The sequence below is a fragment of the Camelus dromedarius genome, chromosome 13 (genome assembly GCF_036321535.1).
Source record: "Camelus dromedarius isolate mCamDro1 chromosome 13, mCamDro1.pat, whole genome shotgun sequence".
NCBI lineage: Eukaryota > Metazoa > Chordata > Mammalia > Artiodactyla > Camelidae > Camelus > Camelus dromedarius.
In genome coordinates this window covers 12,891,972-13,013,867 of record NC_087448.1, presented here as the reverse complement: position 1 = coordinate 13,013,867, position 121,896 = coordinate 12,891,972, and the positions used below count along the sequence as shown (strand labels likewise).

The following is a 121,896-nucleotide window of genomic DNA, read 5'->3' as shown; positions in this document are numbered from 1 at the left end:
AAAAACATAAATGTGTTCATTGCCATATTGCTTATGATAATGAAAAACTGGATACAATCTATATGTCTGCTAGTGTTGTCTCACTTTTTTAATACACCGGGCTGATATATAGCCTTTAAAAAGAAATGTACCAACATGGAATGAGGACCAAAATATATTGCAGTGGCTACTTACAGTTTTGTATGAACAGACTTCCCTACCCTTTATGATCTCCCCAAGTTGATCCACCCAGATTGACCACAGGATGTGCATCTGACTCACCATAGGCCAAATGAATCCTCTTCCTGAGTTTTGGAATTGGACTAAGGTTTCAACGCAGTCTAGTTGCTCTTCTTGAACTCTGAGGACCTACCAATTGGGGACTTGTTGGTAGCCATCTCATTCAAATGAAGTGAGGAATCAAAAAGTTTGTTTTTAGTGAGAGAGAAAAAACAATGTTGATTGTGAAAAGAAGAAAGAAAAGAAGCCTCAGTATTTAAGGCTCAAGTTCTGATCTTTTTTCGGGACCAATTATATTCCTGTCTTTGGTTTGCAAACACCACATACATGTAAGTGCATATCTTAAAGGATCCACCATAGACTATTAACAAGGAGTTTCTTTTGGTATCAGTATGAGCAGGGGAAGGAGGAAACAAGAACTTCCATTCTTGCTTCATACACTTTTGACTGATTTTTTTTTTTTTTGTCTAGGTTGCATGAACTACTTTTATAATTTAAAATTATGCAGTTTAAAAAATCTCATAATATTAATACCTCCAGTTTATTCCTTGTCAACCAGAGATATAGAAAATGTTGGGAATATGATTGGAAGTGTTCCCTCAGGTTTCTTTTTCTAAATGGTGAGGTCTGTTGTGAGAACCCACTTACATGTAATAGAAGCTTTTTGTCCACTGAAAATAATTTATATATATTTATTCATGAAATGATTTTGAGATTCTACTCTCATCAAAACAGACATAGAGTCTGACCAGCTGGAATTCACAACATAGTAAGGGATTCAGATAGAGACATTTACAATACACTGCAGTAAGTGCCTTGGTAGGGCAGTAAGGGATTCTGGCTCCAGGGGTACCTAACACAGATTTGAGGGTTTGAGAAAGGCTTCTTAACGTGCTCTTTGGAAAGAAAAATAGGAAAAGGAGATGATATGGGGGTTGAATGGTACAATATATGAAGCATTCCAGCCAGAGGGATCTGCAAGTGCTATTGACCCAGACGGGAGAACTGGAAGTGTGTTTAGCGAACTTACAGTGGCTCGGTAAGCATGCACATTAAACGTTGAGAGGTGGAAATTTGAGAGACTTGAAAGTCATGTTCTAAAGGCAACTGAGAGCCTCTGAAGGAAAGTGATGCAGTCATACTGCGTTTCCCAAAGCTTTCTGTGTCTCTAGGGTAGAGATGGACTGTGTATAGCCACTTGGAGAAAACTGACTGTTGTCGGGTAATTTGCCCTAGGCCAACAACATGGTGATAAGATGGTGGCCTGGATAGGATCGTAGATGCTATTCCCTAACCTAACCATCCAGAAAAGGCGCTAATAAACTTCTGTTTCATTGAATTGATTGCATGTAGGGATATAAGGGGTGGGGTTGGGGAGGGGGGTCGCTATAATTCTCAGCTGTCTGGCCTGCTGGTTGATGGCATAACTCAAGAAGATGGGAGACCTAGGAGGGAAGAATTGGTTGCAGATGCCAAGAGAGATTTAACATGCGTTAAACTGTGGACATGTACAGCTACGCGTCTTTGAGTTATTAAATTAGGAACGTCCAGTAGGTTACATAGGCATGTAGGACTTTGCTGAAGTTCTCCTCTCTTCACCAGAAATGTTGCTGCTGTGTCTGTCTTAGTTCTTTCGGAATCCCACACATCTCTGGAACACTCTCCGGGTTGGTGACGACGAGTCCGCGCATGCGCAGTGGCACCACGCGCAGGGGCGGAGAGGAGGGCAATAATTTTTCCTAACCTGAAGCAACATCCTCCTGATTCTCCATAAAAAAGGCGGGAACTAGCCAACAGGCAGGGGAGTGACGGGAGGCGCGTATCTGCACGTCCCGCCCATTTCAGCCTCTGATTGGTGGATGTCCTTGGCTCGTGGCGGAGGGGCCCGTCTCATTGGCTGTCAATCTCTCGAAGGCGGGCCTGCAACGCCGGGCCGGCTCCCCTCACCCCCCGCAGCTGTCGACGTGGGGCAGCGGCCGCAGGCGGTTAGGTGCCGGGGTGTGGGTGCCCAGCGGGAGGCGGGGATGGGGGGGCTGCGGCTGCTGGCCGTGGCCCTCACCTGCTGCTGGTGGCCGCCGGGCAGCCAGGGTAAGACGCTGCGGGGCAGCTTCAGCAGTGCCGCGGCCCGGGACTCTCAGGGCCAGAGCATCGGCCACTTCGAGTTCCACGGTAGGTGCCGGGGCGGGGAGAGGGATGAAGGCGCGTGGGCCCCTCCCCGCCTCTCGTGGGGAACCTGGAGCCCGCTGCGGCGAGGCTGGGGGCTTCACCCCGCTTACCTGCGCCTCTAGCGTCGCCGGTAGCCTTCCCCATCGCAGCTTCCCGGAACCTCGGGATGCTTTTATTGCCAGCCCCACTGTTGCTGCTCCCCAGACCCTCGTCAGCGCCCTCCCCGGATTGGTGGTTGTATCCTGCACCTAAAAGACCGTTTCCGCAGTCCTCTCCGCACCAACGAAAGTGCAAATGACTCCCCTGTTGCATGTTTTCAGAGCCTTCGCTCAAAGCAGCCCTCTCCTGTCTCAGCCTCATTGTGCACACTAAGGCACCGAAATTACACATGAATGTAAGTTCTGGAACTTAGATTTCCAGCGTTTTGTTCTTTTTGTTTTAAGGCCAATTTGCTAAAACCTGCTTACAGCTGAAAGATTTTACAAACCAAATAAAACACCTAATAATCTAGTTGTCCCATTGCTAGAACAGTTTGGTTACTTCCCTACTAAAGGAATACCTTTACTATAGACCACGAGGCCTAGAAGTAACTTGACAGAAATGCTGCACATGTGTCCTGGAAGCTTCATAACTTGTATTCTCTGGTCCTTCTGAAATCAGATTGCATTTGATTCTTCCCTCCGGGTCTCCCTTAAAAATCCATAATTCTTCAATGAATGAATCTGTATTCATTCTAATTTTTGCTTTACTTACTTGCACCCTCAAAATTTAAGTGGTACATACCCTTGCTAGTCTTAATTTGACTACTACTATATTTCAAATAATTATTCGCCTTGACAAGATTAAGATCCTTGATTCATAGAGACTTTAGCATTAAAAGATGCAAGTTCAGAATATGGTGCTAGAGAATATTCTTAGGAGAAGATAATAAAAACAAGAAGCTAATTGGGAAAGAAATTTAAAGTATTGAATTACAGAATTGTTGGTGTGAAAGGAGGGGAAACTTAATTTATTGTTTTTAATCTGAAGTTTTAAAAATAGCTGAGAAAAGGAGATGCAACCTATTTTCCAAAATCTAATGTGGAATCGACCTTGGGTAAATGAAGAAAAAAATGCTAGAAACAGTTTTATTATTAGTTTTTTTAGGTAGCATTTTCAGTTTCTTAATCAACTGGCTGTAACTATACTTTGAGTATTGACAGTAATAGTAATGTCACTACAACAAATGGCACGATCTGGACAGTGCTAGAAAATCTGGGATGTATGGAAGCTGTGGCATGACATGTGACTCATGACTCGCCTACAGGCTTAAGCAACCCCGATATTTCATGGTGATTACCTGATAAACATAGAGGAGGAACATGTAGTAAATCCATATTTCTTAGGAAAAATTGGGGAATAGATGTTCCAAGTATATTAACATAAACATTTTCTATGTGTGTACATATATTTTATTATTACCAATTTTCAGTGAATTTGAAGGTAGTAAAATAAGAACGCTAAGACTGTAGTACTGAAATAATGAACGCTAATTCAGAAAGTGATTTAAGATGTTCAGAGGGCCTTAGAGTCACTTTTAAGGCTTTGATAATATGTAATGTATAATATAATCAGCGTATGTAGGAGACTTAGATAATTTTTCATACATACTGTGCACTTAAATTTATTTAAAATGTTTGATCAAAGTGATAATAGTAAAAACAACAATAGGAGAATAAAAAGATCTTAAGATGAAGAGACAGTTTGCTTTTTCACTTCTCACCCAAAATCGCTTTCCCTAGAGGCATCTACTTTTTGCCATTTCTGTTCTAGGCCAAAAATGCAGTTACTGTGTGCAACTAGGCTCATTCTGTAGTTGTCTTACAACACATATTGTTCTGAAAATTCTTTTGTAAAAGTCACAGATGTCAAATTTTGTATCAGGTATAAAAGGTCTACCCCAAAACTCATTTATTTAAACTTTCTTGATGCTAGATATGTTTATTTTGTATATTAAAAGTATAGTTGAGTATTAACAGCCATCCTATATTAAAAAACAAGAAACTTTGGCAGGAAACTTCTATAGATAGGTTATAAACAAATGTTAAAATGTGGGGTGTTGAAAATGAGGCAAAATTCTGTCACAGTGAATGTCTACATATGGTAGATGTTGCTGTTTATTCAGTGAAATGCCATCAGTTATCAGCTGAAGCATAAGGAAACACTACACATTGTTTTGGATAATTTATGTGAATAATCTCTTGACTTGCATGTGAATGGGATGTTCATTCTAATGTGATCTGTGAGACTTGAGAAAAATTTTGCTCTTTTAATTCCTAGTTTGATAAATAGACGTATTGAATTGTCCTACCATCTCCATTCCATGGAAGCCCAAACTAGTTGATACATTTTTTTTTCATTGTCCAGGTGACCATGCTCTTCTGTGTGTCCGAATCAACAACATAGCAGTAGCTGTTGGAAAGGAAGCTAAACTCTACCTGTTCCAAGCCCAGGAATGGCTAAAGCTACAGGAAAGTGGTCATGGTTATAGTTGTAGTGAAAAATTATCCAAAGCTCAGTTGACAAGTGAGTATATCCTATTTTTTTTTATCATTAGGTACTTATTTTCCCTTCTTAATGTTGGAGTATAGTATTTACATATCAAGATGTTTCATGGCACACCACACATCACACTGATGACATTTTGCCTAGTACATTTTAAGCTGAAGTTCAAGGAAACTAATCTTTCCATTGAGCAAAAGATGGAATGCCTTTTCCCCCTCTTGTCTTTCAAATTATTTGAAAAAATATCCAGATAATTTGTAAAGGTGTACTTACAGGTCACATAATTCATACCAATATGGCAGATATATTTTGATCAAGCGGCAGCATAGAGTGAATGATGACATTTGAATTGAATGCTTATTATCTGGTAGCACTGAGCTAGGCAATAAGCATGTATTATCTCAGTTAATTGTATAATTTAGCCCAAGTGATACTGTTTTGCAACATGTTATTAGAACACAGGACCTAGTCATATAGTGACACAGTATGTCATTTTGGGAGGTACCAGCACCGCATCATCTGTAAACCTCTAGGTTTGCCTCTCGAGAGACTCTACTTTCATTATTCTAGTTGCCTGAGTTCTCTGTAATGTAGAAATGAAGAGCACATGCATGCTACCCATTTTACCCCTTGGAAGTTAATTGGTTGTTAATTAGGAATGTGAAACATCCGTGAGAAAAGATCCAGAATTACCCTTCTCCCCTTTTCCCTGCCGTAGTTACCCTATCATGTTCTGCACATCAATGAGTCTCTGAATCTTTTAGTCTAGTCAGTAAAACAGTGCCGTTTCTAAACATCCATTCTTCCTAGTTTTAGCAGCTGTCTGGTTCCCTCGTAGCCTGAATAGGGATAAGAGTAGAAGTCCCCAGTCCTTGCCACTCATTGTGGGAATCTTTTAGTCTAGGTTTGTGAGGTGGCATTGACAGATTGCTGAAGAAGTCTCAGTGACTGGATTCAGATATCAGAGAGACAGTTATTCATATAATAAGTTATTTACCTCAATCCTGAATTTCAGAACTTATCTGGGAAACTTGTGCAAATGCTCATTATCAATTATCTTTTCCTTTCTATACCAGTCTGCTCATCTAAGTGTTATATGTGAGAAGTTCTAGGCTTCTGTTCCCAATTCTCATAATGTCCAGAACTGAGCTCATCACCTTGCCTGGCCAAATCTGGTCCTTTTCCAGTGTTGCCTGTTTCAGGAACTGGCACCACCACACCATCCATCTAGTGAACCGTCAGAAACCAGGGAGTCTTCCAACACTCCCCTCTTTGACTTCTCTTTCCCCTTCCAAACTAGTAAGTTACCTCTAAATAGCTCTTGAATTACCTACTTTTCATCACCTCTAGCCCCACCATAGTATTCCAGGCTGCAGTAATCTCGTGCCCGTACTCTTGCCGCAGCTCCTGTCTGGCCCCTGCAGCTGTGTGCTCCCGCTCTGTGACCAGAGTGATCTTTCTGAACAGCAGGTTGGATCATGTCACATTCACTTCCCCACCGCACCCTTATCTACTTCAGTGGATTCCTACTGCTCTTCGGACAAAGACGGCCCTCCCTCACCTGATCAGAAGGCCATCCGAGTCTAGCCATTGCTTACCCGCCAGCCTCACCTCACAGTGCTGCCCCCTTCGGCCTCATTTTGTTTGTAGCACTGGTTTTGTTTCAGTGCTGCCCTGGGCCTTTGCACAGGCTCTTCCTCTGCTTGTTCTTCCTTCCCCTCTTTGGCTCCTCCCTCCACTCAGTTAATACTTGAGTTTTTATAGCCAGATGTTTTCCTCCACAGCACTTATAATAGTTACCAATTTACATTTTATTTATTTGTTATAAAATCAGTCAGAGAGCAGCAGGGCTCTTTTGATCTGTTCGTTCATTCATTCATTCATTCATTCACAGAGCTCTTCCAGTACTATGCTAGGCCCTAGCAATAAATCAAGGGACCAAAATACTGCCACTCTCTCAGCCCCTAAGGCTGCTGAGGGTATGAATCAGATCACTGTGAATAAATGTGAGATTGCAGTTATGATAAGGACTATGAATGTTAGTTACATGGTACTATGTGTGAGAATTTATGATACCCTAGTGCTCAGTTGGGCATTGACTTAAGTATTTGTAGAATGAATTGTTATGGAGCTTAGTGCTTGAGGGGCTTGAGCTTTTGGTTGAGAGGTCATTTGCTTTATATTTGGCATCTCAAAGCCTTTTTCTTTCTCTATTAAAAATTTATCAGGCAATTTAAAGCTTCGATTTGTTTTCTTACATCATGCGGTCAACAGTATACCATGTAGTATATATACGTGCAAAAAGATAATGTTTGTATCAGTCAAATCAGTCACAGAACTTATGTATATAGGATGCACTTGGTGCATTGGAAAGAAAGCTAAACTGAGAATCACTGCTAGTAACTTGTAGCAATGTCTTGTTATCTTTGAGCTGCACCTTACCTCTCCACACAACAGGGAAGTTGGACTAGTTTTCTCCAAGGTTCCTGAAAGTCCTAAAATGCTGTGATTCTAACTATAACTCTCTAGGTGGAGCTGCATATATAGAGAGCTATAATTTATAAAACCTCTTGCTGGTTTTTTTTTTCTATTTCCTTTTCCTCTTCCCTACTCTGTTAAGTGCAAGAGTATTTTTTGGAATAATCGAAATGGAAATCTCAAGAAACAGAAATTTTTGAGGAATGAAGATTGGTCTGTTAAATTTGGAGCCTGAAATAAAGTACTGGTGACATATAGATCACTTTCTACATATTTAATCAATTCTTTTTCCAGTAACAAAAGCCGTGTATTAACAAAATCTGTATTCTCCAACTTTTATGTATCATTTGTCATATTTAGAGTATGTTACTATTTAGAAGTTTTGATGCATTGAAACAAAAAGCATGTCCTTAAATTGGTGACAGTGTAGTAGTATCACATATTTGAAAATAATTCCTTCTAGAAATAATTCTCATTTCCTGACCGTTAATGAAACTTCTGAGAATTAGTAGCCTTTCACCTACTTGGTAGTGAGCTCATTAGCTATTCCTAACCCTATGTAAAACCTTCTTGCTGCCATGAACTGAGATTAGTAGACCTGAACAATCTCATAGTGTTAATGTTGCTTGTGATTATATGTTCTCCCAAATTAATGTTTGAGAAATTACTCTCCTGTCTTCCTTTGTTCTCTTTTAGTAATATCATAAAACATCAGATTTTTTAATGATAAAAAGTATTTTGTAGATTTTTAAAGGAAACAAACAAGATATTTAAATGCACTGAAAATGAAGTTTCTATGCAAAACAAAAAATGTGCTATCAGATTACAAGAACTAAATGTAATTTTGTATATAAAACATTTTCAGTATTTTTGCATCATATGCATATATTTCCTTTTGTACATTTGATGTATTTTATAAACTGCTTAAAGATGTTAGTATTTTATTATTCTGGGTATTTTTGTCAACAGTATTCATTTCCTTTTATAATATGATTGGGCAATTAGCTGTTCAACACTGTTCTCCACAGTTTGAGTTTTGTTAATATTTGAGGTACTAATTACATCAGCATAGAATAAGTATGCTATGCTCTAGTGTTTTGTTTCAAAAACAATGAACACACAGTTTTGTCAAGAGGCTTGTTTCCCAGGCTTACTGAAAAGACAGCCAGACAAAAACTAAAGGCCAATATTACTTAATGAAGCACCCTTTTGTTTTGATTTGATGTAAATCCACATCATTTAAAATTATGAAACATCAAAAAGTACTGATGAAAATATAATGGTTAATTTTTATATTGTTTTATCTAAGAGAATAAGTCAAATGATAAAACTTCAACACAGCAGACCCTTTTATATAATGAAGTCCAGATTATATAATGGCCAGCAGCGCATTTCAGAACCCTTATGTCCGAGCTGCTTATTGATCATATACTGAATTCTTACTAAAGTTCTTCAAATATTTAACAGAAACTAGAGTCTTTGCTACATTTTTCCAAAAGCTGTGCAGTAAGAAAAACAGTATAAATGTCAGCTAAATTAGGATATTACTACCAAAACAATGCTGTGACATTGTTAACAAAATCATCTTATCCATTTTAATTACTATTAATGAATTTTCCAAGTCCTTAAAAATTGAATCCTGACATTTATAAAGACAATCTATAAATAATATTTTCCCAACTTTCTATTAGGACATTTTTCAGTTACACAGAAAAGTTGAAAGTGTAGTACAGCCAACATCTGTATATCTTTGGCATAGATTTAATAATTTTAATATTTTGTTACCTTTGCTTTATGTTTGTATATATGTAATTTTTGTTTTTAATCAAAATGAGAACAAGCTGTGGGTGTCTTGAGCAGTTCACCATATTTCAGCATACATCTCATGAAAGTAAGGACGTTCTCCATAATCATCATCATTACCATAACGATACCATTATGCACCTAAGAAAAGGAATAATTTCATAACGGCCTCTAAAACCTCTTCCATGTACACATTTCCACAATTACCTCACGAAATGTCTTTTATTTATTAAGTTTTTTTTTTTCAATTGAGAAAAACATCAAGACTAACTGGCAAGCAGTGGGGGCAGTCTAGACTTGGAAATTGGGCCCATCATAATTCTATATTTTAAGAATACTTTGTATAGAATCAGACTGTTCATGTAGGATTTTCATATACTGTCTCATTTGCTCCTCACAAGAACTCTGAGCCAGATAGGGCAAGTGTCTTAAATTTACTACTAAAGAAACAAATTTAGAGACGTTAAGTGATGTATATGATGAGTCAGAAGGTTAGTAAGTAGTTGGGCCAAGACTTGCTCCTCTAACTCTTCTCTCTCTATTATCTATGGTGTTTGAGACCCTGTTCTCCTACAACACTGTGATGCTGGCAGTGAGTCTCTCTTAGGTCAGAATCATAGTTTTAGATTGAGAAGGGATCTTAGACATCATTTAGTGTTTCTCAAAGGGGGTGCTATTGGCACTTTCGGGTGGAACAGGTCTTTACTGTGTGAGACTTTACATCGGATTACATGAGGTTTAGCACAGCTCTGCTTCAGCTGTCTTCGCAACTGCTGTGACAATGAAACTGTCTCTACACGTTCTCAGATGCACTGCAGTGGAAAAGAATTACTCTAGTCTGAAAGCCACTTACTAGTATTGTTTTAAAGAAAGGAAAAGGACAATTAACCTTTATTCAGCAACTACTATATGATGGATACCATGCTAAGTAACTGAGTCCTTGCATCAGCTCTTTGCTCTAAGTATTATCTTCATTTTACAGATGAAGAAAGTGAGTGTCATTGCTTATGTTAACTTGCCCAAAGTCATGTAGGAGGTAAGTATTGGAGCCAGGATTCAAGCACAGGTCAGTGTGAGGCCAACATTCATGAGCCCCTGTACCTCCCCACCCCCATGGCCATTATATAGATCTGACCCAGTGTAACAACGCTTATATTCCTGTGATTTCTGTTTTTCTACTTTTAGAACCTTTTTAAAGAATAACCAATCAGAAAATTTTGGAAAATCTTTTGAAGATGTTTGTCAGTTATAGTTTTTAGATATAATAATTCCCAAAGTTGAATGCTCTGTTTTAAATTGAACTCAGATAAGTAATTTTCAGAAGTGTCCCTGTGATGGTTACACAGCATTGTGAATGTAATTAATATAGAACTGTACACTTAAAAATTGTTAAAATGGTAACTTTTGTGTTGTACATATTTTACCCCATCAGAAAAGAATTTTTAATGTTGCTAACTCACATGAAAACTTTGAAAATATTTAAAATTGAAATTCAAAGTTTCAGTGAAATCATTCTATTCACTTGTAGTATTTCGTAGAACTTTTGTAGTGATTCCTTTGGTTGGTTAAAATACATTATTTTCAAATGCTTTATGATTTACGGACCTTGTTCCAATACTACATCAGGGCTTGGACTACTGAGGCAATGACAACTAAACAAAAGAATTCTAATTTCAAATTGATTATATGACTTAAAGAATTAATATATTTGAGAGTTTTACTTTGAAAGTGCTATTTTTTTCTCTTTTAAGTGACCGTGAATCAGACTGAACATAATCTGACAGTGTCCCAGATTCCATATCCACAAACGTGGCACGTGTTTTATGCAGACAAGTATACATGCAAAGAGGACAGTGAGAATTCTCAGGTGGAAGATATCCCTTTTGAAATGATGTTACTAAACCCGGATGCTGAAGGGAATCCATATGACCACTTTAGTGCTGGAGAATCTGGTAAGAATATATATTTAAATGTATATCCTAAATATAAAAAAAAAAGATTTATACACAAGTATCTTCATGTTGTGTTTTTAGAATATTGAAAATTAAAAACAACTTAAGTGTTTTAAGTTTTAAGCAGTAGAGAAATGGTTAAATAAATCTTACAGTATTGTAACAGCTATATTATTAGGTTAAAAAAGCAGAACTCAAAACTTTATATTGTATAATTTCAAGTACTTTAAAAAATGCAGTGAATAATCAGAAAGAAGTACAGAAATATTTACATCTTATTTCCATATTTTGGGTGGTAGAGTTATGGATAGGTTTTAGTTTTTCTCCACACTTTGAATCTTTTTGTTGTTTTTATAAGCTAGCTTTATTTTCAGAAACAGAAAAATGTTAGTAAACTGAGCAATCTAAATTAGAAACCCACTGATTAAGTGAGATAGAAACTGCACTCCTTTGTATGGCTTCTCTCCACCTGCTGTCCTCTGACTGTCAGCTTTGTGAACTCCCTCATATTCAAAGTTGACTGCAGCATTTCTGGGCCTTACATTTAGATAATGGCAAAATTCACTGTCTCTTTTTTAAGAGCAAGGAAACTTCTCCCAGAAGCTTTCTCATCGCATTTCATTGTCCAGAACTGGAACACGTGACAACATCATAAGAGAAATGTAAGTGAAGATGTCAGAAAGGAGAAAAGGGCAAACCAATATGTCAAAGTAAAGGCTTAGGTTTCCCTCTTTTGGCAAGGGGAATATTTGAATTTCTCTAATTGGTTTAGACTAATCAGGATATATCTTAAGACACTTGAGGGATAGACATTGGGGTTCTGAGACAGCAAGACCATGGGTAGGCGAGAGTGTTCCAGGTAGGTGGCCCATGACCCATTGAATCTCCCCTTTTCTTACTCTCTTGTCACCTGCATCCCATCATTTAACTGGAGCTGAATTGTTCTGAAGCTGTCCTGGAAGCTTTCTTTCTATTGAATTTTGCCAGTGCTTCTTCCCATTAAGTTTGCCTTAAAATCTGCACATTTCCTGACAACATAAGTGTTTGTCACCTGTTCGTGCTCATTTAAGAGTGTTCTTCTTTTTTGCATATAGGGAGGATTTAATACCTAGTATCTACCTGTTTTAAAATTACAGATTTTAATTTCATGGTGAACATAGATTGCTTTCTTGTGAAGGATGGTGGCAGAACAAAAGTTAAAGCTGATCGCTGAAGAGAAAAAACAAAAACAGACTTTTTTCCCTAAAGGTCATTTATTTAAAAGAACACTGAGTGCAGAACCAGAGTTTTATCTTTAAAGTATCAGGGTCCAGTTAAGAATAAGTTATGCAAAATGCAATGAACAGAGTGTAGGACAAATGTTCTAGCTCAAGTTATTTTAATATATTAATGATCTCAAGGAAACAATGTGTTGGTTATAATGTTAGCTTTTTCTAGAAGATACATTTGATCTTGAATAATTCTAAGACATTTTTTGCTAGGGACATATGTCTTATTTTCAAGGCCCTTCCTCATGTATTATTCTGGTTACTCAATAAATAGTCTGAGGATTTTCTTTTCATGGTGGATTTCTAACCTAATGGAGTCTGAAACTTTATCTTGTAATGCATATTCTGTAAAGTGTTATAAATAAATAAAACCTTAAAATGCTATGTTTGATTCTTTATACGAAAAAGGAAAGATAAAAACTAAGATTCAGAACACAGGATAGTGTAAAGGCTTTATAACTGTGAAGACTCACACTTTTAATATGTTTAGCTTATTTTCTGCCTTGTCTCATTAATATAACAATCCCAGGCTTAGTGTCCCATTATTTAAAGCTGGAATACTTCTCTGTGTCAGGAACTTTAAAAAAAAAATGCCCATTCTGTTATTTGACGTTATCTTCCTGAAGTTTAAATAAGGTTTCTCACCTGGACTAGAGACATGTGCTGTCGGCATTTACATACGTAGAGCAGGAGAGACACCCAGTGGTTGAAGTACTTCTCTCTCTCTTTTTTTCTAACCATACCAAAAACACAGTTGAAGTTGAACTGTTTATTGAGTATTTTTCCTAGTATTTATATCTCCTGGATTACTTTTCCAAAATTATATGCCTTACAATGGAAATATTCTGTTCTCTGCCTGTGGTTTGGAGTTTCTCCCAAATGGGAAACCAGAGCAGATCCAGGGTCCCAGCTAGAGTGGAAGTGACTGCAATGCAGAGGGTTCACCCACAGAGTCAACGGAGATGGCTCTCTTCATAGTCACTGTCACTACATCTGGTGTTATTTAGATAGAATATAAAAACCCTCATACTAGGGACTAGCTTTAGAGGTAACCAAGTAAACGTAAGCTGTTAAACTCAAAGCTTGCCCTCTGGTTTATCATAAAAATTTTCTGAAATTTCCAAAAAATGAAGACATAGCCAAAGATTCTAGGTAATGTAGAAAATGGGGTGTTTATCTTGAGGTATGCAGACTGCACTAAAAAAGCTGCTAATAGGAGCTAGAGGCTGCGTGATGACTGGCACCATTTTTAATATAAAATCTGCACATTTACTTTGTTCTTGTCTTTACCAACCAGCTCCCCTTGCTCATTCAAAATTTCTGCTTACTCAAAATTTTAATTCCATCTTGGCCTGGTTTGACTCCTTCAGCCTGTCCCAACATCAGCTCCTCTCAACTTCAGTTTCTATTGCAAAATCCTTTCTATGTTTTGTGGTTTGACTTCCCAAGAGAATACGATTAGTTGCTTATCTTTGAGAACCAGGTGATTCTGCTGTCCAGTGACTAGTCTTTGGATTGGCAGGCATTTTTTGGGTTTTTAGTTTCAGTCACCTGTGGAGTAGGGTCACATGGACTCCAGAGGTTTTCCTCTTTGACAAGAGCAGAAGGCCATTTACTTCAGAAGGAGGCTCTGGTCATGACAGGTACTTTGATGCTTTGTCCAAATGGAAATTTGAGGTTATGATACACTCCAGAGCTGTCGTTCTCACTCTTTAGCTGCATCAGAATCACTGAAGGGCTGATTAAAATCTAAATGCTGAGCCCCACTCCCAGAATCTCTGATTTAGTAGATATGGGATGGGGCCCGAGAATCTGCATTTCTAACTAGTTCCCTAGTAATGGTTCTGCTGCTGGCCCAGGGCTCACATATTGAGAATCCTTGTCAGGGTGTACTAAACTACTGTTGACTGACTAAAATCTGTTTCTAAACGTCTTGTAAAAGAAATCCACTTTGGAGATAAAAAGCATATCCAACTGAATGCTAAAGTCATTGTTTTAAGTTACTATTTCAAACAAAACTATGATCTTGTGGTTAGTTTTGGGGTTTATTCCCTGACCACTATGCTTTTTTATAGATTAAATTTAGTTTAATCTGTCTTCTTATTGTTAAAACTTTATCCCAAAGTAGAAAATTATTTAAGTTTCAACAATTTCCCTTTTTTTCTCTTAACAAAACTGAATGCTATGACTCCAGTTAAAAAACAAGTTCTGGAAATATATTGATGGGAAGATTTGAAAGCAATCCATAACTGTAACAGCTTGTTCCTTTCTTCTCTTCACAGGGTTACATGAGTTCTTTTTCCTTCTAGTCCTAGTGTACTTTGTGATTGCTTGCATTTATGCTCAGTCATTGTGGCAGGCTATTAAGAAAGGAGGACCCATGCACATGGTTTTAAAGGTTCTGACAACTGCATTGCTGTTACAAGCTGGTTCAGCTTTCACTAATTACATTCATTTCTCCAGGTAACTCAAAGCCATTAAAACTGTGTTCATCATTACATCTAATTAATCCTAATTAGTCCACCAAAATTATACTTGTTTTGATTATTTTTTTTCACATTTGTAATTTATACTAATACTCTCCTCTTCAATTCCTCAGTTACTCCAAAGACGGAATAGGGGTACCTTTTATGGGAAGTTTGGCCGAATGTGAGTATCTCACCGAGCATTTTTTTAAAGCATAAACTTGCTAGATATGTTCTTCATGTATGCTTTCTTCTTTTGTAAATTATTTTTTGGCATAATATAATTTTTTTACCCAAAGTTGTTAGATTCAGCTCAGCTGGAAACAAGTTTACAGGTTTAGTTTCCACATATCCTGTTCAGTTTCTTCTTAGTAATAGGTAGTGTGTGTAGCTCTTCCTCGTCTTTAGAGCTTATTTATATACATTCTCTCACTTTATCCTCAATAAAAGCTCAGTGAAGCAGGTATGCTCATCCCTCTTTTGCAGATAAAGAACCTGGGCTCAGTGACAGGAAGCACATTTCCAAGTGTCAGTCAGCTAGCACGTGGTAGAGCCAAGACTCAGACCCAAGTTTTCTGACTGCAAAGCAGAAGTTTTTCCCTGTTCTTCATCCCTTTTCTGACCCTTTGTTTCTGTTTCTGACTCACGGCCATAGAGTACACCTGTTATTAAGCTGACCTCTCAGCTTTGTTCTTTGATTTATAAGAGGAATTTTTATGAGGTAATTTTTCAATTAAGCATGATGGTAAAAAAAATAATAGTTCCTGTAATCATGACTTTATTTTTTTATTTAAAAATTTTTTTAAACTGCCTTTTAAAAAATTATTTATTTTATTTTGTAGGGGAGGTGATTAGGTTTATTTATTTATTTTTAGAGGAGGTACTGGGGATTGAACCCAGGACTTCCTGCGTACTAAGCATGAACTCTACCACTTGAGCTATACCCTTGCCCCTCATGCCTTAAATTTTAAAGAGAATTTCAGGGGGATGGTTATATGCCTTTCTCAATCCTGGAAAAGCAAATTCTGAATACCATTCTAGGATTTGCTTTCCTCATGTTTCCATGTTTCTCTCCCAGTCCTCTCACTTTCTAATAGGACATCTTATGGTAACCTCTGTAATCATCTCAGGACCTGCTTGTCCTGATCTTGCTGCCTATTTTAAGATTCTAAAACTTCTAGAACCTTTTATTTTCCTTGTGAAGAGCATGTACCCTGTTTGCTTCCTGGGCGTGAACACACGTTACTTCTCCTTTTTTGACACTATCTAGAGCCCTGGTTTCTCCTGCTCAGGATGTTTAATAGAATCTTAGAGTTTTAAAGCTGGACAGAAGGTAGAAATAATTTAGCTTACGCATTTTAAGTGAGAAAATTGAGGTCCAAAGAGGCAAAGCACGGAGAAGCCCATCAGTAGCAAAGCTATTACTAAAATCAAGGATTTTTGAAGTTTTGAGTGTCTTCTGTATACAAAACAGTAATTTAAGCTGTCTGGCATTTTCATAGTAGGTTAAAAGCAAAATCTTTTTTGAAAAACTACAATAAATCTATGTTGATCATTTTTGGTAGTTCTGACAACAGGTTTGGTTAATTCAGTGATTAAAATTTTAAGATTAAAAAAATATTTTAATACCTTTATTGTGGTATGGTTCCTGTACAGTAAACTACACATATTTCAGTTGTATTTCATATAAACTACACATAAAAACTTTAAGATTTTTAATCAGATTCCACAGAGTGAGGTTTTTGTGTGATCTGTGTATTTGATCTACAGTTAGTTACTTTTCAGGAATAAATAAGCTATGTTCTGCCTGTCCTCACAGTTACGGTGTTGTATCATCAGTATGTGCATTGCTTAGTATATAAAGAAATGAGCCAGGATATCAGGGCTCCCATCACCCCGGTATTTATGTAGGAATTTTCCTTTGGCTAACTTCTTTAAGTAACTAAGTACGTATTTGTGAAATGTTTAATAAAAGTAATTGGCATCACAGTCATTTAACATCAAAGGTGAAAGAAAATTGTGCTTGATCTGAAAGGCCCCGACATTTTATATCATTGAAATGTAGTGACAGTTCATTAGTAGAATTCACTGTTACAAATATGTAAGCATAAATATAGAGTATCTGGTTTTAATTTGGGTGACAGAGCTGGAGAAAAATATGTCAAAATAAATCTGAATAGTCCTATTATTAATGGGTTTTCGCTTATAACTTTTAATATAACTGTTATACTACAGCTTATGTTATCTTTTTCTCCAAGAACATCTTTATATTAAAAAAGTAGAAGTCGTAGACATCAAAGTTAGAAATAACAGTTTGAAGAAAGTTTTATTTTGTTAAATTGTAGTTACACATTTATTCCAGAAACCATATCAAGATTCACTGTAATGAAAAAGTTATAATTTAAAAAAAATCAATAAATACAACTTCTAAAATAAATACACATGGAAGTTGAAGTATTATTGATGTTGTTTTCTTGTAGCACTAAACAGGATGCAGGCTGTTTTGTTGCACCCTCTTTAAGGAGCAGGCTTCCCCTGCAGTGTAAGTGATGGCCACCTGGTGGCACATCACACTAATGCATGGAGGATTTCATTTGTCTTCGGCGCTCTGACAGTAAAGCCAGCATGATTGGATGTTACAGCAGCTGTGTGTTTTACTGTCATGCTATTTGTTATTAACAGTTTTAGAAAGTAGTCTTCACATTATAGTTCAGCTATCAAACAAATTAGCAACCTAGAAATGTTGGCACTAGTATACTCTACATTGCAGGAGTTACATTTAACATTTGTTTGTTTTAATAAGCAATGAATTATAGATTGTAGTTAGAAATACTAAGAAAAGTAAGAAACACAAAGAGATTTAAAGTTGGCCTTGATAAAGATATGATATGGGCATATATATATTTAAAACAGTAGTTGCCATTGTTTTAACTGTTTTCACAGATGTTTACAAACTTAATGGCAAAATTTTAATTCTTTAGAATTATTATATAAGAATATTTCTTAATGAATTTCATCAGCTTCTTTTTGAAAATATGTGTTTTTGTGGTTAATAAAATGATTATATTTTCAATGCAAAAAGGATCAAATTTTTTGTGAATTGTGAATCAGTTGACTTTGGTTTTCATTTCCCATTAGTTTTTGATATCGCTTCTCAAATTCAAATGTTATACCTACTTCTGAGTCTGTGCATGGGTTGGACAATGGTCAGGATGAAGAAGTCTCAAAGCAGGCCTCTGCAGTGGGATTCCACTCCTGCATCCACTGGCATTGCTGTATTCATTGTCATAACACAGGTGAGTATTGATACTCAGTGTTTCTGCTTTGCAGCATTCAGAAATGCAACCTTGAGCATATCTTACTTCAAAATTGAAACCTGAGACCCATGAGGAATTTGTGTCACTCCACAGGTCACGCATTAGCATATGTATGTGAAAATAGAGAGTTCTAATATGTAAAAATTTGCGTCATGGGAAATAGTTGTTTATTTTTTCCTGCTTTATTGGCTTGTAATTGACAAACAGAAATTGTGTGTATTTAAGGTAGGCAGCTTGATGTTTTGATAATATATACATTGTGAAATGACCAGCACGGTCTAGCCAATTCGCATATCCATCACCTCACACGGATTGCAGGAAATGGTAGTTCTACGATAGCATGTCTTTATAAAAGTTAAGTTTAGAAATGCAGGCTAAGGAGTCAGACTGGTGTGCTTTGGTAGAGCAGAGGAACAGCACTTTCAGTAACAAAGAGCAGATATTTGGGTCAAGAAAGAAATTCATGTGTGCAAGATGACAAAGGAGTTGACCTGTCAAGAATGGTAACAGGAGTAAAATTATGGTGGAGATTTGAGAATGAGAAGAGGGAGGGGTTGTTGGTAAACCCATAAAGCCTAAGAATTGGATTTTTTTTTTAAAGAATTGGACTTAATAATGAGGTTTTGATCTAAACTCTTTAGAAGTCACTGAAGAGTCAATTCTGAGGGCTGAGTTGGCAGATGAAGGGAGCACAGAGGGCTACTGACGTGTGATGGTAAAAATGATAGTATTATAATCATTGAAGTGATTGATGTTTCATAAAGTTGGAGGGAATGTGGGCCCTGATTTCTGCCGAATAGCAGTAAACGGAACAGCTTCACGAGGAGCTTGCTGAGCTTTCAGTGGTAGAGTGCTAGTGTGGGAGAAAAGGCGAACAAACAAATAAGGATAAACTGTGCCCTGGATGCTACGGTGAATATTAACAGTCTGCTCTACCCATGGGGGTTATCATGGAAAAGGAGTGACAGTCTGACTTGTTAATTCCTGGATTACAAAAGATGCTGAGATATATGAAAGTTTATCTGGAGATAGTGGGCTTTAATGCAGAACACTCTGATTCCTAATAAGGTATTGAAGTAAGAAGTAGATGGATTTAGAAAAAAGTGTACATTTATTCTCTTCATCTTTTCAACTTACTCTCAACCTTAGAGATAGTCTTACTTGAATCATGGTAGCAGTCGTAGCATTTTTTATCTTTTGTGTGTGGTCTCATTTGGTAACAATTCCTTTTCTCAGCCAAGGGTGTCAGTGAGGGAAAACCTGCTTGTGCTATATTATTTGATGCTTTTATAGTCTGATAAATCTTAGAACCTCTTAGGAATGTTTATATACTATTTAAGGGTATAATTAAAAGAGTTGAAAAGGTACTTTATTATAAGTCGGTGTGACTTTTTTTCTCTAAGTGTAACATTGTTTTTTGCAGAGCATTTTGCTACTTTGGGAACAGTTTGAAGATACCAGTCCTCACAGCCACCATTCACACCACAACTTGGCAGGGATCCTTCTAATTGTTTTAAGGATTTGCCTAGCATTGTCCTTAGGCTGTGGACTCTACCAGATCATCACAGTGGAGAGAAGTACACTCAAAAGGGAGTTCTACATCACATTTGCCAAAGTATGGGTTTGGTTAGAAAATGGCTTCTTCGGAGTATCAACTTCATTCTGCTTCACTTGGGAAGTTAATAAGCAACCATATGCTAATTTTAGTAAACTTGTTTATGTGTCAGACACTACTGTAAGCCTTTTATGTGCTCCAGCTCATTTAGTCTTCACAGCCTATGAGATGTAGATGATATTATCCCCATTTTATAGACAGAACCTGTGAAATGGCAGTTTCCGTGTAATCTTTGACAGGTCAGTTTTACCTGGATTATAATTTCTTTATCAGTTGGGATTTTCCTCCTTTTTCTGGTCTCAGAATTTTTTTAATTAAAAAAGAATACAGTTTTCACATCTCAAAAGAACAATTATTAATTGACTATGAACTGTCACTCCCAGAATTATGCAGTGTTTTATAACAAACCATGAAGAGCCATCCTTCAGCTTAAACAGAGGGAGCCAAGAAGCCGAGCACATGTTACATTTCACGGCATCCTGTTTACTTCATTCCCTCTTTCCTTGTCCTTATGCTATTGAGATCTAAGAGTCCATGAATTTTTTTCTATACCTATTTGATAATGGAAAAAATTGGGAGGGAGGTTGGGCAGTACCATTACAGAAGCCCCCTTCCCTAGAATACTGTATTTTTTGTCAGACTGAGAGAATCCATAACCTATCCTCTTGACAACTCAAAACAGCATTCTGATAAGCTGTTTGGTCAGCCCATCCTAGTCCACAGAGTCCCTGAGCTGTTGGAGGCAGCTGTGGGAGGAGGGCCAGATTCCTTCTTTATTCCCAGTGTGGAGGGAGCACTTTCAAGCTGCTACTGCAGCCTTTGGACCCCTCTTGAGGGATTTGAGTGCCAAACAGCCAAGAGTATTCCATTGCACCGTGGAATTCTTCAGACAGTGCTGCTTATTGTTTGAAAAGTTAGTATGTACTTCAGGTGTTTAAAACTAAATTTTCTCTTTTGTTCTATGTTTGAAACAGTACCAAAATTCTTTCTTGAACTGAAATTTTTATTTTTACGTGTTTTAATTTAACTACTTGAATAGTTTCAAACATCCAGATGTACATAAGGAGTAGCAACCATGCTTCTTAACCTCTCTCCCATCTACTCAGTTATCGCCTCCTCGTATCACCACAGCTGTTCATTTCTAATTTATTTTTCAGAGAATTTAAAATATATATTACTTTATATTTCCCTTCACTTATGCAAATAGTAGCACACTAAACACATTTTTCTACATTTTGGTTTTTCTCCGGTATCCTCAATGTACTAGGCATCTCAACAGCTACTAGAACTAACTTATTGTTTTATTTCAAATTTAATTTTGGAAAAGAGGCTATGTTGCTGTGTTCTAGGAAAAATAGAAAAGATATATTTGAGAAGTATAGTGTTAAAAAGTTTCTCATCCCTATTTGCCTATTTCCAGTGCCTTCTGTACTAACTCTTAAACAGGTAACCACTGTTAACAGTTTTTTGTATGTTCTTACTAAATAGCTCTGTGAATCTACATGCAAATATGAATGTACATTCTTATTCATTTTTTACAGAAATATTACACATTTGTACCTTGCTTTTCTCAATTTTTTGTTACTTACATTACCATATTTGTAGTACATCAAAATGTATGTTTGTAAAAATGTTACGATTTTAAATATTCCAAAAAAACACCCATTTGATTAGAAACAAAATATTGTTGTCACAACAATAGCAAATTTATTTCTACATTTTATTGCAAGTTCTACTCTAAAGGCCAATTGAGATCAATCAGGGCCTCCTAAATATTCTAGTAATGTTTTTTTGTCTGGTAAATTGTGAAAACAAAGGTGTAGCTACACTTATTCGCCTTATTTTTCATTTGTTTCAGGGCTGTATCTTGTGGTTTTTATGCCATCCAGGTCTTGCATGCATTTCTATCATTTTTAATGACTACCAAAGAGATAAGGTAAATAATATATATGATCAAAGTAGTTTTTTTGTAGTCTTTATTGAGAAATTATTGAAGTAGGAAAGGCCTGTTTATCCATTCAGAGGTTTCTTGTGTTCTTTAAAGTAAAACTTTGAAGCAAAATATTGAACCAGTGAGTATTTAAATTTACTTTATAAGCAAAATGATGGAAAATAGCTTTTGTTATTATTTTAGCCTATTTCATAATACTGTTTTATAAATTAAATTACAGAATTCATAATATATCTTCATTAAGAAAAAATGATTAAAATTTTTGCTACATAATGTTAGAAATCCAAATAGCGTTCTAAAAGTCAGTCTGGGTTCTTTAATGGCCTGTAGACTGGCGCGCCGCGCTCAAGCATGCCGTGGTTTGGTTGTGTTGATACCTACCTTCTTAGGTGAATGACCACATCATTTCAGAGTAGAGCTCTGCCAGGAGCCCTTTACAAGCAATGCAGTATGTGCTTGAACGCACACATATTTCTTGAACCCGAGGCATCTACAAAGGGTAAAGAGACACGAAGGTAGTCCACACAAATAGAGAAGTGACTGAAAGGGCTTTTAGAGTAATCTTCAAGATTCAGGTCAGGACATGCTTTATTCCTGTTACTAGATTAGCCAGAACCTGATTTTTCTTACTGCTTTCCTTTAGTTCATGCACACTGAGGAGAGAATGGTTTAGCGCATTATTCTTTTCTGTCTTATTTTGACATGTATAAACTCACTGTTAAAGGAATTTTACTTTTGAACAATTACAGTTCTGAACATTAGTTGTATTTCCCTATTGAAAATTTCTTTGTTAAAATGTACCCATGGTAAAGATGGGGGGATACAGTTTTTTATTTATTTATATTTATATAAAGTATGTATAAATTTCTATGTATATAAAATATATATAAGTTCATAATAAGTTGAGTGTAACGTCTCTGTTTGGCACGCGGTAAAAGCATTCCCTTTCTTTTCTTTTCAGGTCATTACAGTAGGTGTTATCCTTTGCCAGGCTGTTTCCATGGTCATTCTCTACAGGCTCTTTCTGTCCCACAGTCTGTACTGGGAAGTTTCTTCACTTTCCTCAGTAACACTACCATTGACCATATCATCTGGACACAAAAGTCGGCCTCACTTCTGATACTTGATTTTCTTAAGAGGAAAAGTGAATTGATTTACCAGAGTGCAATAAGGATCCAAATACAGTGACTTTGTTTTTCGTACCTTTGGTGTGAAAAATTGAACAGAGAAAGCAGAGCATGTTATTTATACAGCTGCATTTAAGCAGTACCAAAACAGAAAAAAGGTAATAAATGTTTTGAAATATGCTTAATAAACTTTCAGGAAAGAGTGTTGTTATGAGATGATTTATGCAATTTCCTTACGGAAATAAATATGGAAAGAATTATATGATATTTTGGTAAGAGATTCACCAGTTATAATGCCTCATCCTGTATCACTAGTTAACTCAGGTTTGATTGTCTTATAAAAAGTAGTCAGTTAAATGATTACTTATACATATCTAAACTAAGTCCAGTTATGAAATCAGTGTAATACATTGGTTAAAAACTGCTTCTTTTTATGCTTTAAGGAAAACGCATTTCATATTGGAGTTTAAAGGAATTGAAAATTAACTTCAGAAAAATTAATATAAAATATACACATAGTTAAATGAATAAGCTTTTGTTTATTTGTGGGTGGGCTTATTCTCCGTCTTCTATTACTTTTGGCTCTGGTTTGGTTTTAGCTTGATTAGCAAAGGGTTTTTGACAGATAGTTTAAGAAAAATAAAACTTAGATGCATTATATTGGTTGTGCAAAGGGTTTTAAAATCTGAGCACTTAGGTGAAGGCACAAGCAGATTTACATGTTTAAAAAGAAAGAAGGAAAAAGTACTATGCGATATGGTCCTAAAATTTTAATCCTGATATAATTCATTTCTCTTGCATTGACTCTCCAATCATAATTAAGCCATATACACAGATTAAATTAACAGAAGCATTTCACATAAATGCTGGTTTCAGTCATCAACTACCCATGAATTCCTGCCCAAGGATACTTAATCAGGATTAAATTTTCTATGAATAATTGAAAAACAAAATACTCACTGGATTTGTTATAATCCATGCTGGCACTGGATTCTAAGTAGTTGCCATCTTGAATCCTTTGTAATAAAGCCATATTTCTTGTGTATGATGCCCAATATTGAGTATGCTAGCTGAAAAATACTCTATTTTTTTAACAGGTGCCTGTTTAAAGAATCACTAAATGGTTGTTGGTACCTGCTGTAAAAAATGACTATTCCCATTAATAGTCACTGATCAGAAATTATTGTTCCGTTTTCCAAGTCATTCAGGCCTTTTCATTTTTACCTCTGGCTTATTTTTTAAAATATTTTTCATTTACTTTCAGAGGTATTATGTTTTTAAACAAAAAATGGTGTGCTGATCTGGTAATTAAACTTTTAAATTAAGTAGTTGAAATAACTTAGTGCAACTTAACAACATCTGTGGTTTTGCCTTTGTCACTTACACCTAGTCTTATTGGAAATGAATAGTATTCTGCCTCATTTTAAAGGCAAGATATATCTTTGTGACTAACACAATGGCACGGTGACAGAGTGCAGCCTGCTCATTAAATCATCTAACGGTTCTTTGTAAATTATTTAATAAATGAGAGCTACAGGTTGAGACTAGAAAGTCTGAGGTATGTTTTAGGTTTCCGTGGTCTGCTGGGTGGTCATGACCTTTTTCACCACATCTCACCGGTAGCCCCAGTTATTGTCTGTTGTATTCCACTGAGGTGTAGTTAATTGAGCTGAAAAAAACTGAAGCCTTTTCATACATTTTGTGAACTTGCAACAATGGGAAGAGGAGAATCTTTGTGTTACTTACACAAAGAACATGGAAACTGTAATCAGCTTATAAGAAATATGTTACTGTGCTTGGGTTTATGAGACTTGAACAGGTTTTGTTTTACTTTATTTTTTAATTTATGGTTATCACTGATAATTTATTTTGTTACTCAAGAGCCATTGTTAAATGAAGGAAAACAGTTGTTAATAAACATTTAAAACAGTTGTGAATAAAGTTTAGTAATCAGAGCTCAAAATATATAGTTCATAAGTCGTGACACAGTATCCCCTCCTTTTCACTTTGAGTGTTTCCAGTGGAGATTTGTCACCATAGATTACAGAAAGCTAAGTGTATGCTGCAAACTCTAATGAAAGATCAAAACTTTTCTACTTTTCTTTCTCTGTCAGATAACGCTTTCTTAAAAATCTGCTTTTACGTTTTTTTCTTAAAGAAGATGAATGGTCTGTCCAGAGCTCACCGTCCCCCACTGCCTCCCTGCCAGAGGCACTTTGTTTCTTCCCTTAGGAAGGTGTATGAAGATGTTTATTTTATTGACACGTGAAATAACAGTAGCCCCTGATTAGCTGAATGCCTCCTGTGCGTCAGGCCATTCACACTCATCACTGAGCCCGAGTGCAGTAACCAAGCTCCCCTTTAACTGAGTGTAAGGGAGAGTGAGTGATTCCCCATAGTCACCTAACTTCATTTTTCTACTTTACCCTCATGGTTTAATGAGCACTTATTAGATATTGTGTTACATTTTAGTGAGAACGAATGGCTATCCATAGTTAATTTTAGCTGTTGATTTTCACATTAAAACTAGAATTGTGCTGAAAGTCAGAAATGAGCTTGAATATTTCCGTGTGCACCTCAGCTCACTTCAGTATTTGAACCTTGGCTTTCAGCCAGACTGTGTTGCTAGCAGGGAGACATAATCCGGGCAGAAGAGCTTGCTTTAGGAAAAATGTTCATGATCTCAAGTAAAGTAAGCCATGTCTGATGAAAATGGAAGGTACACATCTAAGGCCAGTGCTGACATAAAGGAGACTAGAACTCATACAGCAACATACACATTGGCCCCTTCAGCATGTTTCACTTAGGAGGCTGTGCATATGCTCTGGAAATTCTCTGGAAATCTGGAATTATTTGTGAAACATTCACTTTAAAATAGCTTCAGTGGTGTCAGACCTTTGAGGTTTTTTGTTTTTGAGAAATGTTATGATGGCTAATCAACTTGAGACCAGATCTGAAGAGATAATACCAATGTTTGTTCCAGCATGTATTTGTGAATTGAGACTAAAATAATGAGATTGGTTTTCCTACGAGATCTGAAAACGAGCGTATGCTAGCTTGAACTCGTGCCGTAGCTCTCTAGTACTGCTGCTTCCACACTGGGGTGCCTTCTCTGCACAACTCCAGGGCCTCGTGCACACTGTGCTCTAGGAGTGACAGTTACGTAGAGTACCAGGAGGCCTGGAGTTGTGGAAGGAGTGGTCCTGCCCACTACAGCCCAGTCTCCCTAGAGCAAAGGGAGATCAGCTGATTGATGGAGTTCTTTGTGCTAACCTTACCACCTTTTTTCTTAGGTTTAAAATCAATTTAAAATAGAGTTTAAAAATGTAAATCAGATCGGATATTATTTAAAATTCTCCATTTGCTTCCCAGTGCACTTAGAAAAAAGTGATCCATGCTTATTACTCTGTTCTACAAGGCCCCACGTGGTCTGGTCCCTTCCTCTATCTCTGAGCTCATTTCATATCACTCTCCCTCCCACCATATCTCAGCCTCATCATCCAAAAATACCTCATTTATATCACTGCCTCAGAGCCTTTGCACTAGCTGTTTCTTCTGTCTGGAATGTTCTCTTCCAAATCTTAGCATGTTGCATGGTTGAATCCTCTTCCTTCAGGTTCTCAGCTCAAGTATCTTTCAGAGACCTCTGACCATCTGTGGTGGATTTGTATGGTAGCTAAACTGGAAATGTGCTCCTCAGAATCATCCCTGCATAATTCCAGAATAGCATGGATCACAAGAGACGTTTGATGTGAGATTTAGTGGACCAAAGTGAAGTAGCCAGATCCAGATACTTGTTATGATTGAAAGGTCCAAGGAAGGCACACACTGTTGCTGCTCACCCACATTATTGCTTGCCTACTAGCTCATCTTGGTCTGTGGGCCAACAGCCAGGCCCAGGAACACCAGCTCCCGCTGGGTCACCTCCTTCAGCTTCTCAGACTCCTGGGCCAGATGTGTATGTTACTCTGTGACAAAGGGTGCCAGGTTCTGCAGGACATCCCCGCCATGAAGGTTGGAGGCTTGAAGGCATGAGAGACTGACCTGGGTTCCAGTCCATCCTCATGAGTTCCACCCAGTTCCCATGGATTCTGCTTCCCATGGATGGGATCCTGGCAGGTCCCAGAGTGTCCGTGCTTTCCCCACTTCACATCCATTTTCTCTTCTCACTTGCCAGACACAAAAGAAATAGCCTCCTATAATCCTTATAATAAATTACTTATTTTATATATTAAAGATGGAGAGTGTGTGTGTGTGTGTGAGTGTGTGTGTGTTATGTCCCAGTGATTCTCCCTTTCTGATCAGACCCTACAGACACACCATCCTGTCTAATTCTGCTCCCCATCCTGATCACTATTACACTGACTGCTTTTCTCTTTGTGGTACTTACTGCTTTATCTTTGCCTGTTGCCTCTCTCCCCAGTTAGACTGTAAATTCTGGGGGAGTTTGGCTATTGTCTGTATTGTTCATTGCTGCATCCCTAGCTCTTAGAACATTGTCTGGTGCATACTAGATGCTCAAAAATACTTTTAAATGAATGGATGAAAGCAATTCTAAAATTAAATACTTAAACTTCCTATATAGTGACTTCAATAATGCCTATTAAATCATGTGGAACTGTGAATGTGTAAAAATCTTGAGTAGTCAAGAAGATGTTAATAAAGTCTAATCTCTAAAACTCATTAATTATAAGAGGATTCCTCAAGTTGCCAAAGAGGCAGCTTTATTTTATATAGACTGTAGTAGGACTATGTGACTGCCACCTTGCCCTTCACAACTAAAAGCACCAATTTTAAAGACACTTGCGTCAGCTAGAAGAAGGAATGTTGACAGTAGTCAGAAGCAGCCAGGAGAATACAGAAAAACTAAGAGTGACACTAACACTCAAATCACAGCAACCTGGGGTCATTGGTGCATCAATAGACACTTAGAGCTTTATTGTTCAATATATTGTTCAATATGACAGTAGCCCTCATAATCAAAAATTAAATTATAAATTATGTTCAGTATGCTCAGAGAAATGTTCAAATACATTGTTACTGTTTTATTTTTGTTAGATTGGTAATGTATGTCCATTGTACAAAAATTAGAAGGTTGAAAAGGGTAAAAAAGTCAGTCCTCCCAGCCACACATTTCTCTTCCAAGGATTCAACCTTTGTTACCGGCTTCTTGTTTATTTTTCTAGAGATGGCCTCATGTAAAAAATAAACATATGTGAAACACAGATTAGAGCATACCATACAGGTTGTTTTGTGCATTCAGCAGTTTATTCTGTATTCCTACCTACTGAGTTGCCCCATTTTTTCATCAGTTGCTTAGAACTCCATTATATGAATGTATCTTAATTTTTTAAAGTAGTCCTCTGTTACCGGACATTGTTCGTTTTCAGCCTTCGCTATTGTAGGTAGCCACTAAACACTTGGAATAAAAACTTTGCTGACCCTCTTCCCCTCTCCCAGCCCCTTCCTGTCTCCTCATTGCACTTTCCAGTTTCTAAATCATTAAAATTTCCAGAGTGATAGAGTTGTCTTTTTTATTCATGGTGGAACCTGATAGTTTATGCTAATGAGATGACTCAGGATGAGGGCTGACCACACCAGAAAGACCAAATATTTGATTAGAGGTTTGGGGCTTTGAGTCACAGTGGTGACTCAGCCTGACCTCTGGGGAGGGAAAAGGGGATGGGGATTAAAGTCAACCTTGTGGTCAATGCACCAAATCCATCATGCCATTGTAATGAAACCCCAACAAAAACTCTGCACACTGAAGCTCCTGTGAGCTTATAGATTCTTTTAAAATACAGGTTGAATTATAAGTATTTTTTTAATGGCCACTGTGTTCCACCTCACAGGAAGAAAAGCCTTTCTCTTGGAAATTGTTTAAATCCTCCATATTTTCTTCCAGCAGCCTTGTGTTTTTTGTTGTTGTTGTTGTTGTTGTTTTTTATGTTTAAAGTTTTGATCCACCTGGAATTTATTTTGCTGTTAAGTATGAACTAGAGATACAACTTAATTTTTTTTCAGATGGTTGTCCACTTATTGCAACATCATATATTGTATAATCCACCTATTCTTTATTGATTTGTTGCTAATCTATTTTGGGGCTTTTAAGCCTTTTCTATAAACTGTTGATTCATGATCTAGTACCATACTGTTTTAATTATTGTAGCTTTAAAATAACTGATAGGAATAGTTTCCTGTTAGTACTCTCCTTCATAATTTTTATATCATTCTTGCCAATTTTTTCATTTGAGCTTTAGAATCAGTTTTTTTTCCTGATTTTTCAAAAGGAAAACAAATCCTGTTTACTGTTTTTAGTGGGATGAATTAAATTTCCATATCAACTTAGGGAGATTTGACTTCCTTAACATGTTGGATGTTAATTTCACAGATGGTAGCTCGTCCTTTTGGCTCCTTAGCCAAGCATGTCATCAACTGTCTGAACTGTGGTTGCTTCCATAGTGATCCAAGAAACTGGTATGAAATACCTTTCTATTTCTTTAATATGAGCTTGTGTTTGTCAATCACTTTTTAAAGATTTCTTTATTTAGAACTTGCACATTTCTTGATACCTCTGGATATTTTTATTGTTTTCTTTCATTATATCCTGCACATGGCTGTTGTTTTACATATGAAGACTGTTGGTTTCTGTATTTTAATTTGCTCTCACTGACTAACTGAAATCTCCTAACAGTTGTAATAACTTTCTAGTTGATTCTCTTGTACTTTGTAGATAAACAATCATGTCATCTGCATATAATGGTCATTTTAATTCTCTTCTTTCCCTTTCTTACCTCTCATTTTTATTCCTTATTGCTAGTATCTCTGAAACAATGTTAGTTTTTGTAACGTGGTGGTAAGAGTTCTACATTCCACATGAAGTGGTTCCAAGTAGACTTTGAAAAATTAAATAGATTTACTGCAATCCCTAGAGGAAAAACTAAGAAAAAAAAAACAACTATACAAACATTTTGTCAAAAATACAATAGGAAAATTAAAATAAAATAATAAAAAAAAATTCAAATAACCCAACAAAAGAGAAGGCAGGGGAATTAAAAACAGAGAAAAACAGAAAACAAGCAAAAAACAAAATGATGACCCAAATCCAAACACATCAATAATCATGTTAAATGTAAGTGTTCTGCATACATCAGCGAATAGACAAGAGATTGTCAGAATAGATTTTTTAATGTTGCAGTTATATGCTGTCTGTAAGAAACTCACTTCAAATATAATGATATAGGTAGCTTAAAGTAAAATCATGGGTAAGATATACACATGCAAATAGCAATCAACTGAAAGCTGGAATGACTGTATTAATATCAAAGTAGACTTTAGAGTAATGAAAACTACCAGAGATAAAGAAAAGATGAAAAGATAAAAGGGTCAATTCACTAAGACAACATTGCAATCCTAAATGTTTACATCAAACAATAGATCTTCAAAATACATACATCAAAATATGGCAGGACTGAAAGGAGAAATAGGCAAACTCATAATTATAGTTGGAGACTTCAACACTCTTCTCTCAGTGAAGATCAGGAGAACTAGTGAAAAATCAGCTAGGATATAGAACTGAACACCACCACCTATTAAACCATATCCAGTTGACATTTATAGATCACTCAAACCAACAGCAGAAGAATATACATTCTTTTCAGGTGCATATGGAGCATTCATTAAGATAGACCATACCTTGTGTCATAAGCCATAAATCTGAAAGAACTGAGATTATATAAAATACGCTCTCTGATCATAATCAAGAACAGAAAGATAACTGGAAAATCTACAAACCCTTGAAAACTAAACACTTTTTAAATGAACCATGGCTTTGCAAATATATTTTGATTTAATGGAAAATGAAAATATAGCATATGAAAATTTGTGGGAGGAAGCAAAAATATTTCTTAGAAGGAAATTTATAGCATCAAATGCTTGTATAGACAAGAAGAAAAGTTCCAAGTCAGTAATCTCAGCTTCCAACTGAAGAAAATAAAAAAGAAGTGAAAAATAACCTCAAAGTTATCAGAAGGAAGGAAATAAGATAACAACAGATATCAATGAACTTGATCACAGAAAAACCATGGAGAAAATCAATAAAACCAAATTGGTTCTTTGAAACAAATCAATAAAATTGATAAAGCCTCTAACAAAATTGACAAAGAAAACAAAGATAAGGCACAAATTACTGTTACCAGGAATAAAAGAGGAGATAACAGACTCTGACAGGATAACAAGGAAATGCTGCAAAACCAAGCCAAAAACAAAACCTCTACTAACATAAATATGACAATTTAGATTAAATAATCATTTCCTGAAAACTGAATATAAAGAATTATGAAGAGTCTGAGATTTTACCCTACTTACTCACTAACTAGTTAAACTTTTACTGCTTCATTGAGGCTGCAGGACACATGAGACTCATGGGTCAGAGAAAAAGGACTTTATTACAGCAAGCATAGCACAGCAAGCATCATGAGATTCAGGTTGTTTTGCATTGGTTACACATACCTCCTAAGCCCATGGGGGCAATGCTAGGGGGACTAGATGTTACACATATAATGGATTTGTGTAACCCCTAAGGAACTCTGAACTTAGGGATTTCCCCCTTTTATATCTGGCTCTGTGTTGAGAGGGAGAAGTTAGCTCATTTTGCTCACTGCAAACACAATCCTGAGAAAGGGCCCCAGTAAGGAGTAGTTGGAGCCTTGCATTCTTCACATACCAGCAAAGGCACGCAGGGGTTCACAGGGCCCAGGATGGATTACCTCTTCCAATACCACAAACCACCAAAGCCCAGTCAAGGTGAATTAAATATACAAAATAGTCCTATAATGACTAAGGAGTTCTTGTTTAAAAGCCTTCTGAAATAGTAATCTCAAGGTCCAGATAGTTTTACTGGTGAATTCTACCATGCATTTTTTAAAACATTTTTTCATTGAGTTATAGTCATTTTTCTACCATACATTTAAAGATGAAATAGTGCCAATTCTACACAGTCTCTTCCAGAGAAATGTAAGTGGAAGAGAGAGAAAGGTGCAAAGGCATTTCAGTTGAGAAATGAATGTTTTTCCAACAAGCAATGTTAGAACTATCAGACATCCATGTGCAAAATAAATGAACCTCAACATAAACCTCATGCCTTATACAAAAGTCAATGCAAAATGAATCATTGACTTAGATGTAAAACATAAAACTACAAAACTTTTAGAATACATAGGATGAAATCTCTGTGACTCAAGGTTAGACAAAGAGTTCTTACACACCAGAAGCACAATCTACAGAAGAAAATTTTGATAAATTTGCCTTCATTAGAATTTAAAACTTTTGCTCTGCAAAAAAAGACTTTTTAAAAAGATCTGTTTATTCTTCTTTTTTTTTTTTTATCTTTTTTTGAGGAGAGTGGTAGTTAGATTTATTTATTTATTTTTAATGGAGATACTGGGGATTGAACCCAGGGTCTCGTGCATGCTAGGCACACACTCTACCACTGAGTTATATCCTTTCCCCCTGCAAAAGAGAATCTTAAGAGAATGAATAGATAAGCTACAGTCTGGGAGAAAATATTTGTAAGTCGCATATCCAATTAAGGGCTCTAATTTTTTTTAAAAAAAAAAGTGAAAAGAGCTCTTAAAACCCGACAGTGAGAAGACACAGCAATTAAAAAATGGACCAAAGTCTTGAACAGGCACTTCACCAAACAGAATATACAGACGACAAATTAGCACATGAGGAGATGTTCAACATAATTAGCTATTAGGGAAATGTAAATTAAAATCATGGTGAGATACCATTACATACCTATTAGAATGCTAAAAAAAAATACTGAAAATCCTAAGTCCTACCAGGGATGTGGAGCACCTGGAACTCCCTTCTATTGCTGGTAAGAATGTAAAATGGCACAGCTGTTCTGGAAAAGCAGTTTCACAGTTGCTTATAATGTTAAATAAGTCACCGTATGACACAGCAATCCCACCTCTGGGTATTAACCCGAGAGAAGTGAAAACTTGTGTTCACACAAAAATCTACACAAATGTTTATAGAAGCTCTATTCACAACCATATAAAAAAAAAATAAGAAACAGCCCACATGTCCTAGATTAATGAAGTGTGACATATCCATGCAAAGGAATACTGTCAGAAATAAAAAGAAGCAAACCGTTGATTCATACAACTTAGGTGAGTCTCAAAGTCATTATGCTGAATTGAAAAAGCCATTCTTGAAAAGTTATATACTGTATAAGTCCAGCTCGATGACATTCTCAAGTAAACAAAAACTACAGTGATGGAGGAAGGACCAGTGGTTGCCAGGAGTTACAGATGGGAGAAGGACATGACTATGAAGCTATAACACCAAGCAGTTTGGGGAGGGTAATGAAGCTTTTCTGTATCCTGATTGTGGTTGTTGTGACATCAATCTATACATGTGTCAAAATTCCAAGAGCTGTACACTGAAAAAGTCAATTCTACTGTGTCATAATTTAAAGAATAAAATAATTTTTAAATGAATATTGGATGTTTTCTAGTGCCTTTCAGCATCCAAGAATATGATGATAATGATTTTTCTCTTTTGTTCTAAGAAATAGTGAGGAGTAGTAACAGATTTCTTGATGTAGAACCACCGTTCAATACATTTTTGGAAGTTTTACCATCCCAAACTGATGAGGTTTTTAAAAAACTGGGATAGTCAATAAGGTGTGAACTTTCGTGGTTTGAAGAGTGAAAATATTCAGATTCTCTCATTCCTCGAGGATGTCTTTGAAAGATGAGTCATATGTGTTTTTTCTAAAAAGTGCATTTAAAATCAGTTGTATTATTTTGAATTTTTGCTTTATGCGTCACTTACTATTTCAGGTTTTTTTGCCTTTAGATGCTTTAGTACATAGCATGTTAGGTGTAAAACATGCCCAAATCGTTCATATTTAGGAGGTTTTATTATATATTGGAAAGAGCAGGGACTTTTTGGCGAGACAGACTGATTTCAAGCCCTGGCTCTGCCATTTCTCAGTGATTTTCTCTTGTGTCATTTGGTTTTGGAGCAAACAGTGATTGCTTTAACGTGGAGCAGAGGTCTTACAGTAGAATGAGCAGCATCCAGATGTGAGAGATGGCTTCTAATATTACTAGCGCATGGGATTGGTGTAAAGATTATGTATGGTATGGTATGCCTACTCAGTGCAATGTTCTTTATGGACCTGAAGGTTGTGTGCAAAACTTTCAGTGAACCTGAGGTTCTTCCCAATGTATTCATTCATAGAGATAATATTTAAATGTCCATGAGATGAAAGGTGTTTGTTTTAAATAATCGTACATATGTGGTTAGAGCAGAAAGTAGGTGTAATTGGAGTATATTCAAGATTCTGTCTAATCCACACATGACTACATTCCAACATACACCCACACAAAACAAACTGTTACATCTCTTGCCTAGCCTGTGAGCCTTATAGATCTTTCAGAAGATTAGTTTTGACTTACCCAGAAGTTAGAGTGTTGGTAAAAGGTGGGTTTTTTCTTTAAGGGTGGAGGATTGTCAAAGTGGAAAGTGGCTTCTTCTCAGATACCCCAATTTCTATGACCCAAGTTCCTCATCAGATTAGCAAACTACAATGTTCCTTTTGTAAAGACATCAGGTTCTATAGAAATAAATGACATTAGATGGTTGTTAAGGTTTAATATTTCCAAACTAACAATCCTTTTAAGCCCCTGTAAATTGTATCTTTCATTGTTCCTCAAAGCACATGGAGAGGTTCATAAGCTTAACTTGAGAATTCACAATGGAAAGCATTCCAGATGTAGTAAAGTCAGGTTTTAAGCACAAGAGCAAAAAGCACTATCTAGATTTCAAGGTCATGGATCTCTCACCTTTTTACATATAAATTCCTTTACAGAGAGCACCCTTCCCCTGCCTGCTCTCCAGCTTCCAGGAACCCATCTCTCTCACCTGGCCACCCTCACTCTCGCCAGTGGGACCCCTCCACTGGGCTGAAGGAATCCCTGTTTTCTCTGAACCAGATGTTTTCCCCCAGGGCTCTGCTTTAAGTCGGTAAGGCAATATTTCCTGCCTTTTGTCTTCTTATTTTTCATACTTCTACTCTTCATCATAATGTTGTTTTGGTGTTTCTGGTTCTTCATGGTACACCACTGTCAGCTCAAGCTCACGCTATGAGTTTCAACAGCTGTGACATGTCTAAACTGCATTATCTTGAAAGTGTTGGCACTAGCGAAAAATAGAAAAGGAGCCAAATGAATAAAACAAAACATTTCAAAGGGTTCCTATGGCTACACCCTGAAACAGGGAAGTACACGTGGGGTTGCGTTGACTCATTCCGCCCGTAATCGCCTCTCCTGTCCCTGCTGCATCACTTGTGTACACACTGTGTCGTACGTGCTCGAGGAGAGTTGGAACATCTGATGATTGCGATCACATCGCCAAAGGTGTGCCTTTTTGCCTATAAAACCCATTCTTAAATGGGTTATTGTGTTGGAAGTATTTATTACAATCTTTAGACATAAAATATGAATACTGTACAAGGGGTGTAGAAACCAAGGTACAAAATGGTATGTTTTATGTAAAGGAGTAATCAGAAAATAATGAGTATGCATTCTAATAAGGGTAAAGTCACTGCAGCAGATTGAAAAGACTTCCTTTTATTGCGGGTTGAACCTGTGCAGAGCTGGACTCGGGCAGTCATAAAGCGGCGTTACGTTCCTTTGCATCTGATTTTATGAGATCTTTATGTGTCAGTGTGACTCTCCTCTTTATGTTTTCGTATTTTAGTTTTAATCCATTTGCTTAGATTTTGATTTTTTTTAATGAGGTAAAGCTTCAGGGTATAAATGTAAACGCTACTGTATTGCCAGCCCCTGAGTTATGAATGGCGGGGGAGGAGTCAGTAATGGAGGAATATATTCTGAAGTGAAGATCAGCTTATTTTTCATTTAAAAAGGAAATGCTTTTTTATCTCCATATATGTAGTGGCATTTTTTTCTGGGTGATTTACCTATACCTGACCTTTTTTATTTAGTTCTTCATCTTTTCCTTTATAATTTCAAAGGGCTTTGCTTATAATGCATGTTGGAAATATTTTTCCTAGTTTGTGATTTGCTTTTCCATTCTGTTTGTGATTCTTTTGACTCTCAGATATTTAAAGTTTTCATGTAGTTAAATATATGAATGTTTTCCTATGGTGTTTCTGCTCTTAGTGTTCTCTAGTATCCTAAAATTATGTGTACAGTTATATTTTTGTTCACTAATTCCATGGTTTCTTTTTTTTTTTTTTTACAAGCAAATTTTAATCTATTTGGAATTTATCTGGATGTAAAACAATAGTTCTCCTCCAGAACCATGCATGAAAATTACATGAGAAAAAAAAAATCTGTGTGTATAAATGCCATCGCAGACTAATTCATTTAGAACCTCTGAGGGTGGGGTCTGGCCATATTTATTTTTCTTAGAATTTCTGCAAGTGATTTGTGATGTGCAACCAAAGTCAAGAACCATTGTTTAAAGAGTTGAGTATGGATCTAATATTTTGTTTTTCCGAATTGTTCCAATCTATCTCACAAAGATGTTTTTGAAGAATATTTGCTGATATGAAAATGGTCATGATACAATAAGCATAAGTGAAAAAAATTGCCATAAACTTTATGTGTGTGTGTATATACCAGTACTCTCTGACTCCAACTTTACACTGATGTACGTAGCACTATACAAAAGACTGAAAGATACATTCAGATCTTAAGGGTGACTATCTCAGGGTGGTGGGATTTAAATTTTCTCATTTATCCTTTTTTGTATTTTCCAAATTCTCTACAAGGGACACATACTACTCTTTATAATAAGAAAAATTAGTTACAGAATAACTTTAATTTTGAAAAAGATTAATTTCTAGTCATTATTTTCTAAACAGTATGTAGAAGAGTACGGGAAGTGTTTCAGTTGTGCTAATTTTGTTAGATTAAGTCTGTGGCTTGGGAAGGTGGCTTATCAGATGAGGACGTTCCACTTAAATCCATAAGTTTTACAGTCTACTGCTTATATTTTTATAAACAAATACATGTTTATTTTATAGACATATATTAACTTAAGTTATAACTGATTTTAAATTTATTAAATGTTTGCTTTTTAATATTAATTTATCTCTGAGAATAAAATACAGTTTGGGGAAGACCAATAAAAAGACTCTACGTAGTTCAGCATTTGATTTCTTGGGCCAATGAGGAAATCATTGTGGCCAGTATGGTTTTATCCTAGCTTGTTTTATAACATTTCTTCATTTTGCAGAAGGAAATCAATTTAATAAGAAGATCTTGAATTCGTGTAGGACTTCTGTAGACATTAGAAACTAAGAACTTTAGACAACATTTAGTCCATTCTCCCACTGACACTTGAGAAGACTTTGAAGACCATTTATTTCATCAGAGCCTTATGAAAGTTCCTGTATTTGGTTGGCAAGATTTTACTGTATTTAACTGAATCTAAGATTCCATCGCTTTTAAGACTTACCATTAATTTGATTAAGTAAACAAAATGTTGCTAATCAAATCATGACACAGTGCTTTCCAAACACATCGACTATTAGACGCATCCAATTTCAAGATCTTAGAGTTTGAAACATGCATTTTAGAATCAAAAAAGACATTCTTCTCTTCAAATGAGAATACAGAAAATGAGGAGGCTTTCTTTTCCAATACATCCAGGATTTAAGCTTTAATATTCAAATGGTTCTACACCAATTAAGTTGTAGACGTTATAACTGAGATTAGTGAAGAAAGGTTTCATACGATAATTTGTTAGGAGACATGTTTAGTCCAAGTGAAATGCATTATTGTGAGAGATCAACCCAAGAAGGATCAGAGGCCATGTCTTCCTACCAATCCAGGTGACACTCCAGTTACCTGTTTGGAGACATTTGTTTCTGCCATATTAAGTGTAAAGTCTATTGCAAGTAAGAGTTCTTCCGCAGAAAGCTTTCTGATTAGTTAAATGACTCAGGCACCCACTTTGCCATAGCTTTGGCATCTTCTATGTGCTAGAGGGGAGCCTGAAGTGGGAGGGGAATAATTTGCTCAAGATCACATGGTCACATAGAAGCAGAGCCAAGATTACTACTTCATAATGGCCAAAACCTGGGAGCAACTCAAATATTTGTACATAGGGGAATGAATTAACAAAATAGTGCTATATTCAGATAATGAAATATTACTCAGCAATAAAAAGGAACAAACTGATATATGCTACGTGAATGAATCACAAAAACATCGTTAAGCAAAAGAAGCCACATGCATGAAGGAGTATGGTCACATTCGTTTGAAGTTTCAGAGCAGGCAACAGAAACATGAACATTCATTAGAAGGAGACAAAAGGATCTTTATGAGGTACTAGAAATATTCTTATCTTGATTGAATGTTTGTTACATGGATGTACACATTTATGGAAACTCACCAAATTGTACACTTAAGATCCATGCATTCTACGCTCTGTAAATTTTACCTAAAAAATATTTTTAAAAGATGCTATTATAGTCATAGCTATAAAGATAGCTAAGAAAGTTGTTTCACATAAAATGGTACTATAACTAAGTAGACACAAGGTATAGATGCAAAATTCATATCAGACTGCTGTTGAGTATATTTTACTCTATAAGAGCTGGATATACTAAATAGAAACATTACATGGAAGAGTTGGAAATGCATTATTTTGTTACTGAAACGGGTCTGATTGGATTTTAGTATTTTGAGTGGACTGTGGATATACTGAAGAGGGTAGAAGACAGTCAAAACAATGGGAAAGAGTTCCTATAAGAAAAGATAGGAGTGACAGTTATAGGATTCAAGAGAGGGTATCTTAAAAAACAAACAAACAATGTGAATAATAGAGTGTATGAAAGAAATAGCTCTTATATATTTCACAGATGACAGTGATATGCAATAATTCAAAACTATAGTAAGAGCAATTTAGTTTAGAATTTTAGAAAGAATTTAGGATTAAACATGCTCGCATCTGCCAAAGGTCAGACACTGGAACCTTTAGAGTTCGGTGTTGGTGGTGCTGCCTGCAAGCACAGGAAGAACTACCAGCCATTTGACCTTGAACTGGTGAACCCGTCTGGGATGAGTTAAAGGAAACCATTAAGTTGGTACACATCCTCATTCATCTTGGTTCTCATGCACTATGGAAGGAAGGAATGTGTTTGTTAATTTTTTTTTATTAATAAGAATCCCCTGATTTTTGATCTTCGGGGCTCAGCTTAAGCGTTACCTCCTCTGAGAAGCCTCTCTGGCTTACCCTTCTTCCAGGCTATGTTAGATGTCCCCTCTTTATGCTCCTGCTTACAGGCTCTTGCCTTAGTGTGCTGCATCAAATTTTCCAATTTCCTTTCTCCTCTCTACGTTGCGAACTTCTTGAGGGCAGGAATTGTATTTTATCATCAATATATTCTCAGAATTTAGCAGTACGCCTAACATATCATAGGTACTCAACAAATATTTGTCAAATGATGACCACTTATCTAAATAAGTTTGTTGACAGGAACAATGATCTCCTATTGGCCACATGCAGCTATGGAGAAAAGCATTCATGTTGTTTTTCTAATTAGAAATTCTTCTTTTCGTATACACCATTGCAAAGCTAAATGCATAGGAAAATTAGAGGAATTTAATGGAAAAGAATTTTAAAATATAATGAAGGAAAAATATTACAAACAAAAAACAAACAAAGGAAAACTCTATGCCTACTAGCCAGACACCACTTTTGATAAATTTGTGTGTATTTTTACAGACTTCCCCCCTAGAGTTAAATATAATATAAATATTACACATGCATTAAATAGTATACTGCTCTAATATTATTCCATCACCTTTAAGATACATTAATTTTTAGCATCAGTTAAAATACTTTGATAGTATTCCATTGGGTGAACATACCACAACTTACTTAAGTAATTCCTAAACGTTTGGTTAGACATTTTGATTTTCTCCAACTTTTCATCGTTATAAATAATATTTAATTTTTCCTTAAAAACTTGGAAAAGCAAGCAGCCTTTTTCATCAAAAGAGAAGGTAGAATAATGGAAATGCATCTTCACTAAAAGTTCCATAGATTGGATCAGGCCTGTTTTATTGGCACTCTGTCTGGCACACGGTAGGCACTCAGTGAGTTCTGCACGACAGCAAAGAAGAGAGGAAGGGCAGGTTTCCACACAGTGGTTTTTTTCCCTATCTTTGGTGAACCTCTCCATTTCCACATGTCATCCCCAAATTAATCTTCCCAGTGCACTTGTTTATTCACAGCACAGATTTAATAATATTCCTGTTTTTTGTCTTTAGTTTGTTTAGCTTCCATCCTACTTGTAGTGTTTCTGTGATTTGTCTTATGTCAATGATAATAGTTTATGATCTTAACTCCTTGTGGCTTTTAAACTTTCCCCGGCGTGCTGTACAATGCCGAGCTTAGGTGGAGTTTTCATACATGACATCGGATTATGTTAGTGAGTTCTACTGTGTCTTCTTTCAGCCGTAACATTTCACCCACTACCTGCTATGTGCCAAGCAGTGTGTTAGAGGTGGAAACATGAAGGGTTGAGAAAGGAAACTGAGGCTCCATCCTCAAGAAGCTTTTACAGGTAAATGACAGGCATGGAATCAAATGATGGCATTATGTCGAGGTGAGCGTTGAAGGAGTCCTGCCCAAAGTTTGATGGAAAGACTGTGGGAAAAAGCAAATACAGGTTTAGGGATGGCTGGCAGGGAGGGCTTCACTGGGGAAGTTGAGAGTGAGGTGAAGGTATCAGAATCATGAAGAATGAATGAGGTAATTTGCCAGGTGGTCCAAGAAAGAAAGGGCATTTCAAGCAAAGTGAATGGTCTATGCGAAATCACAGAGGTTTGAATGAGCCTGTGTGCAGAAATACAAGTCACTTTGTAAGGCTAGAGAGCAGGGTATGAGTTGGAGATGCTCTGAAGATGATGCTAGCAAGGCAGCTAACAGCCAGGCCAGAAACATTTTGAATATCAGACTAAGGGTTACAAGTTTTATCCTGGTGTATCTTAGGAGGAGGGGAACTCAATCAATTTTGTGGTAAGAGAATTCTGGCCTCAGATTCAAATATTGGTTGTCGAAGTTTGACTCTACAGTCAGAAAACCTACCACAGCCAATCCAGGTGAGATATAGCGCAGACATGACAGAACACAATGGGGAAACGAATTAAAAAATGTATTTTGGAAGTAAGATTGATTGTGAATAGTCATGGTCCAAGAAAGCATAAGGATAACTCCCAAGATTTCTGCATTGCCTTGGGAAACTACGAAGATGATATATTAGTTTCTGTCGCTTTTTGACAAATTATCACAAGCTTAATGGTCTGAAACAACGTACACTTTTTTGTGCCAGTTACCATGGATTGGAAGATCAAGCACAGCTTGGCTGGTCCTCTGCGCAGTCTTTTAAAGCTACAGTTACGGTGTCATCTGGGCCGTGTTCCTTTCTGGGGCCCAGGGTTTTCTTCCAAGCTCATGTGGTTGCTGGAAGAATTCAGTGCCTTGCATTTATAAGACTGAGGTCCCCATTCTCTTGCTGGCTGTCAGCCAGGGATCTCTCTAAGCTCCTAAAGGCCGTTCATATGTGGTCCTCTCACAGGTCCTCTCCCAACATAGTAGCTTACTTCTTCAGTGCCAGCAGAAGACTCTCTCTGACTTCTCTTTCCTCTTTCAAAGGCTCGCCCGATTAAATCAGGCCTAGGCAAGTTCGCTTCCCTCTTGATTAACTCAAAGTCGATCAGTTAGAGGCTTTAATTACATCTGCACAATCCCTTTGCCTTTTGCCACACGGTGTGACATAATCCTGGGAGTGCTATCCCACCATTTTCACAGGTCCTTCACAGGTCCCCACAGAGTGTGGGTCACTGGGGATCCTCTTAGAATTCTGCCTACCGCAGATAACGTGTCGTGAATTGAAATAGAAAATACATGAAGAGGGGCAGTCTTATTGGGGTTAAATACTGAGTTTAATTTTTGAGGTACTGAGTTTGAAATGCCCATGTGTCACCTGGGTGTAGAATCCTGGCTTGGTGAATTTCTGCACAGCACCTGTGGACTTTGGCACACATCCCACTTCAACACAAATACTGCAAAATCATCTCCTGAATAACTATTCCTGTCCAACTGGACAGATGTGGTAATTGCATAAAGGATAAGAGCATCTTAGAATTTCTTTGTATCATTACAACTTGTTGTAAAATTTCAATTTTATGCACTTTAACTCTACTTAGAGTTTTGTGCATATGTGTGTATACACACACATACACATATCTTGAAATAATCTGAAGTTCTTTCCCATGATATATTTGCTTCTAAGTAACGTGAGACATTCTTATGAAAGATGGACGTACAAACCACTTGTTTAATGTATTTCCTCAACAGTGTACATTTATTTCCCAATATCTTCTGGGTTCTCTGTCTTCAGGACAGAAACCGAAGCACATTCTTTCTTATGCTTTGAATTCTAAGAGGAAGCATTCTTACAGTATGTTATTAGGTCCTTCTACATAGTGTGATCTCATTCAGTAAAGTGTAGTTTATGTGATACTTGATATTATATAGTTGATGTCCTTGAATATTGTTGGATCTTACATTTGCAGCATGTGGGTTGACATTTTATGGGATGAGTCTGTGTCCCAGCTACACAGTTGCCCCACAAAGGTTAAAACAGTTGCCAACTGAGAGTAGGCACTGCCTGAAGCCTTTCCAAGCTCCCTTTAACCACAAGAACAACATCAAACAAGATGGCGGATGGCTTCATTAGCAGCCTAGTTGAATAGCATTTTTTCCCTTTGAGATAAAATGTTCTGACGAGTTTGTTTAGGTCTGCTAATGAACATTGCGTCCCCAACAGAGGGAACCCACAGGGGAATGCCGCACAAACATCCCTTCCGTGAACTCACCCACCATTTGTGTTCAAGTGGTGTGTGTATCTGGAGAGGACGGGGCTGCACATTTGAGAACACTGACTCTTTTCAAATGTGGTTTTCTTGTTGTCGTTTGGTTTGCCATGTGAAGCAACTGAATTCTCACTTGCAGTCTAAGAGTGTGGTACATCTGTGAGAAATTAAATTAGACCAGTATTTATTTAGTAAACATCTAATTTCAGGGTTTTAAAAACTCTCCCTTCTAAAGACTTTTTATTAGGCTGAAACTTCACATGGAATAGAGAATTAAAATGTTTACAAATAAGTATGTTTTGCTGAGTCGCATGATGAGCTTAATTTTTGAGTTAAAAAAAAAAATCTTTGAAGTGTATCAGCCCTTACATGTTCACAAGATCTGGAGGATCAGACCCTTCATTTGCATTTTTGTATTTTCTTTAGCTCAAAATAGATTTGATTAAAAAACAAAATTTGGCACAAGATTAATCCATAATAGGATTTTATTGCTTCTGTTATTAAAAAAAAAACAAACAATGTTATGCTTTGAGGTGTGATTAGTGCATAAGTACAGCAGCTACTTTTCAGATATGTCTCGTTTCATTTTGTATTCACTCACTGAATTCCACATTTGTGGCATGATGTGTTGGAAGTATGCAGTTCAGTTCATTCTCCCTACATCCACCAAGAGACACAAGGTTTAGTACCATTTGCATTTGCCAGATTGCAACAAATGAGTATCCATATTTACTAGGTGTGGAGTCTAATTTATTACAAAAACTAATAGATTTGCCTAAAAGTACATCCAGTAGATTTTTGAGTTGTAAGAAAATTAAAGTTATGGTTGAAATGCTAAAAATTAAGTCGCCCTAGCCTGCCTCAGGGGCCAAATTTTGCTCTGCTAGACATCTAAGTATAAGTAAGGATTTCAGAAATCAGTACACTTCCTGTAGTGTGTAATCTACTTGAAACATTGTTCTTTTTTCTTACAGTCTATCTTGGCTAGAAAAGTTAAGGTCACAATGACTGTTGCTTAGTTTTCCATAAATGACTAGTTTAATTTTTCCTTGATATGACCTTTGATTTTGAATTGTTCGCTTTGTTTCCTATAACAATATGGTCACAATTTAATATTTCTTGAGCACAAGCTGAGAATTCAAAAAGGTTCAAGACTGGAAGATAAACCTGGTCCTTGGATTTGTGATCTAAATTAGGCATGTACTTCAAAGACAAGCTGTTAAAACATGTAGTTGATATATAAAACTCATTACCTGAAGAGGCTGTGTCAGCCAGATATGTGTATTGGGTATATCTGTGAATTATATAAATGCCCAGCTCTCTACATGCTCATCTTTCATCTTTTTTATATATGAATATATGTGCATCTCTATGAGTTTATGCCCATACACACATGTGTCTATATGTGAATACAGACACACATACATACAAATAAGATAAAGGGTGAGTATGTGTAAAGCTAGGCATGTGGATCGTTCACATATTATAAAATCACAATAGTTTATCTTAGTGGAAAGACCATGCGTGGACATTGACATCTTACAGTTCAAGGATCACCTCAGCCCTATAACAATAATGTGACTTTGGACACGTTATTTAACTTCCTACACTTTTCTGAAGGGAGAAGGGCCTGCTTGGTAGGGCCCCCACCCTTCAGGCATTTAATCCTAGACTGGCGTGGAATCCTACCTCCCCACTAACCTGCTAGTTAAGGGTAATAAAATCTTTATAGTATTGATGAGGAACTGAAATTTCGGGCCTATCTTTTTATCTGTTGATGCCATCATAAGCCATCACTAGACTCTCTCATAATACATCCTTTAATACAAAACCAAATGATCATTGCTCTGTTTAGTATCATATGCTTTACATGGAAAGACATGTGGAAAGTGTGAACAGAGCACTTATCTGACTAAATCTGGCTAAGAGTCAAGAGTCATGTTCAAACCCCAAGCAGGAAAATAAGAACATTGCCAACATTACACATCACCAACATTACTAAAAGAGAAATGAGATAGCCCACGAATGTTTCGAGCTAGTTAAATGTAAAATATTGCCATTTAAATGTTTTTTTAGGAAAATAACGATGTCTGTAAGATAACTTTCTTTCAGTGGACTTAATTAGAACTGTAAGAACACTATTGCCAATTAAATTGTCCAATTAGTAAAAATGATCAACTACTAAAAGCAAGTTTTTTAATCAAATATTAAGTGCTTTGAGAACCAGCATCCTAAATGTGGGAGAAGACAGAGCTAAAACTCTACAGCCCTGAATTTAAATTAGAAATATCACTATGAACTCTTGATACAGTTTTTCTTCAGTATGCATACATGCCTAGTGCTGTCCACTGGGAAAACCCAGAAACTGTGGTGAGCCCAAAAGCAATGAGCACCTCCAGTATCAGGTGTCATTTCTCATCAGACGACTAGGGCTCCTTGGAGAAACTGCTGCCCCAGGTTTGGGGCAGGGGATGTCTAAGATGATGTCAGAGCATCTTGTTAAAGCAGAAAGAAAGGAAAATATCAAGCATTACTAGGGTCTTGTCTAATGGACTTAGGAGCCAGCTTGAGGTGCCCCCCCAAATTGGTCACCATTGAAAGAAACTAAATCTTGATTTTTAAAAATGATAAAGGGGAAAAAAATTAAATGCTTACCTTATCTCACTGACATAAACTATACTAGTAGATGAGGGATGTTTCTCTTTAGACAAGTATTCTGGCTCATAAAGAAGAAGGGTTGGGTTGATGGACGATCGCCATTTTGCAGCTCCAGATAACGAAGGGATAACCTGAGCGATGCTGCCTTGGACACTCCTGTGCATGTGTGGAAGCAGTTCTCTGGGACACACTTGAGGAGCGGGACTGCAGGGTCCCAGACAACACACATGTTTGACTTCAGCAGACCACCTCAAACTGTCTTTTCCAGTGGTTCTTCCAACTTATACTGCAACCAGCAGTTTATGAAGATTTCCGTCACTTTGTAATAATTCTTCACATTTTTCTATGAAGAAATGAAAGTGGCCTCCTCAATTTTCTTTTAGGAAACCGTGTCTAACTGTTTTCTCAATCACCTGGTTTCAGTGGGGTTGGCTCCCTTCCCAACCCCAGACACACATGCGGCCCAGCCCCAGCCCATTCCCCAGGCACCACTCAGGAGGGACAGGCGACTCAGTTTGTGCCTCCAGCTGGCCCAGTGAGGCTTGACTTCACAAGTTTTGTTGGGAATTTTAGGGGGAAAGGAGTTTTGTTGTTGTTTTTGTTTGTTTGTTTTTACTCTGGGGCTTCTGATCTAGTAGGATGCATACTTAGAGGTGCTGTAGGTCATGCTAGCGTGTGGGTTAGACCTGCCTGAGCGGGAATCCAACACAGAGACAGTGCAACCAATGGAGGAAGAGGTGGATGTCGAGATCCAGCCCATGCCAGAAGCCAGTTAAATCCCCCTGGCTTCCTCAGTGATGGAAGCCAACAACAATCTCCACCCTCCACCCCTAGTCCCGACTGACGTATGAATTACTCAAGTAGTCATTACCCACCCACGCTAGGTTTAAAGATGCAGCAGTGCACATGCTCCGTGAATGTTTGCTTATTTTGATTTTCATCTGAATGCCCTTGGGATTGGCAAGTTACAGTTTAAGCCTCTAATGGTCTCTAATAATCTTTAATGTAGATACCTATAAATAAATAATTTCTAACTTCCTCAGAAACAGTTGGTCAAATATTTTGTTCAGGATGTTAAAAATATGCCAACACTGATACTCCAGTACTGAATGCAAAGAAGAGGTCAACCCCACTGTGGCTTGTGCATTAGATCATCTTACGGAAAAGATAACGTAATCGCAGTGGAAAGCCCTCAAGGTCCTGAAATTCACAATATACACAAGCAAGATGTGTAGTTCACAGACAGGATGACCTGACGTGTGTGGACGCTGAGAAGGTTGTGGACTGAGTGAATGTCCACATCCAGGTGCAACAATAAGGGGATGGGGCAGGTCTGATTTTGTGGAGCCTAAAGTTTATGCAGTTTGGGGGGGAGGGGTCCTCTTTAAGAAAATGAAGGGAAGGGCCTTAGAAGTGACCTGTGCAATAGGCCCTGAGACCTAAACTTCATTAGCTTGATGGTGAATTTGTCTCCTTAGGAGGGGCGTGTGCACATGTGAAAACAAAGTTGTTCAAGGAAGAGCAAACAGGTTTAACTATGGTCTAGTGTGTAGAGGAAGGTGACAGGTGTGTTACTAAATTGTTGATTGAAAAGGCCACAGTCCTTTTAGGGGGCCTCAAAGCTAAGGAGATTAAGTTTCCTGAGGATGTGTTTGGGAACTAGAGCACTGAGAAGGAAAGCTGTGTGGTCAGCTAGATCTTTCCTGCCACTGGACTTAAGATGAAATCAGTCAGTAAGTAAAAGGAGGCCCTGTGGCTCCCAGAGATATTTCTAATAAGAAATGATGATTTTTGTGGACCAGGATTGAGACTGCAGAAACTGAAAGGAAGGAAAGGAAGCCAAGTCCAAGTGTTAGCAAAAAAAAATCATTGCAGATATTTGGGAGAAAACCGGACTTAAAGTCTGCAAGCTTTCAAGGCTGAAGTACAAGAAGGTTGGCAATGGATTCATTTTTCATTGTTACTTTTTTCTAATGTCATAAGCTTCTTGTGGGTCAGCGCTTAGGGTTTTAGGATTGTTTTGTACTGTTTTTTGGAGATGCGTATTTAGTAAAAATCTAATATTATTCTTCTCCCATGTTCCATTGCTATGCTCTGAATGTTTGTGTCCCCCCTCACCCCTCCCAGATTCATATGTTGAAATGCTAACCCCCAATGTGATGGTATTAGGAGGTGGGACCTTTGCGGGGTGGTTGGGTCATGAGGGCAGAGCTCATGAGAGAAACTCCAGAGAGGCCCCTCACAGCTTCCACCGTGGGAGGGCACAGCGAGATGTCAGCAGTCTGAGAGGGCCTTCACCAGAACCCAACCGTGCTGGTACCCAAATCTTGGACATTGAGCTTCCAGAGCTGTGAGCAATGATTTCTGGTGTTTATAAGACACCCAGTCTGTGGTGTTTTGTTGTAGCAGCCTGAACAGACTAAGGTATCCAGTAATATAAGAAATCTTGACACTCTTCCCGTCTGAGCTGTCCAGAGGCTGTACTGTGTAGCCTCTTCCATGATCAGTGGATGTGCTAGCTTCCCCTTTTATCCAGTCTGAAAAAGGAGCATGACTGAGCACACGGCCAAGGGAAAGGAAGCCGGCATTCGGGTGAGTAGCGTATCTTCCTTGTCTCAACGTTCAAAGCTTGAAATACTTGGGTGGCCACAGCCCAGTTAGAGTCAGCCTGGCGTGTAGGCAGGGGCCTAGAAAGAAGCAGCAGAGGGTGTCAGGCAGTTCATCTCACCTGGAGACACTGAACGAAGCAGGATTTCCTACCTTCGTGTGCAGAGGACAGAAAAGGACCACACACTGGATGGCAGTAATGACTGGGCATTTTCTTAGAGGTTACACTTGAAAGACAGAGTTCTTTAACCATGTAAAGGTAATTCTATCCTAAAGGACTGAAATAATCCAGTTTGGGCCAAACCTTCCTGAAAGAAATGCACAGACCATTTCTATGATTTATTCCTTTTCCCTTCAGAAACCCAGACCCACCATTTTGAGTGCATCATGCCCGTCTGTTCCCTGATTTCAGTGCTGAGTGTGTGAACATGAGAACTCTGAGGTTACTCATCAGTTTTGAGAAAACTGTCTAGATAGCAAGCTGGCTTCGTGGTAGGATTTAGTCCAATCACTGTATGGAAAATTAGGCTCTGTCTGGGCATAGGAAAGGAGGAACTCAGTGAAAGCTCATCTCAACTCAAACTAATCTGAGCTTCTTTTTTCCAGTTTCTTTGCTATGAACCTATAAACAAACCAAGTGGGTAGTTTTGGAAAGGAGAGTGTTCATAATTCACAGTAAAGGGAAACAGACCACTAGGGGGGATTGTTAAGCCATTTTGTGCAAAAAAAGAGTGACTCTTAACTTTTGAAAATGACTGCAGTTTCATTCTTTTAAATTGTCATTAGTCAACTTTAAGCAGGCGCAGCACACCAGAACTGGAATTCAATCTTTGTAAGCAAACTGGTATCTCCCTCACCGAAAGCGATCAAATGCCTGTAAACATCCCTTTCTTGTTTAATTGCGGAGGGATTAATGCAGGCTTTGAAGAAATAGCTGTTGCCAGTACCTGCTTCCAGAAGCAGCTGTTCCCACAGCATCTCGGCAGGTGCAGCCCAGAAGCTGGCCCTGCCCTTATCATGTGGCGGGAGGTATATTTGCAGAGACCAATGTGTGTTCAGCTCTGAATTAGTCAACTTTGTTATCTAAATTCTCCTAAACCCAAAGCCTAACAAGAAAATAGCAAAGAGTAATTCCCCCACAATGAACACAGAGGGACAGGGATCAGAGCAGTATGCAAGAGGCCGAACTAAATGAAGCATTTTTCAGACAAAGAGGCAAAACTCTAGATGAGAGAGAGAGAGAGGGAGGGGGAGAGAAGGCTAAAACACATGGGGGGATTGTTTAGAGGAAACACTAGTATTTTTAGAATTACTTTTCCATCAGCTAAGATATCCCCCTTGCAGTGTGTTAATAATCATTTTCAAATCGGTAACTGGAAGTTGCTCCCTGCAGGTCCAGGGCTTGGTGTTAGCGAGGAGTCTCTTGGAGGATGTGTCGGAAAGGAGTGTGTTTGGAAAGGCTAGAGAGGAGGCTGGCGGGGTATGGCGGAGGGGACGCATCCAAAAGGCTCACGATTGTTTCAGTCATTAAACACCGATATTTAATTTGGGCTTAGTAATCCAAGGCACTATTATTTGGGCCCAAGCAAAACAGGGGGGGGAAAAAGAAAATTAAATAAGTATAATAAAAGAGCGAGGAGGGGCCAACCTGCTTTGGGCCAAGAAGGGCAATAAAGGAGTCTTTATGACTGCTGGATGGTGGAATACGCTTTTCTTCCCCCTCGCCAAGCAGAATGTCAAATTCTGTCCCCCTTTTTTTCCCTCTTAAAGCATGCTAAAAGGGAAATTCTTCATAGAATCTTAAAGAACTTTTTTGACACAACAGCTGCAAAATCTATTTTCTAAACAAAGATTTATACATATTTATATGAGCTTAATCCAGATTTTTTTTAATAAATCATCCTCAGAACTGCAGAGGTAAACTATATGTAAATACCTCAAGTAATAGGCTTGTAGTGCAAATCACATCATTTTATCTTCAATTTTGCATTCGTTTTTCTGGCTTAAAGGTGCATCAGAGATATGCATTTTAGCATATTCAGAACACGGGGCGTGAAATTAAATGTTTGACAGAGTGAGAAAAATATACAGACTTTGGAGATGCCTTAAAAATAGTAATTTATGCAGATCTAGAGGAGTGAAATCATTTGCAATGGAGTGACCCTCTCTCCAGGAATTTTGTGCTCAGTGTTCTTCCCTAATCTCCCGCTGTATCTTCATTTTTCATTGAACTAGCCGGTTTTCTGCGGAGCCGTCTTGTAGATAAGGGGAGTGCTAAAGAAGAAGAAAGAGGACGCTCGGTGGGTCCGTTTCCATTGCACTTTTACCCAAGGCAATGGGCAGAATTTAACGGATTCCTTCCAACATATGTTTTTGCCAGATAAGTAAACAGTGTGTGTCGGAAATGAAAAAGCATTTGCAATTTAATGACATTACAGCTCTCAGCTTAGGCTGGCGTGCTGCGAGGCGAAAAGCAGAAAAAGAGAGGAGAGTAGAAAGAGAAAAAGAACAAAGTTCATCTTCCCTTTTGTGCATTTTTATCAAGGAAAATATTACTTCTTTTCCCTTCTTGTTCTCTTTTTCTTTTTCGTCTTTTGGCTTTTTTGTCTCACTCATTTACATTTTTTTTCTTTTCTGCCTTTCTGTCCTCTGTTCACTTTTGCCTTTTTCTCGTATTGCCACTGACTCATTTCCTTTTTTCTCTCCATTGTGCATCCTTATTCATCTATTTTGGCCATTCAGTTTTACCTTATAAGAAGCTGTTTATCCCACAATGTATCTTTTTTCCCGTGTTGTACTCCTAGTGCTACAGCTCATCGTCTACAGGATTGTTGGAGGGATTAGAACATTTCATTTCAAAGCACTACAAATCTGCTCTCTTGCCTTCCATCCCTACCCCTGTTTCCTGTGATACTTGTCATTTTATTTCATATTCATTTTGGTCTTTAGTTTCACCCCCAGACATCACAGCACCCCGATGTCTAACCACTGATACTTACTGTCTGTGCACTGCATGTCAGCCCTGCAAGGTCTAGAAACTTCCCCTTGGGATGGCAGAGCCGTGCTCTCACACCCTTGGGCAGGCTCGGAGGGGTGTGGACAATAAACGGTGTGGTCAGCACTTGTCCTTCCGGTGCCTGACGGCCAGGGCAGGGTGTCCTGGAGCTGATGCTTAAAATGAGAGGTCTTCCAATAAAAAAAGAGCCCCACATCCTGCAGCTGCATTTACTGCTACTTTTCCTTTGTGTGAGGGCAATTACTAAAATATGTGTATATCTGAGTTCTATGATCGTGTAGTTGAGACTGCGTATAGGTGTTTGTTTGTGCATCTGAACCAGATTATGTGATAAGTGTGTACAGACTGTGTTTAAAGCAGTGAATGTTACAAGTCTCTGAATACAGGCATGTAGAAAGATATAACTTATCTTTCAGATTTGATTCTACCTTTAATTCCAGTAGTAAAAGTTGAAAACCAGTATTTTCTCCCCACTCAAGTCCATAGCATTTTTATTTCTAGCGTTATTTGACTGCCCCTTTTACGAGGAGGAATAAGATTTTTGCATCTGGTCTCTTTTTTTGCAACAGACTACTTGGACGACCACGCCACCCTACTTAGCAGAAAGGAATGTTTCTGAGTCATTTTTGCTGCCTTGGGTTGTCAGTCTGTCAATCTAAGCAGTTCCTGAAGAAACGACTTCTAACATGAAGATTAGTATTCACGGGTGCTTTATATTTTTGCAAAACAAGTTCACATTATTTTAGATATTGTTATCATGAACGTTTGAATATTAGTCCTCCAGATGTTTAACATAAATTCCATTCCAAGAATACACTTGGAAGTTACTGGCTAACCTGCAGGTTGAGCATAATTGAAAGGACCCATAATCAAATTGCAAGCCCTATCACAGAAATACTCCACACACTTTAAAAAGATGCTTAAATAAAATGCTCTTGTCTAAAGACATGTGCATGTTTTTACCATAAAATTACATCTTCCACATCTTCCAGATCCAGCACTTGGTAAGTAAAAAGAAAATCTATTTGGACATAAGGATGTAAAGTAGCTGGAGGTGGTAATTTAATCAACCAAGGATATATTTCAATGTTTTTCTGGTCTTCTAGGCATTAGCACTTTAAATTCATTATGTCGGTTTGACAGATATATGCAGCCTTAAGGATCTAAAAATGAAATCCTAGAAGTATAGCCTGCTAGAGGATATATATTGAACTTAAGAGATTAAAATGGTATAACCACTGCAACAGAATGGAACATATCGCGTTTCTCATTTTTTCCCCACTAAGCATGAGTATTTTGCAGATGTAAAATACAGTCTTGTCTAATTATAAAACCTCGCTCAAGAGCTGCAGCTTTCTAACTTTTATACAGATGAAGTGGATATTAGAAGGAAAATGCTGGCTTCACATACAGTCTGAAGATGAAGAAGTCTTCCGTTTGGGATTTTCTATATCAATAATTTATTAAGGAAAATTACACAAGTAGTTACATGCAGCCTACTGTTAAGAGGCTTGCATGCTTTTCCTATTTAAGGCAAATAACAAAAGAGCCAAATTATAAAGCAGGTCTTAACATAACTGGGATGTTAAATCTACTATATCATTATGCCAATTTAGTAACATTAATGATCTGTAATATTAATTCATCATCCTGGAAAATGGGGAAGGGTTGCCGTAATTAACTATATTAAGCCACAATTTAAAAGTCATCCAAGCTGCTGTAAAGATTTGAGGGGTGATAAGGGTGTTCATTATATTGCAAACCTTTCTGACCACGGAGATTTTGTATATGACTTTGTGACAAACAGCCCCTCACTCCGAATTCAGATATGTCAGAAGAGCAGCCACCCACGGAGGCGGTGGCACCGACTAGACGCCTTATCAGCCGTTTCCATCGCCTACTGCGGCTTAACACTTTCTTACAGGGAGAATCAGTTTTGAAAGAGGTACAACCTTTTAGCATATCTACTTTAATTCCTCACAGGGAAGCAAAAACAGGCTGGCTAGAGAAATTCACATGGGTCGGACAGACTATCTACTCCCCTGCGATTAGGGTCATCTTTGAAAGTCACATTTCAGGCTGCACAAAATGAACATTTTGATGTTTAAAAATGGATCCTATAACGTCTTAGCCTGAATCTGAATTGCCTATCACCAGATGTCCATAAGCTCCTAATTCTCCTCCCTACCTATTTGAAGTCTCTATTGTGGATGGAAGTCTTTGAGTCACAGACAATATCAGGTGAAAGATAAATGGGACCAGGAAAGGGGTGAGCTGCAGCCGAGATGACAACTGCTTTAACTGCCGAGCCCAAAGGATCCCCTTATCTCGGACAGGGGAGATCAGCTGGTGATAAAGGACTATTTCCTCTCTCACCCCAACTTTTCTTTATACCGACTGTTAATGATCATGAGTTCTTCCTCCCTAATGTGACATTTAGTATGCGCTGTCTCTATGTACAAAACACCCCTAAGTTGCCTTTATAATCAGGGACTGTCACCACCGCAGTAAGCTGAGTGAGTGAGGAAGTAGAGGTGGTAACTTGCACACACGTGCAACTGAAAGTCCTTTTTGGCAACTGAAAGAGAAAGCACATCGCCAGCTTGGTCTGAACAAAGGACTAGTGATTTGTATCTGCAGAGATTTATAAAGGACCCTTGTGCATGTTGGCGCAGCTGATTTTTGCCTATTAAACCTAAAGCGCCACTGCAAATCCAAAAGCACACCTGAGACAGGATTGCTCAGCATCTGATCAGGATTTTCAATGAGAAGAAATGCACTGAGTCCCCTCAGCAGATTTTTTTCCCCACACCGTGTGCCTTTCTATCAACACTATGCTATGTGTTGCTATGTGCCTTTGTTAAAATACACATATGCTCACCGCTCTGATTTCTGCCCTGTGCCATATGCCAGAAGAGTCTTGACAGCAGCATCAATGTGCTATCTTTGTGGCAGGGGACAGGTCACTTGATGATCCCAGCCCTACCAATTTGAGGAGTGGCATTCCATTCCAATGTTCTCACTCACCAAGAACCAAAGGCTTGTACTGAGGAAAGCCTCTGCTCCGTCCTCATAACCAAGTAGCCAGTCTAGACATCCAGCCAAAGAAGACTCATTTCCCTTCACGGAATGGTGGAAGCTTTATAACTATTGGCTAAAAAGAAGCCACTTCAAACATGATCCTGGATAGGAAAACAGCAGTTACTGCTTCCAGTATACGTGACGGCTCCAAAGAGCCTTTCTTCCAAAAGACATTGCCAGAAGGAAAGCAGGGCTCTGGACATTCAGAGAAATGTACCAAACCAAACCTCAGTCATCAAGAAACCCCATTCGCCCTTCTTCAGAAAATGATGTGCAGGGATATAAAAGTGAAGACACACAGTTTTCCAGACAGTTATCCAGAAATCCTAGTACTAGCCTGGCCAAAATGTTGGAATGGAGAGGGTCTTGCCGAGGCTTCATCTGTAGATGCACATGGGTCCGGTTCTGTTCTGTGTATTTTGAGGAGGCATTCACGGATTCAGATGAAAGCCAGATTTGGGGTACTTTTCTGAGGCTTTCAAAACACTTTCCAGTCTATGTGAATTGGAATCTTTGTGAGAACCTGTTAAGGCAGTAATTCAGCTAATGACTGCCATCAGTCATTTTTTTTTTCACCGTCACACACACACACACACACACACACACACACACACAAATATGCATGTGTTACCAACTACTCTGTAGGATCCTTGTTCTGCAAAGAAAAAAGTCAGTCTCTCAACCTCGCCATTAGGCATTTCTGAATCATCCTGGTGAAGGTGGCCAGTGTCCCCGGACCTGACCACTCTCTGGAATGGCTCCTCCTCTGTACTTACACGGCTACTTCTCAGGGTGTTCAGAATCCTTTTAGTTCACAGATGCCTTTGTTGAACCTTCCACATAGGCCAACCAACCCATCAAAGGCAAAGGCCTCAGCTCCCATTCCCCTTGTAGGACAGTTCACAGAGTGACTCCCCAGTGTTGGTGAGTGAGTGGAGAGGAAGTTATTAAGAGACAAGAGGGGCACCTGGATGTGCTGCCTCTTAAGAGTTGCTCTGAGTTTTTCATCTCATGTGATGAGGGCCTTGATATTTCCACAACCCCATCCTCCCACTGTGTGTGGGAGCGAAAGTAACATTTATTGGCAGGTCGCAGTGAAATCAATGGAGCACACACTGTGCAGACAGCACAGATTAGGGCCTGAGGATATTTCTCCAGCGCGTTAGAAAGAGCTACTTCTTCCCCTGTCTCAGGAATGCATGAGGTCACTTAGAGAGTCACCAGGTCTCTAAGTGTGCAGTGGTGATGGATACGTAGGTTGGGGAAGAAATTTAGGGATCACTTGTCCAACCCCCATATGAAGATGCTAAGACTCACAAAAGCTACAGTCATCCCTTTGTGGATACCAAAATCTGTGGATGCTCAAGTCCCTTATAAAAAATGATACAGTAATAGCCAAGACATGGAAGCAACCCAAGTGCCCATCAACAGATGACTGAATTAAGAAAATGTGCTGTATTTAGATATATACACAATGGAATATTACTCAGTCATAGAAAAGAATGAAATAATGCCATTTGCAGCAATGTGGATGAACCTAGAGAATACTATGCATGGCAAAATAAGTCAGACCAAGAAAGGCTTTATATCACTTATATGTGGAATCTAAAAAATAATACAAATGAATGTATATGCAAAACAGAAACAGACTCACAGACATAGAAAACAAACTTGTGGTTGCCAAAGGGGAAAGGGAAGGGGAGAGGGACAAATTAGAGACATGGGATTAACAGATACAAACTACTGTATATAAAATATACAAGCCACAAGGATATACTGTAGAGCACAGGGAACTATACCTGTTATCTTGTAGTAACCTATGATGGAGTATAATCTGCAAAAATACTGAATCACTATGCTGTACACTGGAAACTAACATAATATTTTAAATCAACTATACCTCATTTTTTAAAATGAAGTAGTATTTGCATATAACATACACACATCCTCTTGTATATTTTAAATAATCTCTAGATTACTTATAATACATAATACAATGTAAATACTATATAAATAGTTACTGGCAAGCAGCAAATTCATGTTTTTCTTTTTTGGAAATTTCTGCAATTTTTCCCCCCAAATAGTTTCTATTCATGGTTGGTTGAATCCAAGGATGTGGAACCCACAGATACAGAAGGCCACCAAATCATCTGCCCGTCTACCAGCTATCTGGGAAACTTTGACTGGAAGGCAGAACCCTGCCCTCACGTGGTCTTCAGTTGCCTTTCACTGTGTAACTATGCGATCCATCTTGTCAAAGTCAGACCTTACTGGTAGCTTTTAAAATCAATCTTTTTGAAGCTTTTGATAATTTATTTGTGGTCAGTGGGTCAGGAAAATGGGTTGTAATCAGCTCCCTGCGGCTGTCTGCTCTAGGAGCATCTTGTGTTGTGTCTCATAGTGTGACACTCGCCTTTTTGTGACTATCTAGATCAAGATGCTCTTGGACTCAAACATTAACTCTTCAGGATTCAAAATTGAGGTTGAGAAAATCATATCAACTTAGCATGGTTTCCTTTTTTTTTTTTTTTAAACCCAGAGGTATTTAGATTTTGTCTAATCCTCCCTCTTCTAGGTAAATCGTGTTCCCCCAAAGAGGCTGAAGTCCTAATCCCCATATCTGTGAATATGACCTTATGTGGAAATAGGTTCTTTGCAGATGATCAAGTTATAAGGTCGTTGGGGTGGACCTTATTCCACTGTGACGGTGTCCACATAGAAGGGGGAAATCTGGACACAGACACACTCAGAGAGAGGATGTGAGGACACAGGAAGGATGCCACGGTAGGACAGAGGATTGGAGTGATGCTTCCACAAGCCAAGGAAAGCCAATGATTGCCAGGAAAACACCAGAAGCCAGAGGAGAGGCCTGGAATAGCTTCTCCCTCAAAGCCTTGGAAGGAACCAAACCTGCTGACACCTTAACCTCAGACTTCCAGCCTCCAGGGCTGTGAGACAATGTATTTCTGTTATTTAAGCCACCCAGTTTGTGTTCCTCTGTCACAGCAGCCTTAGGAAGCTAATATATCGCCCAAGACGAATGTGAAATTCAAATCTCCTTTTGTGGGTTACTTTATGTGTGTTTGCTGAAGGCAGTTTTGAGGTCATAGACCTTGATTGTATTTGGAGAACGGCACTCTTGGTGATCTTAAAAGGAAATAAGATTTGTAACCCTTAGTTTTTAATTATTTTGACTCTATTCTTCAGGGATTCTTTGATTTAATAAGTGCCCTTAAAATCTGTCACTGTGCTTGGTTTTTAACTTGCTAGACCCTCAATGCATGAGTTATTTAGTAAATTTAATAAGGCTCTCTTTGACCTTCTGTTTGAAATTGCTAGAAGATGCTTTGCTCAGCACATGGTAGGGCCTTTATCTGTATTGAGTGAATGAATTACAGAAGAGGCACACATGATGGGCCAGGAGACTTTGTAGCAGCTAGAGTTAATTTCGTTGTATTTTGGTTCTTTGCAGGGTAGAGATAGTTTAGTTCTTTGCAGAGTTTTCTATTATTTCCTAGAATATTTTGGGGTTGGGGCAAAAGACTTTGTGACATTATTTCATTGTGTAGTAACAAAAGTCTACCAGCTAAATGTTAATGAATTTGGAACATACGGTAAACAAACATTTTGACACTTGTACACACTTTTTTTTAGGGGTTGGGGAGAAGACGGCGGGGGAGATTGTATAATGATATTTCTAACACCAAGGAGAAAGTTATAAAACAGAAACTAGTATGTTTGCTTGACTCAAAGATCTGAACAGGCTAAATTACACATGCAACCCAGAGAGGTTTATATGAGGCTACCTAAGGACCGAAATGGGCAGCACTTAATAGACAAGAGTTGAATCATGCAGGACACCTCAGCCCACAGTATAGCAGGTTTCCCCAGACAACATCTTTCAGGACCCCCGCTCGTACCATGAGACTCGGCCCATTCAGAACGAAATAGCCAAGTGGAAAGCAGAGGGTGAACATATACGTGCTTTATCCACTAAAGCCTTACTTACGCTTGTCTTTCCAGAAAATAAGCAAGTCTCTCTGGGGTTTACAGCTCATATACTTGCTGAGAATGTTTTTCAGGTTTTTAGATTCATTGAAAAGTTATATTAAACTGAAATTAGCCTCCGGTTAATGTGCTGCAAAACTTTGCTTTAGGCAAAATCAAAGGCAGAAAGACTGAGGCCTACAGCTCATACAGAGAGCTCGGGCTCCCGGCTCCACAGCGTCAGCTCAGCCACTGCCGCTTCCATCAGCTCACGGCAGCCTCCTCACCTCCTCCCACGTGGTGGGAGCCGGGCCCACCTCAGGGCCTCCCGGCTTGCTCCAGGCTCGGGTGCCTGCCTGGGATTCCCAGGTGAGATACGGGGCGCCCAGTTAAATTCAAACTTCAGAGCAACAGCAGATACTTCCTCAGCTGAAGCACTTCCCAAATATTGCAAAATTACACTAAAAAATTATTTGTTGTTTGTTGAAAGCCTGTCCCATCTCACTCACCTGGCTGCTTCAGATTCATCCTTCGGGTGATTTCAGTGTCACTCACTGCCTCAGAGGTGCCCCCTGGAGACCCCCTGTAAAGTAGGTTATTCTGTTACTCTCCCCAGACCACCCCATTCTCAGTCACCTTGTTCACATCGCTTTCTAACTACATGTTTATTTCTGTGTTTATTTGATTTAAGTCTGTCCACCCCATGAAGGTAGGGGTTACGCCGACAGTTGTAACAGACAGTGCCTGGCACTTATTAGATAATAAATACTGATTCAGTGAACGGACGAATGAATAAATGAATGGGGAAGGGAAAGTCTTACTGGAAAATGTCCTTGTCTTGCTTTATTTCGAGTTAATTTATGTGACAGAATAGCTAATAATTTAAACAGGTGTACAGGGAAAAATGAGATTCTTCAGGAAATTAATGGAAGTTTTACAAAATATGTTGGGAGTAGTGTTAAGGTACCTCAAATCATGTAGTATGTAACGATGTGTTATAAAGTAGACGTTCGAAGAATTATCTATGACCCATAGCTTTATTTGATTCAGATAATTTTGCTAATAGAGCTGCTGTTTGTTCTAAGATAGAATTCTGAATAGAAAGACTATTAGCACCAATTCAGTTGTTAAAATGGTCAGATTGAAACAGTCAGAATTCCTGTCCCATTAATTAGAGAGTGAGCTGCAAATAGTTTGTTCAGTTGGACATGGAGACCTATCTGGTAAATGGGAAAAATACGCCTTATACAGTAATTTTTTTAAAAGAAGACAGTTGTAATATTTCATGGAGAGTGTTAGATTCTCCTCAGTGTTAAGAACTAAATAACCAAACTGGCTTACACTTTTAGAGAAAATAATAACTTCAAAATCACATGTATACAAAAATAGCAAAGATCTTCTCGTACTGCTGATAGCTCTAGCAAGGTGAGTATTTTCTAATCGAGAATCCAAGATCAATTTCTGACTGACTCGTGGGGGTTTTTTTCCTACCTAATGATCCATTACTAAATGTTGGATTGCGGTTGTTACTCTAAGAATGATTTCCGAACGGACAGGTTGGGTTGGATCAACTCAGATGGAACGAAGAGAATGGCTGGGCCAACAGTTTTGATGGGATATTGGTATAAGTCTAATTTATTGGAGGATGGTTCAGTTTCACTTCTTCTGAGCTTTGTAGCCATGTGACTAGGGCTGTAAATTAGATATCATTCAACAGTTACAGTTGTACATATGTCCCCTCCTTCTTTTAATAATGCCAAAACCAACTGTCAGTTAAAAGAAAAATCTCTCATCTTAGTCTGTTTTTACAGGATAATGGCCTCATTACTGATTCTGCCTGTTTTATAGGTCTTTGCACAAATCACAAGCTTATACAGTAAAAGATAGAAATGCAGGTATCTAAAATCTCCAAACACCCTCACTTCAACATTTTTTTCGCTATCAGCCTTTATTCAGTGTAATACTTGAAGGGAATATAAGTAAGAAAAAACTGTGAACATATGTCATACCAATTACTGAATTAATTAATTAATATATATTGATATATATAAAGATAGTAGTTATACTTGGCATTAGGTATACCAACAAACAATATTAAGATCAGATTATGTTTAGACCAGAATCTGTGGTCCTATAGCTAAAATATGCAAAAATCCCCAACCTATATTTTTATTTTCTATTGTGCTTTAAATAGGACAGAAATGCATTTTACCCAAATATTCATCCAAAATGCAAAACATAGTAAAATATGGTAGTGCTGTGGTTTTTATTCACTGAAGATTTGGTTCAAAATTCCAAAATGGACTTAAGAAATTGCACCCACTTGCTTAGCAGAAGCTATCGAGTTTGCTTGTATATTGCTTTGTTTTAATTTTGTGGAAACAATTGTCGCTTCTCCAGGGTCTTTTACCTAATCACAAAGTGGTCTATAGACAGAAAAAATTTAATCACAAATAGAGGGGAAAAAAATCTCCAGGACTACGTGATATTTTTCACATTTTTAAGACTCAGACAGTTTGGCTTTTTATAAAATAACCTCAAGGCCAATCAGCATCCATTTGGAGGTGTGATGGAAGGCTACAGTGGTCTGCCACCCCTGAACACAGTGACGGGTGGCCTGTATCACAGGAACGTTGACAAGGCCAGCCTGACGTTTCTGGGTCCGCATCTTTGTCGTGACTATAAGCTGCATTTGGCTTAGGGTTCCCTGCGTCTTTTCTCTCCAAGTTGAGGAAGATAAATGCTAGTCTTCTTTCAGCCATTGTGGCAACCTGAAGGACATGTCCTTTGAGCTTTGCTTTGTAACTCTGAACATCCATTTACTTTTTTAGTTAGTATGTCCAAGGATCAAATTAGGTAAAGTACTTGGTACAGCTTGTTCAAGGAAGTTGAGTACCACTGACATAAGTGTTTTTTAAAAAATCAATAGCTGAGCTATCTGCCCACATAAGATATAAGAAACTCAGAGAAGAGGTGTGTGTGTGTGTGTGTGTGTGTGTGTGTGTGTGTGTGTGTGTGATTGAAATGAAGTTTCTATGTGTACCGCCTACATTTAGCAGACAAGTATTTTTACATGGAGAAAATTCTTTAACCTCATGAGGAGACATTATTTTTCTTTGCAAATTAAATAAATTTAATGTGACCAAGTGATACTGTTTTTGCTGAAACTACACAGCTGCTTGCAACATGAATATATGCTGACTGTTCTTTTTTAATCTAGTTTATTGATCAGCAATACATTCATGGGATTTGAAAACACAACATAGTATTTGGTGAAAATCCTCATTTTTGTCCCCCTGCAACCTATTCCCACCTACTCATCCATGTCTCTTTTGTTTTCTTCCAGAGTTTTGAAAATGTTCTTTGTATTTGAAAAATAACATGTCGGCACTTTTGAAAATATACATGGGTGAAAAGAAATCTTAAATTGTGATACAAAGTGTTGGTTGCATTTTTAAATTTCCTGACTCTCAGTTTGACTATCTCACCTTTTGACTCCTAAATTAGGATTCTCTGTTAAAATATTTAAAATTATATATGCGTCTGTGTGAATCTAAAGTAACCATTTTCCAAGGGGAAGTGAAACGAATAAAGTTGGGGTCGCTTTGTTTGGAAAGTTTTGAAGTGAAATTCCCTCACTAGGTGGCGCTGGTGTGCCTGGAGGTCAGGGAGCAGTGGCCCCTCATCCGCAGATGCGCTGTTTCTCAATTAGCACAGAGTTACTATGGAGACGTCCAAGGTCACACAGAGGGAAAGGCCTCCATATTTTCTCCCATCTAAAGATTGATTGTTCTACTCATATTTCTGCTCTGCGCGCTGTGTATGACCTTCCAAGTGGAGTGAAATTGTTGTGGTTCCTTCTTTAGCCTGGGACGCTATGTTATGTAAAGTTTGTACCCAGACAAGAAAGGTCAGACAGCTGTTACTTTGACCTGAGGAAAAAACCGTGAGTAAGTTGAATTTTTTTTATAAAGAAGTTTCCTATGGAACATAAATGATCTGGAAGATGTCCGGAGGGTCTCCGAGGACTTTGTTGTCCATCTAGTAACAAAAAAACTTCTAAACCTGCTTTAGTGGTATTATTATCTTTCTTGGGCATTGGCGTAGCCTCTCTACCATATAGGGATGAAGTGCATTGTGCATTCTGATTTCACACCCGCCATGAGGCCAGAAGGACATTACAGATGTGGGTATAATAATAATTTGGGCATTTCCATTTGCCACTCAACCTTGTCACAAAGTCAGAAAGTTCAGCAGCAGGCACTAGGAGAAGGGAAAAAATACTTATACCAAGGGAGAAGAAAGTTAGAAATACACTAGTTACCGTTTTATAAGGTATATTTGATCCTGCAACAATTAATTTTTCATGCATTAATTTACCGGACATTTATTGCCCATTTATTGTACCTGGCACTGTGCTGGTTGCCATGGATGTAAAGATGGATTCGATTAAGTCTGTACTTCAAGCCTGGTGGGAAAGACAATTTTCATCCAGAATTCCCTGTCTTAGTCAAACTCCCATCCCCCTTACAGGAATCACTGACTCAGCAGCATGTCTTTTTATGTATCATGCTCTCCCACTTCCTGCTGTCTGCATCAAACTCTCACTCTACCACTTTTAGGACACCTTCTAATGCACATTACTTCCTTAGGTCACATACTGTATTGTATTTGTAATTTTTAAAGGTGTTTATATGTCACCTTAACTTGAGAACAAGTCATGTGAGGGTCAGTTCACCTGCTCAGAATGGTTTCAAGCTCTTAAAAATGATGTCTTCTGGGTCTCTTGCACATATAGTGTGACCTGAGGTCTCACTGACTGAAATACCATTATTGATGTTTTGTTAGGAGAAACAATCAAAAAGGTCCTGTTACAGGACCTTTTAGGAAACATGGGACAATAGGTCAGAGGGCGTCAGCTCATCCTTGCGGGCTCCTTTGAGTGACAGCTGTCCAGCAGGGACACGGATGACCTGGGGGAGCTTCTGGCTGGTACCCAGGGTTATGCGGACTGTAGAGGTGATCGTTTGCACCTCTTGCTTCCAGAAACAATGCTAAAGCCCAAGAGGCCCAGATTCCTGTTCCCAAGTGAAGTGTGTTTAAAGAGAAGAAGAAACGGGGGATGGGGGGAGGGAACGGTCAAAGAAAGAAAACATCGGAGATTTTTTTCATGTTTCTCCCCTCAAAGTGGGAGGAAAGTGGGAGGAGATAGGAAGACAGGAAGAAGCATTCTCTACTCAAATGATCGAAGGACAGTTTTCAGTCCTGTGGTGCTGGCATGTGAGCTTTTGAGAGCCTAATCTCGGGACTCCAGGGAGGCAAGGAGAGCACTTCACTAAGGGGTGCGGGGAGCTGAGGTGCAGCACAAGAGGGCAAGGCCCTTGAGATGAAATGCACTCCCGGCTGCTGAGACCAGGGAAAACACTACATGGTTGTTTTCTTAAAACCATAAAGCCTCTTCGGGATACAGTATCTATATTGTAACTGGAACTAAAATGCAAAAGACGAGCAGGAGAATCACCCGAGGCTCCTCCATGCCCGGGGCGCTGTGCCTCACTCCGGGGCGAGTCTAGCATGAATGCGGGGAAGGGCAGCGCTGCACCTGTCTGAACACTCAGGTGGCAGTTTTACTTTAGGGGATTAGACAGTCGTACCTGCTTTCCCTTCACCTCCCTTCCATTCGCCAGCTGTGCACCAGGGTCTCCCCCACTGGATCGCTTCGTCCTGATGGGGGGGGGGGAGCGCAGTCTTTCCCTGCACGTGATTTCCCAGCCTTTCTCCTTCTTCATCTCTGTTCGGGATTGGTTGAATTTAACCGAGCACCGGTTCACAACAAGTACTTTCCCCTTATAATCTGGCAAGCCAGTCACCCTTGTGGGCTGTCCCAAATGTAAAGGACCACAGTGGACACACTGCAACAGTTATTTCCTTTGGCCGTCAAACTGCAAATATCTTAGAGCCAAATCACGGCATAATTAGTATTCATTGGGGGTGGCTGGCAGTGCGCGGTGGTGGCGATTCTAATGAGAGAGGGGGATGTACGCATGTATATGGAACTATTCCTGATCTTAAGACACATGTAGTCAAAGCAGATCTTGACTATGATAGATTATGATTTGGGGCAATGAGTGTTCTAGGAACTCCGAGGGGGACACAGTTGCCTGGGGAAAAACTTGACATGGGCCTCAAAGAATGAACAGGAATCTCTGTGACAGGCTGGAAAAACCATCCCAGGTGGACGCACGGTGTGACTAGACTATTGTTAGCGGAGTCTCTGAAGACGGTGGGGAGATGGTGGGCAATAAACTGGAAATGTGGATTGAGGCCAGAGAGTGGAAGGAAACTAAGGCGCTTGGACTTTATCCTGGTGGTAATGAAGAGATAATGAAGATTTTTAATTAAGGGTTTGGCATGATTAAGTGGTGTTTTAGGGAGATTAGTGTGGCAGCAGTGAGCTGGAGGGGGGAACCAGCAAGCTATTAGTTAGGGGGCTGTTACAATCAGCCAGGCTTGAAGCGGCAGGGGTCTGGGGGCGATGGGGATTGAAAGGAAGGGTGGAGTGTGAGAGATAGTGCGAGGGAATGCCCAGCAAGCAGCGGGAACGCGTGGTTCCTCGGGACAAAGGAAAGGAGGGTGGCAGTGAGTGTGAAATCAGGAGGGAGAGCCATTTGGGAGCAGAGGAGGGGACTGAGGCACCGAGTCAGCTGAGCTTTGCGGTATCTACAAGGCAGCCAAGTTCGAATGTCCAGCAGGTAAGTGGAGATGCAAGACCCAGGCGCTGGGAGGCAGCCAGGCTGGGGACCTAGACTTTTCTCTTGTGCAATTCAGTCTGACTTCTTTTCCTAGAAAGAACTGAAAAGTCAATGACTAAGCAATTAGGGTAGAGTGTGTATATTTTAGGATGTATCCCTACATATCAACAGGAAGGAAGAATCCAGGTCATTCTTTGAATATTTTAAACTTCTGGGAAAGTACTTTTTAATAAATCACCAAAATATTTCAAATGAATATTTTTTAAAGCTAAATTTCCCAGATAATGTTTCCAAATGTTCAGATTTCTTCCTTCAGGGAGGCTCAGCCTTAGTGTCTAATAGAGTTCAATTACAGAATAATTTCCACGTTGAACGTGGTGGTGATTGCGCTATCTACATGGAGCCCTGTGACTGCTGTGTGGCTCCAGATGAATGGTACCAGAGCCCTCGAAATCATAGGCCCTCTGCCTAATTCTCTCATGCAAATTAGAGGAGAGAGAGGTTCCCAGATTTCATTTATCAGGAGAGTGCATCCTTCTAGCAAAAGGAATCAGCAAGAAGAGGCACATGTGTCCTTCAGTGTGTGCTGCACACGTGGCTACTTGAAGTTCCACCAGGCTAAATGCCAACTGGCCCTTTCCTTCAAAAAGCAGAACGCTATGGATCAAAATGTGACCAGGGTGGAAATGAAACAGCTTTGGACTTCCCCCTTGGGTATGTGGACTTAGCTGCCCAAATCCTCCCTACACAACTCAGACCCTGTGGTTTGTTTTGTTCTTTCCCCCATTTAACGGAGGCACTGGGGAGGCACCCGGGAGCTCATGCACACCAAGCATGCAGCCTGCCACTGAGCTATGTACCCCCACCCCGCCATAGTGTTTATAGTGGGGAGGGCATCTCACGAGCAGGATCCCTGCATGTCAGGGGAGTTATAACCACCATGTCTGCTTATCATTTGGCCACAAAAGGGCTTAAACTCCAGTCCACTGTCATTAATTCCATCAGCAGAGCTTGTACCTGTCCTCACGCAGAGGTGAGCACCACTGATGCTCCAGGAGACTTTGTCAGCATTTTGAGTCATTTCTGGTTGGACGAGGGCAGTGATGATGTGAGCTTTTAACCGAAGCCCAAGTTCACCTGCCCGAGACCCGCAGGAAACCTGGAAGGGAGTGCTGAGGTCTCCAGGGCATCACCATCTCCCTGCCCCCAACCCCTCCTTACTCAAGAAGCATCTGAATTTAGCAGCACTCAGATTTCTCAATCCTCTGCATTATGCTGAAGCCATAAACCAAGAATCCCATTTAGGAATTCTGCTTTATTTGTAATCAAACGTCTTCGTAGGTAGATAACGGATAATATTAAGTAATCGAGAAGTCTACCACACAACCCAGGCAGCCTGGATCAGTTTGGGGAGGCACTCCTTCCTCCTCCACCCCTCATAAGATAACAAGTTATCAGTAGACCCTTTTTTGAATACAAGGTGGTGAGATTAGATGACTTTTAAGGGCCCTTCCAACTCTGAGATCTTCTGTTGTCTTTTGATTAATATGAATATACTTGCACAGTGTGTGCTATTCCATGGGTCTCTCTACTCAACTGAAATACTGCCCCTGATCTTCCCAGTAATGACCTCAGCCCTTGATTTGGGGAAGCCCTTGTCAGTAAATGTCTGCTGGATACTCCAGCCTTCAAAGAACAGGTAAAGCGCGCGCACACACACACACACACATTTAATTAAAACTCAGTTGATCCCAAATTTTTTGATATACCTAAGATTTTAACTTTCTCCATATTTAAACGATAACTTTTAAATTCCAGGGTTAAAGTACCTACACCTGTGTATGTTTTAGCTTGCTAATAATCATTCCCAGGCAACATATAAGAAGACATTATGTTAAGAAATCTACTCTTGGTTAATTCAAGGTGTCCGAGGTTGGTAGTTTGGTCCTCATTCTCCTTTGGCAAAAAGAAAAAAAAAAAAAAAGAGAGAGAGAGAGAGACAAAGTTCAAAAAATAATCTTTTTTCAGTAGTTCTTGGTTGAAAATAAATTCTGAATTTCTCTCTTATTAATATTTTGCCCTTTATTATGTGTCAGAAATAGAAATGTTAGAGGCTGGAATGTGACCTTGATATATGACTTCACTGCTCTACTAACTGCCGAATTATTACCATTTCACAGAAATTACATCTGAAAGGGAGGAATGTGTCTTTAAATTGAAAGATGCCAAATGACTAACCTTTGCTAAAATGATTAGTAATTTCTCCAAGAGATGGGCTTGAAAATACTCAATTCCAGGGATCCATATAACCCTTTCATTCTTCCTTACTATTGTCACACACTGAGCAGACAACACGAGGAGAATGTCTGCAGTACGTGGAAGTGCTCTACTTTGCTGGTATCAGGAGAAAGAAAAGGAAAGAAAGAAAGAAAGAAAACAAAGTTACTCTAGAGGGGGAGAACCGTGGAGGGTGAAGTGGGATGAAGGTACTGTGAACTATTCAAATTAACAAGAGTCAATTCCCCCGCGGTGCCTCCGTACATTAACTGTATGAGAAAGCCACCCCACGGGCAAACTTGACTTCAGGGAGTGACTTAGGCCCTGGGAAGTACAGGCCACAATATTCCATCAAATGCAGCGAAAACAAATTACCTCAGACTCGGGACCCCTGAGACCACTTTCTGAAAGTGTGTGCCGCTTGAAGGGACAGGAAACTGCTCTCTCGGGACGCTGGTGGCAGAGGGTGTAGCAGGGATGGGCGGCTGGCTCCCCAGCTGCCCTTGGGAGGGGACCTTGTAAATACCAGACTGGCAGCGTGTGGCGTCCACCTCCTGCTCGCTGTGAGGTGGACTTTGTTTGGTTCTGAGTTTGGGTGAAGATGAGGATGACTTTCACATCTGCTCAGAGTCCGTGGAAAGCCTTGATGAGCGGGTAGGTCCAAGTCAGCTGCAGGCTTGTCTTAAAAGGGCAAAGACGGTTCTAGCAGAATGGGAGTGGATACAAGCGCACTCATATCCCACCTTCTAGTATTTGAGAACAGACCCCACTAGGGGGTTTATCTCCTTGTGTTCCAGGTAGGGTGTCCCTGGGTCCCAGGCAGAGGAGGCACCCTGGGTCCATCCTCCTTTCTTCCACCCTGCTGGGCTCTAGTTACAACCAGGTCTGTGCCCGCGGGTGGAGAAAGGCAGGATGTTACAGTAGTTAAGATAGATTGTGGGCTCTGAAGACTGATTGCCTGGTTCAAACCCTGCCCCCTGTAGCTGTAGTACCTTGGCCTTGGGACTTAACCCTGTGCCTCAGTTTTCCCATCCCCAGGGTTCATTCATCCAACCACTTTTACAAATGTTTATCGAATGTTGTAGGAACAGGGGTGAATAAAACATACCAAGTCTCTGTTCTCATGGAGTTTCCATTGTAGGAGGGAGACAGGCCATAAACAAATAAATTAGGATGTATCAGAGAGTAATAAGCACATTGAAGAGAATTAAAACAAGTTTATGTGGGTTTCGAGCTGGCTGCTTTGCAAAGGCCTCTCTGAAGAGATGGCGACAGTGAGAAGTCAGCCACGAGAAGATCCTGAGGACGAGCTTTCCAGGCAGAGAGGACAGCAAGTACAAACGCCAGGGCAGGTTGAGCTCGGTGTGTCCAAGTCAGGGAAGGGCCAGGGTGGCTGGAGCATGTGCCCAAGCAGGAGAGACGAGGGAGTCGGGCCGGAGAAGGGGGTGCTAGTGCCCAGTAGAGCAGGGCATCTGATTAGACACGACTGACAGTGACTGTGCGCCACAGCAGGGCGGGGAGGAAGCAGGGAGACTCATTTGAGACTGCAGCAGTGACCAGGTAAGAGGGGACTGGAGCTGGAGAGAAGTGGCTAGATGCTGGATAAGTTTGGAAAAAAGAGCCAAGAGATGTTGTTAATGGACTTGGATCTAGAGATTAAATGTAAGGTTGACGGTTAGGATTTGAGGGCTTGAACAGCCAGGTCCTGTAGCTGACAGTCTCACTCCCTGCGATGAAAAGGGCCGGAGGGGAGAGCAGGTCAAGGCAGGGGATGGTCAAAGGTGCAGTTTTGGATGTGATGCCTCTTAGATGTGCAGAGAGCGAGAAAGTCGGGCAGAATGCTGGGCAAGCGAGTCAGAGTCCTGGGGACACGTCGAGGCTGGTGACTTGAGGATTGCAAGAATCTGTGTGGCACTGAAAGCCGTGGGACCAGATAAGATCCTCTGGAGCGGGATCGCAGAGGGAGAAAGTGAGAAGATACAGAAGAGGTGTGAGGCAGGAGGAGAAGCAGCTGAGGAGGCAGGCGGCAGATAGAGAGGGAGGAAGGAAACCAGAAGGGCACGGTGTCCTGAAAGCCAAGAGAGGTTCCAGAAGGCGGGAAAAGGCGACTGTGTAAAATGCAACAGAGGGTTGAGCAGCACAAGGGCTGAGAGCTGACCATTGCTTGGATTTGCTAAATCGAGGTTGTTGGTAATCCATGGAGCAGGAAGAGTGGGGAGACCACGCTGGTGTGCAGTGGGCGGGAGCAGGGGTGGATCAGGTTGAATTATAAGCAGGTCTGCAGCTGGTGGGTGGGGAAAGGCAGAAAGTTCTGCTGTTTAAGATCACGGACTCTGAAGACTGACTGTGGGACATGAAGTCTCTACAACTGGGAGCTCTTTTTAAGAAAAATCATGCAGAATTAACACAGAGTAGCTGTGAATATAAACATCTGTTAGATGCCAGATGCACTGTATATTTTTCCTTTTTTTGTCTAGGTACGCTTCTTTATATGGCAGTGATTTTTGCATAGAATACACACACAGACACACACACACACAGACACACACACACACACGTCTGCACTTACCCTCCAGAACCTATCAATATATATTTCATAGATGGCTAGAGTTCACTGCAGTCACTGGTGGGATTTCTTTTCTTCTTTTCTTTTAATTTTACCGTTGGAATTTTGAGTACTGCTTGTTAATAGAAATATGAAAATCTGTTCTCTGCTATCACCTGGGTTCAGCTAGAGTTAGTTGTTCAGCTAGAGTTCAGTTAGTTGAACCAAATAGGTCAACTAAAGCCTGTGAAATATGCTGGAAATCAAAGCTAGGACAAGCCATCTTTGATATCCTATTACACCAGGGTTTCTCAGCCTCACACTGTTGACATTTGGAGCCAGATAGCTCTTTGTTGTTGGAAGCTGTCTTGTGCATTCTAGGATGCTTAGCGACGCACCTGTCCTCTACCCACTAGATGCCAGCAGACAACCAAAAAATGTCTCCAGGCATTTCCAAATGCTCCCTGGGGGGGCAGAAATGTCCCGATTGAAAGCCACTGTGTCATACTAATTGTGTGTGGTCCTTGGTTGACCTTTCCCCACCGTGTAATTTGTGGTCCAGGATTATTTGACCAAGGCTTGACTTTTATCTCTACAAGAAGTTATGAGAGGATGAAAATGTCATGGTACCTCTTTGTCCTCCTGCATCTCAGTTTTGACTTAGAGCATCTCCCTGTAGCCAGAACCGCACAGCACACTGAGAAACTCAGACCTCTCCGTAGACAGACCCTGGCAGGGCACATTATATCCACAGAACCTTGAAGAGTGAGGAAGGGTTGAGTATAAAAACCCTCAACTAATGTATGATTAGGACTGAGGCATAACTTATGAGAGTGGAACTAGTTCTTTTTTATGACAAAAGCAAGCATTATTTTAGGCAGAGAGTACATTTAACAAACTTGTTATTCCAAGAAGTCATGCAAGTTGGAAACAGAAATTAAGTTTTAAAATTGTTTAACAAATGTATGGTTAATATGAAGACAAAGAGGATGACATGGACATTTGAAAGGAGCATCTTTAAACTTTTGGACTTAGAAGAGACAACCAAACCAAATGTCCCAGTGAGACCCCGCTTCACACTCACTAGGATGGCTAGAATCAATGAAACTGAAAATAACAAGTGTTGGCAAGGATGTGGAGAAATTGGAAACTTCATATATTGCAAGTGGGAATGCGAAATGGTGCAGTCACTGTGGAAAACAGTTTGGCAGTTCCTTAAAATGTTAAACATATAGTTACCCTATCCCTCATCCATTCCATTTCTAAGTAAATACTCAAGATAATTGAAAACATAAATCCACACAAAAACTTGTACATACATGTTCATAGAGGCATTAGTCATAATAGCTCAAAAGTGGAAACAACCCAAATGTCCATCTACAAATGAATGGATAAACAAAATATGATATATACATGCAGTGGAATAGTATTGAGCCATAAAAAAGAGAACATGTGACATTGATGGACCTTGAAAGCATTATGCTAAATGAAATAAGCCAGACACAAAAGGCCACAGAGTGTGTGATTCACTTGTATAAAAGGGACAGGATAAGCAAATCCATAGAAACAGAAAGTAGATTTGTGGTTGCCAGGGAAAGGACCAGGGCATTGAGACTGACTGCGAAGAGGAACAGGGTTTCTTTTTGAGGTTATGGAAGTGTTCTGGGATGAGACAGTGGTGATGGTTGCACAACTCTGTGGATATACTAAATACCGCTGGATTGTACACTTTAAATGGTGAGTTTTAAGTTATGAGAGTTACATTTAAATTTTTTAACAAGTGGCAGCAACCAAAACATAGAATCGGTAGGGTCCCCGGGAATTGTGTGGTACAGACTTCAACTTTTCTAGTTGAGAAACCTTAAGGGTATTGTCCAAGAAATTATCTTTTAAAAAACTAGTTTGGATTTCTACTTTACTTAGAACCCATTGAGACTTGAGAAGGACAGCTGGCATTAAAAGCAGAATGATGCCCAGAAAAGGACAATACAGACCACTTCTGTAGATTCATCATTTTTATAAACAGATATTTATTGAGGGCCTATTATGTGCTAGGCACTTTTCCAGGTGCTGGGGGTACACCAAGAACTAAAAAGGCAAAAAAAAAAAAAAAAAAAAAAAAGCCTGCCTCCATGGCACTTAGCACAGTTCAGAAGCTATGTTGTCAACCTAGTGTGCATTTAGAAATCAAAACCAGTTTTCATGAGGAATGGTTGAATGAACTGAGCATTTTCACCTTTAGAAAGAGAAGATTGAGGGGGAACACGATAACTGCCTTTGAAAGCTGTTTGGAAGAGAGCCGTTTCATTCCCCACTGCTCCCGAGAGCAGCGCTCGCGTCAGAGGGTAAACACCACAGAGAGGTGGATTTGGGCTCTCATAAAGGAAGGAAGGAAACTCACGTTATTGTGTACCTGCTCATGGAGCAGACGTTCTGCTGGGAGTTTTCACCTCTGTTATCTCATTTAATCCTCACAATATCCCCTCAAAGTGCAATGATTAGCCCTACTTCAAGAAGTAAGAACGGAGGCTTAGCAAGGTTATGGAACCACCCCAAGGTCACATGGCTGCTCAGAGGTGATGGTCAGAGGTTTCCCTGCTGACTCCACACTCTTGCCACCATGCCATGCTGTCTTCCCAACAAGAAATGCTTTTAAAAATGTGCACATCTGTGGAAGGGAAGCCTGCATGTGATGTAAAGGTGGACTGGATGACCCAAAGTGTCATTCCAGAAATACTTAGACCCCTCAAAATCAATATACTCTCACACTAATGACTCACTCGGCTCACTCTATAAAGAGGGTTAAGGTGGCCAAATGAAATTAATAATATTTCACAGGTGGGTCAGCTGAGATAAGGTACTTGCAGAATCTAGCACAGTGACATCAACATTATTCAGCAAGTATTTAGCGAGAATCTGCATTGTGCTGGGTCCTCTGATGTGACACCAGCCTGGTCTTCATGGAGCTTACAGTTTTGTCTGACAAATAGAGGGCACCCCATAAGATGTAAGGTCCAACCCCCTGCCCCCAGTCCCCAACCCACATTTCCTCTGTGTAGGGCAGGTGTCCTCATTCTATACTCATGTATCCCATCAGCTGGAAGATTTTGCTGGGTGCCTTTTGTGTGTCAGGCACTGGTCTAGGCATTGGAGATAAAGCAGTGAACAAAATGGACAAAAATCTCTATAGGGCTTTCATTAGTGCTTGCAATAAAGAAAGATCAAATATTTGCTATTTGTGATAGTAAAAAGTGCTATAGAGAAAAATAAAGCTCGGAAAAGGAATAAGGGAGTCTTGTGTAGGGCACGTGGCACATGGTGAAGATGTGAATTTGCTCTGAGTGAAATGGGAAGTCACTGCAGGTCTGTCCGCTGTGTTGAGAACAGGCTGCAGGGGAACAAGATGTGAGCAGCAGGGCCAGTTTAGGAGCTAGGGCAGGCAGAATGATCCCGCCACGTTCACACTGTATCCACGTTCACACACACACATCCATGGTCCCTGGAACATGGGAATTCATTACATTACATGGCCAGAGGAACTCAGGTGCAACTAAAGTTATGGACTTTAAAATAGGGAGATCGTCCTGGGCTATCCAGATGGGTGCAATCTAAACACAAGAGACTTTAAAAGCAGAGACTTTTCTTCAGCCAGAGTTAGAGAAATGAGGCAGAAAGAGAAGGCAGGGAGATGCAGTGCATAAGGGACTTGGTCTTCTTTGTGGATAGGAAACCATGAGAAGCAACTACATCCTGCCAACAATCTTAAGGAGCTGGAAATGGAGTCTCCTTTCATAGCCTCCAGATAAGAGCCCAAGCCAGCTGATGCCTTGATTCCGGCCTTGTAGGACCCTGAGCAGAGAACCCAGCTAAACCCCCAAAACACTGACCTGCACAACTGTGAGATAATAAATGGGTGTTCTTTTAAGTGGCTACTACATTTAGTGGTGATTTGTTAGGGGTTATTGCAATAATTTACGTGAGAGATGCTGATGGTTTGGACCTTTAAAGCTAGACCCTGGAGAATTTCCCAACTGATGAAATTTAGGATATTAAATAAAAGAAGGATTCAAAGATGGCTCCAAGGTTTTTCACCTGAGCAACTGGAAAGCTGGAGCTGCCACTCACTGAGATGGGAAAGATTATGGGAGGAGCAAGTCTGGGTGGGAAGATGCTGAGCTTTGGTTGCGTTTATGTGATGTTTGAGGTGCCTGTAAACATCCAAGTGGAAATATCTAGGAGGTAGTTAGATAAATCTAGGTTTTGGGACAGGTCTAGATTGGGGAAATAAATTTGAGAATCACGTGTGAATGATTTTTAAAGCCATCAGACTAGATGAGGTTACTGTGGTAAATGGAATTCTAACATCACACCATGATATAGCCCTTTTAAAAAGCTCCTCCCCTTGACTGTGGAAGGAACCTGTGAATATGATCAGATTTTACTCCTGTGATTATGTTACAGTGTATGGCAAAAGGGATTTTGCAGGTTTAATTAAGTTACTGTATTAGTCTGCTTGGGCTGCCATAACAAAATACCACAGACTGGGTGGATTAAACAAAAGAAATTTATTTTCTTGAAGTTCTGGAGAAAAGAAGTCTGAGATCAGGGTGCTAGCATGGTCAGTTTCTGGGGAGAACTCTCTTCCCAGCTTACAGATGGCCACTTCTCCCTGTGTCCCTTCATGGCAGTGAGAGAGGATGGCGGTTGTGGGGGAGAAAGTCTTTGGAATCTCTTCCTATAAGGGCACTAATTACCATCATGAGGGACCCATCCTCATGACTTCCTCTAACCCTGATTACCTCCCAAAGGCCCCATTTTCAAATACCATCACATTAGAAGTTAGGAACTCAACATATAAATTGGCTGGGCAGTGGGGCACAAATATTTTGTGCATAACAGTTACTAATCAGTTGACTTTGAGTTAATTCAAAGGAGATAATCAAATGGGCTTGACCTAATGCCATGAGTCCTTTGAATCTAGCTCTAGCAGATAGAGACAGAAGAAGAGAGAAATTTAAAGCAAGAGGCATTCCATGCATAAGAAATTCTGCACTGCCAGCTTTGAAGTTGGAAGCCAGGGTCCATGTGGCAAGGAATATGGGCAGGTTTGAGGAGCTGAGAGCAGCTCCCAGCTGACAGCTAACAAGAGGCCAGGACCTCAATCCTACAATCTCATGGAACTGAATTCTGCCAGCAACCTGACTGAGCTTGGAAGCAGGTTCTTCTCTAGAGCCTCCAGATGAGAACTCATCACAACTGACCGTTTAACTTCAGTTTTTGAGACCTTGAACAGAGGACCCAGCCGTAGCATGCCTGGACTTCTGACCTAGAGAACCATGAGCTGAAAATGAATGTCCTTGTAAGCCACTTAATTTGTGGTAGTTTATTATGCTATAATAGAAAACTAATAAAATCACCAAGGAAATTAGTGTTGGCAGAGACTAGGAGAGGCCCAAGGATTGAGCCCTAGGGCACCCTAACATTTAAAGCTAGCAAAAAGAGGAGAAACCAGAAAAAGGAGAGAGGAAGGAGTGGACAGGAGGAAAGCCAAGAGAGAGTGGGATCCTGGAGGCAAATTGAAGAAAGTGTTTTGGGAGGGGAGAGTACTCATCTATGCTGAAGACTGGTGATAGGTCAAGATGTTGACATTTAATAGATAAGAAAACAAAAACTCTGAGAGGGCAAGTGACTTATCCAAGGTAACATAAATGAAAATGTGTGGAACCAGATCTTCTGGCTTCTAGTTTTGTTCTTTTTCATTTCCACCATGTTGTCTTCACTAATATAATTTTAAAAAAAAACTGAATTGAGAGGCAAGATATTTTGGTTTCTGTTTGTTTATTTATTTGCCAAGAAAATTCATAAAACTTTACTACAGAATAAAACATTACCATGATCTGATTGTGGGTCTTACTGGACACTCTATTCTCAGGTCTGAACAATTGTTGTCAATCCTGGGTGTGTACCAGATCATCAGGGGAAAGTTTCAGAGACATACATGCCTGAGCCCTAGTTCTGGGACATTCTTACTCGATAGATCTTCAGAGACGTTTGAGTGTAATGGTTCAAAAGCTCACACTGATTCTGATGCTTTGCCAGGGTAGAGAAACCACTCTTTTAGAACATTTCTTGTAGCCTGGGTTCAGGAAGAGATGAGCAGGATCTGATGGAAGAGGCTCTCTACCTAGCTCTTGTTTTTTTTTTTTTTTTTTCTGGAGCATGAGTGAATTCTGGGTTTTGTGGAAAATAGAGAGGGGTAGAAGTTAATTGTCATTATGGTGGAATTCCCTGTACCCCCTTTATATGGATTTTTATCTCCCTGTTCTGAGAAGTGTTGGAGCGGTGTCTCGACATTGTAAAGTGAAGAAATACCTTTCTTCTTGGAAGAAACAGGGTAGATGTTCACCAGCTTTCTTTTCTTTGTGTTAGCACACCAGTAAATTATATATCGTAGAATTCCTTGTAATCAGGTTGACACATTGGCCATAAAAATGTGAACCAAAGTCCCAGGCATGGCTGTAAAATCCCTGCAAGAGCCATGGGCTGTCTCTGCATGTCAGTCAGCTAGATGCAGAGAATCCAGAAGGCATTAGGTGACAGCTTTGCAACAAAATGCAAAAATTCTGGGTCCTGAGTCATTACTTAGGAGCCAAATGTCCTGCCTTGAACTGTGATATGCATGAAAAATAAACTTTTATTGTGTTAAGCCACTGAGATTTGGGGGCTGTTTGTTATAGCAGCTCACATTAATCACCCCAGCTAATACAGATTCTTCTTGCTTTGTGTATTGAGTGATCTCCTCCGTTCAGTCCCTTATATGCTCCAAAAGACATGGACAAGAAAGACAAGATATGAGCCCAGAGGATTTATGACTTAAGTGTTTAAATGCTAAGCTTTAGGCGTCTTTGAAGTAGATTTGGCATTTAGATTTAAAGTGACTGAAGAGCTCATTGTGAGAATCCACATAGTAAGAGCAGAAGAAAAGAGAACACTGAGTGATTAAACTCCCAGTGTTTCCAGTTGTTTGCAGGTCCAGAAGGTGTTAAGAGATACTCCAACCCAGGGCAGAGTCAATTATTACAAATGTTTATTGAGGGCCAGAGTCTGAGCTAGGCACTGAGGGAAGGAGAAGGGCTGTGTTATATACAAAGGTAAGTAAGATACCTCTGCTTTTTGGACAATTTTGTCAATCCAGACAAAGCGAGAGAATCACTAAATTCAGTTAAGCCAGTAAATGCCTAATAGAAAAACAAAAATACAAAGAAAAACAGAAGGGGAAGAAAAATCCCAAATGGTATCAACAGTTGGCAGAGTACGAGATCTAGGGGGAAAAAATAAAATTTGAGCAGATCTTTGAAAGATGTGTAAGACTTTGGAGGGAGGACAAAGGTAGGAGAATATAATACAAGGTCCTAAAAGAGAGCCATTTAATGTGTGTATAAGGATTAATGTACGTCTATGTGTGGAGAAGGTAGAGATAAGATTGGAAAGATGTGAAGGAAAAGCTGGGGCTACCATTTGCTCCCCCCTCCTATTTTTTTTTTTTTTTACACAAGCACAGGAAATAAGAAACTCTATTAAAGCCCTTGCAGAAGTACAGTTTAAAATCATGTGGTGTGGTTTTGGACCTTCCAGAAATCCTCAGCAGCAGCAGATCCATTTGTGTATTCAGAGAGGAGGTGGACCTTTTTTTTTTTTTTTTTTTTTTTTAATCAAAGCCTGAGAAGAAAGGCAGGGCTGCAAACATCACAAGACTTTCCCAAAGTTGGCTGTACTTGTGAAGCAATGGGAAGTCTTCTCAATTAGGGAAGGGAAAAAGACCACTGGTTAAGTCAGTGGTGATTTAGTCACATTTTCTCCCAGATAACATTGTCTCTTAATAGAATGGTGCCCAGCTGGTAATGTTTTCTTTTAGGATTGAGGATGTTTAACATAAAAGCTATTGGAGTGGTCAGTAGTGCAGTTCATCAAATATTTCTGGTTCTCTACCTTCTAGGCACATGGTAGGATTATACTTCTGGGCCCTCTTTGAGGTTTGGTGTGGCCATGAGACTTACTTTGACTCAAAAACTGTGAGAAGTGATTTGTATAATTTTTGGTGAGCAACTTTAAGAGCCAGTGTGTGATTGTTATGCTGTATTCCCCTGCTGAGGTAGTCAAGATGGAAACATAGGACAAGATGGAATCTCTGTCAGTCTGGATGAATGCAGTCCTCACTGCTAACCCATGTTGGAGCAAAAATAAATTTTTGTTGTGGTAAGCCACTGAGATTAAGGGCTTACATGTTGTGTCAGCTTACTCTTGCTCATACTGACTGATACTGCCAGCAGATTCAGTGTCTAGTCAGGGCCCACTTCCTGGTTCACAGAGAGCCATCTTCTGACTGTGTCCTCATATGGCAGAAGGGGCAAGGATGCTCTCTGAAATCTCTTGGCACTAACCCCATTCATGAGGGCCCCACCCTCATGACCCAGTCACTTCCCATTGGGCTTTAGGATTTAACCTATGAATTTGAGAGGAACACAGACATTCAGTCTATAGCAGAGAATATTGAATGAGTTCCTATCTTTCCTGATAAAACTTGATAAGAGATTGGAGAGAAGTAGAACCAGGAAGGGAAAATGGCAGAATGTCCAGTGAGGAGGTAGAAAAACCAGGTGAGTGTGGTGCCCAGGCAGCCAAGTAGCTTTGAGGAGGAGAGAGTGACCAACTTCATCAAATGCTGTAGATCACAGTAGATGAGAACTGACTTTGATCATTAGATTTAGGAAGTCACTGGTGACCTGGATCAGAGCAGACTTTGATGGAGAGGTGTTGGGGGCAGAGGGGACAAACCTTTACTGGAGGAAATTTAAGAGAAAAGAGGAATCAAGGAATTAGAGCTAAGGAATATAGACATCTTTTGTTTTTAAATGAATTCACTGTAAAGGGAAACAAAGAATGGTATGGTAGCTTGAGGAGAAAATGGGGTCATGAGAGTTGTTTTCATTTTTTGAAATGATAGCATTTTTTTTAAAAAAATGCTGACAAGAATGATTCAGTAGTGAGGGGAAATTTTTGATTTTGCAGGAGAAAAGGGGAAAGATGTTCTGGAGCCATATCTAGAATGTCACGTGGTGTATTAGTTATTTCTTGCTGCATAACAAATCATCCTCAAACCTAATGGCTTAAAAGGATCCATTGATTATCTCATGATTCCCATGGGTCAGGCAGGGTTCCAGGGGGGTGTGTTGAGGGCCTCTGGCTCAGTATCTCTCCCAAGGCTGCCATCAAGGTGTCAGTGGTGCTGCCCTCATCTCCAGGCTTGACTGTGTGAGGATCCATTTCCACATCACTCACTCTACTGGTGGTTGACTTCAGAGCAAGAGCTAAGAGAAGGGGTCGTGGTGGTGGGAGTCATTGTTTTCGTAACTTAATCAGGAAGTGCCATCCCATCACTCTGCCATATTTTACTTGTTAGAAGCAAATCACTTGCTCTAGCCCACGCTCAAAGGGAGAGGGTAACACAAAAGCCTGAATTCTAGGAAGTGGGGATCACTGGGGGCATCTGAGAGGCTGTCTATCAGAGAGGGGATGGGTTTTGTGCCTCAGTAGAGAGGCTGGCACTAGCGGGGAGCAGGGATTGTTCATCTGTAGTCACAAGAGAGAAGGCAGTGTTTGTGGACACGGAGCTGGTGGGTAGGTAGCTGTGGTGGCGGTGGCGAAGGTATTCACTCATTAGCACTGAGCACCTTGGAGAACGACAGGAGATAACGTGGCGAACCTAGGATCGTTTTCCTTTGTTCCTCTGTTTGATCCTTAGGTGGAGCCAGAAGAATTCTAAGCCCCGCACAGCACCGCTCTCTACCCTCTCAAACCTTAACAAGGAAGCATTTAAAGCATCACACCAGGGTTTCCTCACAGTTTTGCTTACCAGAACTCAGAAAAATGTCAGCAGACCCACGAGGAACTATGAGCAGGAGGAGGAAACGAGGAGGAGAAGGAGAGAGAAGAAAAAGGAGGGAGAGAGAAGAAATGGTGAGTCACCATCTGAAGAGTCTGCTCACCAGCTGGGTTTGCATGCAGGGTTTCTCCTACTTTTCAAAAGTCGTATTAAGCCAGAAGCCTTTGCCACTGGACATTTGTGGTTCAAGGGGAAAGGCTTTCTGATGGTTTGTTAAAGCAGAAAAGTGGGACAAACATTTAATCTTCACTCACAGTATCCCCAGACCCAACTGCTGGCAGTCATGATAGAGTGGATTTCAACTCAGAGAGGGGGGTACACCGGAAGCAGCAATCTATCAAGGGGCTGCAGTTTTGATTTTCAAGGATGTCAGGGGAGGAAGTCTTAACTGTTGCTAAGATTGTGGAAGATTCGTTCCTTAGACAGGGGTTGGGGGATGAAAGGCAGCAAAGTGAATAAAAGAGTTTGGGCTCCGGGGGGCAGGCAGATACGGTCTACAGTCCTAGCTCCACTACTCACCTCCGGAAAGCTCCCCCTCATCTGTAAATAGGAAATACTCTTCTGGAAGGTGAGAGAGAAATAGGGGAAATGGCTTCTAGAGGGCGCCATTCACACAGAGTATGATGCTTCCTGGCCTTGGGCATCTGAGAGGCTCACCTGGCACAAAATAGGAGCTCAGGAATAGCAGTTGCTCCTAGGGGCTCATTCCCACGCCGGAATGATTAAGAGTTCTCTGCCTCGCTATCGTATGTGAGATCTCTCCCAGATGCGTTATGTCCAGCTTTGCCTCCCATCTTTTAATCCAGGCCCCCTGGTCCCTTCTCCTCACCTACTTCAGACCTCCTCCTGAGAGACTTTTCCCAGCAGGGAGCATTCCTTAGCCAACAGAACCATCCAGAATACTCCAAGTCTTGCCCTGCCTCCTAGAACTACTAGCCACTGTTCTTCCTGCAGGAAAAAGAGCAGTCGGGGACTGGAGCGGCCTTTACATCCACTTCACTGGTGAAGGCGGCCCGAGACATAGGCAGGGGCGAACGGGTAAATAGATGCTCCAAGCCCATAGCAGAGGAAAGTCATGGTTTTCAGGGAACACTTTTCGATAAAGCCTCTTGTCGTGTGATCGGATCGAAACTGGGGCTTGATCTCCCCAAAGCTTTAGCAGGAAGATAAACCCTGCTCTTATTTTGTGGGCCGCATTCTCGTAACCTCGGACAAGCTCTACGGAAAAGGCTCCTGGGAGCGCGCTTGCCCTGGGCGGGAGCTCACCCCATCCACTGAAACCACCCGCGCTTGCTGGTCGTCGAAAGCGCTTTTCACCCTTCCGCGCTTCTCTGCGCCCCTCAGGGACATTGCGCGGAGCTCGCGGTCCTGGGGCTGCGGAAGCCAGCTGTGCTTTGCTTATACCCGAGGTTGGGGCGAAGGTGGCAGCCTGGGTGCGAAGTGTGGCGCTGGCGTTTACGCAGCTGCGGAAGTCTGAGGCTGGAGGAAGGCCTAAGGCCCATCGAGGCCAGGATCTGGCTAATCCTCCTTCTGAACCCCAGGTCTGCGCTGGGCCGCGGGCGCGGATTCAGGCCGGACTGAGGCCTGTGGCCCAGCGTGTGCAGGAGCGGAGACAGACGTGGGGGGCCATGGGCGGGGGCGGTGGTGAACCCGCGAGACCTACATGTACCCTCAGCTCTGTCACTTCCACAGCTGCCAGAGGCAAGACTCCCTGGCTCCAGGGAGACAAAGAGGCCCAAGGGCGGCTTTTCCGAGTGGGAGGTGATGGGGACTTTGGAAGTGCACTGGGTGGGTAATTATGACCTGCGGCCGCGCATCTTTTCATCGACATAAAACCACCGTCTTCCGCTTGCTGGAATCCGCAGCTCGACGTTTTCCTTCCCGCATGTGGGTCACGACCTCCAAACGCCGCACCCGAGGACAAGTTCAGGGTTCCCCAGTTTTGCGCAGAGGTGACGCTTGCCCAAAACTCGCGGAATGAAGCGAACACTCTTCACGCCCCCATCAGATTCCCGAAGTGTGCACCTCTGTAACAGAAGTCGAGGTAGCTTTCTAGGAAGAAAGAAAGCGTTGTTCACAGATCCTGGGGAGTAAGTGCGCGAGGATCTGTGCCATGCTCCGGGCACCCAGGTTGGGATGTGCACCAAGCATGGGGGCGCAGATTGACCAGTTGGCTCTCACAGACCAAGGTCCCCGCCTATCAGGAATGTGAGCCTAGCCTGTTCCGTCCCCCAGCGCCGGGAGAGGCGGCGGGGAGGCGGAGGGGAGCCGGTGGGCGCCGCCACCGCCGCGGGCTCATGTTTATTCACGCGGCCTTCAACATTCCGTTCGGATACATATTAATCAGCCGTTCTAACTACCTACTCCAGTCTAGGTTTGCAGGAGAAAACCGAGTCCCTGCAAAGGAGGAAGAGCAAGTTGGGCTCTGGAAGCGCCAAGGAAGCCTTGGTCTGGGGCAAAGCTGTCGGTGCCTTTGTCCCGCCCACCCCCGCTGCGAGCAGCGGGAGGTGGGGTGGGGGCTGAGGAGGGTGATGGGCGAAGGGCCTCATTTCTGCCTTAGGCTCTTGCCTCACCCCTGGAGCTGGGAAGGAGCTCCGGGTAGTCCAGAGGGTCTATCAGGGGCAAATTTCCCGGGAAGGAAAAGGAGCTTTAGTTGCACAGTCCCTCGTGGGCACAGACCCTTCTAAAGTCTTACAGTAATTGTGATTTGATTTTCTTTAAAGTTTCAGGACGCGCAAAATGTTTTCCACTGTGGGTTTGCAGCGGTTAAAATCGTGGGCGAGAGATCGGACCCAATTTCAGAGACTCATCTTTCTAAAGTGGCTCCCGCCGCAGAAGAAGGGATCGCGGAGTTTAGGGTAGGGGGACATTCAAGGCTCTCCCGGGCTTCCGAATCCCTCAGTTCCACGCGGAACCTTCCAGAACCCGCGTGATCATCGCCTCCCATTGCTTTCCTTCCTCAACCGGGCAGTCTCTTTTCTCAACTGGGGCTAAATCGGCGGGGCCCTTGCGGAGGAGTTAGGGTTGGGGGCGGCTAAGGTCTGAGGTCCTTCACCTCCTCCTGCAATTCCGCGTGGCCCGTCGCTCATCAGCCCTGGCAGCGCCTTCCCCAGGTGTTGAACCTGAGGGCAAGAGGGAGTGTCACTAGTGCTGCAGTTCTGTTCTTTTTCTGATTTTTTTTTCTTTTATCCTCCCTAGCTCCCTTCTTGCACCCCCTTTTCCAGGGCTTCCCTGAGGTGCTTCTACATCTTCTCTCCCGGGCTCTACGTGCGTTGTCTCACTCTTCGTCACTGAGCCGGTCTAGGCAGAGGAAGGACATCTACGCCATTTAGATGATCCAGTTAAAAACAAACACCCTTAACAAAACTTCAGCCAAGTGGGAGAGAGCGAGGGAGAGCGGGTGCGCAAACGTTTGTTGGGCAGAATTCGTGTGTGTTTGGGCGCGGTTCTGATTGCACACAAATTCCCGCATCTCCTGCTGTCCTCATAGATCTCCAGTCTGTCGGAATCTCGGAGACTACGCCCAAGCCTGGGGTTTACCATATGGTGATAAACCCAAGTCCGCTCCAAACCAGGAGTGTGTGTGTGTGTGTGTGTGTGTGTGTGTGTGTGTAAAGGGTACCCTGAACTCAGTGGCAGTACCTGCAGGGGACTCCATGGAGGACAGGCTAGGGTCCCTGCGAATGTCACGGTGGTGACAATGTAGGAAGCTTACCTACTCGCGCCCCCCCCACACACACCACTAAGAGCCTTTTTAAAGATATTCCCTCTTCTGCAAACAGACTTCTCTCCACTCCTGACCTTATGAAAAGGTAGCCCCTGTGGAGCAACTGATCTGAAAAGCCTCACTTGGTGTCTGTTATCCTAGGCTGCACCTCTTTTAGGATTTTAAGCTTTCTGCCAGTGGCTAATTACCTTGGGGTGATCCCGAAATAAAATGGTGGGGGCAAAGTGGGTAGAGAGGAGGGTGCTCAAGTGAAATTGACAATCCAGTCATTTCTTTCCGTAAAGAGTCTGAAGACGACCTCGTAATTTCCCTTAAGAAATCTGGTTTTACTGGTTGATCTCAGTAGGAGAATTCTTTGCCTAGAGGCTTGAAATGAATAATAGGCCATGTGTCTCCAAGTCCTCGGCTAATATGATAATCAATATATTCAAGGAGAGCAAATGGGTGGTAACATTAATACCTAACTTCTTCTGTTTGTCAAAAAGTCCCTAAACAACCCATCCCCCAATCAAGCGAGGAGCCTAAAGGAGGTAGAAATCAGGTAGAGACATCTTCAAAAGGAATTAAAAAGCCAAAGCCGATTTTATTTCCTCCAATCAAGTGTGAATGATGGGGAGGCCACTGCAAGGGTGATGGAGTCTACCTGACAAAGCATGCAGTGAGAGGCTAGGGTGGAGAGCTGGGGGGGGGGGTGTCACAAAAGTGAGGACATTGAACTCTTTGCCTCGTGGGTACGACTTCCCTGTTCTGCGCCGCGGCGGTGGCCAAAGGCCCAGTGCCCACCTTGAACCTGGAAACCTAATCCAACAGGTCGCTGTCTCCCTACAAATGCCCATCACCCCGAATCGCTGTGAGTTTTATCTCCTCAAAGTGACTCCTAATGGGTTTATCCGGATAGAGCTCTTTGCAAGTTTTTCAGACTTGTCAATTTCTAGGAACTTGCATGTTCTAAGTGAAGCTGAAACCGTGAAGGCTCCGGTTACACTTTAAAATAATGCGAAGCTTATGCGCGGTCCCCGGTCGCTTGGTAAGGATCAATTGCTTCTTTAAATAAGAAAAAGTGGGCAGGAGGGGGAGAACACTGCTTTTAGAGTTTGGGATTCTATCCCCCTCCCTTTTTGTTACAGCGATTCAGAAGCAGTTGTGACTGCTTCTCAAAACCCAGCTTCCCGTCGGCCGTCGGGGAGGTGGGGAGAGCTGCTGCTCAGAGCGCCTTCTGAGCCTCCGCGCGCTCGCAGGGACTTGTCAGCCGGGCCGTCTATAATTTGCATTATTCATTTAAGTTAGGGCAGCGCTGAAAGCCGCTGGAAAGTTCGACGGCTGGGTGGCCCAGCGGCCGGGCAGGCCTGGCGACCAACTATCGAAGACAAAACAATTGAACAGGTTACCGACTCCAGCCTCCAGGGCAGCGGAGGGAACTTGAGCACAGCCCAGATCTCCGCGGGTTCGCGCCCTGCCTCCGTCGGCAATTCAGCCCGGAGGTTCCGTGTCGCGTGGGTTTCAGTCAGAGGCTTACAGTCAGAAGGGAATTAAAGGGGTGGGTGATAAAGGAGAGTAATCCGAGAGAAAGAGCTATGCTTTAAGTGTATTCTAATTCTTTAAGGTGGGGTGGGTACAATATTTCTACGCAGTCAGGTGGGGCTCCTCACAAGCTCTGGCTTTGGGGTGGATTTGGGGGTGAGGACAGAGATGGAATGGGGGGCATTAGTCGTTAGTTGCTTGGTTTTCACATCTTTGCCAGCGGCCCAGGTAGGCTGAAGGCAAAATCCTCAAAAAAGTGGTGACGACCTTCTCTCCTGGGCCAAGTCCCTAGATAAGGAGGGGGTGGGGCGGTGAAAGGCGAAAGCCACTCTTGGTATTCCCCTCCCCCACATCTGTAGGAGGTCAGGGTTCCTCCGTTAAATTTATATTCATTCATTCATTCCACAACTATTCATTCAGCCCCCACCATGTACCAGACACTGCATTAGACTCTCCAAAATGCAGCATAAATGGAAATCAGGCCCCAAACCCAGAGTCTAAGGACTGGCTCCCTGGAATGTTCTAAAATCAGCATGCTTCTTGGAATTGCCAGACTTGCTGCTTCCCGGATTCCAACACTGGGCGAATGGACACAAGGAAACATAACTTCTGCATAACTTTTACTTCTCCTTTCCTTTTTTCTTTTTTCAAGTAGGAAAGGACAATTAATTAGAAGCATAATTACTGCTACCCTGTATTATCCCAACCTGTTCAATTTCTATCTGTGGCAGACAATGCTAATAATGGCAATTATTGCTTCTATAAACACCCCGAGGCAGCACTCTCCTCCCGCAGTGTGTGTGTGTTTAAAGAATATATATAAAAAGTTCTCCCGCTCATTTGCATAGCTTCATCTTTACCTTTTCCCTTTCAGCCCTTGCAAAAAGCATATCTATTCAAAGCCCTTGCAAAAAGCATATCTATTCAAAGGGCATTTAGTCCATTTCTTTCTTGGCCGGTAAACCTATTCATCAATTGTTCTGCCTTGTAGATCGCATTCTAATGCTAATCTAGCGTGTTAAATATCTTTTTGTTCCCCTTTCACCGTTTTGTCATTCAGTTTATCCAGTTTTGGTCACCCATTTTATTTATTTATGCGCCTGCTCCTATTCAGGGGCTCATGTATTTTTTATTATGTTGTTTCACTGTCACGCAGTGTCAACTTAGTCTATTCAATGGGGGCTACTTGAAGGCCGGAGGGACAAAGCGTGTACACATTGCACCGCTATTCATTCCGGCCAGCTGGATCGGCTGAAAAAAAAACCTTGTGAAAAGAAACGCCTCACAATGGACACAGAAGAAGTGCACAATGCTAACAGTTTTCCAAATACCACTGATTGGTTTCTTCACAATGAGGAGAAAGCCGCCGCTTTTTCTTAGCTCCACTTCAACAAACAACACTCTCACAAAACCTCCCAACCCTGCGTTTTGTTCCCGGACAAAACCTCCTCGACTGTCTAAACGCTCCCACTGAAGGACAAAAAAAAAAAAAAAAGCTCTTTTCACTATCCCTCCCCCCTTTTTTTCCTTCAAGAGAGAGAAAAAGAATTGGGGGGGGGGGTGTGGAGGGATTGTCAGCGAATTAATAATATCAGTCTTTTAAAAGAAGAGGGCTGACCTTTGAGATGCACTAGGCTGAGGGAAAAAGAACGGGGAGAGATTAATAAAGTTTGGATGGTGCTCCTCCTGCCTCCGCAGGGCTGTGGGCGCAAGAAAAACACGGACTCTTCGGCAGGGCGGGCGAGTTGCGGGAACTTCACTCGCCTGGAGGGTGCGGCGGCGGCCGGAGCGGCAGAGCCGCGCTCTGATTGGCTGGCGCGCCGGTACCTATCTGCTCCCGGAAGACGGCCGAATCTTCTCTGCATCTTCTGCTCCCCTAGCCTAGGCTACCGAGAGCCTGGGGGTGAAAGGGAGATCTGCGCTGTTTTGTCCTAGTTTCTTGAGGGGAGGTGGGGTGGGGAGAGAAGGGGAGGAGGAAATTGTCAAATGAAGTGACAGCAGCGGCCAGTCCCACTGCACCCCGGAAGCCATCCCTCGCACGGCAGCTTCCCGCAGCTCTGGTCCTTATGGTTCCAACAGAACAATTCCACCTGTTTGCCCAAAGCCGGAGGGCAACACGCCTGGCCCCTCGGATGTAAGGCTTGTTTAAAGCCCTTAAGCAACCGTGACAATCTAAGAAATGAATGTCGCGGTTTTTTTAAACCTTAAGAAGAAACGGAAATGGAGAAGAGCAAAAAGAAGTTAAGAAGGAGAGGGGAGAGAAAATAGAGAGAGATGGATATAGCCAGAAATTTGGAGGCGGCGGCAGCTCTGTGCCTAGTCCCAGCGCTGTATTTGTGGGTCACTTTCTGACTCCTACGCACACACCCGGCCCTTTCTCTACGCCCTCTAGCTCCCAAGTCGCTCCCCCTTACTTTCTGCACAGTCTAACTTGGAGGGAGACTTTCACCAGGTGCCAGTTGTTAGCAAGACCACTGGAGTCCGAGGAGTGATAAACTAGTCACCCCTGTGGGCCTGTGGACTTCTCAAACAGCCGCACAATCTGTTGGCGATGTGACTTTGTGTGCTCACCGCCCCCCCCCCCCCGGCATCCTTCCCCTCTCCCTCCACATCTGTCTAGTCTTCGCATCCATCAAAACTACGGAGCGTTGCTCCCAAAACACGCTGATCTTTAGGAAAAGGGGAAGGCATGGGAGGGGGCGGGGAATCTTCGAGCCGGTGGGGCCGAGTTGGAAGGCTCAGGGAGGTAACGAAGATTTAGGGCTGGGGTGATTTCCAGAGAGCCGCAGGAAGTTCCGTGTTGTGAAGTGATGGGCTGCTACAAAAGGGAAAGACGAAGCCTTGAAAGGATTTAATTAACCGTGTCAGGGATAATTACCCCTGGACAGTCCAAATTAGTTTTGCATAATCGCTCAGAACCATATGAATTAACTTATAATATTGCAAAGAGCTCGGGGAATAACAGGAGAGGGATCGTTTTAATTAGTGAATCAGGGTCAAACCAGCAGAGCCTATTTCTCACATTTCCAAAACTTTTCATGGTTCTTAAAATATTATTCCGTTGGGGGAAAACAATGACTTTAAAGAGTTGGGTCGCTTATAAAGACATGGAACTCCAGAGACGGTCTCTGTCAGTGGGGAAACTAGGACTAGTTGAGTCTTGTATCTTGAGAATTTCTATCTTGATAGGGCATAAATAAAGGTCTCCCTCCAGTTAATTTTTTTTCATCTGATTTTCTTCCTGGCGTTCCAAAATTAAAATCCTTCATGATTTCCAACTTTCCTCTGGTGGAAACTTGTCTAGCCTTAGAAATTTAACCCTCTCCATTAGAATTTGTTATATTTCTGTTTTAATGCCACTAGCATGACAGAATAAAGCTTTAAAGAGGCCAAAAGTTGTACAATGTCGTTAGCAGTCATTATCCTTACAAATAAAATCTTAGGGTGTAAATAAGGAATATGCCAAAGATACATGAACAAATTACACTGATTTAAGTGGTAGGGCTCTCCTACTAACAAGATAAAGTGGTCAGGCAACTTTCTCCTCTTAAAATGTTACTGGAAACTAGTGAAATGCTTTGAACGGTCTGGATGTTTTCAATGGGCTCTGTTCTACTGGTTCATGAATGCCTTTTTTCCCCCCAAGATAATACAACTACTTGGTTTTTTGTTTGTTTTTTTTTTTATCTCCTTTCCTATTCACGATTAAAAATGTGATAAATCAGGTTTTTGGCTCTGAATAACAATGGTTTGATTTAGATTTCCTAGTAAATCTATTCAAAAGTGAAACAAAGGCTGCCTTTGGAGGATACCTTACACTTCACCTGGACCAGGCACATAAGGGCAATTCAGATAAAAATCTTGTTAGGAACTCAACAAGAAATAGAGGATTTTCTCTTTTCCCTGGTTCAGGCTTTATTTAAACTCTTTGTTCAAAAAAAATGAACAGATTGATAGTCGGATTCTAATTTACAGATATAGTTTAGACGTCTAATATTAAATTAGAAGATCACACAAGGAAACCATTTACACATAAAGGTTAAAACCAATACTTAAAAACTTTTTAAAACTTTATATTACATAAAGCCAAAATGAAACTAAATACATGTTAGCCAACTTCATTCACAAACATTAGTCAAAATATATACATTTTAAAAGAAACAAAAAAAAAACTATAAATGAGGTTTTTTCCCTCTAAAATGTGTTTAGAGGGAAATTTATCATAATTTGCAAATGAATTGCAGGTGGTCTAAAAAATAAACTAATTAGGTAGGGAACTCCAAAACACATTTAAACGGTTTGAGTTGGTGGAGAAATGCTAGCTGAAGAGAGACATCTGTCAAAACAATTCTGGGGTTTTTTTTTCCAGTTTTGCTAAATAATAAATATATAATTACCACTCAGACAAAAAAGTCTGATTTAATCTTAGATAAAATTGCGATTCTGAAATAGTCCCGCAATTTTTAAAAGTTAACTTTGACATTTGCTCAAAATGCTTTTGAGTCTAAAACCGACTCAAATTTAGGGCAACGCAAATAACACATTTTCAGACGTAATGCTTTCAAGGACATATACACATTTACAGTCTTAAGGTGAAACTCAGCCACAAGAGGAAAATAGGAACAGTGCCTTTTCTCTTTCTGTGTAAACTGTGTCAGAAATCCAAGCGAGTGGACTTTGGGAGACTTCTAGCAAGTTTTTTTTTTTTTTTTAAGGTATAAAATCCAACTGACAACTTTTTATCTCACACATATTCTTGTTTGCATTCCTTGCTCTGAAGAAAGAGCTCTTGCTCTGATTTGCATATGGCATGATAAACAAAAGAAACCGTGATCATCTCACACACAAAAGGCCAGATTCGAGCCGGTCACTGGTCAAGAATGAATCCGGTCTGGGGGTTCTGCTTGAGAGAACAGAGATTTGCAAAGTTCAAATAGTACAAATAGGGAGCAAGGTTGCTCAGAGGCATCCCGGTCCAAGAAACTAATGACACAGATCAGCTTTTCCCTTGCGCCAACCATTTCAGACCTAACATTTGAACAGAGTGCATGCAACACAGACCAGGAGAAAAGAATAATAATAAAAGAACGATAATGGGAAACAAAAACAAAACCGACAGTAAACTTCCAACAAAGAAAACTGGAGAGCCCAACATGTCAAAAAGTTTCTCCTCCACCTCTGTGGGCCAAAACGCAACAGGTTCCGAAGTGCAAAGCAAACATCAACTGCTGCCGGATACAACCGCCCTCTTTAAAGTTGTCTGCCGGAGTGCGAGTCTGAAATGATCCTGTGAATTCACACGCACACTCGCCCGCGCACTTGCGCGCTCGGCCACTCGCGCCCCGACTTGCATCTCGGCCTCCGCCTGGCACCTATACATCGTATGTACATACAAACCGGGGCCCCCGTCGAGGGAGGGCACGCGGGGAGGCCGCAGAGTTCGTACCTATACATATGTACACGTGTGCACACTGGTCCTCGCGAGGCGGCCCCGCGGGGTCATAGCGCGGCGGCGTAGGCCGCGGGGTAGGGGTCCAGCTGAGGCTTGCCCATGCCCGGCAGCAGAATGTAGGCGAGCGGCGGCTGCAGCCCGGGGCTGGGCCACGCGCTGCAGTTGCAAGGTATCATGTAGCCCGGGTTGCCCGGGCTGGGGTGCGAGTGCGTGTGCCCCCCGGCGGCCGCGGCCGCCGCTGCAGCCGCCGCCGCCGCGCCGTGAAAGGCGCCCGCGCCCGCAGTCGGGTAGCCCAGCGACGACGCGTACGGGAGGCCGGACGACGACGACGAGATCTCTGCCATCTTGGAGCCCAGGTCGAGCAACGAGTAGGGGCTGCCGGCGGCGGCGGCGGCGGCCGCGGCGGCTGCGGCGGCGGCCGACTGCGGGAAGAAGACGCGCGCGGCAGCCGCGGCGGCGGCGGCGGCCGCCTTCTCGGGGTTAGCTAGCAGCGACTCGGGCACCAGGCCGCCGCCTGCGCCCGCGTGCAGCCCGGCACCCGCCTTGAGCGCCGGGTGCTCGGCGTCGGCCACGCCGCTCAGGCCGTAGGGCACCGGGAAGGCAAACTTGTCCTTCTTGAGCAGTGTCTTGGGCTTTCGCCGCGGCCGGTACTTGTAGTCGGGGTGCTCCTTCATGTGCATGGCGCGCAGGCGCTTCGCCTCGTCGATGAACGGCCGCTTCTCCGACTCGGTGAGCAGCTTCCACTCGGCGCCCAGGCGCTTGCTGATCTCCGAGTTGTGCATCTTCGGGTTCTCCTGGGCCATCTTGCGCCGCTGAGCCCGCGACCACACCATGAAGGCGTTCATGGGCCGCTTGACGTGGTCCACGGGCTTGGACATGCTCTCGCCGTGCCGCGGCTGCAGCCCGCCGCCGCCGCCGCCCGGGCCGTCGCTCTCGGCCTGGAGGAAATCAATGTTTGCTGTCCGCGGGGACCCGTTCGGCCCGCCGCGCTCGCCGCGCCCCACTTCGCACCCCGGTGTCGCTCCTGTCCGGGAGGAGGGGGCCAGGGGACCAGCGCAGGGCCGCGCCGCGCCCCGGGCCGCCCTGCTCTCTCCGGCCAAACCCTTGGGAAAATCCTCTCCGGGGCACGGTAACTTCTCGGCGGTACCCCCACCCCGCGGTGGCAGTTTGCTCTTTGCTTTCTTTTTGTCCTTCCTCTCCGGTTGCGTTCGCTTGCGAACTCCCCGCAGGTGGCCGCCGCCCGGCAACGTTCTCCCCCTCCTCGGTCTTTTCTCTCCTAAATGCACAGCAGCCCGAAAAGTTGCGTCGCGTAGGCTCCACCAAGTTGAGCCGAGGAATCAGCTGCCGCGTGCTGCCAAGTGCCAAAGGGGGCTCTCGGCGGCTGGAGTGTTTGGGTTCTCCTCGGTGACTTTCTCATTTGACAGTAGCAGATGGGGGTGGGGGAGGAGGGGAGGTAGCCCCGGAGGAGGAAGAGGAGGGGGGAGCCGGAGGAGGGTCCCGGACGCACCACGGGAACGCAGAGCGCAGCAATGCATATAAATACAAATACAGCAGCACCAGACGATCTTCCTCACTCGGGGTAGGCAGGGAGTGCTGATGAGAACCCCCCCTCAGTGGGCTGGGGCTTTTTTTGTGGAGGGGGGCGTCCGCGCCCCAGCACCTGCCTCGTGGGTCTTCCTTCCTCTCGGTTGCCGGTCAAGGAAGGAGGTTGGATGAGGCTTGAGCAAGCCTGGGATCGCCGGGCCTCAAAGGAAATCCTCCCGGCTCGCCGAGGCGCCGCGTCTCGCCGTCCCCCGGGCCATGCTGGCTCCGGTGGCTCCGCTGGCTCCAAGCCCCTCCTGGCGCGCCGGCCGACTCAAGCTCCCGGAGCGCGCCGGGTGGGGGGCAGCCCTGCTTCGGCTCTGCGCGGGGGCCCCGCACGGACCGCGTTCCCTCCTGGCTCCTCGAGGCCGCGGCCTGGCACTTCCAACTAACTTCGCCCAAGTTTCCTGCGCCGGCGCCGCCGCGCCCCTCTCGCGGCGCTCGCCTAGGAGAGTGCGCCCGAGTGTGCACCGCCCCCGGGGCCCCCCTCTCCAGGCTTCTCCGGCCGGAGACGAGCAGGCAGAGGTGCAGGAGTGGGGAGAAGGGGGTTTAAGGAAAACGCGCCATCACCTCAATTCGCAGGTCCGCTTTGGGGGTGCTCCCGCTTCCCCAACTCCAGCAGCGCAGTGGGCCCCTTTCCGGCCCAGGCCGCGGCTCCCGAGGAGGCAGGAGCCGTGAGCTCGGGCCCAGGTGAGTGTCGCTACCTGCGTGTGCGCGCGCCCGGAGCCGGCGCTGGGTGTGCATGTCCAGCCGCGGCTGAGTGTGTGTATATCTGGGGGCATGCGGAGGAGGTGGAGCCCAGGACTCCAGGAGGGAGGAGGGACCAGCGGAGCCTCCTCCCGCTCCCACACCCCCAGGACCGCGAATTAACGAGGATCCCCTCCGCCCTCATCCCCCAAACGCCTCCTCCCACCCCTTTTCACTGGAGAGCAGGTTTCGGCGAGTGGAGAGTCCGGAGCGGGCCGGGGAGTCTGTGCACTATTTGGCGTTGGCAACCCTTAGTTCATCCTGGCTGTCCTGGCCGGCCGGAGCAGCACTGGTCGCGACTCTGGGATCCTCTGCCAGGAGGAAGGAGGCGCTCACGAGGAGATGGAGAGCCTCGTAAGATTCGGAGGAAAAGGGGATGCACCCTAGAAAATGTTGAAGACTTTCCCTAGCAAGACATTCCTCATTCTCCTTGGAGGTCCAGATGTTACTTGCAACAGATGCTTCCCGAATTTTCTCGCACTGGTGATACACCCAGTTAGAGGTAGTGGAGTGAAAAATAACTGAGGAGGGACTGAGCGTGCCCTTGGCAACCCCTCCGTAAAGGAGCTAGCCCAGGCTGAGAGTAGGCATCCTTGTCTGACTTGTCATATCATTTAAAATTCTGGGGTTTTGTTTTGTTTCTATTCTAGTCATCAGAGTCATCCATATGCTTATCTCTTTCAGGTACAGGCAACTCACAGTATCTCACTTAAATACACCGATAAGGTGATGGTGTTCTGAAGTAGAAAACGTTTCTCTAAAAGACAAAAGTAAAACATCCCAGTCACTCTATACTGACATATTTTCATGCTGTTAAGCACAATTTTCTTTAATAGGAGCAGTTTTTGTTTTTAATATTTGACATAATGCAAAAATCAAACAGCATGATTTTGTTTGGAGATTGTCCTCACTTCTTGGTACGCTGCAGCACACTTATGATTAGTCTGGAGGTTTAATTCACAAGTTGGCCTGCCCCTCAGGAAGGACTTGCTTGCCTTCTTCCTTTGGCAGTTTGGATTTGACCTAGCCATGTGGTGTGTACAAGTTAAGAAGTTCTGTAATCAGTTAACTCTTTAAGTCTTCCCTGCAATTCATGCTCAGTTTATACACAGACACATATACAGACACAGAGCACTGATTGTAATTATGGACTTAAAAAAAAGTTTTTAGGCCTTCAGATTTATTTAAAAGTTAGGTTTGTTTTATTGCTCATTTTAACAAAATCATGATTATTACTTTTAGTTGCTATGGTGGCATATAGAAATGCAAATCAGCTGTGAAAGTCATGGAAATGTCTATTTTCCTTAGGATACCACGCTTATAAATGTTTATATCAGTTATTCCCTTGCATGGCTAAAACAATTGCACTGATTTCTTTAGGACCATATTCTTTTACAGGCTCTATAAAAACACTCTGTGGCTCGCAGACTCTGGATGGAGCAACGTTAAAACCCTAGCAGGTGTAATTATATAGACTAGAATATTAAATATACTGTTTTGTGATGATAAACTACAAAATTATCATCCCTGAGCTTTTAACCTACTAACTTGTATAATAGGTTTGAGACAAAAATATTATACACTGTCATACAAAGAACATATGTATAAGGATGCAGAAGATGAAAACTGTTATTCACCGAACATTGTGAATAAAGTTGAGTCTAATCCTGAAAATTGTTTTGATACGTACAAAAGGATAAGGATTGAGAAAAAAATATTTTCTACTGGTGAGTTAAATTATGTATTCTTTTCAAATGTAAGTTTAAAAATCAACTGCAATACCGTATTACCATGAAAAGAAATGCTGGCATATGTAATTGAAATGTATGCTTATATGTGCAATGTAAGCTTCCTGGGATGTAGTTTTATGAATTTTGCAGTGCTCTCTGTTTAGTGATACTGAATGAGCCAAGTTTGAAAGTTCTTAAGTCCAAGAACATCGAACTGTGGGGGGAAAGAGGTGTTGCCACACCTTTTAAAGAGAGAATGGCTGTTTGTGTGCTCATTTGTTGTTCACCAAAGAAAATTTGCACACATTTCAAAACAGGAGAGAGATCTGGCTTTCAGTTTTGGTTTTTAGGGGATGAGGCTTCTGGGCCTGCAGCCTTCCCCCACTATAAGCCCTGCCTGAAAGGAAGACATGCACTGCGGTTATTAACCAGCCTTCACACCTCTTGCCTGAATCTAGTTGAGCTTTTCACCCAATAAGTTTTCTTGCTCCCTCTTTTTCTTATGTAAAATGTAAATTCAGTTTTAATGCCCACAGATTTTGAATTGATAGAATGTTGTATTTTTGTTCTTGACCTAAAAATTAAAAAAAAAAAAAGATATAGAAAAGGGAATAGTCTGTGTGAATGAACAGTGAAGGAAAAATAAATTGAAACAGAATTAGCCGTTCCATGGCTCTATATTGCCAGCTCTTGACTGTGGGCACCCGAATAGTGTACCTCCATCAGTAGCCTGCATGGGCTCAGTGTTTGCCTTATGGCCACAGGAATATCTGTGATCGCAAATATGTCTAATCAGAAACTGGGAGGCAGACACTCTCTCAGAAAAAGTTTAGTGGTCTGTGTCAATTCAGTTTCTTTTTTTTCCACCTTCAGTCCGCCCTGTAAAAATGGTCTTTTTTTTTTTTTAATTCTAAAACTTTCACTAGGAGGCAGCAATGAGGTTGTTGGGGAATTAAAAAAACAAAAACCAAAACCAAAAAACCTTGGCAACACCAGACTGACTGGCTTTCTTCTTCTCCTCTCTCTCCAATTCTTTTCCATAAAAGAGGGGAGAATATTTGGGTCCCAGTGGAAGACAAGGGATCAGAGTGAACTAAATTATTTTCCTCCATCCATTCCACTCAGTCACTGGACTTTAACCCAGATGGCTCACGTTTTTCTAGAACCATGGAGGTGGTAAACCACAGCAAAGAAAGCAAACCAGTGGGGTACTGAGAGGTGACCAGGTAGAAGTGACAGGGTGGTAAAGGTGATGCCTTCAGAGTACAGAGGCCAAGTTGTCACATCTAGAGCACTGGGAGCAGACAACTGTAGGTAGAACTTTGGACTTCTGGTCTTAAGCAATTGCAAGGAAAGAATTCATAAGCTTTCAATCCTGCATAGAAAAGTAATGCAGCCTGTTTGTCCTGTTAAGGAGGAAATGAACAAACTGACAAAAGTCAATCGCAGGCTTTTGTTGCAGTTCCCTAATCCCACTCCTCTGGTTCCCTGGTTGAACTTTTATCAGTCCCACCTGCATCAGCCCCCACAAGGCGGAAAAAATCCCAAACACATAGTCCACATACAGCCCAAGGCATGAGGAGTTAAGTCAAGTAGTCATGGCTAGAATGAATGTCTGCAGGAGTGGCCCTTGAGTGGTTACGGCTAAATGTTCATCCCTTTGAGATTTCTGTCCCTTTATCCTCACTGCTCCTGCCATACTTGGAAACTGGGACTATGCAGATCAATTATGAGAACACCTTTCTTCATTCATCCTTAGCAGTGCTCACACAGGCTGGCATTTTCAAAAGATTTACTTAGATGACAGAGCAAGAACAAAATGAAGAACAGCTCCCTCTCACCCCACTCGCCCCCACAGAATAGAACACCTAGAGGAAAAAAGACAATACGAATAATCCAAGACAGATGACTTCACAAAATACTGATTTCAGATCAGGGGAATCCCGTAAAAGCAATGGAAGGATTGACTTTTCTCTAAGGATAAGTGGTTTTTTTGTTTTGTTTTGTTTTGTTTTTGTAAGTGGGTGGGTGCTAGCCGTAAACAAAATCAGAAATGAATGTGGAGAGAAGGGGACAGTCGGCATATGATGGGGCCTGTGTAATGAAAAACCCTTCAAACCTATAGTTTTCAAATGAGGAGACTGGGTTCTGGTGTGATGGGGTTGCTTGTAAATTTCACCACCGTGGGGGCTTTAGTTGATTTTGAGGAAGAAGAAACCTAAGAGAGGGAGTACCCCTTAAGTACTCCAGCAGGGTGATGGATAAGCCATGTTTCTGGTTTTACAAAGTCCCTCTGTCTGGCTGTCCTTCCTTCCAGCTTCCATATCACCCTGCCCTGTGTGTTACTCCCTCCCAGATTCAGTTTCCTATCTAAGGATGGGTCTGCTTTGCTGAGCAGTTTGATTATAACTATCATTTATTGAGTTCTTAAGATACCATACCTTTTTACATACACTATCTTATTTAATGTTTAGGAAAATTGTATGAGGTAAGGGTTATCTCAATTTGCAATTGGGGAACCGAGACTTACAGCTGATGAGTAAGTAACTCGCCCAAAGTCACGTAACTGTAAGTAGAAGAAATTGGATTTGAACTAAACTGAGGCTCTTCACCACCTGCTCTCTAAGTCCCAGTTGAAGGCTCAGCCCCTTCCTGACTCAGATTCTCAATTCCACCTACCTCCTCAAGCCTTCTGTGACTCACTCAGTGCCCTGCTCCCTCTGCCAGGGAGTGCCCAATGGTAATCTCTCCAATACCAGGCAGCACCCCAACATCCAGTCCTGGTGCCTGGCAGCCGGGCTTCCCCTGGCTCCTGTGGTTGTCAGCATGGGTCTGGTCCTGCTGCAACTCACCATCCCGCACTCCCTGGGCTTCCCCTTTCAAACACTGAACAATTGCCAGCGCCAAGTGAACCCAATCTCTACCTTTTCTGTGATAGCCAAGGACTGCTAAAAGGGAACCTTATAACAATGACATCTAACCTCAGTCTTTTTGTTCCCCGAATCTTAGTTGTCCAACCCACAATCTCGCCTTCCCTCTTTCCTTCCTCCCCTCATCCCTCTCTCTCTACCTTTCTTTTGTAAAATCCAAGTACACAAAATTGGTTTAATCACAATTCCTGATTCATGACACACTCTCACATCCATCAGTGACTTTTTATTGATTTCTTTAATCATGTAACAAGTACCCATGAATCCACTACCCAAAATAATATCTGCCAGTAAACCTTTATTAAACCAAATCATCTCCCCAGTAAACTGTGCAGTTGGTTCCCCTAATCCAATTAACCATTTTCATTCCCTTGGTTTTTAAAATTTAGCTACATAGTTTTTTTCATCTATGTGTATCCCTTAAAAAGTATGTTTCCTTTCATCTGTTTTAACTTTAGATGTCTGTATAAGTTAAAACTTTTGTATATAATCTTTACTAATGAACTTTTTTATTTAATTATATTGTTTGGATTCAGTGTTACTGCATATCTAAGTTTATTCACCTGCTGTCCAATATTTAATTGTGCAAATACACCACAGTGTGTTTGCTTATACTCTTGTGTTGATGAGCATGTGAGTTGTTTCCAGTTTTAAACCATGTGTCCTGGCTGCTATAGGCATTCTTGTTCATGTCTGCTTGTGCAGGACATTTTATAAGCAAAAAACTGTAAAAAATGGGAAACTCAATTTTTCAGTTATATGTGAACTTATATATATGTGTGTGTATATATATGTATATATATATAGTGGTTTACACTGGAATTTGACACAACATTGTAAAATGATTATAAATCAATAAAAAATGTTTAAAAAAAATGGGAAACTCACCTAGTACTGTACCCTTTACCCAAGTGTGTCCCCTTGTGTTTCTGTTTGCTTTGGATTTTTCTGCAGGCATTGAGAGAGTTGTATTTTACATTTTGTCCAAAGTTTATGGTTTTTATCTAAGGGAGGGTTGGTCTTATAGGAGCTATTTCTTTGTTTCCAGAATCCATCTGAAATTGATTTTTATGTATAAGGCTTGATTTCTTTCCATTATGGATACTCAATTTTGTAGAACCATTCGTTGTAGAGACTTCCTTTTTTTGCCATATGATGTGAGTTGGTTTCTGAGCTCTCTATTTTGCTTCATATTTTTCGATTTTTCTGTCTTTGCACTAATATTACACTATTCTGGCAGAGCAAGTCCTCTCATTTTCTTCTTATTCCAAAGTATCACGGCTTCTCTTGGCCTTTGTATTCCCATATAAATTTTAGAACAGATCACTAGGTTTCAAATATTCTTTAAAAACTCCAATTTTTTTATTTAAAAAAATTTAAATTGAAGCATAATTAACGTATAACATTATATTAGTTTCAGGCAAAAATATAATGATTTGATATTTGTATATGTTGTGAAATGATGACCACAGTAAGTCTAGTTAATATTTGTCACCGTATATAGTTATAAAATTTTTTTCTTGTGATGAAAACTTTAAAGATTTACTGAAACCAAAATGTTTTTAAAGGGCCTTTTAATTAAGATGTTACGGTTTATTTAGGAAGATTGACATCTTTACAGTTTTAGCACTTTTAATCCATGAGCCTAGTATCCTTTGATTAATTTTGTTGTTCTTTAATTTCTCTGAGTAATATCTTATAGTTTTCTGGTAGAATTATTACTCATCTACTACTCCTAGGTTTTAAAAGCTATTTTTGATACTATAGTATCAAAATAAGTAGTGTATTTTTAAGATGATATATATCTTTAAAAGATAATGTCTTTCCAATAATTTTATTTCCTGTTTGTTGCTGGTGTATAGAAATACAATTGATTTTCGTCCATTGATTTTGCAGGTGGCAACCTTGTGAAACCATTTTTAATTCAAGTAATTTATTTGTAGCTACTTTTGGATTTCCTACATACAAAATCGTATCTGTGTGATTGTGACTATTGAGAGGTTTCTTCTCTTCCTTTCCAATTCTTACGTGTTTTATTTCTTTTTCTTGCATTTCTGCACTGTCTAGACTCTTCAGTTCATTGTTGAACGAGAAGTCATGATAGTGGGTGCTCTTACGTTTTTCCTGATGAATGTATGGCATAATGGGAGGGAGGATCACCAAACTCTTCAGAGCTTGGGACTTTTAGTGATCTAGTTCAGTGCTGGTCCCACTGCCACCCAATCATATACATCTACACATTTGCCTGGAATTCTGCTTGGTTATGCTTTTCTTGGGTTTGGTCAATTACTTAATCAACCAAACCATCCCATCTTTCTCTAGAACAAGAACTCCATGTGGTTGGGTGCACGAACCCTGCACACTGGAGGAATAACTCCACTGGTATAAATTTCTCCATCCTCCATCTCTCCATCAGACTAGCAGAGGTTTTTCTCAAATATAGTTGCTCAACACTCGCCTGGTTATTATGGTAGATTATTGCCCCGATCTGTTTTTATGCCACTGTGCCATCTTGCATTCCTTGCCCTAGGAACCATAGTCTCTGTAACTGCACCATTAGAGGCTGGATAGTGGGGCCAGTTCCCCTAGTTTCCTGTACCACCTATGGGAATGACGGCTGCTTGGTCCAGCCTTATCGCGTAGTGTGTTGAGGACAGTATGCGCCCCAGTCACCCACATAGTCCCTGCCTAAATGAGGACATTTTTACTCCGCAGCATAATGTTCTGTTTCTCTAGAAGCAGGGTTAAAATAGCCCACAAACAAACAAGTGCCATAATTCCTTCTAATTTTTGTGACTCGAATGTAATAAGAGGGCACAAGGCAGGAATCAGAAGCATTAAACAATGGTGGTTTGTCTGATCGCAATCAGCATCTAATCATTAAAAGCTGCCTGAAAAGTTGACTCACGACCTCAGCGGACTTATCACCCCCCTGGTATTTGTAGAGCTGAATTGTATTTTAATGCTATGTTTGTGCACTAAAGTGTTTCTATACACTAACTTCCTAGTTGACGTGTCCTTTTGTTCATTATCAGCCTCCAATTTCACATTCCAGGCCGTTGTCAGGAGTGGCCAGCCGCTATGGTCATGGGCATGCCTGCAGAGCCGCTTTTCAATGCACTGTTAAAGCAGTGTTTGACGTTTATGCGTGTACATTGTCCGCCAGCAAATACATCCATTGCTGTCAAACAAAGCCCAAAGTTGTCTTTGTTTATTTACTTGAGGCAAAAGGGGGCTTTCCTTGTGTCACAGGGCTGGCTTTTTAGTAAAATTCTGCCTCTCCTATTGGGACACATGGGAGTGAGTTAAGAGGCTGGCAATAACCGGACAAGAAAATATTATCTGGTTGATTCATTAGTAATAATCAGAAGTTGATTTTTCTGTAAACACACCTCCAAGAGGCTGATTGACTACACCTGGCTTTATGCTTCTCCATACCCTGGACCAGCCATTATTCTAACATCAGTACCTCTTGGCTGCAACTATTAACTCATTCTGTGTTTGCTTACTTAACTTTAAACATCCTAAGGGCGAAGACCGTATCTTATTTGAACTTGATATCTCAGTACCTAGCGAGGCTCCTGGCATCCAATAGATGCTCAGTGAACTGTTGAATGAATGAATCAGCCACATGCTCTAAGTCTGGGTGTGCACAGCCAAGGAGAGGTTGAGGATTTAATGGCATGACTCAGTTACAGGATTATTAAGCTCATCTTAATTAATTACTTAATCAATTAATCTTACTGGAGTCTAGAGTAGTACTAGAAGCGGGGTGACTTAAATCATGTTTTTGATACCCCTCATGAAACTCCCATGTTCCTACCCTCTACCATCAGGATATTTCAAACATAATCTACACTGTCCCACTCCCGAGTAATCTGGTCATTATTTAAGTCCTTAATCTCAAATTGCTATTGAGGAGATGTCTAAGTTTCTTAACTATAACTTGAAAAAATCTATAGGTGAATTAAATCAGCATATACTTTTATGTTTTTATAAAATGAATGGAATACTTAAGGGACTGGTGATTATATTTTCATATAATACACTGAATTTGCTTTTAAAAAATCTTTTTTAGTGCTTTTGGACCTGGGGCAGTGAATCCTTAAGGGAGCTACCAAGTATATTGGACCCTCAGGTGTGCCAAGAGTAGCCCTTTTCCAAAACCACATTTGAGTCACATCTGAGTCCTTTGGGAAGAGGGCAGGTAGAAGGTGACAAGGATTTTGTTCTGAACTTCCACTATCAACTGAATTGAGCTGTGCCCCCCCTCCACCCCACAAAGTCATATGTTGAAGCTCCAAACCCCAGAATGGCTGTATTTGGAGAGGGGGCCCCTAAGGAAGTAATTAAAATTAAATCAGGTCATAAAGGTGGGGCCCTGATCCCATAGAATTAGTGTCCTTGTAAGGAGAGACACTAGAGAGCTTGCTGACTCTCTGCATGCACTCAGAGGAAGGACCATATGAGGACAAAGTGAATGTCTGCAAGGCAGGAAGAGAAGACCCTGGTGGAAGCTTGATCTTGAGCTGCTCAGCATCCAGCACTGTGAAAAAAATAATAAATTGTTGTTTAAGCAACTCAGTCTGAGATATTTTGTTTTGGAAACCTGAGCTCTCTCAGGTTCTACATACACACTTCTGTAGTGTTTGCTATTTTACATCAAAAATTTATTTTTGTATTATTTTTGTCGTACACACAAAAAATAAGTGAAACTTCCATCCACTGACAACTTTGCTCCCCCTCATCCCAGAAATCAAGGTTTTCGTTCTGCAGTAGGTAATGCCCTTCATTATCCTCAAATTGTGGTGGTTCTGTTTATAAGTACAGAGTAGTTTAGTGACATAAACTGTGAGAGCTGGTAATGTTTTTCATCTTTTTTCTTAGGCAAGCCAAGGTCTTGGGATTCTGAGCTGGGACCAAGGGGGGCTCTATCTGGGAGTCTTTGAGTCAGGACTGTGCTTGAGTGACTGCCATGCCTAGGGTTATCATCAGAGAGGCAACATTTGTTTGGGGTGGGGTGAGTGAAGAAAAAGCTACTATGAACATTCACACCACACTCCTTTTCAAGAATTATTGCAATTAAGTCTACGTGGGGTTGGGATGACAGGCTAAGGATTAAGTGTCTGAATCTTTAATTTTGTGTTACCATAGAAATTTAATTGGCTGCTTCCAGCAACCTGTGCTCAATGGCTACAGACTTTATGACAGATTAAAGACTGAGGCAAATTCTTTTTACTCCTTCACTGAGAAGTAAAGTCTGATGTTTTACCCTATGAACCTGGGTTTGCTTTAGCAACTTGCTTGGTCAACAGGACACAGCAAAAGTACCATTCTGGGACTTCTGAGTCTCAGTTGCAAGGAGGCTTGCAGCTTCCATGGGGGTCACCTGGTCTCTGGGCGCCCTGAGCTGCCATGTTCTCACTACTCTGAGACCACCTGTTTAGAGAGATTCTGTGGCAGTCAGTCCAGTCAAGTCAAATCTCCTGGCTGTCCCTGCCAAGGTGCCAGATACAAGAGTAATGCTGTCTTGAACCCTCCAGGGCAGCTCACCTGCCAGCAGAATACCTTTGTCATGCCACGTGGGACAGAAACATCACCCAGCTGCACCCTGCCCCAATATCTGACCTGCAAGGTCGTGAGATGTAATGAAATGCTTGTATTAAGCCACCGAGTTTTGGGATAGCTTGTATGCAGCAATGGATAACCGGAACAGCCTTCATCTGGATATCAAAGTCCAGAGTTACAATAATTAACTAAACAAACCAAATTACTACTCCACAAGTTGATTCTGTTGAAGATTTCTTAGTTCCCTTTAAACCCAGAGAAGCCAGATTTAATAAATCAAGTAAAGGAGGAGGCCTGCAGGGGAAGACTTTTTCTTGGTGCAAAGGGAATGGCTTAACAGCTGAAGAAATCCTGTAGTTGGTAGCCCCCACCCCTGCCCCGATGAAATTATACACAATTTTGTGGGGACGAGGAGGGAGAAGCTAGGAGCCCCTATGCATGGCTAGGACCTTGCTGTTGTAATCTCTTCTGGTTTCCAGTAATGGACCTTCATTTTCAACTCCGAAAAAAAAAATTAGCCTTTTCTCAGTCACTGCCTAGGTAAAATTAAGTTTTCTCTTCCAGATTTTCTAGGAGTCGCCAAGTCAGGCACAAACACTTTGCTTTCCACAAGGAGAGAGGCAAACTTTCTATAACCCATGTGTCACTTTTCACCTGCATGATTATACTTCATAGGAAATCCTTTAAAAAAAAAACCAATGCCCCAATTCTAGAGTATTAGAATATCTTAATTAAAAAGATAAACATACAGACTTCGAACACTGTATATTCTTTGCTAATATTTGTCTAGTGCCAGGAGGATTCTCTTTAGAATCTCGAAACCTCTAGTTTAATAGGTTATGTTCAGGATTATATTTCTTTTTCTTTTTAAAACTCTTTATTTCTGATGTTATTATTTTGTGAATAAATTCCCTTCATTGGACTGAGAAAATAATGTTATTTAATGAGAGCCAATTACACATCTAAATTGTTTTTTAAAAAGTAGGAGCAAGAAACATCGCTAGAGGACACAAAAGCTTTACTGAAAAATTAACATGTTACAATTCACTTCAATGACGTTCATTTGTCGGGGTTCCACCCTCTTTGCTTTAGCCGTCATCTTTTGCTTTCATCTCTTTTCGGGGATATGTTGCTTAAGGAATATATTAGTAATGTCTGCAGAGATGGATTAATAAATTCCATAGCTGACTGGACTCCTACTCAATCTGATGAATCAGTGGTTTTGTGGTTTCTGACATCAGCAGAGCCCATCAATTAAAATACATAGAGCAATTAATGAGTTTTTAATTATAAACACTCTGAACAGGACACAATCATAGAGGATAAGCAACATGGGTTTAAAAGGCAGCTAGGAGCGGCACGATGTAAGAAACACTAAACTGAGAAGCCAACGTTCGCGTTTGAGTTTCACGTTCACGTTGTGCTAGTTACCAGCTTAACTTTTTGGAGCCTCTATCTTCTCATGTATGAAGTGAAAATAATATCTGTCTTAGGTAGCTAACTCATAAGATTGTTGTGAAGATTAGAATGAAAGAGGGAATGCAAATAAATGGTAAAATGTTGGGTTTGTTTTTTTTTCCAGATAAAATATCTGTTAACTGGCTAAACCAAGAGTAGAGTCAGAGATGTGTTTGGTTGACTTGGAGAAGTGGGGGAAGATGGCCAGACAAGAAGACTAGCAAGGAGAAATCCCTTGTGGTTGAGTTGACTGGAACTGTTCATGCTACTGTTCCCCACAGGATGTTTGTTTTTAAGACACATTATAAAACATGTTTACTCTGTCTCCTCCACCATCACTGATTCTCAACACGTTTCTCTTTCCCTAGCTCCAGAACTCAGCCATCTTATCCAAGTGAGCTATCATGTCATATGAGAAGGACTGTTATTTTTGTAATAACTTCTTTATTAAAATATAACCCACATATCATACAATTCATTGATATGAGGTGTACAATTTATGGTTTTAGTATATTCACAAAGTTGTGCGACCATTACAGCAGTCAATTTTAGAACATTTTTATCACTACAGAAAGAAACCATAGTGGGGAGGGTATAGCTTAACTGGAAGGTGCATGCTTGACATGCATGAGGTCCTGGGTTCAACCCCCCATACCTCCATTTAAAAAAAAAAGAATAAATGTAAAATAAATAAATAAGCCTAATTACATCCCCCCAAAATAATTAATTTAAAAAAATTTTTTAAAAAGAAAGAAAACCACAAATTCATCAGGAGTCACTCCCCATTATTCTCTAGCTGCCTCACCTCCACTCAGCCCTAGGCAACCACTAATCTCCTTTCTGTCTCTATAGGTTTGCCTTTTCTGGACAATTCATATAAATATAGTCATATTTGTCACATGCAGTCTTGTGACAAATATGACTATATTCTTTCACTCAGCACAATGTTTTCAAGGTTCATCCACATTGTAGCATGTATCAATGGTGTCAGTTTTAGTGTGGAATATATTCCATTGTATAAATAGACCATATTTGATTTATTGATTAATCAGCTGATAGATATTTAGGTTGTTTCTATAATTTGGCTATTATGCATAATGTTGCTGTGAACATTTGTGTAGCTGTTTTTGTTTTTTATTTTTCTGGTATATATGCCTAGGAGTGAACTTGCTGGTTGTATTGCAATTCTGTGTTTAACGTGTTGATGAACTCCTCATCTGCAAAACGATAATAATAACTGCCTTAGCTAACTGTTTTGCTACTTTCCAAAGCAACTATATCATTGTAAATTCCTGTTAGCAGTGTATGAGGGTTCCAGTTTTTCCACATTCTTGCCAACACTTGTTATTATCTGTCTTTTTGGTTTCAATCATCCTACTTGGTGTGAAATGGTCTGTCACTGTGGCTTTGATTTGCACATACATGATAGCAAATGACGTTGAGCTTTTTCTCATGTGCTTTTTGACAAGTTTATGTTTTCTTTGCAGAAATGTCTGTTTAGATTCTTTGTTCATTTATAATTGGGGTGTCTTTTTATTATTGAGTTGTAAGAGTTCTTTTTCAAATAGGGAAGTGTGAGTTCTCCAATTCTGTTCTTTTTCAAGATTGTTTTGGTTATTTAGGATCCCTGGCATTTAAATATTAATTTTAGGATCAGTTTGTCAATATTCACAAAAAAAGCCAGCTAGGATTTTGATATGAATTATGTCATCTGTAGATCAATTTGGGGAGTATTCTCATTTCTACCAATATTAAGCCTTTGGGAACAGGAACATAGTATGCTTTTTCATTTATTTAGGTCTTCTTTAATTTCTTTTAGTAACAATTTATGGTTTTTACTGCACAAGTTTAACTTCTTTTGCTAAATTTATTCCTAAGTACTTTATTCTTTTTGATGTTATTATAAATGGAATTGTTTACTTAATTTAATTTTTGAATTGTATAATGCTAGTATATAGAAACATGACTGATTTTGTATACTGACCTTGTATCCTGCAATCTTGCTGAACTCATTTTTAAATTTTAATAGTTTTTTAATGGATTCCTTAGGATTATGCATAAGAGATCGGGTCATCTTCAAATGGAGAAAATTTTACTCCTTCCTTTCTAATTTGGGTGCCTCCAATTTCGTTTTCATAACTAGTACAATGTTGAACAGATGTGTATTTTCAGTCTTTCACCATTAAACATGTGTTAGCTCTGGGTTTTCGCAGAGAATCTTTATCAGATTGAGGAAGTTTCTTTTTATTTCTGGTTTATTAAGATTTTTAAAATCATAGTTGAATTTTGTCAGATGCTTTTTCTGCACCTATTAATATAATCATGTGATTTTTTTTTTTTTTTTTGTCCTTTATTCTGTTGACATAGTGCATTACATTGATTATGGAACTAAACTTGCTTTCCTGGGATAAATCCCACTTTTTCATGATGTAAAGTCCTTTATATATGTTGCTATATTCAGTTTTCTAGTATTTTCTTGAGGATTTCTGCATTTATATTCGTAAGAGATACTGATCTATAGTTTTCTTGTGAAGTTTTTGTCTGGTCTGGGTTATCAGGGTAACATTGGCTTCATAGAATGAATTGGGAAGTGTTTTGCCTCTTCTATTTTTTGAAAGCATTTGTGAAGGATTGGTATTACTTTTTTGGGAGGGGGTGATTAGATTTGTTTATTATTTATTAATTTTTAATGGAGGTACTGGGGATTGAACCCAGGACCTCGTACTTGCTAAGCATGTGCTTTTCCACTGAGCTATATCCTGCCCCTTGTATTATTTCTTTAAATGTTTGGTAGAAGTCAGCAATGAAGCTGTCTGGGCCTGGGCTTTTCTTTGTGGGAAGTTTTAAAATTATCAACTCATTCTTTTTATTTGTTAAAAGTCAACCCAGAGTTCCTAATTCTTCCTATGTTGTTGTCTTTCTAAGAGTTTTTGTGTCTTTCTGAACTTTTCACAGTTCATTTGAGTTGTCTAATTTTTGTTGACATACAGTTATTCATAGTATTCTTTATAATCCTTTTAACATTTATAATCCATTACTACTTTTAGGTTGGAAGTAATGTTCCTCTTTTATTCTTGCCTTTAGTAATTTTAGTCTTCTGTATTTTTTTCCTTGGTTAGTATATTTCTATTTCCTTTGCAAATTTATATTTAGGAATAGCTCAGTTTCCAAATATTTGTGAATTACTCAATTTTCCTTCTATTAGTGATTACTAATTTTACTCCAGTGTGGTCTGAGAACATTGTGTACTTTCAATCCTTTAAATTTTATTTTGGATTGTTTCATGACTTAACATGTGGTATCATGGAGAACATTTCATTTGTACTTGAAAAGAATGTGTATTCTGCTATTATTAAGTGGACTATTCTATAGATGTCTGTTTGGTCTAATTATAGTGTTGTTCAGATTTTCTGTGTCCTGATCTTTTAGTTCTTCTATCCATTATTGAAGATGGGATATTGAAATCTCCAAATATTATTGTTAAATTACTTATTATCTTTTCCTTCAATTCTGTTCGTTTTTGCTTTATGTATTTTGGGGATTTTGTTATGTACATACATATTTATAATTGTTATATCTTCCTGATTTATTGACCCTTTGATCATAAAATAATATCTCTATAGTTCTATTAATATTTTTTAGAAGTCTATTTTGCTTATATTAATATAGGCACTCCAGCTTTCTTGTGGTTGCATTTGCATAATGTATCTTTTTCAATCCTTTTAGTTTTTAGCTACTTTAAACTTTGAATCTGACATGTATCTCCTAAATACAGCATATACTTGGGTCTTTTTTTTTTAAATCCAGTCTGACAATTTCTGCCTTTTGATTAGATCATTTAACCAATTTCAATTTGATGTTACTAATATACGTGAATTTATGTCTGCAAATTTACCTTTTATCTTCTATATGTTTCATGTCCTTTTATTCCTCTATTCCTTCTTAACTACTTTCTTTTGCACTATGTGAATATTCTCTAGTTTAGCATTTTAATTCCTTAAATTAAATTAATTGCCAATCGGGATTGGGGCTAAGAGAGTGTGGTGTACATATATAAATCTATCACTACAATTGTGTGAATTATTCAGGCATTTTTAATCAACACAGAGGGAGATATTATTAGATAAACAATAAATAAGAGAAAGCATTATTCCCATGACATGAAAAAAATGTAGAGAGGAAATATAGGCCTTATTATATGAGACAGGAAATTCTGCTTAAAGATTAAAAATATTATGATTGAATGTATTGAGAATTAACTTAAGAAGGAATATTTGTGAAAAGCTGACATATAATTTATAAAAGCTACAAGAACTCAAATTATTAGTAGATGCAATTATTTTCTTAGTACTGATGTAATTTATCAATGTCCATGGAATTATATGGAATCTCCAAGGATAATATTTCAAAATTAGGGGCAAATTCTAGATCTGTCTCTGCCATTATTTCCTCACTCATTTACTTATTCATTATGCTTAAAACACTTTGTATCTGTGAGGAACTGGACTTTTCTTAAATAAACTATTTAACTTCTTATTCATAAAATAACAGGATTGGACTTGGCAATGTCTAAGGATATTTTTCCTGCCCTAAAAATCCCAAAATTCCAAATGGCTTAGTTGAAGTGATCATTCCTTCATTAATTCAGCAAATATTTCTTGATTATCAACTAGGTATGAAGCATTATGTTAGGAACGGTGAACCTGGGAGACATAATTTCTGCCTTCATGAAAGTGTCAGACATTTAAACAAATAATAACATGAGTGGTGGCTTTCATGATATGTGGAGATTATAAAATTATCAGAAGTCACTTGTGTACTGAACATAGAACATGACCATCATCTGCAGAGACCAAAACCCTTATCTATCGCCTCCATCACTGTCATAGACACATGACCATTTTATTCCATTGTGTCCTGTATGTGCTTAATCCCACTTCAATAGCCAGGATCTGTTTCTGGTTACCATTTATGATTTTATTCCCCTTGAGAAGTTTTCAGACCATGAAAACTTCTATTGTAGGCAGTAACGTTATCTAGTAAAGTAAGGAAACCAACAAACAGCTGGAATGTTTCACTTTCACTCAGTTGGCGTCTATTAGGTACATCATTACTGATAAAATAACTATAATGTATATACTATATATATATATACTACTGAGAATACACATGTAAAACATCCGAACTACCTCGTTTATAGGGAGTTGAGAAGAGATCACAGGAACGCCAGGAGGTGCATTCAGAAGGATATTTCTCTTTGGCACTCCCCTCATCTACCCTTCATATATTTCTGATATGTTTGGACAAAGGGATTTAACCTGCATCCTAGGAAGGGCAATTATTAAAAGCTGATGAAATGATGTTTGCTACAACTTCAGTTATGGGATGGAAGAGGGGTTAAAGGATGAAAGAGAATAAGAGAAAGCGAAAGAGAATAACAAAAGTCTAAAAAGAAGAGGGGAGTCAAGAGAGACTATGAAAAAAACAGTGGCAACAAGGAGCATGAGGAAAATAATGTTAATGAGTTTTAGAAAGAGTAACTCAAAAGCTCACTAACAAATGTCTACATAAATTGCAAATGTTGGGCTTGATTAGAAGATAATTTTTTCCAAATCACAACAGACTTCACTTTATTTTATTCTCCTATTTTAAAGCCCCATTACATTCACTAGCTCAGCTTTTCATTATTTTTAAAAAGAAAAAAGTCAAATAGTATTTTCATTGGTTACAAGTATATTTTCTTTTGTAGATATTATTTTATAAATGTAACCTTGGCTATCTTTTATTTTATATGCATCAAATAATAAAGCAAAACATTAAGAGGTAACTTTTTGCTATTTCACATTATCTTCATTCATTTTTACCCTTGTTGGACACGCATACACATGCACACAGACCTTAATGCATGGGCAAATCAGTTTCACCCTTGCTGACATTAAGAACTTGGTCTCACAGTATTTTTAAATATTTTGGTGACTATTTTACAAATAACCTCTTCTTTAGGTATAATCCATGATTTCTTCTTAAAAATTAAATAGTAATTTGTATAAACTGTAAGTTAGAACTGAACATTTTTAACTTAGCCAAGGCTATAAAGTTCAGTTTATGCCTTCTGAAGCTATTCATAAGCCAGTTTTCAATACCCTTGTGTTATAGAAGGATTAAATTATAGCTTTGCAGTAGATTAGGTTTCTTTGTATTATTATATTTATGCATCTGGTTTGGTCTATTATCCATTTTCTCCATCCTATCTTATAAACTGATTAGGACATAACTCCTTCTCTATTGTATTCATAAGAGCCCACCATAGCATGGATTTTAAAAGCAAAATTAAATACCCAGTATCTCTGGCTTAGAAATATCATTGGTTCTCAATTGCTGTATTGTAATTCTCTCTATAGATCTACCTATCTACATTGAGCTTTAAAAAGCAAATGCAATTAAAGACACAGATTGCCGTGAAGGAGGAATGATATTCTACCAACAGTAATGAGTAGAGTTTCCCCACTGCTGACCCCAGATAGGCCATCTTTGAGCTTCATTATAGAAAGACTTGGATGAGACTCTTATGTCTTAATACAATACGTAATATATAAGTATGTTCACAGATCACTTGGCATTTCTTTTGGCCTTAAGAAGCTGAGCCTTTGTGTCCTAAAATTATAGGTACATAATCCGTGAATCTGCTGTGTGGCCAAAAATAAAAGAAAGAAAGAAAAGGAAAGGGAAAAAAAAAAAGGTAAGCATGCTCTTTTTTGTTTGCTGAAGACTCAATATGCAATATGAAAGCAAAATGTTGAGTATTTTACTAAGTGATAAAATGCCATTCAATTGATAATGCCCTTCACCACTTAGCAGTTTCTGGCTTTCATGTTGAAGAAAAACAGACTAGATGGATTGGTTAAATCCAGCCAAAGGTAAGGGGGCTTTGAAAGCTCTTCCTTACAGTCTTGAGGGTCTGACTACAGTCCACCAAACCAGGTTTGCCAGTTTAGAACTGCAAGGTGGGTGGAAACGGGCACTGGTGAAGGTTTGGGTATGTAGGAAAATATGGCTGGAGATCAGCTCGACTTGTAAAATTCACTGTCATTTTCATTTGAAAACAAGAGAGTAAGAGTCTAAAATGTTCCTAGTGTCCCTGCCCTGGGCTTCCCGTAGTAGCCAGGGCTCCTCACTCCTTGTGATTATTCCCTTACTGCTCCTCTGCCCTGTTATTCTATGAACTCCTTCGGGATGAGGACCCAGTTTACAGATGTAGCCCCGTCACAGTGCTGGCTCAGTACCAGGCGCTAAGTAGATGCTCATGAAATGTGTGTTGGATGAAATGAATGAATGTAATGAGCTTCTTTTGAAATATTCTTTTACTCCCGTCTGTGCGCTCCATGGACCAAATCCTTCCCCATGCCTAGCACATCACAAATACTCAGAAGTTTGTTGCCTGATTGGCTGAGAGAAGCATCCAGAAGCATTCGGATTTGTACACTGGAAACTAAAAGTGACCAGGATCTTACACTTTACATGCTTTTGCTTTCTATGACTTCAAATATCTAAATAAAATGGTCCCAAAGGTCTTTTAGATCATCCCTCACCTACATTCTTAGAAAGGAAATGGTAGGGGATGAAATAGTGTCTGTCTAATTAGCTTATCTTGCTTTCCTTGGCTGCGTAGAAAGTCTGGAAAAATTATAATGAGTGCTGAGAGGTACAAAAGGAGGGTCTCAGATGTAGTCATAAATCACCCATATTATTTTATTTCTTCTCAGTCTTCCTTCTCTCCCCTCTCCCCTCTCTCCCTCATTTCCTTTCCCATAACCTCCCTTCCAATCCTATCTCTTGTCTGATTTTGCCTGCAGGAGCTTCCCTAACTATGAAAATGTGCATTGGGCCATGGCTTATACAGTCCCCAGAATTGTTCTCAGGGTGAAAAACCTTCATAAGTATTAGAAACAATTAACATTTCCATTTACAACCGGACCCAAAGCTTTATGAGTGCCAAATATGTAAATTTATTTTAACCTTAAACCTAAAGTATAATTTTTGTGCGTGGGAAACCAGTAGTGGGAGAGTAGTGTGATGGGGAGATACATTTCAATTAATTCTTCCACCAACACCTTATCTCTTCTGCATCAGAACCTTTTATAGTGTTAAAATTAACAATTATGCAGCTGATGGCTGGCTAAATCCACCGGGGGACCGGAGAGAGCCTCAGATAACATGACACATATAAATCATTCAAGAGAACAATTCATGAAAGAAAAGTTATCTGTGTTTGGGATGACATTGGAAGAGCTGAATAGGAGTCAATTTGAAGAAGGGACATTTAGTCCCATTGTCTAGCTTGCCTTTTTTTTTCTTCTTTTTCTAATTGTGTCATAATATACACTTTTAAAATTAATTATCCATGAGTGGCAAGATAACTGTCCCTTCTTTTGCTAAGGAAATAGTGGCCTCCGTGGTGAAAGATTGATTCACCTATGTAGCACTCATAAAGAGAGCTGTTACCAGATAAGGTGGCAACCGTTTTTTGAAGAAGGACGATGAAGAGTGACAAGCAGGCCCGTGTTTCCCAAACTGAACAAAGGACTAGCGGACTTCAGCCCACGATCAGTTGCATAAGCCTAGGGAACCAGGTCTGGAATGGTGTGACCCCAGACCACATACATCACCAAGTAGTAAGTACTTCACAATACAACAGCCCATGAAAACTGGGTCCCAGGGAGTACTAAGCACCGTTTTCAGAGTTTCTCCCACTCGACATTTGGCAAGTATCTCTAGAATTGCCTTCATGCTTACACTTTCCATCACCATGTAAAGACGTATAGTTCAGAGGTAGAGTGTGTGCTTAGAATGCACGAGGTCCTAGGTTTAATCCCCAGTACCTCTGTTAAAAATAAATAAGTAAATAAATAAACAAACCAAATTACCTCCCCACTTCCCCCCCCAAATTTTTAAAAATATAAATTTAAAGGGGTCTATGCCAGGGCCTTTTATAAGTGTCTTTCTCCTGATGCAGGGAAAAGATCTATGCATACATACGTTCTGGAATAAACTGGAATTTAACAGAACGAATTACCAAATATTACAGTCTTGCAAGCAATGTTTTATTTATTTATATTTTTCAGTTAAAATTTATTTTTTATACAACTTATTTCATTGATGCTTTTAAAAATCGTATCTGTGTGGTCTTGACTCATCTTTTCTGGCCACTGGCCCTGAATTTTATTTTTATTTATTTATAATTGAAGTACAGTGATTTATAATATTATATTAGTTTCAGGTAGACAACATAGTGATTCAATATTTTTATAGATCATACTCCATTTAAAGTTATTATAAAAATAATGGCTATATTTCTTTGTGTGGTACAATATATCCTTGTTGCTTGGTTCTAAATTTTCAAGTTTACTCATAGTTAATAGAAGCATTTAACTTGTAGTTTCCACATATGGAATGGTAAGCAGTTTAAAAGCGTAAGCACTGGAGTGACAGAATTGTTATATAATTTTTATTTCTTTAAAGTAACTTATTATTTCCCCTTACTCCCACACCTTGCTCCTAACATGCACAAGAAATATAGTCATGAGAGGAGAAAAAACAGATATGGGTTTTTGACATGGTTCAATGGCTGTGTCACAGTTTAGTGCACTTTTTACTATTCATTATTCTTTAGTGAAGTGGGAATTATAGTTGCCTTAATATTTATTTAAATACAGTAGTCCATTAAATTGTGCCTACAAGTGTTTATAATGACATATAATATTTTAAATTATTTGCTCTGATGAGCACGTTCATTATAATTTCATGCTGGTATTTAGTTCTTTAGGAAGACACAATGTTTGTGATCAAATGTTGACAATCAATGATGATGCAAAGATGTCACTGATTTGGGTAACACTCTCATTAAAATGTAGACAATAATAGTGAGGATATAGACATAATGACTGCAGAGCAGATGTCCTGCAGACACTAACAGAGTGACCCCTAGAGGATCCACAGGAACAGAGAGAAGACAGATCCAGAGAGATCCAGAGAGATTGGGGAGAAAATGCTCCCTAATCAGGTCTTGTAAGTCTCCCCATCAGCCTCTTAGAGAAGAGAAACTGAAGGTGAACATCAGAGTCCGGTCTATAATTTCTAGATACTAATAATATAGTTTTATATACTAAGTACACATTTAGATATGATAGCATTATGTATTTAATAAAATATCCTTTGTCCTCATCACATACATTGTAGTTTGAGTCATTTTCTATGGACAAATATCCTTTTGTTGTTTCCATAATTTCAAGGTTAAAAAATTTCTCCAGCTTTTGTCACCAAAGGATGGTTAGACTGGGTAGATCCTGCCAGAATGCATCTCTCCTTTGCCTGATGGAAACTCTTCCATTTAGATCTCTCATCTTACACTCTATTCAAAGATAATTTTTTAAAAACTAGATTTACGTATCATAAAATTCACCACTTTAAAGTGTGCAATTCGGTGGGTTTTGTATATTCACAGAGTTGTGCAGCCATCATCACGATCTAATCCCAGAACGCTTACTTCACCCTCAAAAAACCCGTACCTGTTAACAGTCATTCTCCCTTCCCCTCAACTTCCAGCCCTGGCAGCCACTAATCCTTGTTCTGTCTCCATGGAGTTGCCTATTCTGGACATTTCACGTAAATGGAATCATACAGTGTGTGGATTTTTCCGTCTGTCTTCCTTCACTACAAAGTAGATTCTCTGTGCAAAGTAGATGAAGATAAAAAAGGAAGAAAACTTTTCTGCCCTCATGGAGGTCATAATATTGCAGAACAATCGGGCTAGATAAATATATACTATACACGGTAGGGCAACAACATTTTCCTCTTGATTCTCTCTCCATTTTCTGGGGTGTACCATATGGAGAGACCAAATAATGGCTCCTATTACGTTATTGCCAGAGTGACATGCCAGGCACCACCCAGAACTCGGATCAGACTACAGAAGACTCTCATCTTGACCTTCAACTTCATGCTCAGTTTTTATATTTGACTTCTCTTTATTTCTTGGTCAAGAGAACATAAAGATCCAGGATGGATTCATGAGTAGGTTTCAAGTTGCTTATAATACAATGGGCAGACTTGCCTGGCTTCCTTGTTACCATTTTAGTTCCCCACACTCATTGAGCCAAAAGCTGCTGCCCTATTAGCTGCCAGCTCCAGGACACATCATCCCAGAACACCACCCTTTTGTACGGTCTGAAAGACCGTACTCTGATTTGTCTAACTAAAAGCTTTCTCTTAAAAACCCACACAACAACCAAAAATCCTCTCTTGCCTCCTTTCAAATATTCTGTGAACATCTTTGATAACTCAAGTCGATAAGGTTACTTTCTTTACTTATGAAAGTTATAAAAATTCTCTGCAGAAAACTTGAAAAATAAATTATACAGAAGAAAATAAGAATCACCTATACTCTAGTCACTTAAATCAATGTTGGTATTCTGAGTTTACTGTTACTCTCTTTTTGTGCACATATAGTCTTTCAAATTCTAAAAAATATATATAAGGGGGAAGTCAGTGGCAGATAAGAACAAATCTCTTGGATTTTGGCAATTTATAAAAATTAGAATCACATTGGTTATAGGATTCCTCCTTTCCCACAGTAAACATTAGGGAAAGTACATCTTCCCATATCTTAAAATGTTGTTCAAAAACCATGAATGTTCATGTCTGCGTAAGAGTGGGTCATAATTTCCAGGTTGTGATTCACTTATATTATTTTTCATTTTTTTCTATTAAAAATAATGCTATGTTAAAATATGCCAAATAACCTTTTATGTAAAATTTTGGAAGCACTTGTAATTAAATTCTTAAAACAGATAGCTAAGGGGATTACCAAGTCAAAGGGTATTTTTTGTTATCTTTCAGCGTATTTATACATATTGCTACATTACCATTTATGCCAATTTATACTCACACCAACTTTGACTGAATGCTCTTTTTCCTATTTCCTTGTCAACACTGATAGATTGTAATTGTAAATATTTTTAATTAGTTTCATAGGCAAAATGCTATCTTTAATTATTGGTAAAGTTGAATTTTTTTATGTTTATTGGCTATTTGTGTGTATGTGTGTATTACATGTGACTTGACCATTCTTGTCTGCTCATTTTTTATGTTACAGTATTGGTTTTTATTAATAAATGCTCTTTAGATAGCAAATAATCTGTCAGATATGATGCAATTTATCTATCCTTTGTTTTTTGCCTTTAAATGAATTGTGGCTCTTTAAAAGATATATGGTAGTTTTAAATGTTTTCATATATTACATCTATTAATATTTTCCTTCTATATTCTGCCTTTGATTTCATGCTTGAATATCCTTTTCCAATATAAAGTTTAAAAAAGTTGTATTTTTTCTAGTTTTGTTTACTTTATATATATGTGAATCTTTATCTAAAGTTTGCTTTAGCATATGGAGATAATTTTATTTTTTCTCAAATAGCTATCCAATTGTCTCATTTTCTGAATAAATCTCCTTTTTGTAAGTGATTTGTGACATCTTTATAAAACAGTAAGTTGCTGCCCAAACTAGAATAGGTTAGTTATTAGCTTTTCTGGGAACCCTGAAATCTCATGCATTTTGCTATTCTTGTCAATTATTCCAGGAGGATCCTTGTACAAATCTTACTATGAAAAGATATCATGAAATCAGTGTATCTGCATTCCAATGTTCTCCATTCTTATCTTTAAAAAGAAAAAACTGTGAACACTTTTTAGCTCCTTTTGCATAGTATGTAATTCAGAATAACGCTTAATCCATCGAGCACCTGAAGGAAAGGTTTCTCTCCGCCTGACAGTGGGAGGTGTGCACTGGGCAAGTCTTCAGACACCTCACAGAGCCCAGCAGCGAGGTCATCAGACCCAGGGACATGTTCTGTGTTCTACAACTTAATCATACAACTCAGATCAGTTAAACCATGACTTTCATTTTTCGATTCCAACCTTCACAGAATTCCGGAGTTTCTTTTACTTTTGAAAAAAATCCTACCGAGAGCATCTCCATTGCCTGGTTCCCTTCACACGTCATCTTATGTGACTCATTTTTCTCTCAAATCCACCCCACCCTCTTTCCTGTCTTTTTTCTTCTACATGCTGAGACTAGATTCCTTGAAAGCTAGTTCTGTCACTAAAAATAAAGTCCTTTGACAATTTTTCAGTATTTAGACCTTAAATTTTTGTCTAGGTATTCTATTGAAAGTGAACAATTTTCTGGACCCCTGACAGATTTTCCAACTTCTAAGAAATTGGCTTTAGCTGTTATCATGTATGAAACCATACGTGCCAGTACTTTGCACAATGCACAACCCTTGTCACATAGCAGACACCCCAAAAATGTAAGTTTCTTTCCTACCTTTCCTGTGTTAAGATGGATCTACTTCTTACCATGAGAATATTTTTTCATTGGCAGAGAATCTTTCTTACCTGACCTTTAAACTCCAGCACCCACTCCAGGGCTTGGTACAGAGTCAACCTGAAATAAGTATTTGATGCTTGAAAAACTGAAAGAATGAATAAATAATCAATGAATAATAAATATAATGAATATAAAAGGTAGTATAGTCGCATTTTTTCAGCCTTTACTACTATATGTCAACACATTTTACTAATTCTTCTGGCCTCTTTTCCTATAGCTGTTCCAGATTGTTAATACATATGTCCAACTAGACATCTTTTAATTCTGTTCTCTTTAAGATTGATTCTAAATATTTGATGCCTCAAAGGTTAATTTTAGGTTACTCCCAACTCTGTCATCATTTTCCAAGACACATATGCAACCCTATCAATGTGTGTAGGTCTGTCCTCACACAGACCTGAGTTATGGGGCTGAAGTAAGAGTTGTTGAATTTGAAATCAGAGTCTTTCCTCTTCCCCAATTCTTATAAATGATCCTGTATCGTCTTTACCTGATCTTATGTATTCTGAACAACTACATTTCCTTCATTTCCTGTACCGAAGCTTACATTGTTTCTCTTCTAGTCTGGCAGACTTAGTACTGGTTTTTGGACATCATATTTGCATAATATTAACATGATGATGGATTGTACCTTTAAATTATGGTTTTACCATGTTTCGTGATTTCAAAGAGCTCTCCAAATTTCTTTGCCTTCCTCTTCTCAAAATGAGCCTGGGTGTTGCATCTCTTGTCCCCGCCCAGCAGTGGGCTATTTCCTGTATCCTCCATCTTCTGGGACTCAGAATCTCTTAGGCTTGTTTCTCATGGTCTTTAGTCTTTCCCTTTGTTGATGGCTTCCTCCCTGCTCTGCCCCTCCCCTCTCCTTTGCTTCCCTTCCTTTTCCTTCCGTTGCTCTTTTGGGAGACTTCAGACAGAGCTCTCCCTTCTAAGGAAGTGTTCTGTATCTTGTTCTCAATAACACTCAGCTACCTACTATCTGTTATTTTCCAGACTGGTTTCCAAATGATCACTTGTGTTTCATTTTCCCCCTGTCCCTTCATGAAATCTGTTCTGTTAACTTTCCCCACCACTCCAAACCCATTCTCTTCTCCGTTTCTTCCTCTTACACCCATGGAAGTTTCACGCGCTTGTTTGGGCTCCTGTTACCTGTTTTGGTTTTCACTTTCATTCTGGACCCTTAGAGCTGGCCCAGCAGATCTGCCTGAGCTTAAAAGCAAACCTGTGTCCTTTTTTATTACAAAGAGCAGATATAGCCCCATAGCGAAGACATCCTGGCAAAGGAATTTGTGTGTGTGTGGTTTTCTGTATCAACTTTAATCTTTTGCTGACTTTAAAAGCAAAACCAAATCAAACAAAACCACCAAACAACAAAAACTGACACATTTTTACACAGTAACGTTCTCACTTGCCTCAGTTCTATTTTGTATCTGTATTTCCTTGCTCCAATCGAAAGTTTACCATTATTTTCAGTGAAATTATTAATGTGACAAAAGTATCTTTCTACTGAGGTCACGATGGGTCCCATGCCTGTAGCTTTACTCTTGAAGAGAATGAATTGCTTTCTGAATTATTAGGATGGTCTTTGCAAAGTATTTATCCTTTTCTCTCAATGCTGTATCCAGAATAAATGCTTGTATTTTCCCCTGGTAGTATGAATCACCCATTAAACTCTTTGTTTCCTGGAATTTGAATTGTAAAGGTCCTTGTTTAAAGAAAAAGCTTAATAAGTTTTTGTTGGATGACTGGATAAACCTTAATTTATCTCATGCCAGTTGTAATAATAATTAATATCATCTCTGCCATTATTACATCCTCTTTACCACAACAGCCTACATTTACTTGCTACGTGCCAGGGACTAACCCTTTAAAGGCATTATCTAATCATAGTAGCTGCATGTAATTTTGTTTTTCTTTAGAATAACTTAATTCAGACTTCAAGACCCCATTCTATTAAGATTGTAATGCTTCATCGCAGATACTTCAGGGTTTCCCCTTTTTCTGGGGTCATTTCCAAAAATCGAGATTGTGACAGTCACTGTTTTAACCAATAGCTCCCCCAACTTCCTTGTTAACAACATGCTGATAGACTGGGCAGCAAAGAGCCCAGCTTAATACCCCCTTTATCTGCCTCCTTTGCAGCTGGGGTAACCAGTTCTAGCCAGTGAGACATAAGAGAAAGCCAGCTGGAACTTTCTAAGAAAGCTTTTGCATCCACGTGGGCTGATGCTGGCTTCTCCCTCTCTCTGCTTTGATCTCAGATATAATGCCTGGAGCGGGGCCGCAATCTTGTGACCATGCAGGAAAGACCCCAAATTGCATTTTTGAATTGTCGAACCAATCTGAGTAATCATGTTTTTGGACTTCCTATTATGTGAGAAAAATAAGTGCCTGTTTTTAAAGTCCCTGAAGTTGTCTTTTATGCTTCTTGCTGCTGAATCTAGTCCTAAGTAATCCAGGAGGGTTGCAGAGTGCTGCAGCTGTGAGGGCCCTATCATTCCTTAGTCACTAACATCCAATCTAGTCCTACACTGTCATTTAACACAGCCATCACTGAGATCCCTCGTACCCACTAATGATTATTTTAAACTCTTCAAGTTTCTGTTCTGGTTCTTTGCTGAGATGGTATTGGTGGTGGTGATAAAGGTGTCATCTGTTTTGGCGCTCCTCTGGGATGTGAGGATGTTTGCAAAGCTGGTTATAGGTCTGTGGTGGACTACAACAATGGTGGCTTCTACTTTCCCACCCCACTAGGTATTCATGCCGTGTGTAGCCCTTTCGCGCACTGACTCTAGGCTTGGTCTCATGACTTGCATCGGCCCATGGGACATTAGCAAGCATGGTGCAAGCAGAGGTTCAATAAACTGCTTGTACACTGGGGCTTGTCTGCTTGGGATATTCTCAGCCACCATGGTCTGAGAAGCCCAGCCCCATAAAAAGGCTAGTGAAGGAGAACTGAGGCGCTCAGTTGATCTGTAGCTGAACAACCAGCCAACAGCTTGCACAAACCAGCAGACATACAAGTGGGCCATCTTGGGCAGTCTAGCCCAGTTGAGCCTCCCAACGACTATACAGCACTATTTGAACCATGTGGAGCAGAAGAATTGCCTAACTGAGCCCAGGCTACCCATGGAATCACGAGCAGTAATAAAATGCTTGTTGATTTAAGCCACCAAGGTTTTGGATGGTTTGTTACCCAATAACAGATAATTGGAAAAGGTCCCTTCTTCCTAGATACACCATGATTTAGAGAATCACAGTATTAAAATGACTAGCACAGCTATAAAATTAGGAAAAAAGATGAATATGTACTTTTGCATTTTTGCTGCAAGTCCTAGATATACTTTTTGTGCATGTGTATGGAACACAAGAAGCCTGATACATTCATAAGCCAATTCAAAACACTACATTTTCTATTTTATTCTACTTAGCATTTATATTGTGCTCATTATCACATTGTGCTTTACAATATTATTATTTAGCATTTATATAACACTTTTTGCTTTCAGTGTGAGCTACAAATTTACTTTAAGTTTTATATTTGCAAAGTACTTTATAGTCATTTAAATTTTAAAATTATTTCATAACCCTCCTTGTAGGTGATAAAATATATAACCAATATCGGACCCAATTTATATGTTCCCTGGGAATGTGCATATGTTGCCTGTATAGAGGGCTGGGTCCGGGGCAATGAGTAGAAATGGAGCATTGATACCATTGCAACAAAGGCCATACCAGAAAATCGGAACTGGAAAAAATGAGTCCCAGCCAGTTGCTCCCTTCAAGCAATATTTGATGCAAATATCCCAGAAACCATAAATGTGCTTGTACAGTAATTCAAGCTGGAGGAGGTGCACTGTGGTAGGCCAGAGCAAAAGCTTTGGAATGAGACAGCTAGAGAAGGTTTTCAACCTTTCAGATTATTAGCTTCTTATCCATAAAATGGATTTCCATTTTATAGGGTGATCATGATAGTTAAATGGGATAACGTGAGTAAAAACACTTTGTGTAGGTCTGATACACTGAAAATGCA

General features: G+C 40.2%; 2 protein-coding genes and 1 long non-coding RNA gene across 3 annotated transcripts; 2 read left to right on the top strand and 1 right to left on the bottom strand.

Moving 5' to 3' along the window:
• Window positions 1-2,147: 2,147 nt before the first annotated feature.
• Window positions 2,148-23,163, top strand: GPR180 (G protein-coupled receptor 180). The gene is made up of 9 exons (XM_010980229.3): window positions 2,148-2,388; window positions 4,792-4,950; window positions 10,962-11,162; window positions 14,713-14,893; window positions 15,030-15,079; window positions 18,034-18,191; window positions 19,636-19,827; window positions 21,686-21,763; window positions 22,740-23,163. Exons 1-9 carry the CDS (start codon window positions 2,244-2,246, stop codon window positions 22,896-22,898), a joined length of 1,323 nt encoding a protein of 440 aa, XP_010978531.2. The 5' UTR covers window positions 2,148-2,243; the 3' UTR covers window positions 22,899-23,163.
• A 6,100-nt stretch (window positions 23,164-29,263) lies between these two features.
• Window positions 29,264-79,590, top strand: LOC135322728 (uncharacterized). Its single transcript, XR_010383500.1, has 3 exons — window positions 29,264-29,382; window positions 34,793-34,947; window positions 79,568-79,590. It is a non-coding gene; the product is annotated as an uncharacterized LOC135322728 (long non-coding RNA).
• Window positions 79,591-90,315: 10,725 nt separating this feature from the next.
• On the bottom strand, window positions 90,316-92,730 carry SOX21 (SRY-box transcription factor 21). The gene has a single exon (XM_031466206.2). The coding sequence runs from the start codon at window positions 91,284-91,286 to the stop codon at window positions 90,456-90,458; it is 831 nt and encodes a 276-aa protein (XP_031322066.2). The 5' UTR covers window positions 91,287-92,730; the 3' UTR covers window positions 90,316-90,455.
• Window positions 92,731-121,896: the final 29,166 nt, after the last annotated feature.

Bases quoted from the DNA above. Each gene is read 5' to 3' on its own strand.
- GPR180 (XM_010980229.3), top strand. From the start codon at position 2,244: ATGGGGGGGCTGCGGCTGCTGGCCGTGGCCCTCACCTGCTGCTGGTGG. The intron at 2,389-4,791 runs GTAGGTGCCGGG...TTCATTGTCCAG, and splicing joins CGGCCACTTCGAGTTCCACG to GTGACCATGCTCTTCTGTGT. The intron at 11,163-14,712 runs GTAAGAATATAT...TTCTCTTCACAG, and splicing joins CTTTAGTGCTGGAGAATCTG to GGTTACATGAGTTCTTTTTC.
- SOX21 (XM_031466206.2), bottom strand. From the start codon at position 91,286: ATGTCCAAGCCCGTGGACCACGTCAAGCGGCCCATGAACGCCTTCATG.